The following is a 115980-nucleotide window of genomic DNA, read 5'->3' as shown; positions in this document are numbered from 1 at the left end:
GCTTCTCGCATAAAACAAACACAATAACAATGTCTAAAAACCTAGATAGTATATTCACGAGAGTTTTAGGCACAATATACAGAGGGTTATGTTGCGATGTTAATGATGTTGTCCGTGTACAGCGGTTAAATTGCAGTGTTAACAGAACACTTCTCGCTAGAGGTGGGCGGATCGATCCTAATATCGATAATATCGATACCAACGCTGGTATCGATATTGAACGATCCTCGTGTAAAAAGATCGATACTCAAGCTTTTTTCTCTCCCTCACGCACTGACTGCTGCGCACGCAGATTCATCATATTCTACTCTCTGTCTGTAAGAGCAGCGCTGCACTGTGTCATACAACACGGAGCAGCGCACCCTTGTATTGTGGTTTGTCAGCCCTCTACCTCAGGAGATTTTGTTTTAAGTTGCGTTGTGTGATATTTTTTTTAAACAAAAATGTTGATTGTGATAATAAAATATTTTGTTGTCATGTACAATGTTTGGCGAAATTCTATCCTAGGTCTTTTGGATCCTTTGGATCTATGAAGCTTAAATATGAAAAGGTATCGGTATCAATATTGGCGATACTGGGCCTGTATTTACTTGGTATCGGATCAATACCAAAATTGCCGGTATCGCCCACCTCTACTTCTCGCTGAGCGGCGAACTCTACAAGATTTTGCGAGATTTTGCGTGACGTCATTGGCCAATGAGAGCGTCCTTTTGTTGTTGGTGAAAGGGTGCTGGTACAGCATACAGCATATTTGTAAAACAGTAGTTGTTGCAAAGTGGGCTACGAATATCAGGACACTTTAGGTGTTGAGGCGCTAGAGTGCTATATAAAAAACTGAGTGTTGTGGGTCTTGAAATGTGCTCTTACATGATTTGCATCTTTACTATTTTTCTTTTAAAACTAATCAAAAAATTATTAAGGTATTCTGCATGAATTAATTGGACCAGGAATGGGGTCTGAGAGAGAAAAATGTGTGTTGATTTTTCAGTAAGTAACACTTTGTGTAATTATTTCTTGTTGCATGATGTATTTATGTATTAATTGCATAAGATATTATAATATTACCTGTGTTAATATGATATGTATGTTATAAGGGTGTTATTAATTATAAGTGTACTGCATTACCAATTTTTTTTTTTTTAATTTGCTCTTGTTTCTTGCCATTTCCCGAGAGGCAATGGAGAATTCTAAGTCATTAAGAAGCCAACACATTGTTCATCTCCGGGTGGGTGCAAGCAGTCCTGCATAGTGAGACATCAACCAAAAACATAATTTTCCGTGCAGATGTAAGGCCATCATATAAGGTTTCCAAAGCGCCTCACCATCCCTGAGTAGCAATGAGCAGAAATGGAACTGTACTGGCAGGACATTGTGATTGAACAGTCGGGTAAGACCTCAAGACTGTAATGTGAAGAAAATATAACCTTGATTTAACCAGATAAAAGCCTATTGAGATAAAATTGATGGCAATGGGACAATGTTAAATAATCTGGTTCATCTGACTTCAAGGAACGTCTGTATAACACAATTTTAAAGAATACACCAAATATTTACTTATTTATTTTGGAATGATTTCAGAATTTTTTCAGGCAAGAGCATAAAAAATGGAAATCACAAAATAGATATATTAAAGATGTATGCTGTTGTATATGTACTCAATCTTTTCAGACTTGGTGAAACCTGTAGCCATGTTGCTGCCATGTTGCTGCCTTGCTGTTCAATGTTGAGGTTTCTGTACATCTGGGATACACCTCTGCAACCTGCACTGATCTTCCATGCAGATGGAACATAACATTTACACGAAACATTGAGTCCAAGATCATAGGCACAATTTGGTGGGGGATGGGGAGGACATGTCCCCCCCACCTTTTCAGTCAGGGGAGGACAGAATATGGTATGTCCCCCCCACCTTCTGACATATATGTGTGTACTTGAAACATGCTATGCCAGGCTTATGTGCAAAACCATGTCAGAATCGTATCTTTGTTTCTGCAAGTTTGTATTTTTAGCAGCATTGACTTGTTTACAAGACCTGTTTCTTGTTTGTCACATTTGGAATTTTCTGGGACTGCATTTGTCCAGATTTGAAACCAAAAATAGTTGCCTCTAGGGACTAGTGTCTACACATAAGTATCAATAAACCATATGCTAATTTACTAAATTCTGGAAAAGGAAATCAGAAAAGCTATCTTGGACCTCAGAAAGCCCATCTGCAATTATTGCTTGATCTCCAAAATCAGTCTATGCAAGCAAAATTGTGTTCAGTATGAGTGTTGTCATTAGTGCCACTTCGAAAATTAAATTCATGGTAAGTAATTTATCCTAAACTTATGATCTGTTGTTTTTTTAAAACTTATGCAAAAACAAATCTTGAGAAAAAAATACAGTATGCGATAATTAAAATTATTAAGAGCCTGTTCTTTCATATTTATGAATACATTTTACCACATTGCAGTTGTTTTTTAATGCAAACTCAACCTATCATTCTTTTTGAGTTCTACACATGTGGTGATACCCTATTTACACCAGGATGTTAATAAAATCAATGCTGGCTATTCTCAGAATAAACTACTTATATCCACAGTTTCAAATTGCATAAGTCTAAAATTACTGTTCTGGATGCTCAGAATGCATCTGAGCTTATCTAGAAACCGTTGGCTTCTGGGGGCCTAAAGCAGCCCCCAGACCCCTGGCCTATGGGCTTCAGCCCTGCAGGCCTCGCACTTTGTCCCCCCAATTTCTAGTTCTAAATTGCGCCCTGTCCAAGATGGTCACAGAAATCAAGTTCAATGAAGAGGCATTGCGGGTTCGGTTGTTGAGCATAAAGAGATCACCAAAAAACAACCTTCAACCACATCAAGCAACGATCAACAAGCTACAAGCATTCTTCAGACTGTATGCCTGCAGCCCCACAACAGTAGGCCTCAGTGCTTTTGGGACATTCACAGAGGCATTCACTCCACAGGAAAAAAAAACCTTCCCCTTAAAATCAGTGTTGTAATGTAAGAAAGTAGAAATACTTCGTTACCGTACTTAAGTAGAATTTTGACGTATCATATGATCTCATAATTACGAGATCGGGATCTTGGAATTACGAGAAAAGACTTCATAATTACGAGAAAAAATGTCGTAATTATGAGATCATGATCTCGTATGTTAATGCAATACGCTTCCATACATTTCTATGATTTTGTTAAATAAAATTTTAATAAAATAAAATAATAAAATATATTTTTAAAATTTTACTAAAATAATTTTTAAAGATTTCTTTGTTTCTTTCTTTCCTTCTTTCTTTTAGGCAAAAAAGAAAAATGCTGCTTCGTTTCTTCTTCGCCGCTTCTTCGTGCTTAGAAAAGTATAGCGTCCCCTGGTGTCCCAGTTCAGCCTAGTGAGTAAAATAAATGGTCCAATCAGGCTTGAGCAGGCGGACTGTCGGACCAATGAGAAGCCTGGGTTTGTGTAACGGAGCGCTGAGCGTCCAATGGTCTCAGCGGTGGTGATCGGCTGTGTGTTGGACACTGGACGGGACGGAGTCCACAGCTGCTGGTTCCGCTGCTCTCACGCGCGGCGGGGACTAAAACCTGCAGAACCTCGGTGGGTCGGGACCGACTGTTCTGGAGCATGAAAACCGAGGAACGGCTGACACGGAAGGCCGCGCGCGCGCACCGAGCCGCTTTGTGATCAGCGTGTGTGTCTCGGAACATGGACTGACCGAACCCGTCTCTCTGGATGGTTTCATGGGGCTGCTCAGAGTCATGATGCCGCCCAAGATGCAGCTCCTGGCGCTGCTGGCGTTCGCAGTGGCCATGTTCTTCCTAGAGAACCAGATCCAAAAACTGGAGGAGTCACGGGGAAAGCTCGGTAAGGATGCCTGGGACCAGCGTTCCGGTCCAAAAACCTCTTTCATTGTCATGTGCGCTGCTGAAAAGTGGAGGCGCTTCCATCCACACTGTGGCCGAGCAGCTGACAGCTGGCTTTGATGGATTCGGTCCCGGTGGTTCCGGAGTCTGGTAACAGGGGAGATCAACAGGAATTCATTGTGGAGTAGTTTTAGAATTAGAAGAGAATATTTTGTGCAGAGGGTTTTTAGTAGAGCATTGCTAGAGTTCTGGATCCAGAGAGGTGCATGGTTACATGTGTACAGTGGGTCCAGACCTGTACAGTCTATGGTCCAGAGTCCAGACATACAACACATGTTGACTGTTTTTCCATCAGTTTTGGTTGCACGTGCACAGTAGGTCCAGTGATGCTCTGGACCTGCAACATTCACACAGTTTTTCCATCAGTTTTGGTTGCACATGCACAGTAGGTTCAGTGATGCTCTGGACCTGCAACATACACACAGTTTTTCCATCAGTTCTGGTTGCACGTGCACGGTGCTTCCATTATAGGTCGGAACTTGTAATGTATACTGGTTAGGCCACCTTGACAATTGCACGAATTTGATCCGCGCACTCTTGCGTGCCAATGAGTAAACTTGTCGTAAACTGTGCGACGTGCGTGTCAGTGTGCAAAGAAAATGCACACTGTTGTTCAAAATGTTAAAAATTCCTGACACGCATAAATTTTGTGCCACTTGCATGAACTAGTCCTGAACACTACATGACCTATTTGCAAACACTGCATGTCAATGCACGCAGGGCCTTGCACAGTTTACGATGAGTTTGCTCATTGGCATGCAAGATTGCAGGGATTAAATTTGTCCACGTGTCAAGATGGCTTTACACAGGTCCATTGTTCCAGCATTGACTGATGGAGCTACTGCTGAACTGGTGTCAGTCTGATACAGTCAGGACTACCCTGACCCTGATCCCTGACCTTTACCTTAACCACAGCACCAGAACTGAGACCATTTGTTACACCTTCACCTGCACAGACATGGTCCAGACATTTAGCTCAGCAAGAGTTTTTGTGGGTTCAGACTGAGTGATTAGGTAGAAACTGTTTTTGGTGTATTTAATCAGCCTGATGTTCTTTTTGATAATCTCATTTCTCCATAGCCTAGAGAGAATATTATTTATTATTATTGTTCCTCATGTTTTTTTCCCCAATGGCTCTTAATCACTGGAAACTAAGTTCGGATGAAAAAGACCACCTTATTTTCCTACGTATAAGTCACATTTTTTTTTTTTTACTAGTTTGGGAGGTCATGCAACTTTATGTACAGACAAATCACACGTTTGTTTTGTAATAATAATAACTGTTTGTGTATGGCTTTCCTAAAAATCAATGCACTAAACGAAAGAAACACCTATCATAAAAGTATATGATAACAATGCACAAAAATCCCAAAGTAAAGAGCTGATTTTAAAAATTTAATGGACTTACATTTTTACTGTAGTGTTTCCAAGGCTGTTTGTCAGCAATCCTTGTTCATTTACACCAAATAACATCCAACATGTTGTCTATCACATGTTTATTATCAATCTTGCGTATTTTTGGAATTTAAAATAGAATCAAATAGAATGCGTTTATTGTCACTATATGCATGCACAATGAGCTTAAAAGCAACTCCTTCACACCTCAAACATATAAAACAAAGGATACAGGAAAGGGGGATAAGGTTGAGGATAAGGGCTAGATTGATGGTGTGTCTGACAATGTTTTTCGACAATGATTTCCTTGGTTTTCTTGGTGTTCGGAGCCAAGTTATTCTCTGCACTCAAAAATGACTCATTGGATGAATTCAATTCAATTACGTGCAGGATTTCCATCTAATAAATATATGTAGCCCCAACTCAAATAAAGCACACCCATGCAAGATCATTTAATTTAATTTAGTTTGGACTACATATATTTTTTTAAATGGAAATACAATCCAATGAGTCAGTTTTTTGACTGTGAACACCAGGCTGCCAACTTCAGGTCCTCCCTCCTGTAGGCTGTCTTGTTTCCCTTTGAGATTAGTCCGACCAGCGTGGTGTCGTCAGCAAACTTGACACTGAGGTTGTTGTTGTCGGCTGGACTGCAGTTGTGGGTGTAGAGGTAGTACAGTAGGGAGCTTAGCACACAGCCCAGAGGTGAATTAGTGCTCAGCTTGTGAGTGGTAGAGAGGTAGGGGTCAAGTCTCACAGTCTTTATGAGCCCCTTTGGTACACACCACAACCTGAGGGCTTCCTGCTGAAATCCACTGTTAACTTCTCCGTCTGTGTCCATCTGATGGTGTCTGAGGTGATGGTCCAGTGGTTAAGGTGTTGGGCTTGAGACCAGAAGATCCTGGGTTCAAATCCCTGCCTGACTGGAAAATCACTAAGGGCCCTTAGGCAAGGTCTTTAATCCCCTATTGCTCCCGGTGTGTAGTGAGCACCTTGTATGGCAGCACCCTGACATCGGGGTGAATGTGAGGCATAATTGTAAAGCGCTTTGAGCGTCTGATGCAGATGGAAAAGCGGTGTATAAATGCAGTCCATTTATCAAAGCAGAAGTGTCACTGCAAGATGTTTCGATGCCTCGCTTCACCCTGCAAAAAAAAAAAAAAATCACGTGACTCCCCAAATGAAGCTTCGTTACATCACGCGTATCGGCGACATGTCACACTGATTTGAAACTCTCGCAGTGCTTATAAATGGGCACAGTTCTTCAGTACTTCAGGGCTTTTTTGAGAGGATGAGCGTTTTGGTGTTCATTTATTACATAGTTTCATCGATTGACAACCAGAGAGAGCGAGATTTAGGTCAAATGAGCATTAGATTAGATATAAACTGTCATACATTTATACACTCACATTGGCACATAGACATTCAGACACTATACATACTTATACACACTAAATACACATACAGAGAAAGATTAATAGGTTAGTTAGTGGATAAGTGTAAAATGAGTGTGAGAACATTAGAAAGTGTTTGTGTGACAGTCTGTGTAGTGAGTGTCTGAGAGTGTGAGGAAAGGAGAGATAGTGAGGATGGAGGCAGCTGTTTATCCAACTTTGTACAAGCTGACCAAAATCTGTCTTCATATGCCACAAACGTCTGTGGTGTGTGAGAGGGGCTTCTCCACAACTGGAGATGTAGCAACAAAGAAGAGGAACAGATTCGAGCATAAACACCACTGAAATAATCTTGTTTTTAAGTAAAAACCTTTGAACTCCTAAATCCCCTTCATTTTGTACAACTATTGTCGTAACATTCCCTAGTTGCAAAAGCATTTCCATTTTATATCTGTGTTACATACAGTATTTTATGATGACACAATCATACCACAAGTTTATTATTAATGTCTTTAAAAGAAAAAAAATAGTCAAAAATTTCAAGCTGTACATAGAACCTTTATTATTAACCATACGAGGGCTGTCAATAAAGTATAGGTCCTTTTTATTTTTTTCAAAAACTATATGGATTTCATTCATATGTTTTTACGTCAAACATGCTTGAACCCTCATGCGCATGCGTGAGTTTTTCCACGCCTGTCGGTGACGTCATTCGCCTGTGAGCACTCCTTGTGGGAGGAGTCGTCCAGCCCCTCGTCGGAATTCCTTTGTCTGAGAAGTTGCTGAGAGACTGGCGCTTTGTTTGATCAAAATTTTTTCTAAACCTGTGATACACATCGAAGTGGACACGGTTCGAAAAATTAAGCTGGTTTTCGGTGAAAATTTTAACGGCTGATGAGAGATTTTGAGGTGATACTGTCGCTTTAAGGACTTCCCACGGAGCGAGACGTCGTGCAGCGCTCTCAGGCGGCGTCATCAGCCTGTTCAAGCTGAAAACCTCCACATTTCAGGCTCTATTGATCCAGGACGTCGTGAGAGAACAGAGAAGTTTCAGAAGAAGTCGGTTTCAGCATTTTATCCGGATATTCCACTGTTAAAGGAGATTTTTTTAATGAAAGACATGCGGACGGGTCCGCGCGGTGCGGCGGCACAGGAAAAACACCTCCGTGTTGATAACCATTTGTAAAATCCAGGCGGCTTTTGATGGCTTTCAGTGGAGTGAGTATATGAGAAATTGTTTAACAGCTGGACATGTTCCAACTTGTCCTTAAGGCTTCCAACAGAGGTGTTTTTCCTGTGGCGGAGCGTCGCAGCGGCTGCGAGCAGACGCTGCAATCCGTCCGCACGTCTTTTATTAAAAAAATCTCCTTTAACAGTGGAATATCCGGATAAAATGCTGAAACCGACTTCTTCTGAAACTTCTCTGTTCTCTCACGACGTCCTGGATCAATAGAGCCTGAAATGTGGAGGTTTTCAGCTTGAAACAGGCTGACGACGGCGCCTGAGAGCGCTGCACGACGTCTCGCTCCGTGGGAAGTCCTTAAAGCGACAGTATCACCTCAAAATCTCTCATCAGCCGTTAAAATTTTCACCGAAAACCAGCTTAATTTTTCGAACCGTGTCCACTTCGATGTGTCTCACAGGTTTAGAAAAAATTTTGATCAAACAAAGCGCCAGTCTCTCAGCAACTTCTCAGACAAAGGAATTCCAACGAGGGGCTGGACGACTCCTCCCACAAGGAGTGCTCACAGGCAAATTACGTCACCGACATGCGTGGAAAAACTCACGCATGCGCACGAGGGTTCAAGCATGTCTGACATAAAAACATATGAATGAAATCCATATAGTTTTTGAAAAAAATAAAAAGGACCTATATTTTATGGACAGACCTCGTACATAACAGTACTACACTGTTTTATGACTTCTTGCTCTTTATTGTTCCATGCAAGTGTTATGTTGAAGATTGGCCAGCAGATGTCACCATATTTAACTGTATCAAATGCTTCGAAACACTGAACCATTTCAACACAATTGCTACATATTGATTCAGTAGTTCGAAAAGTTTCAGGTTCTCCATCACTGCAGAATAGTACTGAGTCCCAGACCCACAAACTTCTGGATGAGCTTTGATGGGAGGACTATATTAAATGCAGAAATAATCCATGAATAATGGCCTGGAATTCCAGTTTTTGAAAATTATTATTTTTTTTATATGGCTGTCAATTTTCAATTCAACAGCCCTCTTCAATTGTACCCGGAGATCCCGGAGGGAACTCATGCAAACAAGGGGAGAACATGCAAACTCCACACAGGAAAGATCAAATTAGAAGCAATTCCAGGACCTTCTTGCTTTGAGGCAACAGTGCAAACCACAAAGTCACTGAGCCATCCTGGTAGCTCTGTTTTAGTTAAACATACCTTTATCCTTGTGGTTGGTGGTGATGATAATGATGATACATATAATTATTATATGCAGAAATATCTTTGAAATATGTCTTCATATGGTGACCATTACCCAAAATTAAGGCCTTCCAACCCCTCATCCTTCTTGCTATAGGCCTGTTCTGTGCACCATCTGTTAGAAACAGACCTGATGCATATTTGAAGTGAAACAGAGCATAAATATGATTTTAAAGCAGTGACTCCAGCGCCATGTTTATGAAACGGAGCAAGACAGAATGCACGTGGATCTCGTCTGGCTTGTGTTTAGTATATCCAACACACTGTATCAAGACATCCATCCATTATTTCTTTAATGATTCATATCTTGGTTGTGTCATTTCAGCTCCATTATTGTGGAACTGATTGTAAAAACCCATTAGTCGTGGCTCTAATTTAGCCTGTGGAAACCTGCCAGAGCGTCCTACGGCCTGAGACGGCGGCTGCAGGTACCTACAAATTACTTGCTTTGTTCATCCAAATTACAGTGCTGAACCAAGCAATGACTTGAAGTCTTTTCAAATGCTGACATTTGTCCCCTCCTGCCTCAGTCCAATCTATGAGTGACATGTGCCGTACACTGCCTTGAACTCTTTAAGCACACTCCCACCAGGAGCTCCGTCCCAGTAAAGATCTGAGATGTTGTCGGGTAATGTGTGGAGTTTCTCCACTGTAGAGCCTTAAGGAACAGCAGAGGGCTCAGACTCCCTCAGGGTGCACTGGACCTCAAAGGTTCACCCCACCTTTGGTATCGTTCATTCACTCACTCTTACTGGGACCTAAAAGTGGAAAACCCACTAATGTTGGCAGACTTGTCAACATGTATTTTCTTTTAAGAGCCAGATTGTGCACTGAACAGTTACCGGCCAGCCTAATTGAATATCCACTGTCAGTTTTCACACTCAGTAGCAGTTATCCCACAGGGTATAGATGCCTATATTGGCCTGGGACATGGTTTACTGCTGTTTTGAAAGGCTATTCTTCACAGCTGATGAAAATCTAAATTCTCCTGGGCTGCTGAAATAGGACCCCGTGCCTCCTGCCTTTCCCCCTGACTACCCACCACCAGAATCTGTTGACTTGGCAAAAACCGCTCTGACGGATGAGTGGACTGAGCAGACGTCTGTGTAGCAGAGCTCTGAACTATGTGCTGCATAGCCAAATAGTTCGTGAGGCATTCACAGACTGACAGCCACGGGGGCCCTCCAATTACCAGGTACGTCTGCTGCAGGTCCATTTGTGAAAATAAGACCGAAGTCCAAAAGCAGGTCTTTGTTGGTAAGTAGGGGAAAACCAGCAGCCCTTTGCTGCATGCCACATTTCTGTATTGTGTTCTTGCATGATGTAGAGCAGGGACCCTCTCGAAGCGTGTCATTGCTCGACACACAAATTAAATCATTTCCTTTGTTACATGCCTCCTGCAGGGCGTACAAGCTGTGATGTGGTTCTGAGCTAATCATCATACTGAGGTTCCACAGAGGACTTTCTTGCAGTACGATCATGTCACAGTGGGACATGCTGTCCTGTTATGGGCCTAATCTCTTAAAGCCTAGGTACACTATAGCAGTGCTGCACGCTGGCACAGTCTTGTTTGTTGTGTGTCTGCCTCTATAGATCCACAGCACCACTGTGGGAAGGGACATGCTGTGTGTGAGAGACCAGGGTGCTCATTTATCAAACTGTGCACAGAAAAGGTTCCAAATGCTGTTGTATGAATGAAATCTAGTGTGTGTGTGGAAGTACAACAACAAAAATAAAAATAAAAAATGCCTTCAAATAACCACATTAGCAGAAACACTGTTGGTTAGAATGCATAGTGCAACATAAAAATAATGCAGAGACCATGTTATATCAGTCAGAGAATGATATATATATATATATATATATACTCGTGTATATATATATATATATATATATATATATATATATATATATATATATATATATATATATATATATATATATATATATATATATTTTTTTTTTTTTTTTTTTTTTTTTTTTGGAAAAGACTAAATACCAGCCATGGCTGCTGTCATTTTCTGTGGGACACTGGTCTTCATCATTGATTGGACTGTTGCTCAGTACTCTGCAGCAGCAAGGTGAAGAAACTAAAACAACTTTGATCAAAATACATGTAAGATCAAAACCACTGGTATAATTTAAAGGGCAAATCTCACTCCAAAAAATCATATACAAGATTATGAATCATTACTTGCAACCCTTTAACATGTGCAAATTCTGATGTAGCTGATAAAAATAAAGTGACCATACTGTTGTGAAAGTGTAGGAACACGGACCCACAACAGGGGGCGCAAATGAACGGACAATGGAGGAAGTCAAATAACAACACTTTACTGTTGTGAAGAAGCACAACCAATATGGCGAATTACAATTGTAGACAAGTAGTCAATTTACAAAAAATGTGTCACGTGGGCAGGCTCGAAGATAAGAGACGTCCGTCCAAAGCAGAACCGGAACCACACGATTTCCTCCGCCACCGAACCCCGGGAATACCGGAGCCGCCAAGTCCCGAACACCCAGGTGGCCACTGCCTCCGCTTGTCGGATCTGGTACTGCTGGCGAGGAACGAAAACAGTTAGATGTGGGTGCGTGTGCACCAGCAACACGTATGGTGGGAAAACCACCTCCACCTCTCGTCGGAAAAAGAAACAGAATATCTGCTGTCCAACACACACAAGCAACAGATATTCCTGTCAGGAAGTCAACACAGTCAGCTGAGATCGTTACCTCCTTGGTAGAGCGATATCTCGGCAAAGAGGTGGAGATGTCGTCCTGCTGATATACTGTTGATCAGATGATTGGTGACAGCTGTCGTAGGCGATAAGTGACAGCTGTCACCCCGGCTGCTCCTGTGAGGCGGCAGCGCCCTCTGGTGCCTGGAGCCCGCACTCCAGACAGGGCGCCCTCTGGTTGTGATGGGCCAGCAGTACCTCCTCTTCAGCGGCCCACACAACAGGACCCCCCCCTCAACGGGCGCCTCCTGGCGCCCGACCAGGCTTGTCCGGGTGGCGGCGGTAGAAATCGGCCAGGAGGGCCGGGTCCAGGATGAAGCTCCTCTTCACCCACGAGTGTTCTTCGGGTCCGTACCCCTCCCAGTCCACCAAATACTGGAAGCCCCGGCCCATCCTACGGACATCCAAGAGCCGGCGCACAGTCCAAGCCGGCGCACAGTCCAAGCCGGCTCGCCATCGATGATCCGGGCAGGAGGCGGCACCGGACCCGGAGCACAGAGGGGTGAGGTGTGATGTGGCTTTATCCGGGACACATGGAAAACAGGATGGATCCGCAGTGAGGCCGGAAGCTGAAGCCTCACTGCGGCTGGACTGATGACCTTAAGGATCCTGAAGGGACCGATGTAACGGTCCTGTAGTTTGGGGGAGTCCACTTTCAGGGGAATGTCCTTCCGCAGGTGGGCCTGGACCGAGGGCACACGACCTCTCCCTCAACCACCGGAAACAACGGGGGCTGATACCCCAGACACACCTCAAAAGGGGAGAGGCCGGTGGCTGAAGACACCTGGCTGTTATGGGCATACTCGATCCAGGCCAAATGGGTACACCAGGCCGCCGGGTGCGCGGCCTGTTCCACCTCCTGCTTGCCCGTTGGTCTGAGGATGATACCCGGACGAGAGACTCACCGTGGCCCCCAGTTCCCGGCAGAAGCTCCTCCAGACTTGCGAGGAGAACTGGGGACCGCGATCGGAGACGATGTCTGTTGGAATCCCATGCAGCTGGACGACGTGGTGGACCAGGAGGTCCGCTGTCTCCTGGGCAGTCGGGAGCTTCGGGAGGGCCACGAAGTGGGCCGCCTTGGAGAATCGGTCCACTATCGTGAGGATGGTGGTGTTGCCCTGGGACGGTGGGAGGCCCGTGACAAAATCCAGGCCAATGTGGGACCAGGGGCGATGAGGCACAGGCAGTGGCTGGAGCAGTCCCGATGCCCTGCGGTGGTCAGCCTTGCCCCTGGAGCAGGTGGTGCAGGCCTGGATATAATCCCGGACGTCGGCCTCCAGGGACGCCCACCAGAAGCGCTGCCGGACAACTGCCACGGTCCTACGCACCCCTGGATGACAGGAGAACTTGGAGCCATGACAGAAGTCCAGGACTGCAGCCCTGGCCTCTGGTGGGACGTAAAGTTTGTTCTTCGGCCCAGTTCCGGGATCCGGGCTCCATGCCAGGGCCTCCCGGACGGTTTTCTCTACGTCCCAGGTGAGGGTGGCCACGATAGCGGACTCCGGGATGATAGGTTCTGGTGGATCCGACAACTCCGTTTTGACTTCGTCTTCATGCACCCAGGACAAGGTATCCGATCTCTGGTTTTTGGTCCCGGGACGGTAGGTGATCCGGAAGTCAAAACGGCCGAAGAACAGTGACCAGCGGGCTTGCCTGGGGTTCAGCCGCTTGGCGGTCCTGATATACTCCAGGTTCCGGTGGTCAGTGAAAACCGTGAATGGCACGGACGTTCCCTCCAACAGATGTCTCCACTCTTCAAGAGCCTCTTTCACCGCAAGGAGTTCTCGATTGCCGACGTCATAGTTCCGTTCGGCCGGGGTCAACCTGCGGGAAAAATAGGCACACGGGTGAAGGACCTTATCAGCCTTTCTGCTCTGGGATAGCACGGCTCCTATCCCTGAGTCCGAGGCATCCACTTCAACCACAAACTGGCGACTAGGATCGGGCTGCACCAGAACAGGTGCAGACGACAAGCGCCGTTTCAACTCCTTGAACGCGGCATCGCACCGATCCGACCAGGTGAAGGGGACTTTTGGAGAGGTCAGGGCTGTCAGGGGGCTAACTACCTGACTGTAGCCCTTAATGAACCTCCTGTAGAAATTTGCAAAGCCGAGGAACTGTTGCAGCTTCCTACGGCTATTTGGTTGGGGCCAATCTCTCACCGCCGCAACCTTGGCCGGATCAGGGGCGACGGAGTTAGGGGAGATGATAAACCCCAGGAAGGACAAAGAAGTGCGGTGAAACTCACACTTCTCGCCCTTCACAAACAGCCGGTTCTCCAACAACCGCTGCAGGACCTGACGTACATGCCGGACATGGGTCTCAGGATCCGGAGAAAAGATGAGTATATCGTCCAGATATACGAAGACGAATCGGTGCAGGAAGTCCCGCAAGACATCATTAACCAATGCTTGGAACGTCGCGGGGGCGTTTGTAAGACCGAACGGCATGACCAGGTACTCAAAGTGACCTAAGGGGGTGTTAAATGCCGTCTTCCACTCGTCTCCCTTCCGGATCCGAACCAGGTGATACGCATTTCTAAGATCTAGCTTAGTGAATATTTGGGCTCCATGCAGGGGCGTGAACACTGAATCTAACAAGGGCAACGGGTATCGGTTACGAACCGTGATTTCGTTCAGCCCCCTGTAATCAATGCATGGACGAAGTCCGCCATCTTTCTTCCCCACAAAAAAGAAACCTGCACCCATCGGGGAGGTGGAATTCCGGATCAACCCGGCAGCTAAAGAGTCCCGGATGTAGGTCTCCATTGATTCGCGCTCCGGTCGTGAGAGGTTGTACAGCCTGCTGGACGGGAACTCAACGCCTGGAACCAAATCAATGGCACAATCGTACGGGCGGTGCGGGGGAAGGGTGAGCGCCAGATCCTTACGGAACACATCCACAAGGTCATGGTACTCCACCGGCACCGTCCCAAGATTGGGCGGGACTCTGACCTCCTCCCTAGCTTGGGAACCGGGAGGAACCGAGGAACCTAAACATACCCGATGGCAGGTCTCGCTCCACTGTACCACTACCCCGGACGGCCAATCGATCCGGGGATTGTGTTTCAACATCCAGGGGAACCCAAGGATCACACGGGAGGTGGCAGGAGTCACAAAAAACTCGATCTCCTCCCGGTGGTTTCCTGACACCACCAGAGTTACTGGGGGTGTCTTATGTGTGATTAAAGGGAGAAGGGAGCCATCTAGTGCCCGTACTCGCACAGGTGAAGTAAGTGCCACCAGAGGGAGCCCTGCCTCCCTGGCCCATTTGCTGTCTAGCAAATTCCCTTCAGAGCCCGTGTCCACCAGTGCTGGGGCCTGAAGGGTTAAATCCTCATAAAGGATTGTAACTGGGAGTCGTGTGGCAATATGGGTGTGTCCCACGTGAATGTCTTGGCCCACCCCTAGCCCAGTCTCTAGGGGCGGGCGTTGGTGTTTAACCGCTCGGGGCAGTCCCTCACTTGATGCTCTATCGAGCCACAAACAAAGCACGCTCCGCGGACCAGCCTCCTCTGTCTATCCGGTGGTCTAAATGTGGCCCTGCTCGTGTCCATAGCTTCATCAGCAGGGGGAGCTGTAACCACACGGAGCGTAGAGGCCGTGGAGCGTGGGGAGGGCGGAGCTTGGTTGGAACCGGAAGGGAGAGGGACGGCGCGTGCCCGGCCACGCCCTTCGTCTTGTTCCCGACGGCGTTCTTCTAACCGATTGTCTAATCGTATAACCAGATCAATAAGCCCGTCTAAATCCCGCGGTTCATCCTTAGCCACCAGGTGCTCCTTCAGGACCAACGACAGTCCGTTTACGAAGGCGGCACGGAGGGCAGTGCTATTCCAGCCGGACCTCGCAGCCGCGATGCGGAAGTCGACTGCATAAGCAGCTGCGCTCCGGCGCCCCTGTCTCATTGACAGCAGCACGGCTGAAGCGGTCTCTCCTCTATTTGGGTGATCGAACACTGTTCTGAACTCCCTCACAAACCCATCATATGTCTGAAGGAGCCGTGAATTTTGCTCCCAGAGCGCTGTAGCCCAAGCGCGTGCCTCACCGCGAAGCAGATTAATCACATAAGCTATCTTACTAGCATCAGTCGCGTACATGACGGGACGTTGTGCGAAGACGAGCAAACACTGCATAAGAAAGTCCGCGCACGTCTCCACACAACCCCTGTATGGCTCTGGAGGGCTTATGTATGCTTCAGGGGAAGGTGGGAGGGGTCGTTGAACGACCTGTGCAATGTCACTGTTGCGCACAGGATCGACAGGAGGGAGAGCCGCAGCAGCGCCCTGAGGGCGCACTTCCACCTGAGCGGCGAGAGCCTCCACCCTATGGTTAAGGAGGACGTTCTGCTCGGTCATTAGATCCAACCGAGCCGTAAAGGCGGTGAGGATTCGCTGCAACTCACCGATCATTCCTCCTGCAGACGCCTGTGCGCCCTGTTCTTCCATTGGCCGTTCAACAGTCGGTTGACGCCCCTCGGGGTCCATGACGTTGGCTGAGATATCCTGTTGTGAAAGTGTAGGAACACGGACCCACAACAGGGGGCGCAAATGAACGGACAATGGACGAAGTCAAATAACAACACTTTACTGTTGTGAAGAAGCACAACCAATACGGCGAATTACAATTGTAGACAAGTAGTCAATTTACAAAAAATGTGTCACGTGGGCAGGCTCGAAGATAAGAGACGTTCATCCAAAGCAGAACCGGAACCACACGATTTCCTCCGCCACCGAACCCCGGGAATACCGGAGCCGCCAAGTCCCGAACACCCAGGTGGCCACTGCCTCCGCTTGTCGGATCTGGTACTGCTGGCGAGGAACAAAAACAGTTAGATGTGGGTGCGTGTGCACCAGCAACACGTATGGTGGGAAAACCACCTCCACCTCTCGTCGGAAAAAGAAACAGAATATCTGCTGTCCAACACACACAAGCAACAGATATTCCTGTCAGGAAGTCAACACAGTCAGCTGAGATCGTTACCTCCTTGGTAGAGCGATATCTCGGCAAAGAGGTGGAGATGTCGTCCTGCTGATATACCACTGTTGATCAGATGATTGGTGACAGCTGTCGTAGGCGATAAGTGACAGCTGTCACCCCGGCTGCTCCTGTGAGGCGGCAGCGCCCTCTGGTGCCTGGAGCCCACACTCCAGACAGGGCGCCCTCTGGTTGTGATGGGCCAGCAGTACCTCCTCTTCAGCGGCCCACACAACACATACAGTGAGTCTGTAAAATACATAACAGATTCATAGCTATTTTTAGCTATGAAAGTGATGTAACCTCAGGTGCGGAGTGCTACTTGTCTGAAGGTCAGTCCACCTGTGTTCGCTTCATGACGTACTCCAGGACACACAGTCTCTCTGGGTTTTATTTTTTGTCCAAATGTAATATGGCCTTAATTTGGCTTTCAAATCAAATTCTTGTATTTTGTGATTAACATATGTGTGTCTCCGCCTCTTTGTAACCTGTGGAGTATTCAGAACCCCCTTCCTCCCTGTAAAAACCCCCAACATCGCATACATCTCAATAAGACACAGGGGTCGAAATACATTTTTTAACCTACTTGCACTGGTGCTAGTAACAAAAAATTACTTGTACCAACAAAAAGTTACTTGCACAACCAAAAGTCAGTCTTATATCAACCTTAAAACTCCTTCTCTGATGTGTCAGACTCTTCCTGTCTGGGGAGAGTTTGAGGGGAGAGCAGCAGCAGCGGCAGACAGTTTTTTTTCACGTGCGCGTGCGAACGAATCGTCTGCATAACACAATTATGTCATAACACAATTATGACAGAGTTTGAGGGGAGAGAGAGCGAGGAACTACGGAGCCCTGGAAGTGTCATCGCAAGTTGTTTTGCATGTGGAGAGAATGTGCGCACGTTTTATTATATTGTGCACTCATTTTGTTATATTGTCCGCACATTTTATTATATTGTGCACTCATTTTGTTATATTGTGCACACGTTTTATTATATTGTGCGCATGTTTTAAGCATTGTTTGAGTAAAACAAGGGCACGATCTATTTAAACGTGGCCACAATTTGTAAAACGTGCACTCAATTATTCAGTATTGTCTTGACACATAAATGTTGGCTATTAGTCAACAAACCAGCAGACAGTGTAATACATTTCCCCATTAGAAATGGATCTGGTCTGAGTATATCATCATGGTTTGGGCGCACAAGGACATACAGAGAACTCCAGCTGAACTCAAGCTTTGTCAGCTTTCCACAACAAATAAAGCACAGCAACTCGCTCCATTTGTGAGAGTCGTAAAACGCAGGGAAGATGAAGACAACACACTGGAAAATTTTTTTTTTCTTATTATTCCTTTATTGGTTCATTCTACTGGTGCTTATAGTTGATAAAACTTGGATAAAGTTACTTGCACCAGTGCAAGTGCAGTATAAAATTATGTGCACCGCTCGAATAATACGTGCACAAACTAGCACATGTACGTACTATTTTGAGCCCTGAGACAATAATCATGATTACATTTCATGAAGGTGGTGTCTCTGATTTCACTCATGCTGCATTTGCACACAGAGCTATGTAGAATTAGTCAATAACTCAAAGGGCTGGGAGCTGGTCGCCGTCATGGCTCTTCTGTTAACAGCGGTCAGTCATCGTCGCCTTTCTGTCCAACTCCGTGATCACAGAAGGGGCTTCCTCAGCGAGACTCACCAGAGTCCCACACGTAGCAGCTTAGCTTAGCTTAGCGCGACGTTACGCCGAGGTACAAATTACAAACATGGCCGATTCCACACTTTCAAGAGATGAAACCCGCTTTGTTTTCCTGGCCACACAGTGCTGAGATCTGTGTTTTGAAGACCATTCTCATGCTGTGCTGGGCTTCACTTCTGCTGTTTCTCCAAAATGCACTATAAAAAAACAACCTCTCACTTTCAGTTCAACCTGTCACTTTCACTTCACCTCTCACTTCAAAATATCATCCTTGGGAAATCTTTCCACCAATTAAGCAACACTACCCTTACCAAAAAGTAGTACATACAAGTATGTTTCAAGTATACTTCCAGTTTACTTTTTATATACTTATCAGTACTATTTTTTGGTAAGGGTAGTCTTTCTAGTGCATTATCATAAAACACGCATTTTAACCATTTTGACGTTTTCACTGTCAAAGTCCACAAAAAACCCCACTGATTTCACATTGTAAAAAAATCAGTTTTTCCCATTCATTTCAGTAGATGCCCTCAAGGGCGCATTACTGTATATGATGGTATCAAATTCCCTATGTTTATGACTTAATTTCTCCAGACTTATGGCACCAAAAATAAATTCTTGAATATAATCCCACAAGCTTGGTGCACCTATCTTTGGGAAGTTTTGCCCATTCCTCTTTGCAGCACCTCTCAAGCTCCATCAGGTTGGATGGGGAGCTTGGTGCAAAGCCTTTTTCAGATCTCTCCAGAGATGTTCAATCGTATTCAGGTCTGGGCTCCAGCTGGACCACTCAAAGACATTCACAGAGTTGTCCTGAAGCCACTCCTTTCCAGTGGTGGGCACAGCTAACCAAAATGTTAGCTTCAATAACCACTAATCCACTAACTGAAAAGGTAACTTCTATAACACTAAACCGATAAACCACTAACAAATTTAGTGGAAGCTATAGCTAACCGCTAACTTTTAGCATTGACTCCGGTGCACTGTAAGCTACTGACAAGCTAGTTTTGAGTTTAAGCACCGCAGACACTTCTGAGTAAAATCAAAGGCGATCACAAACCCAACACAAACAATGATTCAGAGCTTCTGTCTTTGTACGCCCTGCCCACTGCTGTAAGGAAGTATCATTTACTTTCAACATGGAACATCACAGACGTGTGGGACATCAAAAGCAAAGCAGTTTTGACTTATGGATTGATTCATGAACCAAACTAATTCCGGACAGTTTATCGAAAATTAGCATCAACTCTGTCATTTTTACAAAGTGAAAAATATTTCACATATCTTTTAGTTTAAAAGTAATGCACTAATTCTGAATGTTTGAGCATTAACACAGATGCCAAAAGGCATTATGGGAAAATGAGCCTCCTCTTATCACTGGTTGGTTGGCTTATTTATTTGTAAAACCCAACACCCAAGTTACTGTAATGTGTGTGTTGGTTTTTACAGATAAATGTGTATTTGAAAATGTCATTTTTTTTCATTTATAAAAAAAAAGCATTTGGAAAACTGAAAATTCTGTTTAAGTCTGATTCAGCGCAAAGCAACCGTGTGATAGTTGGGTGCTATTCACACTCCCATCTAGTAGATGGCAGTGGTCTGTGCGTTTTGGCCCAAAATGCACAGACCACTGCCATCTATGGATGTCAGTTGGAGGGTCAGGCAATGTCTCAACTAAAACCAAACTTATTCCGTTGTTTTATAATTGCTCAGAAAGAATCCAAATAGATTGTTTGGCATCATAGCTGATCACCTAAAACTGTTTTCATTTTAATATATGCTGTGCAGCACATATTCTCATTTTTCCGTGCCATGTTCCCGTTTTAAATTATTCGGACACAAGTGCATTTGTGCAACACTGCCATCATCTTGATGAGGTGAACGTAAAGGCAGACAGAACCTACAGATGTGAGTCTGGCCTTTTATTTTTATTTTTTTGCTGGAGTGGTAATCATCCAAATATGAGTTAGCCTGAAGCTGCACTTATACAGGCCATTTTGCAGGGCTGTGAAAACTCCGCGGATCTGCGGGATTCCGCGGATTTCATCATGGGGAGGGGGGTGGGGTATTAGTGATGTACTCTTTAATCGTGAACATCACTGAGTTTTTACAATGCTTATCGCAAAGCATTCTCTTTTTTACAACATCGTGTAAATTTAATAAGTCCACGGACACTGATCTGTGTTACAGATACAAATCAGTTTCCTCGGATCCGTGGAGGAAAAATGCCACTCAAAACGTAGCTGTTAAGACAGTTGTTGTAAAGCAGGACTGGTTGGTTGCTGCGGCGACGCTGTGTGGCTCCTGTGCGACGCTTAAGCTAAACTTAGCATGTGGACATCCCAAACTTTTAGAGCTTTCAAATTTTTAAAAGACCCATATATGGGTTTGCCTTGTTGGTGAACACACACATATACATATACATGCTTTATATGTAGGATTTGCTTACAAAATATCTGTTGTTTGTGTTCCTCACTGGAATAATAGCCAAGAGGGTGAAGAAAATTAAACTTTTTTTGTATGGATATCAAAGACCTTGTGTGTGGTCACAGCAGTGTGCCACAAGGTGACTAGAGATGGATACTGACACCTGGTATTAAACAGGCCCTGGTGCTCATTATTAAAGACCTGAATATCTATAAGCTCTGCCATTTAATAGTACTGGAGGAATCAAGGAAATTAATTCAGAGCTCTCTCATTTGAAGCCTTTTGTGCAGAGCTGAAGGCAGGTCTTCTCATATGTATATGTATATATATATATATATATATATATATATATATATATATATATATATATATATATATATATATATATATATATACGAGGTCTCTTAGATAATAAACGACCCTTTTATTTTTTTTTAACTATATGGATTTGAATGACATGCGATTACACCAATCATGCTTGAACCCTCGTGCGCATGCGTGAGTTTTTTCACGCGTGTCGGTGACGTCATTTCCCTGTGGGCAGGCCTTGAGTGAGATGTGGTCCCGCCCTCTCGGCTGAATTCCTTTGTTTCACACGCTGCTCGAGACGGAGCGCGTTGCTTTATCAAAATTTTTTCTGGACCTGTGAGGAATATCCGAGTGGACACTATTCGAGAAATTAAGCTGGTTTTCTGTGAAAAGTTTAACGGCTGATGAGAGATTATGGGGTGTTTCTGTCGGTGTAAGGACTTCCCACGGAGCGGGACGTCCTGCAGCGCTTCCAGGCGATGTCGTCGGCCTGTTTCGAGCTGAAAACATCCTAATTTAAGGCTTAATTCACCCAGGACATCGTGAGAGAACAGAGAAGATTCAGAAGAGGCCGGCATGAGGAATTTATGCGGACATTCCACTGTTTAAGGACATTTTTTTTAATGAAAGACGTGCGCGCAAATTCGCCGAGTCGTTTCCGTGATGACTCGGCAAATCTGTGTGCGCCGCGACAGGAAAAACACCTCCGTGTTGAAAACCATTTGTAGAATTCAGGCGGCTTTTAATGGCTTTCAACAAGTGAGTAACTGAGAAATTGTTTAACAGCTTGGGCATGTTCCAACTTGCCCGTTAAGCTTTCCAACGGAGGTGTTTTTCCTGCCGCGACCCCCCGCGGTCGGGTCCGGCCCGACATGCGACTCTGCCCGCACGTTCTTTCATTACAAAATGACCGTTAACAATGGAATGTCCGAATAAACTCCTCATGCCGACTTCTTCTGAAAGTTCTCTGTTCTCTGACGACTTACTGCGTCAACAGAGCCTGAAATGTGGAAGTTTTCAACTTGAAACGGCGAGACGCTGCCGCCTCGAAGCGCAGATCGCCGTCAGGCGCCGTGGACCGTCCTTAAAGCGACACTACCAGACCAAAATCTCTCATCAGCCGTTAAAATTTTTACCGAAAACCAGCTGAATTTATTGAATGGTGTCCACTCAGTTGTGCCTTACAGTTTTGAAAAAATTTTTATCAAACAAAGCAACAGTCTCTGAGCCATTCCTAAACAATGAAAAAAATCGACGAGCGGGTGGACGACTCCTCACTCAAAGACTGCCCACAGGCGAATGACGTAACCGACAGGCGTGAAAAAACTCTCGCATGCCCACGAGGGTTCAAGCATGTCTGATGTAATCACACGTGATTCAAATCCATATGGTTTTTGAAAAAAATAATAAGGTCGGATACTTTTCTAATAGACCTCGTATGTGTATATATATATATATATATATATATATGTATATATATATATATATATATATATATATATATATATATCAGGGTTCTAGCTAGCGCAAACTTGCGTTACGGCCCGTTACACTATAATTTTGGACGTTACGATTTTCAATACAGCGTCTGTAATCAACTGTTTCTGCAGCACGACTCCAGTTTGAAGCGTGAATCGAAGCAATGCTTCGCAATCGAAGCAATGCTTTGATTCAGTGGCTCATGGCTCTTTGATTCGCTGCTCTTCAGAAGCGGTAAGTCCGCTTCTTAACCCCTCTGAAAGCCATTAAATTATCATGAGTCACTTTTGTGTGGATTAAAGTCACTAACTGGGACTCTTGTCTTGCAGTTGAGAAACGAGAATCATCCTCTGTTCCGTTGTCACAGCTTTTAAACGCTTCGTGGCTCTCTACCGAGACAGAGTCCGCTCGGAATTAATAACTTCAAAACGAATTGCCGCTTTAAATAAAATGACACCTTTTACAAACGTTGCAATACAGACAATAAACTACAGTCGACTAAAATGTTTTTTCCTCCCAAAATGAGACGTCTTGCATTCTTTATAAACCTGACCTGCAGCACATCTGCAGCTAGAGCTGCAGCTCATAGATATGGAAATACATTCATGCCAATAATAATGTTTGAAAGGAAATGCTTTTGACAAAAACTAACATATTTTATTTCTATTTATGTCCAGAGATCAAGGATCCACCATGTAGAGTTTATTATGTCCAGAGTTTAAGGATCCAGTAACCAATTTCATATTTATTTACTTTAAGACTCAATAAAATGTTGTTCAATTTCAACTTAATCAGCTTATAAAGTGCCAAATTACAACAAAAGCCATCTCAAGGTGCCTCACACAGAACAGTTCAACATAAAAAAAATTAAATAAATAAAAAAAATTCAAATACCTAATTAAAAACAGAAGTAAAAGAATAAAACATAACAAAATAAAAACTACTCATAAGAAAGAGAATAAAAATAGGTTTTAAGTCTTGACTTAAAAATGTGCATGTATAACAGAGGCCAGCAGGTGTTGCTGTGCAGATGTAGTTAGTAAACCTCACTCCCAACAGCTCAAAAGGATTCTCTGGTCACAAGGCCAGAGCCCTGGGTTTTAGCCTTCTGGTTAGAGTGTCCGACTCCCATGCCGGAGCTCGTGAGTTTGTGTCCCGAGGGGAGCGAATGGGCGGAGTCATAACAACACAATGCAGAGTGCAGCCGCTACACATAGACTCCGACTGCCTCACTGAGGGCCATGTACTGGCTAACCCAGAATGAGATTGCCCACTCAACAAACTTCCCCAGCCTTCTGGACATGATGAAGGGACTTGGGCTGTCGTACCTGGCTTTTCCCCTTTGGGTACCCCTAGAATGGCCAATTTTTACCTTGAATTTTCAAAAGCTTCCCCCCTTCCGCACCATCAACCCCCCCAAAGCATATATATATATATATATATATATATATATATATATATATATATATGCTTTTGTACTACTATTTTTTAAAACAACCTATTTCAAGCATTATGCCAAAATATGTATTACAAGAACACAGTAATTTGATCATCTCCCCTTCTTGGGCAAATGATTCAATCCACGAAGCGTGCCGACATTCATCTCTCTCTCTGCTCTGTCGTGTTTGTGCCGCGTGATGCTGCTGCGGGTGGCGCTAATTTAGCAGAGGCGCTGTCCTGTGAGCGCTGGTGGCAACCTCGCCCAGCCGCGCTGTCAAGTGATTGCCAGGCGACTGTCACATTTGCGAGGTATTTATTCACAGTTTATGTCTCTGAATGTGAAGAGCAAGTGCAACTTTCTGAAAAGTGCTTATTTTACTCACCTAGCTAGCTATCGCTAAACACAGTATATTGCTCTACAAATTAGTGCGCGCTGTGTGTGGTCAAATGTAAGATTTGTTCAGTGTTTTTTTTTTTCCAACTAAATCCTCTTGTCAGCTACTAAATGGTGCTCGCCCTTCAATCTGTGTAGCTTCCATGAACAAATCACTCTCCTCCATCAAATACCATGTACACAGATCTGACCTTAAATGCTTAGTTAAGGTCCTTAACTAAGCATTTCAGAATTAATACAGTAAACTTTACAACAAAGTTTAATGCACAGCATGATAATAAGTGAATAATTTAAATTCCTGCTAAAAAGGCATAAATCATAAAACTCATTTTGTATTTTTATTTGTTGGCAGTAAGTGGCAAACCAAACCTGCAGTGCAGTGATGGATATCAGAGCATTTTTTCAAAGGCAAAAAAACCTTCAGGTGAGGTTTGTGCACTCTATAGACCTTATGTGATAGTAGATATGGACATTGAGAATAGCAAAGGAAAGAGAAGCTAAGGGTAAATTGAATATGTGTATCAGACAGTGGAGGTGTCTTACTTGTGTTACTGGTGTTTTGGTATGAATTCTGACTTTTAAGTCACATATTTTTATTTTTATTACTTTTAAGGACTTCATTAGATCTTGCCTGCCCTTTCTATGCTTTGCTGTTAATTCAATAAATAATTCATATTCATATATTTCTTATCCTGAACCCATTTATGTGCAGTGTACCATCTGTGTTCTCCATCCAGCCTTATAGTGGAGTGCTGCTGTATCTGTGCTAAACCAGGTCCTCCTGCACACGGCACTAAACCTCACTGATCATAACAACTGCAACTACTGTAGTTTTATGACTTACAACGTGGATGTGCGTGCTGCCAGAAAAACCCGAGACATCAATCAGTTTGTAGAATAAATAAATCAATAGCCAAAACTAATACACAATTTAAGTAATGCCTAAAACTGTCTAAATGTAATTGAAAAGTGATACCAGGGTGAGTGTTCTGTACTAAGTACTATGACATAATAATCTGTTAAGATGAAATAAAAAATCTTCAGTAACTATAGGCTCATAAGACTAATATAAAAACAAGGATAATATACTTTACTCAGCCTCTGAATATTTCAGACCTGCTCCTAAGTTGCAATTACTATTTGCCCTCACCACATTAGGAGATTAAATTATTTGTTATATAAACTGCACCAGAATGCAGGAATTTTATGTATGGGCCGTTATCCATTGCTAATATGTGTTTTTTTTTTATCATTCTGACAATGAATGCAGCTTTTACAAGCAATGATTTCACTCTGAAATCATGGGAAATTGTATATCTGGACAACTAGATTTTAAACATTTTAAAAATGTGCTAAGCACCCCTAAAACTGGAAGTCTAAAATCGCCTCTGTCTTCTTGTCACACGACACGTCTTGTCTGTCTGTCTCACTCTCTGTCCGTCTGTCACTGTTAGCTTGTGTTTGTGTATGGTGTGTGTTTGCGTGACTGCCTCTGAACCAGCTGAACCAGCGCCCTGTATGTCTCTGCCTGGGAGCGTGTGTGTGTCTGTGTCCGCGAAACAAAGAAGACTGGAGCTGCTTAAGCATTTAATTGAGCGTTGGAGAGAAAGAGAGAGAGAATAGCTGATCATTCATTTTTCTTTTCTTTGTATCTTTTCAAACATAAAAGCCCCTCTCTCTCTCTCTCTCTCTCTCTCTCTCACACACACACACACACACACACACACACACACACACACACACACACACACACACACACACACACACACACACACACACACACACACACACACACACACACACTCTCTGATCTAACAGTAACAGAAAGAATTAAACACGCAAAAGTGTTGACTGTTTTTTAAATGGTATATAGAAAATAAAGCATTGTTGATCCTGTTCTTAATCTGATTATTTTTTTCTTGAAAAATTCACATAACAATACTGTTAAAATAGTGCACAGATAAGCATTATCGCTAAGAGCAGTATTGCCATAAAAAAAAAATTCAATACTCATTTCTAGCAACAGCCCATCTGAATGACCATTTATTTGTGGTGGCATCTTGTTTCTTAATTTTGACATTACAATCTGTTCTGAGCATAATTTTAACAAGCTTTCAGAAGCTTTAACACACTCATCACAGCAACTAGCATAAAACTTTCCACTTAAAAGAATGAGTACAGAAATATTTATCATTACCGTTGTCCCAGAATCCCTTGCCTGTGATGTCACTGTGCTACTGTCTGTGTTAATATAAAATTTCTTCTCCTGAAATTTGAGCAGTGACAATAAGGTGGGCCCATTTTTAATATAAAATTGCAGGAGGGAAGCTATTTACTTTCTGCCTTGTAACAGGTGGAGATCGAGATGCTTGTTAATGATAAAGGTCATGGTTTTTTATTTTTATTTAAATGATGAAGTCAAAAGTTGCTGTTTAGTTCGCACAAATGTCTTTTGTAGGTTTTGACACCAGTCAGTTACCCTGTTCCACCAATAGATGGTGTGCAAATACTTACAGGTATTTCTAAGTTTAAGAAGAAATTGGTTAATTCCATAGTTTGTGTGGCAATGTTTGTGTGTACAGTTTAAGCAAAGGGCCTTGGAGTGTAAAAGCACTGACAGCCACACAACAAAGAGCTTTACTGTGAAAGTCAAAGTGTCAGTATGGTGCCTTTGCTGACATCAACTAAAAAATTTCCCAAACGACACATCTAAACTTAGTAGGGATGTCCCAATCCAATCACGTGATCGGAAATCGGGCCCGATCACGTGGTTTCAGACTTGATCGAAATCGGACGTTGCATCCCGATCAGGAATCCGATATAGATTTTATCCTCATTATTTTGATCAGCACTATTTCAGGCTCATTATTGCAGATTAATGGACCTTTCATGCGTCGGAAGCGTCAGAGGCGTGAGACCACACCCGTCGCTATGGGCGGGCCCTAGGGGGCAGTGCCCGCCCACTGATATGCCAGGTGCCAAGCCAGGTCACAGTCACAGATCTCAAATAAATAAATAGATAAATAAAATCCTTTGGGCTTTTAGCTTTGGGTTAAAACGGCCAGTGTTGCATAATCACTAAGACATTAAATATATTAAAACCGTGTGAGTTTGTTGAAAAGTTTGTCTACGTATGTAATCACGTCAGTGTTGCCCAGCAACAATCAGTTACCGCGTTTATGGGGGGAAATGAAGTGTGAGTTTTTGCCAGCAGACAGCAGCTAGTTTTTGTGCTTTCCTAAATATGGATATACGTAACTGGTTTAAAACCCCAACATCTGTAACTTCGGATAAACCAACACATAATGTCGTTGGTAAAGAAAACCCTGGACCCATTTCTACCTCCGTGGATCCTGTAATGACACAGGGTGGACCAAAGAGAGGACAGTGCTGGCACGCTACTCAAAGTAGGTCCAAATTTTTATTGTGTGTGTGTGTCAGAGGCGATTGCTAAGACTGCAAGGGAAGCTCTGCTTCCCCTAAAATGTCAAAAAATAAGTGATCAAATATATACTGTTGTGTGTACATGTCATTGACTAAATATGCGCTACAATGCGCTCAACTTTTGTTCAGAATCAGCTTCTTATCACTGGTAACGATGCGGCTTTCCTCTCACTCAAACCCGCAGCTTCACAGTGCTTTTAACAGCATCCACGGATTTCAATAGCGAAGCAAAGACTGCCGCGAAACGAGACGAGTCATTGGATAAATGCTGGGCTTTGTCCCGCCCATCGGACGCTCAGCGTGTCTGGGGGTCTATGGGGCAGTGGGCTGGCCTCGGCTGGCCCGGACGCTCAGCTTCTGCATGATGATTGGATGATCTGTCTGAGGCTGAATCCCTTTTTGATTGACAGCGAAATGAGCGAATCAGCGATCTTTTGGTGTAACCATCCGTGGGAGCATTTTTTTAATTTTCATTCTGTTCTGAGTTGAACCGGAGACTTTCCTAATCCTCTTAGCGGGATTTTCTTTGTTAAAAACGACTAGTGACAAATCGAGCTTCTATTTCTGTTTTTTTTTTTTTGTAGCTGCTTGTGTTTGGAGACTGACTTCTATCACTCTTTCTGACTTCTATCGCAGTTTCTGTCCCTACCGAGCAACGGGTGCTGCTGAGCTCCTTTACGTATATATAAACCGACACATTTTATGATGTAGGCCGAAATTGAGCTTCCCCTCCTTGAAAGACCAGCATCCGCCACTTGTGTGTGTGTGTGTGTGTGTGTGTGTGTGTGTGTGTGTGTGTGTGTGTGTGTGTGTGTGTGATGGCAATTGGTACTATTGCTACTGCTTACCCCTCTGTTGGTTGCTTTGAAATGCACCCGCCGTGGTGTTTTTTTGTTTGTTTAGTTCGAGATGCTGCGTGTGATCTAATACGTTGTACTTGTGTGTGTGTGTGTGTGTGTGTGTGTGTGTGCGAACATGCGCGCATGTGTGTGAGTGAGAGAGAGAGAGAGAGAGCGCTGGTCCGGTCATGGTTAATGTGATGATTATTGTGAGGGATTAGGGCTGCATGAATAGTAAAAATAAGCAAAAATAAGCTATTAATAGTGGTGCCCACCTGGTGGATTTCATAAGCCCCCCTTAAGACAGAGATCTGGCGACGGGACTGCATGAGACGCGTTGCTTTTTAAGGGCCTTTCACACTGAACGCGTCAGAAGCGTCAAAAATCGGTCTAGAAAGCATTATTTTCAATGAGACGCGTCGCTTTAGCTCGGCTTTTGACGTGACACTTCTGACGGGAGCGAGCATTGCCGCTTGTCAGCAGGCTGACGCGGTCAAAGTTCAACGCAATCTTTTTTTTTTTTTAATTGAACAAAAGAAAAAAACACAAGTTCAACCGGACAGAGGTGGGGGGAGGTACGCGCTCAAAGTTTCTTTCGCAGAACTGCTGTTTGTGTGTTTACGCGCTCAGCCTGACACCTCGATGTAATGACAAGAGGATGATGGACACTTTCCCACTGAAACTCTTGCTCAGTCATCCTTCCGTGTGCAGCAGGACCCGGTGCTGACCAAGTCCTCGGGACGACGATCTGTCATCTGATTAACAAAAAGAAAAAACTAATTGTCCTGTGATCGTTTGTCTGCAAAACGGAGCGAGAGATGGTGTGTGCACGAGCGACGTGCGCACTCATCACATTTAGGAGTGCGTCTTAAAGAGCTTCCGTCTTCATTCACGTTCACTGCGCTGCTCTGAACTTGTTGAACACTGATAAAGCATCAGAGGGGTACACTGAGGACTGTCAGGACGCAAATGTAAGTTGTTTTTTTTTTCCTTTTACTTTTCAAGTTGACTTTTGAACTTTCGATGCTCTGAGCTGTGACGTAGCTTCGCGCTGTCCAATAGGAACGACGTGTCAGGCCAAAACACAGAAGACTAGTGGCAGAAACCACTGATCTGTACAAATGGTAAATGGACTGCAATTATAGAGGGCTGTCAATAAAGTACGAGGTCTGTCAATAAAGTATAGGTCCTTTTTATTTTTTTTCAAAAACTATATGGATTTCATTCATATGTTTTTACGTCAGACATGCTTGAACCCTCGTGCGCATGCGTGAGTTTTTCCACGCCTGTCGGTGACGTCATTCGCCTGTGAGCACTCCTTGTGGGAGGAGTCGTCCAGCCCCTCGTCGGAATTCCTTTGTCTGAGAAGTTGCTGAGAGACTGGCGCTTTGTTTGATCAAAATTTTTTCTAAACCTGTGAGGCACATCGAAGTGGACACGGTTCGAAAAATTAAGCTGGTTTTCGGTGAAAATTTTAAGGGCTGATGAGAGATTTTGAGGTGATACTGTCGCTTTAAGGACTTCCCACGGTGCGAGACGTCGCGCAGCGGTCCCAGGCGCCGTCGTCAGCCTGTTTCAAGCTGAAAACCTCCACATTTCAGGCTCACCTTCTGAAACTTCTCTGTTCTCTCACGACGTCCTGGATCAATAGAGCCTGAAATGTGGAGGTTTTCAGCTTGAAACAGGCTGACGACGGCGCCTGAGAGCGCTGCGCGACGTCTCGCACCGTGGGAAGTCCTTAAAGCGACAGTATCACCTCAAAATCTCTCATCAGCCGTTAAAAGTTTCACCAAAAAGCAGCTTAATTTTTCGAACCGTGTCCACTTCGATGTGCCTCACAGGTTTAGAAAAAATTTTGATCAAACAAAGCGCCAGTCTCTCAGCAACTTCTCAGACAAAGGAATTCCGACGAGGGGCTGGACGACTCCTCCCACAAGGAGTGCTCACAGGCGAATGACGTCACCGACAGGCGTGGAAAAACTCACGCATGCGCACAAGGGTTCAAGCATGTCTGACGTAAAAACATATGAACAAATCCATATAGTTTTTGAAAAAAATAAAAAGGACCTATACTTTATTGACAGACCTCGTATAGCGCTTTTCCATCTGCATCAGACGCTCAAAGCGCTTTACAATTATGCCTCACATTCACCCTGATGTCAGGGCGCTGCCATACAAGGCGCTCACTACACACTGGGAGCAATAGGGGATTAAAGACCTTGCCCAAGGGCCCTTAGTGATTTTCCAGTCAGGCGGGGATTTGAACCACAGATCAGTGCAGAAACCACGTGTCTGAAGAAGAATCCTTGAAAATGTTTTTTGTTGTTGTTTGTTACCTCAAAATTTCTTATTACTGTTTAAAAAGTTTAGAACACTTGTAATTAAAATAGCTAAATCAATAAATGGTTTTTAGAAACCTTTCATCTATAAATTAAAACCACCTGTTATTTCAGATGAGATAATTTCTTGTTTAACATAAAGAACCTTTGACCTTTATTTTTAGACAAATAAAACAACATGGAAATTTGTACATTTTTTAAGTTTGGTAGATTATTACTTGATTGTTCAAGCTACCTCAAGGAGAAGTGCACTGTTTAAGTGATAAGTAAATAAGGTGATTAAAATGAAATTATTATATATTTAGCATTTGTTCATTGTTCATTCAGTTTTTTAAAGTATTGGATCGGGACTCGGTATTGGCAGATACTCAAAATCAGATGACTCTGAATCAGATTGGGGCCAAAAAAAAACCTGATCGAGACATCCCTAAAACTTATCAATACATTTTACCCAGAGGTTGTTTGGAAATGTTGCTATAGATTCTGCTGCGGAGGGATTGGCAATAAAATGATGATAATAATGTGCTGCAATAAAATTTATCTTGATAATTGCAATAAAGTATCAGGGATGCTGGATGTAGCAGTGCTGGGGGGCCTGCAGCACCCCATACTGGTGAGGGGTTGTAGCTGCAAGGCAAAAAAGGTTCCTAAACATATCAATTTAGAGACCTATTTTCTATATGTTATTCTAGTGATATAACTGAAATCATTTTTTAAATGACATAATCTAAGTCGTTTTTGAGGGGAAACTGTTTCTGTGGTGCCTATGGACTATTCATTGTGATCAGTCAGTGGTTTGGGTTTTTGTGTGTGTGTGTGTGTTTGTGTGTGTGTGTTTGTGTGTGTGTGTGTGTGTACAAGTTAAAGTGTCGTATTCCATTATTACTCATCTTCCTGTGGCTCAGTCAACAATTACATAATCGACTTCTGGGGCCTGTACTACGAAGCGGGATTACTGGCTTATCAGGGTAACTTTGGGAGTAAGATGATGACGTGTGGAGTAACTTCCCGGTTAACCCGTACTACGAAAGGTGGATAGGTTTTGATCGAGGTATGCTGCCATGGCAATTTACGCTGCGTGCCAAACCTGCTCCGAGCAGGTTATGTTCTAGGTTAGCTTGAGGTTTTCGCTTAACCACTCCCTTTATAAGTACCGCCCATCCACCTTCAATCACTCCGAAGACAATTCCGGTCTACCTGGATGATCCGTTTGATATTGGGGCACAAATTGTGAGGGGCTCTCTTCGCAGGGCGAGGGCTTTTAAAGACCGCCAGAATCCGCTGACATACCCGGACGATATTCTCCATGAAAGATATAGATTCTCAGCCGAGGGAATTCGTTATCTTTGTCAGCTGATCGGGCCAGATGTCTGTAACATCACCCATCGTAGCAACGCCCTGACGATCGAGCAGATAATGTGCCTTGAGCTTAGGTATTTTGCCAGTGGACAATTTATGTATTCCATCAGTGATGCTGAACATCTGAGCAAGAATACTGTATGTCGTATGATTCGCAAGGTAGTACTTGCTCTATCTAAACTGTTGGATGCATTTGTCGTTTTCCCTGGCCATTTATCCGCAGTGCAAATCAAAGAAGGGTTTTATAAAATCGCGGGTAATTACTAATATCAAAGTAGGTCTAATGCATGTCCATTAATAATCAATAACAATTTCTCCTAGGTTTCCCAAGAGTAATAGGAGTCATTGATTGCACGCAAATCCCAATCAGTGCACCCCTGGGAGAGCACCAGGGCGATTATGTCAATCGCAAATCTTTTCACAGTATCAATGTGCAGGTATAGCCGTTCTATTCGGCCTATTTCATATACCCATTATCATGTAGTCCACTCTAAGCTCACCTTCTTTTCACTTATTTCAGCCACATAAGGGTTGCTTTGGTTTGGGTGATTTTTCTAAATATTCTAATATACAATTACTATAATTACATATTTCACATTCTTTTTCTCCCCACATGGGGCTGTCCTGTTGGATAATCTTCATGCCAAAGTGATATATATGTAACTATGTTAACAGAATGACCATTAGTGGCTTTAAATCCTTAGATAGGTAGCCTATTTAGGAAACATTAAATTAACCTAACATCTATTAGTAGGCCTATGCCCACTTCTGAATCGTGTTGCATCTGGGTGTAATTAATGAAAGAAGGTCATTATTTTACACATATCATATCAGACATTCCACAGGTTAATCATCTGTAACAGATTTGGAGAACAATTGAATTGTACTTACGCATTTACCTGATCAGCAATACGTTTCCAACAAGCCTGTCTTGCTTTATTGGCAGACGATGTGTTCGATTTCCCCCTTAACATTAATTTAAATTCCTCGTAGCTCCGCATAATAATCGTGCATTCTTCTTCGGTAAAGTAAGGTGACCGCGCCATCATTGAAAAATGGTGACGTGTGCTGCAACCTGCCCCTTTTATGTGAAGGCGCACAAACTCCAATTAGGTTAACACAGGTTCAACAAATCAACATCTTATTCAGCGTCGTAGTACCAATTAACACCACTTCAGAACACCAGGTTTTGTCAACCCCGGTTCAAGAAGTTAACCCTGTGTTACATCTGAGTAAGTTAACCCCGCTTCGTAGTACAGGCCCCTGATGAGGAATAAACCTCCGATTGTGTGCAAACTGTCCATGTTTTGATATTTTGGCAAGTTGGTGTTAAAGTTTGATCTCTGTTATTGTGTAAAATGTTCTAAAACTGGTAATGCAAGTAATGCAAACATCATGAATGTGCTGTTCTTCAGTATTTGATGTAACATCATTGTATTGCCTGGACTTTTTCTGAGCACCTTCAACTCTGGCTGATTTCCAGTTTTGGCTGATTTCCAGTGTTCTTGATAGAACGTGTGGCTGGGGATGATGCCAAATCTTTTCATCAGTACATCAAATTACTGTTGGTGAATTTGAAACACTGGTCCGAAAAGGTTTGAAACCATTGAAATGCATGTTTTTCGAAACATTGCCCCAGAATCCGTATAAAACGAAGACGTGACATGTTGTGCTAAATAGGGTCTCAGTACGTCCAGATTGAGGTATGAGGTATGAGGCACATTACCCCGATCACCAGCTGGCACATATAGAAATAACACCACAGTTCATTTGGGAAGCATCACATGGTGGAATAAGGAAGCTAACATTGACTCACTGTATGCACAGATTGGGAAGGGTGTGTGATCGGGAAGATTATTCACAGCCGTTAAATTAATTTTCAGTAACTCCAGACATCTTTGCTGCTATAGTGTCATAAAAGGTATAAAATGTCCTATTTAAAGTGGTCTGCATGATGTTTTGACACACAGCAGTCTGATTGAGGGTTATAAACTGGCGCCCCTTGGGCCACATTGGGCAATTGTCTTTTGTGTGGTCATGCTTTACCAGAGTGTCTAGACTTAAACTTTGAAGAAAAAAATCTGTGCACAGGCAAGATGATATGTGTTAGTGATGGCTGAGAGGGATTCTGACAATAAATAGGTACATTAAATTTTGCTTATACACAAAAATATTGTTTGCATGCAAGGGTGCAATTTAGAACCATAAATTGGGGCGGACAAAGTGTGAGGCCTGCAGGGCCAAAGCCCAAAGGCGGGGGGTCTGGGGGCCGCTTTAGGCCCCCAGAAGCCAGCGGTTTCTAGATAAGCTTAGATGCATTCTGAGCATCCAGAACAGTAATTTTAATGTTTTGAGAAGACTATAAAGTAGACACCATTTGACTTATGCAATTTGAAACTGTGGATATAAGTACTTTATTCTGAGAATAGCCAGCATTGATTTTATTAACATCCTGGTGTAAATAAGGTATCACCACATGTGTACAACGCCTGGCAAAAATTATGGAATCACCGGCCTCAGAGGATGTTCATTCAGTTGTTTAATTTTGTAGAAAAAAAGCAGATCACAGACATGACACAAAACTAAAGTCATTATAAATGACAACTTTCTGGCTTTAAGAAACACTATAAGAAATCAAGAAAAAAAGATTGTGGCAGTCAGTAACGGTTACTTTTTTAGACCAAGCAGAGGAAAAAAATATGGAATCACTCAATTCTGAGGAAAAAATTATGGAATCACCCTGTAAATTTTCATCCCCAAATTAACACCTGCATCAAATCAGATCTGCTCATTGACATTGACCCTATGCCATGACGTTGACCCTATGTGTCTTTTTGCAAGGAATGTTTTTGCAGTTTTTGCTCTATGATAAGATGCAATATCATCTTGAAAAATGATTTCATCATCCCCAAACATCCTTTCAATTGTCCAAAATATCAACATAAACTTGTGCATTTATTGATGATGTAATGACAGCCATCTCCCCAGTGCCTTTACCTGACATGCAGCCCCATATCATCAATGACTGTGGAAATTTACATGTTCTCTTCAGGCAGTCATCTTTATAAATCTCATTGGAAAGGCACCAAACAAAAGTTCCAGCATCATCACCTTGCCAATGCAGATTCGAGATTCATCACTGAATATGACTTTCATCCAGTCATCCACAGTCCACAATTGCTTTTCCTTAGCCCATTGTAACCTTGTTTTTTTCTGTTTAGGTGTTAATGATGCCTTTCGTTTAGCTTTTCTGTATGTAAATCCCATTTCCTTTAGGCGGTTTCTTACAGTTCGGTCACAGACGTTGACTCCAGTTTCCTCCCATTCGTTCCTCATTTGTTTTGTTGTACATTTTTCGATTTTTGAGACATATTGCTTTAAGTTTTCTGTCTTGATGCTTTGTCTTCCTTGGTCTACCAGTATGTTTGCCTTTAACAACCTTCCCATGTTGTTTGTATTTGGTCCAGAGTTTAGACACAGCTGACTGTGAACAACCAACATCTTTTGCAACATTGCGTGATGATTTACTCTCTTTTAAGAGTTTGATAATCCTCTCCTTTGTTTCAATTGACATATCTCGTGTTGGAGCCATGATTCATGTCAGTCCACTTGGTGCAACAGCTCTCCAAGGTGTGTTCACTCCTTTTTAGATGCAGACTAACGAGCAGATCTGATATGTTGCAGGTGTTAGTTTTGGGGATGAAAATTTACAGGGTGATTCCATAATTTTTTCCTCAGAATTGAGTGATTCCATATTTTTTTCCTCTGCTTGGTCTAAAAAAGTAACGTTTTGGGGATGAAAATTTACAGGGTGATTCCATAATTTTTTCCTCAGAATTGAGTGATTCCATATTTTTTTCCTCTGCTTGGTCTAAAAAAGTAACCGTTACTGACTGCCACAATCTTTTTTTCTTGATTTCTTATAGTGTTTCTTAAAGCCAGAAAGTTGCCATTTGAAATAACTTTAGTTTTGTGTCATGTCTGTGATCTGCTTTTTTTTCTACAAAATTAAACAACTGAATGAACATCCTCTGAGGCCGGTGATTCCATAATTTTTGCCAGGGGTTGTAGAACTCAAAAAGAATGATAGGTTGAGTTTTCATTAAAAAAACAACTGCAATGGGGTAAAATGTATTCATAAATATGAAAGAACAGGCTCTTAATAATTATTAACTATCGCATACTGTATTTCTTTTTTTCTCAAAATTTGGTTTTGCATAAGTTTGAAAAAACAACAGATCATATGTTTAGGATATACGAGGTCTATTAGAAAAGTATCCGACCTTATTATTTTTTCAAAAACCATATGGATTTGAATCACGTGTGATTACATCAGACATGCTTGAACCCTCGTGGGCATGCGAGAGTTTTTTCACGCCTGTCGGTTACGTCATTCGCCTGTGGGCAGTCTTTGAGTGAGGAGTCGTCCACCCGCTCGTCGATTTTTTTCATTGTTTAGGAATGGCTCAGAGACTGTTGCTTTGTTTGATAAAAATTTTTTCAAAACTGTAAGGCACAACTGAGTGGACATTCAATAAATTCAGCTGGTTTTCAGTAAAACTTTTAACGGCTGATGAGAGATTTTGGTCTGGTAGTGTCGCTTTAAGGACGGTCCACGGCGCCTGACGGCGATCTGCGCTTCGAGGCGGCAGCGTCTCGCCGTTTCAAGTTGAAAACTTCCACATTTCAGGCTCTGTTGACGCAGTAAGTCGTCAGAGAACAGAGAACTTTCAGAAGAAGTCGGCATGAGGAGTTTATTCGGACATTCCATTGTTAACGGTCATTTTGTAATGAAAGAACGTGCGGGCAGAGTCGCATGTCGGGCTGGACCCGACCGCGGGGGGTCGCGGCAGGAAAAACACCTCCGTTGGAAATCTTAACGGGCAAGTTGGAACATGCCCAAGCTGTTAAACAATTTCTCAGTTACTCACTTGTTGAAAGCCATTAAAAGCTGCCTGAATTCTACAAATGGTTTTCAACACGGAGGTGTTTTTCCTGTCGCGGCGCACACAGATTTGCCGAGTCGTCACGGAAACGACTCGGCGAATTTGCGCGCACGTCTTTCATTAAAAAAATGTCCTTAAACAGTGGAATGTCCGCATAAATTCCTCATGCCGGCCTCTTCTGAATCTTCTCTGTTCTCTCACGATGTCCTGGGTGAATTAAGCCTTAAATTAGGATGTTTTCAGCTCGAAACAGGCCGACGACAGCGCCTGGAAGCGCTGCAGGACGTCCCGCTCCGTGGGAAGTCCTTACACCGACAGAAACACCCCATAATCTCTCATCAGCTGTTAAACTTTTCACAGAAAACCAGCTTAATTTCTCGAATAGTGTCCACTCGGATATTCCTCACAGGTCCAGAAAAAATTTTGATAAAGCAACGCGCGCCGTCTCGAGCAGCGTGTGAAACAAAGGAATTCAGCCGAGAGGGCGGGACCACATCTCACTCAAGGCCTGCCCACAGGGAAATGACGTCACCGACACGCGTGAAAAAACTCACGCATGCGCACGAGGGTTCAAGCATGATTGGTGTAATCGCATGTCATTCAAATCCATATAGTTAAAAAAAAAAATAAAAGGGTCGGTTTATTATCTAAGAGACCTCGTATTACTTATCATGAATTTAATTTTCGAGGTGGCACTAATGACAACACTCATACTGAACATAATTTCGTTTGCATAGACTGATTTTGGAGATCAAGCAATAATTGCAGATGGGCTTTCTGAGGTCCCAGATAGCTTTTCTGATTTCCTTTTCTAACTTTCAGAATTTAGTAAATTAGCATATGGTCCATTGATACTTATGTGTAGACACTAGTCCCGCAGGGGTGGGCAATCATGTGCCATAAAGGGCCGAGACACTACAGGTTTTCCATGCAACCAATCACCTCAGCAGGTGATTTCATTAAAGATCAGGTGTTTCAGCAGGTGATCTCATTGACAACCAGGTGTTTATGTTCAGAGCAGAAGCTCATCAGCAACCCACCTGCTGAGGTGATTGGTTACACGGAAAACCTGCAGTGTCTCGGCCCTCGACGCCCACCCCTGCCCTAGAGGCAACTATTTTTGGTTTCAAATCTGGGCAAATGCAGTCCCAGAAAATTCCGAATGTGACAAACAAGAAACAGGTGTTGTAAACAAGTCAATGCTGCTAAAAATACAAACTTGCAGAAACAAAGATACTATTCTGACATGGTTTTGCACATAAGACTGACATGGTTTGCACATAAGACTGGCATAGCATGTTTCAAGTACACACATATATGTCAGAAGGTGGGGGGAACATACCATATTCTGTCCCCCCTGGTTGAAAAGGTGGGGGGATGTCATGTCCCCCCTATCTCCCACCAAATTGTGCCCATGTTTGCATGCATACAGTTGGTGCTATGCAAGTTAGTGATGATGAGACTGAGTGATTCTAGTTTTTGGGTATTCTTTAAAAAAAGAGAAATACTTGGGTATTTTTCTGTGAAAAGTAGTTTTAGTTTTTAACTACCAGTGATCAAGTTTTACAGGACTATAGTAGGATTCCATAAATATGAGCACATCATTTAACTATAATAATAGTAATGAGAATGAATGTATTTTTAACAACTGTCGTTCTTCTTTTGTTGTTAAGGTTAGTAAACTCAGAATCATAACATTTGTTCAGTCAGCATAACTGGCCTAATCATCACCAACACTTCATAGCTATTTGTCCTGATTTCAATTTGAGAGTTTGTTAAAATATTTCACCAAGAAGTGGACTATCTGGCAATATGCATGCGACTGAACATTAATGGAGAATGAATGCCTCTTGGAGAATTTCTTTATTACTAAACCTTTGAGGTTTTTTCATAAAAACCTGTAAAAATTAAATGCTTTTAACAAGGCCACAAGCTTTGCCACTAAATGAAGACTAAATACTCTATATATAGCTCTATATAGCTATATATAGCTCTTGAAATCAATTAGTACAATACGCAGGCAGAGAAAGTTACCTCCAAGAAGTACGATATCTCGGCGACGTGGTGGAGGTGTCATCCTGCTTTTATCCGGGGTGAAGTGCAGATGATCGGTGACAGCTGTCATAGTTGATGAGTGACAGCTGTCATAGTTGATGAGTGACAGCTGTCACCTTGGCTGTTCCTGTAAGGCGGCAGCGCCCCCTCGTGCCTGAAGCCTGCACTTCAGGCAGGGCGCCCTCTGGTGGTGGGCCAGCAGTACCTCCTCTTCTGGCGGCCCACACAACAAGAGCAGCACAAAAAATCAGAACACCGGGAGCAAAATATTTGACAGAAATACAGATGCATCTAAAAAACAATTAGAATATCATGAAAAAGTTTGAATACTATGCAGTTTTGCCAGTCACAGCCACAAAAGCTCCTTCATAGTTGTCTGAGTGTCTTGGTGGCTTCCCTCACTAGACTTCAGTGAACGTTTGTGTCAATAATCTGTAATAGTAAAATGGATTGAGTTTAACTAAGTGCTAAATAGGGCTGGGCGATATGACTTAAAATTCATATCACGATATAAATATAATCCCTTCACAGTAACGGTATACACAATATAAATTTAAGTGTATAAGTTATAATGGAAGTATTTCTGAATATATATATATATATATATATATAGTCCATCTGAAAAGTTCAATTGATTAAAATAAACAAACAAGTAAATAAAAAACAACAAATTTTGAGCACCTGATTCTCTGACTTGTTAGACATGTATTTTTGTGCATTGGAATAATCTAATTTCGCCATTCCTGCTTCTGTCCAGCAGGAGGTAGTGTTAGTTTGTCTGCTTTTGGTGGCATTTTGTCCAGAAAGACCTCAGAGATGCCACCATGTGGATTGATGATCCTGATTGGCTTATTTCATGAGGTTCCACCAAAGATAGAGTGGAAGCCGTGGTCATGTGACTTTAACATGACCGAATTCAGTTAGGTGACTCCAGAGGGTTAAAATAACTTAGAATTTTACACTTTTACAAGGAGAAGTTTTAATCTGGCAAGGTGGAGATGGAGCCTGTGACCAAAGTACTGACATCAGCCTTTTCTCGTCTTTCAGAGTCACCGAGGAAGATATGACATCATCAACAAGCATTACTGCGATTGGTCAGTGGAATCTAAATCTCTACTGTCTACCAAATTTATCGCCCACCCCTAGTATCAGAGATATCGCATCAAAGTCTGGTGCTTAATTTTGCTTTCATCTGTTGACTTTTTTATTTTATTATTGATAAGAAAAAAAGATTTACTTAAAAAAAAAAATCACAATCCCAGCTTTATGTTTTTGGTGCCTGCCCTCTTTGGCAAATTCTTCGTGCAGAAGTGCCCTCAATTTTTGCTTCCACCATGCCCTATTTTAAAAGCTGGCTGGAACACTGGATCCATCATAATGTGTCTAAACCATTAGAAAGTCATTAATGTATAAAGACGAGTTCTTGTTTGTCGAACTTTGTCTTCTGTCTGTGTTCCAGCTATATATGGCCTGAAATTTGATTAAAAACACCTTTTTTTTTTTACTTTTCCTGGAAATTTTCCTTTAAAGCTTGAAATTTTTTTCCTCATTATATACCAGGAAAGTATTAAATACAAATTGAAACTAATGTGTTGCCCATGAGGATCCACGAGCTCTAGATTGGGTAGAGTTTATAAAATAGGTAGCTGACATTTTTCAAGGGTGGTAATAAATTATGCAAACTTTCTATAATGATTTGGAATGGCATGCAAGTCCAGAATTTAATTACCAACGTCCGTTGTTTGCTGTTGTTATGTAATATCTGTAATTTATCAATGTTCTGTTTTGGTGGCGTTCATCCTTGACCCAAAATACATAAGCATGACAAACGGCAAATGTCAGCTCTCCCCAGTTTCTCCGTGTTCAAAGGTACACACATACACACACGTATACACGACCACAGTCGCCACTTGGCTTTTAATATATAGATGATTTACTGCCCCCTGCTGGAATGGTGTGTGAGTCCATAATATAATTGTCAACGTCCATTGTTCACTGTTGTTAGCTAATATCTCTAATTTCTCAAAAATATTTGTCCTATCTTTCCTTTTTTACGGCGTTCATCCTTGACCCAAAATACAAAAGTATACCAAACGGCAACGGTCAGCTCTCCCCAGTTTGTCTGTGATCGAAGCCATACACACACGTACACAGACGCCACTTGGCTTTTAATATATAGACTCTTTCACCTTACGGGATGGAATGGATTATATACATGATTCTAAGAGCTACTCATTGGAGTTGTTGCTAATAAGAGCGTCGCCTCGCGGTTGTTGTAACCAGGACAAACGATGTCTGGGCTTGTCACCACTGCAGCCTGTGTTCGGGCGGCACTCCACACAGCGGGAGAGCTACTACAGAGTGTTCCACTCCGCGTTGTGGGCTGTGTTTTGTTTTTCAGTGCGATTAAAAGAAATTCTATTTCTACGTGTTGCTTGGTGATATTCTGTCACAGACACTGGCGTCTCTGTGCTCTGAGAAAGGATGCTGGTCTGATGCGTGCACTCATTGTCACAGTGTTTGGCGAGCTGACGTCAGATTTCAAGCATTCATTCACTGACGTGACCCACTGCTCCCAGACTGGACTTTGATTTGACTTTGATTGTCGCTGCCTCCAGCACCCCCCCTGCATTGCCAGGGGCTGTGAGGATCTGCTTTGATGCCGTGCACACAATACATGCACTTTTTGAAGCCACATGTAGCAGCTCCAGTGCCCACCATTTACACCCAGGAACATCTGTCCAGGGATGTTGGAGTGGTACGCTTTGGCTCAAGCTACATTCTTTTTATTATTATTTAATATTACCAATAGTATACAAAAAAACCTCTATTGCTTTGAAAAAGTTATATTCATAACCTTTGTTTTTGATGGCATTTTGTATAGATAATCAGTTATTATTCAACTTTAATAGATAACAATTTTGCAACTTGCACAATTTGCAAAAATGATATAAACTAAAGCTATTTTTTTTTACTTTTTTCATTGCACATTGGTTCAAAAGTGTCATATGATAAAATGCTGCACATGGGCTGTCAACTTGGCCCACTATGCATTTTTTTTTTTCCCAGATTTTTATTGTATTTTTTTTTTTTTTTTTGCCATGCTGAGTAACAGCCTATGCGTAATACCAAAGTTCTGATCAGGAGAGGAAACTGACGCTCCAGTTATTTATTGATTTATTTATTTTCTGAATACGCTGCTCAACGCGCTGGCCAGCATCCTTCCTCTTCAGCTCTATTCACATGGGTAACGGGTCGAAATGGCGCCTTGTCAAAAAGGCCCCTACCCAAATTGCACCAAGTCAATATGGCCCCTGACCTAAATGGCCCCAAGCCAGAGCAGCTCTTTGCCAAAATGGACCCTGACCAGAAATTGCTCAAAGTCTTTATAGTTTGTATAAACCAACTGTAAATAATGCAAATATAATATTCATTTTGGGAAGGTTTAGGTTAGGGGCCATTCTGGTGAGGGGCCATTTTGGCAAAGAACTTTTCTGACTTGGGGCTATTTATGTTAGGGGCTGTATTGACTCGGGGCCGTTTAGGTCAGGGGCTGTATTGACTTGGCAGCTTTATGAATAGCGGTCATTTTGACCTGTATCCCTTCACATGCCTTGGTCAGAGTCGGGCATGTGGGTGTGAAGGCGCAGCTCTGTGAGCGATGAGCTGAAATTTCCTCGTTCCGCTCACATGCTCTGTGTCAGAGGTAACGTTTATCACTTTATATGTTTGCATTTCATCTTAATTTCACGTTAGTAATTCTCTAAAATATCATCTGTGTCACCCGGCGGCATAGTGCTGGAATTCAATGCACCTTTTTGTGAAAATGATGCATTCAAGCTGCACAGCTAGGAGGAACACCTCATCTAATCTAATAGGCTCAATCTGTTTCTGCAGCACCCAGTGGTGACACGTTAGCACTCGACCAGAGGGAGAACCATTTCATTTCCTCTGCATGAATTTTGTCAGACCAACATTACAACTTCTATTCCCTGAGTTAGCCGTTCTACACACGGGTAATAGAGTAGAATTGTAGGCGTGTCGTATATTTCAGTTCACTTTAGTTAAGATGTAGTAAGTTGCACTGCATTGTGTGCATGTTGTCATCATTAATTTTCACAGAGCAATTTGTGACATTCATGAGACTCAAGTGAATGATGATAAAAGGTGATAGCATGTCATATTAGGGCAATGCACAGCAGGTACATTTTAATTGAAAATACACGTGATCTAACTCGCATGCGGTGCGCGCTGGCCCATTCGGATTGTAACTGAAGTGCACCCTAGCCAGCTGCTACTACATAGTAAGTAAAATGTTATTCTTGCTACCTGAGCCAAGTACCACATGAACTGCGAAAATAAGGGCTCCAGTGAGCCGGTCGTGATCTAATATATAAAGCTGATTGTGTGTGTGGGTGTGTGTTCACTTTGCACAGCCACAGTAATTACGCAATCCACCCCAAACTTGCTGTTGTGACTGGAGCACCAAGGGGGAGGTCACTGGGGCCCTTGGGTTGAAAGTGTACCTGCATGTGCACTTTAATTACAATCCGAACTGGCCAGCGTGCACCGTGTGCCAGTTAACGCGCACGCTGGCCTGCTATCACCTTTTATCATCATTCACTTGAGTCTCCTCATTGTCACAAATTGCTCTATGAAAATTAATGATGACAACATGCACACAATGCAATGCAGCTTACTACACCTTAACGAAAGTGACATGAAACATACAACCCCAATTCCAATGAACTTGGGACGTTGTGTGAAATGTAAATAAAAACAGAATACAATGATTTGCAAATCCTCTTCAACCTATATTCAACTGAATACACCACAAAGACAAGATATTTAATGTTCAAACTGATAAACTTTATTGTTTTTGTGCAAATATTTGCTCATTTTGAAATGGATGCCTGCAACACATTTCAAAAAAGCTGGGACAGTGGTATGTTTACCACTGTGGTCCATCACCTTTCCTTCTAACAACACTCAATAAGCGTTACATTTTACACAACATCCCAACTTCATTGGAACTGGGGTTGTACTAAACTTTATCTGTATTACCCGTGCGTAGAACAGGTAACTCAGCTAGTTTAATATATAAGGCTTGACTGTGTGTGTGTGTGTGTGTGTGTGTGTGTGTGTGTGTGTGTGTGTGTGTGTGTGTTCGCGCATGAAAATTCAGTAAGATATATCTTGTATATTATATTCCAATTCTAAGGTGGAACTGTGCATGTACGCTTTCAACCTAAGGGCCCCAGTGACCTCCCCCTTGGGGCCCCCAGTCACCATAGCAAGTTTGGTGTCTATTGCTTATTTACTGTGGCTGTGCATAGCAAACACACACACACATGCGGTCAGCTTTATATATTACATAAGTTGTTGTTGTCCTTTCTGCCTACATGGCACTGAGATACCCTTTGAGCTCTCCTTGATGTCCCACGTCTGGGTTTTTAGTTTCACTGAGGGGTATACCGGGTGCGTGTCATTGGCTTTCACTCTGGATACTGTAAGCAGGCGGCAGCGTCGTTTGGCCGGACCGGCTCGCTCAGCGCCGCTCTGAAACATACCATTTGAGTGGCTAATGGAGGGGAGGCCACAGTGGGGATGGGTGTGGGTGTGGGAGACAGATTTGTTGGGCAAGGCAGTGAGGCACAGGGCTCGAGCTCACGCCAAACTGTTGCCGTTTTGTTCTGTGCAAGCTTTGATTGGACTGAGGATTTATGGCTCCTGGCACCTACTCTGTCTGATGGCGCTGTTGCACAGCAGCAGAGTGACAGGCAGCCTAACAGGGCTGTTACGGACAGTTTCACACTCTGGGTGGAATTGGAGGCTGTTCAAGAAGGACCCCCCCCCCCCCCCCCCCAATCACTCCTTCAGGTCATCCTAAATATTCCGTCTGCCCCTCCATGAGCGGTATTATCCCTCCTGCACTCTGTCTTCATTTCAGCCCATGTCAGTGTTTGACGGACGAGTCGCTCATCCGCGAGGAATGTACAGAGCGTCTGTATCACGGATCAGGTAGCACCACAACCATCCAGGCTGGCTGGTGTGGACCGAACGTCTGGGGGCAAGTGGAACACTGATGAATGGTTGTCATAATACAGAATGGCTATAAACAGAACAAACACACACGCATGCACTGAATGTTTAAAATATTTCTTTTTTTTTATGACATCAAGATTTAAAAAAATCTGAAAAGTTCATGTAGTAATTTTAAGAAGCTTTCTTTAATTTCAAGCTGAGAAAAACTTTTACGGCATAATCAAAATTAAATGAAAATATAAAAGTCAGAACGTCAGTTTGGTTACAAATCATGACATCTACAGTAAAATATGATGACAGATGAAGAAATCATGCACTTTATACATACTTTGTTTTGAGCTGTTTAAAATGTCTATAACTTAAATACTTTGTTTATTATTACTAATTTGCATTAACAGGCCAAGTAGCAGTAGCCAGGTGGTGTTCAGTGGATCCAGGCAGGTGATCTCTTTTTGATATCTTGGACTAATTGGTTTTATATATGTGGCGTTAAATTTGGATGCTGTTGCATGTCCCCAGACAGCTCTGACTCAGGAACACTGTGCCTCCTTCCGGGACATTCTGCTGGAGCATAAAAATATGGATTGCAACAACCCGACGCATGCTTGTGCATCTCCATGCAGGAGAACACTTCTTGAATCACTGAATAATCTTTTCTGGGTGCAATGTTAAAACTTGACAGTCTGTTGCGTGCCTTCTCACTGGACCTCTCCGACTTGAGCACATAAAAATTCACATAAAAATAGACTTGCTGCCATCTTTCATTTGTGCAGTCTCTAGATGACGCTCCATAAAGTGCGTATTTGTACATGCTCATTTTGATCTCTTTGGAAATCCAGCATGAACAAGTGTGTGTGTGTGTGTGTGTGTGTGTGTGTGTGTGTGTGTGTGTGTGTATATGTGAGTGTGTGGCATCACGATGATGGCTCCCCAATGTCAGTACTTTTGGAGCCTGAAGTGGCCAATGAAGGAACTGCACAATTTGGCACTTTTGCGCAGTCTTTATTTTTTACCACTAGAGGATACTGCTTGAAGGACTAACTCACTCACCCACTCATATACATTTTTGCTCTCCAGGCAAGTAGTGCAGTTCTGCAGCTTGTGGTCTCCACAGCCGATACATATGTTGTGGATTTGGCAGAAGTTTTACACCGAATGTCCTTCCTTGAGCAACTCCATATTACATGGAGAATGAGCATCTGTGGTCGCTGAAATAACTTTCTTTTTACTAAGATTGTGCACAGTGTGCTGCTGTGCTGAATGATTCTCATGGTACACACTAGGACTGACAGCAGTGTCACACATGTGATTGACAGGTGTCTGAAAAGTTTTATCAACATCAATGTATTGTTTATGGGAAGTGTGTTGAAATGTCTACATGGCGCATGGCAGCCCACCTAGAGTTTGCCAAAAGATACCTGAAAGACTCTCAGATCATGAGAAACAAAATTCTCAGGTCTAATGACACAAAGATTGAACTCTTTGGCACAACTGCCAGGTGTCATGTTTGGATGAAACCAGGCCCCACTCATGTCTTAGCTAATATCATCCCTACAGTGAAGCATGGTGGTGGCAGCATCATGCTGTGAGGATGTTTTTCAGTGGCAGGAACTGGGAAACTAGTCAGGATTGAGGGAAAGATGAAATGCAGCAATGCACAGAGACATCCTGGATGAAAACCTGATCCAGAGTGCTCTTGACCTCAGACTGGAGCAACTGTTCATCTTTCAGCAAGACGATGTCCCTAAGCACACAGCCAGATATCAAAGGAGTGGCTTCAGGACCACTCTGTGAATGTCCTTGAGTGACCCAGCCAGAGCCCAGACCTGAATTCGATTGAACATCTCTGGAGAGATCTGAAAATGGCTGTGCACCCACGCTCCCCATCCAACCTGATGGAGCTTTGAGAGGTGCTGAAAAGAGGAATGGGTGTACGAAACTTGTGACATCAAATTCAAGAAGAGTTGAGGCTGCAGTTGCTGTCAAAGTACTGAGCAAAGGTTTTGAATACTTATCTTACTTATATTATGTGATTTGTCAGGATTCGGCCTGCGTGTGGTATGTGTTCTATTTTGTTTGTATTTATGGTCTGTCTGTTCTCTTGCTCTGTCTTTCTGCTTGGGTTTTCTCTGTCCTGCTCTTTCTTGTCTCTCTCTCTCTCTTTCTTCGTTCTTGGTGGTGGGCGTTCCTCTCTGTCTGGCCACACCCTGGTTCTGGAAGTTTCCTCACACCTGTTCTTGATTTGCAGCGCATCACTTGGGTGCTATTTAATCCTCACAGTTTGCTCTTGTCCCTCGCCAGATCGATGTGTGTTGTGCCTCTTTCCAGCTCAGTTCCTCGTGTTTTTTGCCTTGCTCTGATAACCTCATCGTGTTTTTTGATTACCTGCCTGTGTACGTTGACCACGCCTAAGCCTGATGATTTTGTTACTGTTGCTCTTCTTGGACTGCCTTTCTGTGTACTGACTCCAGCTAAAGTAAATGCTTTGACCCTACTGAGCTGTGTTTCTGCGTCTTGCATTTGTGTCTGATAGATTTTATAGTTTTTTATTTTTCATAAATCCGGGAACTTGGTACACTTGCTCCAAGATTTGTTCCATTTTAATACATGTTCTCCACATGCCATGCAAATAAAAAGTGTTAAAGATATTTTTATCAGATTAAACTCATCAAGCCACTCAACAACTCCTACATTAATTTCAAGCTCCAAATGATTATTGACCATGTTCAGGGAGCCACATTAATAGTCTGGAATTGATCCCCCATCAAGACAGTGATATCGCCCTTTCAGAAATATCTCTCCACTATGCTGGTCTCATACCCGTCCCTCTATAATCATCAGGAGTTTATGCCCTACCCTACAAACCAAACATTTAACAGTAACAAAAATCCCAGGGAAGCTGAGCTTGAAGACCGCGGGCATGTTGGTGACCTCTGCCATGTTAAAAGGAGTCAAAACTCCATAGAAGAACGTATATGAGGGAAAGCCATAGTCAAAGTGCTCCAGATATACTGAAATGATTGACTTAATTAATATTGGCATTATTTAAAAATAAAAAATCTGTCCTGACAGGGGTTGTCATTGGCCTGGTGGCCTGCCAGGCCAGTAATACTGTAGGGGAAACACTGGATATGAGTTTGTTATTGATAATCAGCAAACCGTCTGTCAGAGGCACACTTAACTCTGTTAGTGGGTGTTGTCCTTGCAGTGCTTCAGTCCTGATCCAGCTGCTTCCTACCGATGAAAGTTGGGGTGGGGGGAAGCAATCAACACAATAAACGTAATGAGTGCTGAGAATAAAGCCATGGCAGGAAGTGACAGTTCCCTGAGCGGTAGGTTCATAAATCACCGTAAGTCCTAATGACAGTTGTCCTCGTCTGGAACAGTTGGAGCAAACATTTCCTGGACCGCTGCATCTCCTGTGCAATGTTGTGTTTGAGTAAAGCTGTGGGATAGCTGCCTGAAAGCAGAGAATGTCCACAGCTGTCAAAGAGAGAAGGAAATGACAGGAGCACCGAAATGATTTTCAGTATGTTTTCAGTATGTTCTATGTATTTCTGTGAATATACTGAAATACTACAGTATTCATTCATACTATAGTATTTCATTTCTGTCAAGAAATACTGGGTGCTGGAAATCAAATCCCCCTCTGTTTAAAAAGAAAGCATGGCTGCCATATTTTAATGACCAATTTCATCACAGCACAATGGGACAGTTGAGGAATGAAGCTTCAGCTTTGCTCCTGTTTGATAGAACATTTCCATCTTTGTTTGTTTTGTTTTCCACGTCAGAATTGTTTGTATATAATTAGCGATCATTTTTTTCAGAAAATCTATTAATCTGGACAATGGGTCACCCCTCTGTGTCTGGTCTGCTTGAGGTTTCTTCCTCAAATTAAGGTCGGAGGGAGTTTCTTGTCTTGAGTTTTGTGCTTACTCAGCGGGATGGCTAAGGTCAGACCTTACCCTTCTGAAACACCTTTGGGTGACATGTTGGGATTTGACACTGTATGAATAAAATAAATTGAATTAACTGGACAAACTAAATATAAGGATTATTTATCAGGGAAATCATTATTTTTACAGCCAGTCTTCTTTAGACGTCAGTGAATGTACACATGGACATTTCTAAGAGCCGTTCAGACTGGCATTGGCAGTCCGGCTTGAGCAGGATAGGTTTTTTGCTGAATCTGAACGGCGTGATTTGGATTTAAGAAGGATGGTAGGTTGAGCTGAGTTGTGTAGATCTGGATTCACTGGGGTCTAAATGTGGCTAGAAACTTGCCGTTGCACATGGTAATGATTAGCTAACTGATGCCATCTTAACATGGTCTTTCTAAAGCAGTTGGTTGAGGAGAAAATGAGTCTTTTGGACTTTATTTTTGATGGCCTTCACCTTTGACCCATCTGCTCCAAAAGTCAAGCATTTGAAAACTAGCTGCTGCCAGGTTTGGTGAATATCTGCTCGGCAGCTTTGTGGTGTTGTTATGACTCTATGCCTGTTATGTCACCTGTCCTGCCCACGCCTCATCAAAGCTGTGATTGGCTGCTGCCTGTCTTAATACAGTGTGGAGTTTTTCTTCTAGATATATTTTTAAGACAAATGCATTTATTAGCTGAAAACTTAAGATGTTTCCTCTGTTTCTGAAAAAACAAATGAGTGTTAAAACATTGGCTAATATCCTTTGGTTAGTCACTGACGCACTGTGCCAAGACCAGATTTGTTCCAATCAATCGTCTGCCTCTCCTGCACAACCTGTCAGAACCGTCTTTACTTAACAAGGCAGGAGAGTGATGGGATCTGCCATCTGTCCAAAGCGCTCCGTAATCTCATCTGAGTGGCTGTTTCTGAGGAAGCAGACAGAGCGCAGCCTCTTCTTGCACACATTATTGGCTCACCTGTCAAACGCCACTACCGGCTTCCATCGCACTCAAGACGCATTAGCCTGGAAAGCGGCAGATGGAACAGCGATGGTTATCTTCTCCATTTCCCCCAGATTGTTGTCATTAGTGCAGAACCATGGTTTGCATTTAGAATATGAATTATAGATGGACCACATGTGGCTGGATCCGGTTCAGAGTGTCCTCTAGTGTAGTCCGTAGGCTCTCAGCCCGTTCCCAGGAGACATCTACACTCCATTCTTTCCCCAAACAAAAGTCTGTTTGTTTAGATTCAAGGGTTAACATTACATTTCATTACACTGACCGATACTACTTTAACACTGTCCATACAGTGTTGTCTGTCAGCACTGACAAGGCTGATTTTGTTTTTCCCCACGGCGTAGGAGCGCCACGTCTGCACTCTGTGACAAAAACACACTTGTTTTCCACAGTGACACTTTATTGGAAGAAAGCATCCGTTCCAGGTTGGACAAACAGGTGACCTCTACGTGGCTTCTTTGTGCTGAATTAAGCCAATAGGTGCAGTGGCAACATCTCTATGGACAATAGACAAAATCCAACTCCGTAACAGCGTTCCTCCCTTGGCTCGTCCTCGTCTGCTTCTCTGTGCTCCTTCTCGTGAAGCAGAACTGGAGGAGACGGGGTAACCAGCCTTAGCTTTGACTCCAGTAGAGAAGATTTGCACATGCGTTACATTACTGTCAACCATTTTCCAAAATGTAAAATCACAATGTGCATAGCAACAGATGCACATTTGTGATCCGTCCATCAGGTTTCAACATTTATTCCTTTTGATACAGACTCCAAAACAATGCTTTGAAACAGTTTTAGTATGCTCCTGAACAGTGTTTCTAGTTTACCATCAATAAAAGCTTTGGCACCACCCTGAGCCACACTTTGTATCTATTCTTTAATTTCCATTTTGTTGTGTAGTTTGTCCTGTTTTTGCCTATGTTCCTCCATGTGGTTGCTGGCATAAGTTGTAATCTCGGGGGAGTAGACCGACTAAAGTTGTCTCTTTTTTTTTCACCTAAAATCCCATAGTTTTAGTGTTTGAGTGGAATTAAAGGTGTGGAGGGTTTTGAAACTTTTTCATCAGTGTATACATCAGTCTGACATTCTGTTCCATCTTCACCATTTTTGGTACAGCTGACATTGTTCATGGCCTTGTTTTTAACTATTTGCAGGCAAAAATATACACGTAGCAACAGAAATTTCCCACTTCAAACTCGGAAAGTCAAGAAACTGTCATTTGTCTTTACTGTAAAAATTTCTTAAAACACCAGGTACAGCATGAATTTTTAGTAAAGATATCAAATACGCTGATATGCAAATGTTTAGGCAGTCCACATCTTAAGATAAATTGTGGTCAGTGATATTATTTTACTAAGGTTTCAACTGTGATTTTTAAAAAAAATGATCAGATTTTTCATTTACTATGGTCACTTACTCCAATTAAGTGTCATGGGGGGGGGGTGTAGAGCCTATCCCAGCAGTCAGGGTGAGAGGTGGGGTACACCATGGACAGGATGCCAGTCTGTGATAGGGCCACACATTCACACCTACTGTCACTTTAACATCACCAAATCACCTAAACTTTATGGATGTGGGAGGAAACCAGAGCACCAGGAGGGGAACCCATGTAGACACAGAGAGAACATGCAAACCCCTCACAGAAAGGACCAGGCTGGAAGCAATCCCATAACCTTCTTGCTGTGAGGCAACAGTACTAACTAGCAATTCACCGTGCTGCCCTCATTCAAATAAAAAATGTACAAATGTTGTTTTTCTAAAAAATAAATAAAAATGCTTTTTCTTTTTCATCATATAATTGGAAGCGTCAAAGTCATTACAGGGCTCCAGACTAACATTTTTTTTACTTGGAGCACTGTAGCGACTTCCTGAAAGTTTTAGGAACGCAAGTGTAGCCATAAATTGTACTGCAGTGTAATTTTTCACATTTTCCCCCACTTTAACTGCTTTACTGATAAATGCTTTGGTAATAAATTAACTCCCTCAGCCATTTCTGCTAGAAACATTATTTTCTTGTGATCACAGTTAATATATTCAAATATTAAATTTACATGTGAAAAAAATAACTTTGAATATAAAACACTAGTATTGATGCATTGAGCATTCTTATATATTTAATCCGCAGCTGCAGAAACAATCATTATTATTATTATTATATTACACATAAACAGTTATATGTTCCAACATAGGCTCTTTAACTAGGGTTCGTGGTCACATTTTGATGGTGAGTAAATCTTTAATGGGATTAAAACAATGGCTTTAATAAAGACTAGGTAGTGTCCCCCCCCCCCAAGCACTGTACATTCCTTTATTATACTTCTCATTACAGAGGATAATTCAAATAATAATCATCAGTGAAGCCTCATTGATAACTACAAGGGTAAAAAATGTGTGACAGAGAAAAAAGTGTGACAGCTGACCCCGGACATTTACGCTTAAATCACCCACAAAACAGTCTCCACCCCAACATGCAATAGTTTGGAATGCCCACAGAATTTATCACTTGTTATCTGGGATCTTAGTAAATCTGGCCTTAATGTTGCTGGTATGATGCCGGTATGATGTCAGAATGCCTACAAGTCATTTCTCTGAATGAACCAGTGCCGTGCCTATTTGAGATATTTTGATATGGCACCAGTATAAACTAAAATTAAAATACAATGCAGATTATTTTCTTTTCTGGAAATTGACCAGAGCGATGGATATTAATCATTGTGGGTGGGGCAGGGGAATTTCTCTGCTCAATTAATGACTGCAGTAATTGAGTCAGACTCATGGCCAACACTGATAAATTGCTGGAGCTTTGGCTGTCTGGAGTAGGCAGATTTCAAAAACTGAGTGACTATGCAAGAAGGAGACTAGTGAGGGAAGCCAGCAAGTACTCAGACAACTCTGAAGGAGTTCCAGGCTTCTGATATGAGTAAATTTTGTTTGTTGCATCCTCAGTTACAGCTTGATAGTGGAGTGAAACAGACGATTTTCCTAAAAAGACACAAAAATTCAGCTACAGTTTTCCAGAAGGCACATGAAAAACTGTAGCTCAGATTTTATTTTCTTTTTCTTAGATGAAAATCCTTCTCTATTCCAAAACTGTGCACTGCCCATATAGTTCCTCCAATCGCAGCCACAGAAGCCTATAGCTCCTTCAGAGTTGTCACATGTTTTTAAATGATTGGTATAAATGATATCCCAGACATATTTAGTAACTTGGAAATATTTATGTATCCATTCCCTGAACTGTCTAAAGAAAACTACAACTATAAAAGTGATGATTGACTGTGAATTCATCAAACTGTTCCAGTAAACGTGTCACGTGTACATTTTATGTCTCTGTTTTTCATTTCAGCATGTGAAAGCAAAATTGGTTCATTTCGTTTTATTTCTGAACACATTTTAAATTGAATTCCATTTTTCCACTCGAGGTAGTGGCAGCTGCTGTGGCATGTGGGCTCCTTGGAGCTGTGTCAGATGTCATCCCTGTCAATAAGTGCAATGTGAGGCTCCGACTCAAAGCATTCACTGGGTGTTTGGTCTGTTGTTTCAGTTTACACCCCAACTGTGAGGAGTGATGTCTCTGTGATGGACACCTTGTGTTCGCAAGCTTCACTCGATGATTGACGACTGTCAAAGAAGTGGCACTCCATTGGTCACGGGTGATTCCAATGCAGCCACTGACTGTATTGGTCCTCATGGATCTGGTAGCTGCGGTGAAAATGTCTTAATGCGCCTTGATTTTGCAAAAGGTCTAGGCTGTCAACTCGTTTCCGTGTCCACAGTCATGCTGCTGGACTTGGTGTTGTAATACCAGTGATGTTGCTGAGGCGATTGACTATTTTCTTTTTGGAAATGCTGGAGATTTCTGCAGAAGTGTAGGGTTTACAGAAGTGCCCAGTTTGTGAATCTGACCACATACCTGTTGTGGCATCCTTGAGAATCCAGTCAAAGTCATGCAGACTACTGTTTGCTCAGTGTCCACCTGATCATCATGGCCAGACTTCAAGATCAGACAGAGGAATTTGTGTGCAATGTGGCTGGAGGACTTGCAAACGGGCACAACTTGTGATCGGAATGGAATGTGGGAGTTCTTCCACAGACACTGGACACTGGCAACTCTAATATAATGAATCAGCCAGCAACTATCAAAGAAGGATGACTTTCATATCTCAGGGCACTTTGAATATCACCAGAGGAGTCACAATTGCACTATTTGATGTAAATTCCAGGCTGTAAAAGGAACTGAGAAAGTGGGCTGTGACAGGCTTGAGGGTAGACAAGGAGGCATTTGTTAGAGCAATCTGTGATCGCGTGACTCACTATCTGTGGTCTAGTGACCCTCAGCCTGTTTACAGTGATAAAGCACTTCATTTCTCCAGATCTGTACCTCATTCCACCACATTTATGGAAGCTGTTCCTTTTTTGGGCTGACAGATGCCTCTGCTACAGTGGCCTTCACTTGTTCAAATTTATGTTGCAGCCTTATTCCGAAATGGATGAAAAAAAAAAATTTTCCATCAAAATTCTACACACAGTACCCTATAATGACAATGTGAAAAAAGCAAATTTATTAAAAATAAAGAACTAAGAAATCGCATGTGCATAAATGTACATGTGATTTCTTAGCAAAGGCTAAGATATTTTTTTCGCAAAAGCTGTGAATACTTACCAGTATTCACAGCCTTTGCCATGAAGCTCAAAATTGAGCTCAGGTGCATTCTGTTTCTATTGATCATCCTTGAGATGTTTCTACAGTTTAATTGGAGTCCATCTGGGGTAAATTCAGTTGATTGGACATGATTTGTAAAGGCACACACCTGCCTACATATAAGGTCTCACTGTTGACAGTGCATGTCAGAGCACAAACCAAGAGTGAAGTCAAAAGAATTGTCTACCTCTGAGACAGGATTGTCTTGAGGCACAAATCTGGGGAAGGGTACAGAAACATTTTTGCTGCTTTGAGGATCCCAGTGAGCACAGTGGCCTCCATCATCTGTAAATGGAAGAAGTTTGGATCCACTAGGACTCTTCCTAGAGCTGGACACCCGTCTAAACTGAGCGATGGGGGAAGAAGGGCCTTAGTCAGGGAGGTGACCAAGAACCCGATGGTCACTCTGTCAGACCTCCAGCATTCCTCTGTGGAGAGAAGAGAACCTTCCAGAAGGACAACCATCTCTGCAGCAATCCACAAATCAGGCCTATATGGTAGAGTGGCCAGATGGAAACCACTCCTTAGTAAAACACACTTGTCAGACCACCTAGAGTTTGCCAAAAGGCAAAAGATTAAAAGAGCAGAATCAGTTGGCCGGAAATATCTGCACCTAAGGCATTAATTCACCAGCAGTAGATCAACAGGGAAGCAGACAGAGGTGGTCGCTGCACTTAGCCTGCATTTTACTAACAGACCCAGAATTTAAATGAGGCCGAGACCCGTTCCACTGTGAATAATATGAATTAAAAGGAGAGGAAAGCAGATGGAGAATAGATGCGTCTTCAGTGTCCATGGAATCTGACTGTTTTATCTCTGCAGGGAGATCATTCCACAAGGTAGTCGCAGGATAAGAGAAGGCTCTGTGGCCTACTGACTTTTTTTAACCTTAGTAAAAAAAATAAAGTGCCTTTATTTGTCATTGTGCATACATATATACAACGAAATTTGTCTCCTCGCATTTAAACCCATCCTAATTGCAGTCCAGACACAATCCAACCACTAGGAGCAGTGGGCAGCCACAGTCCGGCACCCGGGAACCAACTCCAGATGTAGAGAATCTGCCTTGGTCAGAGACAGAGAAAGGAGCAGACCCTATATAAGCATGTTGTTGATTGTGGGAGGAAACCGGAGTGCCCGGAGGACACCCATGCAGACACAGGGAGAACATGCAAACTCCACACAGAAAGGGTGGGAAGCGATCCCACAACCTTCTTGCTGTAAGGCATTAGTGCTAACCACTAAGCCACTGTGCCACCAAGGGACACAAAATAATCCTGCGTCCTAAAAACACAGAGCACGGGGCGGTACATAAGGTGTGATTAGCTCACATAGGTAGGGAGGCGCTAATCCATGATAATTTTATAAGTTAGTGACAGAACCTTAAAATCAGACCACACAGAGGCAGGAAACCAATGAAGGGAGGCCAGAATTGGTGTAATGTGGTAAATCTTTCTGCTTCTTGTCAAAATTGTGGCAGTAGCATTTGGAACCAATAGGAAACTTCTAATACTGGACTGCAGTAAACCAGAGAATAGAATGAATCCAGTCTGGAAGAGACAAACACATCAGAGTCTCTGTATCAGCCATAGACACAATGGAACCAATCTTCACTATGTTACGAAAGTGAAAGAAAGCAGTCCTTGTGGTGTTTCTGATGTGTAGGTCAAAAGACAACATGGGATCAAATCACTTCACATTTCCTCACTTTGTCAGTGTCAGGTATGATGCATGAGTCTAAGTTAAAGTTAAGTTAGCTGGTCAGACTGATGTCAATGTCTCACTAGACCAAGGATCATTTCAGTCTTCTTCAAATTTAAAGTAAGAAATTGCTAGACATTCAGCTTTTCACTGAAGCAGAGCAGTGCTCTAAAGTCTTGATGTGTATGACATTAGCAGCAGTTATCAGCATGTACAATTGAGTATCATCAGCATAGCAGTGAAAAGTAATCCCTTAACATTGCAGTATATGCTCACGGGATGCTATAAAGGGATAAAAACGGGGGATCTAAGACCTGACCTCCTGGGATGGAATGGAAGACTTGGGTGTTTGGGATGGAGTGGTTGTCTGCCTGGGTGGTTGCCATCCAGGACCCATAGGGGTTCTGTGGCATTGTGAATACCACAGTGCCCAGCACCAGTGTATTCTCCCAGACTTGACTTGAGTTTCAACTCATGGGGTGCCACAAATTGTCACCTAGACCGGATGTACGAAAAAGGACCATGGTAATAATAAGTTGTAAAACTTTGCAGGATTAGTTTGGTTAAACAAACATCACTAAATAGAACATTAAAATAGGAAAAACAGTTTTTTCATTGGAACACCTACATGCATCACCCTCCAAGCAACTATGTTCAGATATCTGTGAATTAATCAACAAATGGATTTCCGTTGTATAGTGGAGTAAACAGAACTCAAAGGCACACTGTAAGGTAACTATTTATAAATCCATTATTGCAGTTTGTATGGTTTTTTGGACATAATGTCTGTCAGTACCAACATAGTATGTGGGAAACCCTTAAATGTGCCATGTGACCGCAGTGTCCTGTTATGCAACACGTCCAGTTGTACTCTGCTAGTGTTAGTTTGACTTTCCACAGCCGCGGACCACTGTACCTGACAGTGTGACTTCGATATGCTCTTCTGCACTGAGGAGCCTTCAGCGCTGTTTCAAGTTGAGGACAGAACATTATTTGCACAGGTTTTGCTGATCATCATGTCTGGCCACATGACTTGGACCTGGTCTTTGTCATCTCTGTTCTTCTCCCTGTCTTTCCGTCTGTGGTACTGTGAAGGAGAAAGCAGTCAATGAGGCCGTTCATACAGCGGCTACCTACCACTTATGTGTCAGAGCTTTGTGGGTGAGAAATCTCTCACTGAAATTGTGTTTGTGTTTTCTGTAGCTGTGGAAAAGTCTCGGATGTGCCATGTAAAATACATTGGGAAAATAGCTAGAGCTCCTGCATTTTATTAACAATGACTTAAAATCAATAAGTGCTGTCATCTTTTTAAATTAATTAATTGCTATTTTCTAATGTATCAAAGCTATATTAACACACTTCCATGATTTTATCAAAATATAATCAAATATGATCTTTATTTTCAATTTTACACTGTGTATCCCCAGAGATACATTGTCCATTTAGGGTATGAATTTAAAATTTTCAACTTTTAAAATATTTCATTTTTAACTTTGAAAACATATTACAGACAATTAATTAGCTACTCTCTTTCAAATCTTGCACACAACCTTTTTTAAAAAGTTGGAAAATTTTGAACAATTGATGATGATTCACATTCACATGTATTAAAAAAAATGTGATTTGAAATTCAGTAATTATTTATCTAGTGCAGAATTCATTTTGGGAATGAATTATGATGTTCGCACACCATACTTGGGCACTATACTCTCCCCATTTTGTCCTCTCTCTGCCCACTCCAGGCCTCTGTGGGTGTAGACACACGCATCTTGGAAGTCGGGTCTTTTAAAGGCACTGAGCTTTTTTAAATTTCTTTCTTCTGCTCTTGTTCGGGTTTTCATCAACACAAATATGGAGCTCCACCTCAGACAGATTATTTCTGGAAGTCTGGTGGTCTTTGGGGAGAAGTGAGTGTGTCGTTATGTCTGTATCACATGCAACTGTGTTGCACGGGTGTGTTTGCCTGCCTGTGTGCGTGCGTCTCTGTTTGTGTGCTCTTCTGCCTATAATAACAAGTATAACACCACGCAAAAAGCATTATGATATAATAAGGAAATTTGGCACCGGATCTGGTCTCATAACACGCATTTACTTCATACATACATGCTGTGCGTTTTGTTTCGCTACTGGTGTAACACATGTTCATATCGTATTATGATGTAGTGTACATCCGTGTTTACGTGTGGCTTCAAATGAGCTTGTTTGTCAGTTGTTCATTTCCAAAGCCGAGGTATGGCGGCTACCAAGGTGACCACTGTTTGTCCAGTAAAGCCAGTGAAAAAAGATTTGAAAACCTCTCACATACTGTCACAGAGCTGTCGTTTTGAGCTTGCTTTAAATCTTCTGAATCCACTGAACACCTTCAGTCACATAACGACAGCACGCCGCTTTACCTGCTTCATTTATCTCTTTTTTGTCACCTTCAGTGTCTTTGAGAAGCTGCACAGCGGTTTCCTCTCTCACAGTTTGCTACATATTGTGTCCAGATAAGAGTGGTAGCACTGCACAAACGCTTCGATTAAGTAATTAGAAATGTGCTCGCGCGCGGTTTATCCAAAGGTTTGTCAGTGCTGCAGTGGAGACATAACTGTACCCATGGAAACTCTGCACTACAAATCAGCAACCTGCATCCAAGTCCACACCGAAGGAAGAGGAAAAACGCCAGCAGCACTGAAGGGATCGACTAACTGGATTTTTATAAAGCAGCAACCCAGATCTCTTCCCTGTCATCCCTCATTGATTTTGCAATCCGGCAGTATCCACGCAGGAAGCCGTAGCCCTCAGTCTACCGCCGAAAGCTGATCTCGATTAGCCACCGAGCTCAGGGCTTCAGCTGGAGGGGTTCACGCTCTCAGGGGAGGCAGAGCGAGAGGAAGCGCAAGGACTCCCGTGGCCAAGAGAGGAGCGATGATGGATTTATGAGCCACTTTGCAAAAGGATCATCTTCTCTCCCCACATTTTTATTATCCCATCAGATCTGACGTGATCGCAATAATACACCCAGGCCTGTCACACTTTACACATCTGGTGGCAAATATGAATGATGATTTCAAACGGTTGCGTCTAATCCGCCGCAAAATTGCTTGAGTAAATATGTTCCAGCAAGTTCGACTACCCGCCGCTCTGTCTTCTTCCTGTTCCTCACTTTGAAGGGAACTCTGAGTAATAGGCTTGTAGTTGTTGCAATGTTTAAAACCCATGTTGGCTTCACGGTTGATAATTAGCTTTTAATGCAGAGAAACGGCTTCAGGCGAGGGAGCCGTCGGAAATGCAGAGTGAAAGGAGACCTGCTGTGTGGCCATCGTAATTCAGGCTTTTGTTCTCTAATTAAATGACCTCAGAAGGGAGCGGCGAGCTTACGTGTGTGTGTGTGTGTGTGTGTGTGTGTGTGTGTGTGTGTGTGTGTGTGTGTGTGTGTGTGTGTGTGTGTGTGTGTGTGTGTGTGTGTGTGTGTGTGTGTGTGTGTGTGTGTGTGTGTGAGGTGGCCTCCTTTATGTGCCAGCTCTGTTCAGTCGTGGAATGAATAGGTTGTCTGCTACAAAGCCTCGGAAGCCTTCTTCTTGCTGGTTTCGGCTGCTTGTTGGTCATTAGAAATTTGGCAGAAAATGTCGTGTTTCTAACAAGTGATTTCTGGGCTCCTTCATTGAGTTTGAGACATTTGAACAGCTTCAGATCTTTTTTCTTCTTCCCCTTTAAAAACACAAATTCAGGCTGGCAGTTTTCTTTGTAAGTTAAGTGTGTTGTTGCCAGAGCTGGAAGCAAAAATTAAAAAATGATCTTTAATTAAATTAAATTAATTTATACAGCCTCAAATCACTATACAAGTTGCCCCAAGGTGCTTCACACAAGTAAAGCTGTGGTTACACATAACGACGGCAAGTCACAAATGCCACAAATTACACATTCTTGGCTGCTGATCACGAATGTGATGATTCGGGGCAGAGGCGTCAGGTGTCCTCAGGAACTGTTGCAACCTGTTACCATGCATTAGAATTATCAGGAACAATTACACACGGTCAAGAATAATGATGCCCTTTTGCGTGCGAAAGCATCGTTAAGTTCTGTCACATTGTGAATGAGGCAAATTGTGTCCATACACACCCCCATATTCATCCAACCATCAGTTGCAGAAGAACTTTGTGATTGCATGATTAGTTGGGCTCTGTGCCATGGAATGGCACAGAGAGGAGGAGGATACTGAGAGAACCAGATGCGTGGCTTCACGTGGCTCTCGTCTCGCTCGTTTTCACAAACATCAGGCACATGCAGCAGGTGGAACACCTGCAGGAACGCGTTGAGGAGCATTGGAACGAAACTTTTAGCCGACTTGGCATCACTGTCCTTCAGCATACTGCAGCAATGAAACTGAATGCGGTGCAGCAAAGTTTAATTGTGTGCACATCAGAGAAGAACGCCGTCATGCTCTATTAAGTATCACCACTAATCAAGACGGATCGACACGCTCAGTTGCAACCTCCACAACATGAGACGAAATGAGGGTGGTGCGTGACATTCGTGGCAGATTTTTTGACAGCCAAAAACATGTTCCATGAAAATCACGAATATCACACACCAACACGCATTATTAAGAAACCTATTCAGATGCGTTAAGTCACCTTAAGAATGTCAAGAATGTGCCAAAAATGACCCAAATATGACATTCGTAACTCGTCTTGCCTATGTGTAAACACACCATAAAGTCTAACCTTACTCACTGTCTGAACAGTGGTAAGGAAAAACTGCCTAAGATGTTTTGCTCATTGGAAGAAACCTCAAGGAGACCAAACTCAGTGGGGTGAGCATAGTTAAATACACTCTATTATAGAGTGATATCAGCTCTACCGTCTTGTCAAATCAAGTTTTTCATCTCCAATAAGAGTCATTCGCATGATAGAGTTGATTTTACACTGTGATAGAATTGATTTAGCACCGTGATACAGCATATTTAACTCTGTTTGGACTGGGACCAAATGTAGTACTGGCAGAGTATATTTTACTCTGCAAAATTTACTGTGTGTGTGTGTGTGTGTGTGTGTGTGGTGTGTGTGTGTGTGTGTGTGTGTGTGTGTGTGTGTGTGTGTGTGTGTGTGTGTGTGTGTGTGTGTGTGTGTGTGTGTGTGTGTGTGTATATATATATATATATATATATATATATATATATATATATACATACATACATATGAGGTCTGTGAGAAAAGTATCCGACCTTTTTATTTTTTCAAAAAACCATATGGATTTGAATCACGTGTGATTGCATCAGCCAAGCTTGAACCTTCGTGCGCATGCGTGAGTTTTTTCACGCCTGTCGGTTGCGTCATTCGCCTGTGAGCAGGCTTTGTGTGAGCACTGGTCCACCCCTCTCGTCGTTTTTTTATTGCGAATAAATGTCTGAACAATTTGGAGCTTTGCTGCATCAATTTTTTTCCAGAAACTGTGAGAGACCTCCAGGTGGACACCGTTCAGAAAATTAATATGGCTTTCAGGGACGATTTTATGGGGATTACACAGATTAAGGAGTGATCTAGACGGTTTAAAGACCGCCCACAACTGCTGAGAGCGCACCGCGCTCCGAGCGCCGATCAACAGGCTCACACTCTGCTGAAACAACCAGATCATTTCCAACGTGAAGGCTTTGTTGATCCGGGACGTCGTCTGACTTTCACAAAAAGGCAGAAGGCGTGGACATCAGCACTTTTTCGGCACATTCCACTGTTACAGGAGTTTTTTTCATGGAAAGAAAAGCGGAGGGACGTGCCACGGAGCCGTTCATTACGCGGCACAAAACCACCTCCGTGTTGGTCTCTCAGGACGGCTTTCAGGTGGATTTCAGACAGCTGTTGGTTGCTTTTCAGTCGTGTGATTATCCAAGAAATTGAGCATGAGCTGGACATGCTCCAACATGTCCTGTGAGGCTTCATCACGGCGTTGCTTTGCGCCATGCGGCTCCACCGCGATGCGCAGAACTCCGCACCTCTTTCCATGACAAAAACTCCTGTAACAGTGGAATGTGCCGTTCATTTCTAAACTGGACACTGTCTTGATCCGGTATGTCATCTGACTAGCACAGGAATTGTGAAAAGATGTGGACATCAGCACTTTTTCGGCACATTGAGACAGACGTGCGGAGGAGCCCGCCACAGGAAAAACACCTCCGTGTTGATAACCATTTGTAAAATCCAGGCGGCTTTTGGTGGCTTTCAGTTGAGTGAGTATCTGAGAAATTGTTTAACAGCAGGGCATGTTCCAACTTGTCCTTAAGGCTTCCAACGGAGGTGTTTTTCCTGTGGTGGGTGCGCCGGCTGTGAGCCGACGCGCCAATCCATCCGCACGTCTTTCATTAAAAAAATCTCCTTTAACAGTGGAATGTCCGGATAAACTGCTGATTCCGACCTCTTCTGAATGTTCTCTGTTCTCTCACGACATCCTGGGTCAACAGAGGCTTAAATTTGGAGGTTTTCAGCTTGAAACAGGATGACCACGTCGCCTCGAAGCGCTGCGCGATGTCCCGCTCCGTGGGAAGTCCTTACAGCGATAGAAACAATCCAAAATCTCTCATCAGCCGTTAAAATTTTCACCGAAAACCAGCTGAATTTCTCGAATGGTGTCCACTCGGATGTGCCTCACAGTTTTTGAAAAAATTTTGATCAAGCACAGCGCCAGTCTCTCAGCAACTTCTCAGGCAAAGGAATTCCGACGAGGGGGCTGGACCACTCCTTCCACAAGGCGTGCTCACAGGCGAATGACGTCACCGACAAGCGTGAAAAAACTCTCGCATGCCCACGAGGGTTCAAGCTTGGCTGATGTAATCACACGTGATTCAAATCCATATGGTTTTTTAAAAAAATAATAAGTTCGGATACTTTCTCACAGACCTCGTGTGTATATATATATATAGTGAGGCAAATAAGTATTTGATACACTGTTGATTTTGCAAGTTTTCCCACCTAGAAAGAATGGCGAAGTCTGTAATTTTTATCGTAGGTAAACTTCAACTGTGAGAGACAGAATCTAAAAGAAAAAATCCAGAAAATCACATTGTATGATTTTTAAATAATTCATTAGCATTTTATTGCATGAAATAAGTATTTGATCACCTACCAACCATCAAAAATTCTGGCTGTCACAGCCTTGCTAGTTTTTCTTTAAGAAGCCCTCCTATTCTGCACTCTTTACCTGTATTAACTGCACCTGTTTGAACTTGTTACCTGTCCAAAAAACACCTGTCCACACACTCAGTCAGTCACACTCCAATCTGTCCACCATGGCCAAGACCAAAGAGCTGTCTAAGGACACCAGGGACAAAATTGTAGACCTCCACAAGGCCGGGATGGGCTACAGGACAACAGGCAAGCAGCTTGGTGAGAATACAACTGTTGGCATAATTATGCCAAAATGGAAGAAACACAAGATGATTGTCTATCTTCTTCGGTCAGGGGCTCCATGCAAGATCTCACCTCATGGGGTAAGGATAATTCTGAGAAAGCCCAGAACTACATGGGAGGACCTAGTCAATGACCAGAAGAGAGCCGGGACCACAGTTGCAAAGATTACATAAGTAACACACTACGCCGTCATGGTTTGAAATCCTGCAGGGCATACAGGGTCCCCCTGCTTAAGCCAGCACATGTCCAGGCCCATTTGAAGTTCGACAATGACTATCTGAATAATCCAGAGGTGGCATGGGAGAAGGTCATGTGGTCAGATCAGACCAAAATAGAACTTTTTGGTATCAACTCCACTCACCATGTTTGGAGGACGAGAACAACCCCAAGAACACCGTCCCAACCATGAAGCATGGGGGTGGAAACATCATACTTTGGGGGTGTTTCTCTGCACAGCGGACAGGACGACTGTACAGTATCGAAGGGAGGATGGATAGGGTCATGTATCGTGAGATTTTGGCAAACAACCTCCTTCCCTAAGTAAGAGCACTGAAGATGGATCGTAGCTGGGTCTTCCAGCATGACAATGACGTAGATGCCATAGATGGCAGTGTTCTATGCATTTTGACCCAATCCACTGGATGGCAGTGTGAATAGCGCCCGCCCAAATATCACACGGCCGCTGAGCTGAATCACACTACAAACAGAATTTTCAGTTTTGCAAATGCCTTTTTTTTTTTCTTTTTTTTTTTACAAATGAAAAAAATGACATATTTTACAAATACACATTTATTTGTAAAAACCAACACACACGTTGCGGTAACTTGTGTGTTGGTTTTTACATATACTCAACAAAAATATAAACGCAACACTTTTGGTTTTGCTCCCATTTTGTATGAGATGAACTCAAAGATCTAAGGCACACCTGTGCACTAATCATGGTGTCTAATCAGCATCTTGATATGGCACACCTGTGAGGTGGGATGGATTATCTCAGCAAAGGAGAAGTGCTCACTATCACAGGTTTAGACTGGTTTGTGAACAATATTTGAGGGAAATGGTGATATTGTGTATGTGGAAAAGTTTTAGATCTTTGAGTTCATCTCATACAAAATGGGAGCAAAACCAAAAGTGTTGCGTCTATATTTTTGTTGAGTGTATAATAAATCAACCAGTCAGTGATGAACGGAGGCTGATCTTCCGATAATGCCTTTTGGCATCTGTGTGTGTTAATGTTCAAACCTTAAGAATTAGTGCATTATTTTAAAATGAAAAGATATGTGTTATATTTTCACTTTGTAAAAATGACAGAGTTAATGTTAATATATGTTTTGGGCACAGCTAACCAAAAAGTTAGATTCGATAACCGCTATTCCTCTAACCGAAAAGTTAACTTTTGTGCTTAACTTGTATGCCTTTTGCCACACGCCAGGGGCTCTGAATGCTGTGAACGTAAGTTACTTTTGTTTTGGGGTTTTTTTGTAGCAGCCTGGCAGCCAGGCCCCTTCTGCTGGGGCAGAGTTGAGCTCAGCTCCTCACAGCTGCCTGACAGCTGCAAAAAAAACATAGCATACAGGAACTAACATGTATGATTTAGGGTTTACAAATGTTTTTGTCCTCTATTAACTATGCTAGCAAAAAAAACAAACAAACAAAAAAAACCTTTAGCGGAACTAAATTTAGCAGAAGCTGATTGGTCCGCTGATGGTTTTTGAAGTTAGCTGAAAAGCTAATCCGCTAACAAAAAGTTAACTTCGCTAATTAGTGGAACTGTGCCCACCACTGCACACGGGGCATCCGTAAAGTATTCACAAAGCTTCACTTTTTCCCAATTTTATGTTACATTTTGTTATGTTACAGCCTTATTCCAACATGGAGTAAATTCATTTTTCCCCCTTAAAATTCTACTCACAACACCCTGTAATGACGACATGAAAAAAAGTGTTTTTGAAATGTTTGCAAATTTATTAAAAATAATAATTAAAAAGAAGTTATACGTACATAAGTATTCACACCCTTTGCTCAATACTTTGTTGATGCACCATTGGCAGCAATTACAGCCTCAGTTCTTCTTGAAAATGATGCCACAGGCTAGGCATACATATCTTTGGGCAATTTTGCCCATTCCTCTTTGCAGCACCCATCAGCCTCCATCAGGTTGGATGGGGAGCATCAGTGCACAGCCATTTTCACATCTCTCCAGAGATGTTCAATCGGATTTAGGTCTGGGCTTTGCATTTTGTATCAGCAGTTATACATCTTCATAATGAAGTGGTACAGAGGAGGATTTTCTTAAAAAGAAGACCTGAACGTTTAGCTACAAATTGCCAGAAGGTACATCTGAAATGCAAGCATAGATTTGAGCTTTTTTGGTTAAAGAATATCCTTCTCTACTACACTATGAAGCTAAGAGTAGTGATGCAAAATGCAAAGCTTGCACTGTGCACAATTTCTCCAGTCACAACCACATGAGCTTATAACTTCCTCTGGGTTGTCTGGGTGTCTTGGTGGCTTTCCTCACTCTTCTCTTTCTTGCACAGTCAATCAGTTTTTGATAACTGTCTATTCCATGCAGATTTCTTAGTAGTGATGTAAATAAAGCCCAAAACATATTCAGTGGCAGCTTTACCATCAGAGAGCCTCGTCCACAACTACCACAAAAGACTCCAAGCTGTCACTGATGTTAAAGGGGGCAACACATTGTATTAAGAACAGGAGTATGTAAACTTTTGATCAGGGTCATGTGGGTTATTTCTTTTGTCATTATGATTTAAAAAGAATAAACACAGTTGGTTGACAATAAATGGCTTCAGCCAACCACTAACCATGAGTTTCATATTCTCTGAAAAATGGCCAAGAAATCCAAAATTCTGCCAGGGTAGTTAAAGTTTTGAGCACAGCTGTATTTGGCATCAGTTTCCACCAGATTTTCCACCATATTGGATTTTGTGGAAAAGTTTAAAGAAAAAACTTTCACAGCTCAAACTTCATTCAGCCGTCTTGAAAATTGGCACAGTTGTTCTTCAGATCAAGCTTCACTAGTCTGTCTAGGTGGCTGTTGGATTTTCAAAGCGTTGTCTACAGCCAGTTGAAATAAGTGGCAAAGCTGGCAGATAGGAATGAAAGTCATGTCTCAGTAAAGCTTTGATGTATCAAAGCCAAACTTGTTGCGTGGACTTGTGACCTCATTGCGAGGAATTGTGAAGGAAAAGTAGAAAACCTGGTTTAGTCTCTAGTGGATGCTGCTTGGCCCCCTTATTTATGCTTGCACCTATATTCGGGTATGTTGTTTCTCCAGTTCATATTTCTGTGAAGACCTTTGGCTGAATGTCAGTGTAAATAGTTGCAAAACTGAAATTCCTGTATTAAAGAAGAAACTTCATACATCAAGAACACTGTATGTACTCCCAATTCAATTTATTTCATTTATATAGTGGCAGTTCACAACAACACTGCCTCAAGGCGCTTCACACGAGTAAGCTCTAACCTTACCAACCCCCAGGTATTCATCAATCCCAGGTGTGTTTCTTGTAGGGAGGATTTAACTGTATGATGTGTGGAATATTGGCAATATGATGGCGAGTTTTACAGAAAATCACTGCAGGTGCTTCTAGCCATCATGAGTTTCCTTGTTTCATGTTGTGTCCTTTCTCTGGTTTCAGTCTCCTTTCAGTCATAAAATAATCTTGAAAGGACATCCAAGCCCAGGCAGTAAAGTACCAACATAGCAACTGGTACTGCTGTTGTTTTTGGCCGAAGCGTGCTTTGGATTGATGCGTGAATGAACGTCTCCATTTCAGTTGTTGTGCATACTGAGAGCTGACAGCTTTCCGCCATTCCAACCACCTGACATGTCTCCGCTGTCAGCCAAAGTGAGCGCGCGCAAGAGCAAGCGGCTCTGGTTGTAACCAAATCCAGCTTCGATCAGCGGAACATTAACAGCTGTTCTCAAGCATGTACGAGAGAGAGCAGTGAGTGTTTTCATGCACGTGTGACGTATGCACATGTATGTCGGTGTGTGCTTGCACAGATGGAAATGGCGGACGAATCACAGGCGACATCTTAATTGGCCTTCCAGATGCCAGGCTTTAAGATGAAAAGGCCAGTCAAGCGGTAACAGTGTCTCAGTAGCCAGGAAGGGCTTTACAGAGGGCTTTATTTGCCCGCTGGCTCCACTGTGGGCTCCCACGGGTATTAGGGTCTCCAATATTGTGTTGAGTCCCCTCTTCAAACACACACACAAACATGCTTCCCTTCCTGCAGAGTGCTCAGGGGCATTGTCAACTCCAGTCAGTCTGAGACGAATTGAGCTGAAGAAAAGCTCGAGGGTAACAAAGGCTCAGGCTTCTTTAATTCTTTTCAGACTGAGGTTTCGTTTTGTGATTTCAGAATGAAATACCCCACATCTTCTGCATTTACAGTGCAGTGTATCCACAAGCAAATAACTTTCATTTAATCACCTTGCTAATGCCTGGTTCACACGGCAAGATAATTTTGCCGATTTTGGACCCGATCTTCCTCTTCCGACAATCTTAAGGACACCCCGACTACTGTGATGGCTCTAAAGATAATCCTATCAGATATTCCTGCGTTAAGAGTGCTCTAGTCTGCTCAGACGGACATCAGGACCGCTCAGACAGCAAATCGTGGATATTCAACATGTTGGATTGTCTTGGCCCGATATCCCAGCATGTGTGGTGTCCCCCAACCACAAATGAGCACAATGCCTGCTGAATGTGAAGTGCAGCTAATCAAAAAGGAGTAGAATCCAAAATCAAAACGGCTGTAGTGGCGCACCAGAAAGTCCGGTGGTCGCGCTGTCTCCACTCCTTTAACCAGTGCCTTTTCTTTTTCTTTTTGTATCCTTTTTCTTCCATTAGAAATAGTCCACAAACTATCTCCATTGTGTCTTCCTCATCCACCATGTTTGTTTACTCCGAAGTCATGTTTAATCTTGAGAGATTTTGCGAGATTTCCTGACTAACCTGGGAATGTTCGTGTGTGAAATCTGTTTGTGTGTGGCATGTTGTCTTTACCTTGTGGCTGCACACCACACACTGTACCACCAAACCTGTTAGATCTATGATTTTTTTTATCTCCATGTGTGTGGTCTCTAAGGTATTGGAAACCTACAGACAATTTGAAAATCTTGTTGTGTGAACCAGGCATAAGTCTTTACCTGACACTTCTCACACTTGAAAATTCACATTGGTAGTCTTTCCAGAAGCTTTGGATAAATAAAATCTAAGTGTCTCGATCACCTTTGTGAAGGTGGTGTGGTCGTCTGCTGTATCGAGAGATGGCACATGGAGCAATCGGACAAACCAGAATTTATTATATAAAGAAACACATCAAACTTATTCAAGATTTATCTCTTCCATTCTTTCTGATCAGGGGCTTAACAAGGCTCTTTTTGAGCAAGTCCGAAAGGTTCCCGCCTACCATAGGCTTAAAAAGAAGTGAGATAACTGAGTAAATGCTTATAGCACTTGGCGTACAGCTGTAACATGGTGCCAGCTGCTCATGCTTGCCGACCTCTTCCTCCTTGTACTTCATCATTCATTCACCAAGTTTACTTGTTTTCCTTCTTCCATCCAGGTATCACCTTCCTAGTTGTCACCATCAGCACTTAAGTAGTTGCCCAGTCATCCAGCATCTCTTTCCCACCTCCCATCTCACCTCCTCCCTGAATGTCTGTCTCATTCCTCCTTCAGCTTCCACCATCTGATCCTTGGTTCAGCTCTCACTCGCTCTAAGGTCATCCTACAAATCACCTGTCATGCTGTCTAACTATGCACTCTTCTGCCACCACCTTAAAGTCACCAATTTCTTTCAGGATGCATATCGTACACAGGACCAAGTCCAACTTCCAACTTCCACTCTTATGCATCAGCCTGTGTTCGTCCTTCTGAAAATAATCATGCATGACAACTACACTCAACAAAAATATAAACGCAACACTTTTGGTTTTGCTCCCATTTTGTATGAGATGAACTCAAAGATCTAAAACTTTTTCCACATACACAATATCACCATTTCTCTCAAATATTGTTCACAAACCAGTCTAAATCTGTGATAGTGAGCACTTCTCCTTTGCTGAGATAATCCATCCCACCTCACAGGTGTGCCATACCAAAATGTTGATTAGACACCATGATTAGTGCACAGGTGTGCCTTAGACTGCCCACAATAAAAGGCCACTCTGAAAGGTGCAGTTTTATCACACAGCACAATGCCACAGATGTCGCAAGATTTGAGGGAGCGTGCAATTGGCATGCTGACAGCAGGAATGTCAACCAGAGCTATTGCTCGTGTATTGAATGTTCATTTCTCTACCATAAGCCGTCTCCAAAGTCGTTTCAGAGAATTTGGCAGTACATCCAACCAGCGTCACAACCGCAGACCACGTGTAACCACACCAGCCCAGGACCTCCACATCCAGCATGTTCACCTCCAAGATCGTCTGAGACCAGCCACTCGGACAGCTGCTGGAACAATTGGTTTGCATAACCAAAGAATTTCTGCACAAACTGTCAGAAACCGTCTCTGGGAAGCTCATCTGCATGCTTGTCGTTCTCAATCGGGGTCTTGACCTGACTCCAGTCGTCGTTGTAACCAACTTGAGTGGGCAAATGCTCACATTCGCTGGCGTTTGGCACGTTGGAGAGGTGTTCTCTTCACGGATGATGCAAAGGAGATGTGTTGAACTGCATGAGGCAAATGGTGGTCACACCAGATACTGACTGGTATCCCCCCCCCAATAAAACAAAACTGCACCTTTCAGAGTGGCCTTTTATTGTGGGCAGTCTAAGGCACACCTGTGCACTAAACATGGTGTCTAATCAGCATCTTGGTATGGCACACCTGTGAGGTGGGATGGATTATCTTAGCAAAGGAGAAGTGCTCACTATCACAGATTTAGACTGGTTTGTGAACAATATTTGAGGGAAATGGTGATATTGTGTATGTGGAAAAGTTTTAGATCTTTGAGTTCATCTCATACAAAATGGGAGCAAAACCAAAAGTGTTGCGTTTATATTTTTGTTGAGTATATTTCCATCCTTTGTGCAAAATCCACCACCTTCTGTCATACCACATTCCTCTCCTTGATCCAATATTTACCAATCACCTCCTCATCACCCCTGTTGCCTTCACCAACATGTTCATTGAAGTCTGCTCCAGTAGCCATACTATCTTCCTTGGGTCCACTTTTTTCCACCTCATCTAACTCCAGAAATCAGCTTTATCCGCCATCTAACAACCTATCTGTGGGGCATATGCACTGATGATATTCATTGTCACCCCTTCAATTTCCAACTTCACGCTCATCACCCTGTCACACAGTATATCTGCCTTTCTCCTCTCCATCATATCAATTTTCTCTTTCTCTTTACCAGTCGTACTGCCGACATTCAAAGTTCTGACTCACCTCCGTACTTCTACCCTTCCTCTTTGCCTTCTGCCTCAGGACATGCATTCCTCCTCTCCACCTCCTCCTGACCAACAGCTACATAGTTTCTGCTAGTACCCTGCTGATCTACAGTACTTGTGGTCAACATTAACTCGGGCCTCGACCTGTCCTGTATGGAAATACCATTTGTGATTTGCATATTTGAACTGGCACAATTTACACCCAATACAACCCACCTCGTCAAGCCATGCTTAGTGTTGTGTGTTGGGGGGTGTGGCTGGATATTTTGGTGTTCTTTTCTTTTCTTTGCTCTTCAGGTGGCATGGAAACTGATTTGTTTGTGGAGAAGGTGCTGGCTGAAGAGTCCTCACCCTCATCAACATCATGTGTAGCACCTGTGACTGGTGCGCACATGCAACCTTAAAGACTTTCAGCTGAAGCAGATAATTGGATGGCGTTCTGCATTTAAGTCATGTGTGATTCAAGCAGAACTGCCGGGAACTCGACCTTGTGATGTTCGTTTGTGAGACGCTGAGGACCGCGCCTGGGTTTGACACATCGAGCCCGTGAAGCAAGGAAGGGTGAGGACACATGCTGTCAGCACACATCAAAGGTGATTAAGTGTTTGACTAATTGTTGATAGTAACTTGGTGTTTTGTTACACAGTATACTTGAATTGTAATGAGAATTGTGCAGCTTGCTTCTCACTGCTGTGGCGTGCGGATAAGTGATCCTCCACCTGTTGTGAGAAGCTGCTCATTTGCATAAAGTTAAAAAAGATACAGACCTGAATGTGTTGCTGATAGCGTGTGTCTTTTGAAAGATATTGTTGTAACTGCTGACTTACCTCACCTCTTCTTTGCTTCACAGAGAGTCAGTTTGTCGTGTCCACCTGGGGGGTGTTTGGCGGTGGTAGTGGGTCCAGGAGCGCCGGGCTTTGATCCTTGCGGGCGCTGGAGAGCGTGCCAACAGTCACTCCACCAGAAGGACGCTATTTTTGTTTTTACACTTTTTATGCACAGCGGGTGAAATAAATATATTGTTTTTGAAACCGCTTTTCTGGTTATTTGTAGCGCTGGGTTCCGTCTGACGCAGGTCCACTCCTCAACCCGCGTCGACACATAACACTTAGGCCTTTGATTCATCCTGCTAATAATTAAATAATGCAACCAAACTGCAGACACAGGTGAAAACATTATCTTTTTGCGTAAAAATATAAAGTATCTGATTAAAGCTGACACATGCTTACTTCACTCTGTGGTTAAATAAAAAGTGAAAGTAAAGGTGGGAGGCAGATATCAAAGTCGAATCTGATTAGGGATAAGAGAAGTGGTACTACAGTGTGAAATTGGCTGCTGAGAAACTGATGAATTAATATTCTGTTTGTCATTATTCTATACTGTGGTGTGAAGCAGGAAGAGACCTTTATCTTTTTACTCACCCAGAGAGATGGTTCACATGAAACAAACCTGCTTTTAATGAACGTCGGGTCTTCTCTCACGCGGTGGGTAGGGTGGTCCATAAAAATGGTCAAAATGTTTTTTCAAAAAACGTCAAGTCTCACCCTCTAAATTTGTTGTACCTAACATAAAAACACATCATGTACAATTTCATAAAACTCTAATAATTTTTACTGGTAGCACACAGTCCTTAAAGATTTTGCTGGCAATAACTTTGTCATATAGTATGGTCATTTCCAGATATTTCCAAATTATTTCTGTAAGTTTAACATTGATATGTCAGGACAGAAATTATGGCAATACATTGGAAAATCAAATCTTTTCATATCCCATAAAATAGTTAACACTAAAACATGAATTGTGAGATGCAGTTCTTCTCGTACATGTATCATGCTCCTACAATACCTACATATTGGGTTAGCGAAGATTTTGTAACAATCAAACATTGCATTTTCATTTTATTGATGAAATACTGTTTCATTATTGATAAATTTAAATAAGTCTATGCTTTATATATTTCCACATATATTTTGATCTAGCTCCAAACAATAATATTCTTTATGCCTTGCAGTACTTAATATTCAAAAATGTATGAATCAGCACAAGAACCAATTATACAGCTGTGTAACATAAGAGAACATCCTTTACATGATAATGATATTTAAGTTACTTGCATCATGACCAAGACTTGCTGCCGTTTCAGTCAGAATATAGGTGGCACTTCTGTCTGTTGTTTTGGTCCTATCCAATGCTGCTGCAAGTCCTGGTGTTACAACAGCTTTAATTTTACTGGCTTTTTGTGGCACTACTGGCATAACAAATTCTTCATCTGGACTTTCTGTGTTCTCTTCACTCTGGCTGGAGACAGTGTCAGGTAGTGAGACATTAGATGGTCCAGGCTCCTCCAGTTTCTCTTTGTATTTTGCTTCTGCAGCTTTCCTTTTTTCTGCTCTTTGTTCTTTGGCAGTTTGTATTTTATCTATGCCTGTCATGCATCCTCTACCTTTCTCTCGCTGAGCAAGTAGGAACTGTCTGTCATCTTCAAACTTTATCATTGTTAGGACATCCTGATGTGCCATGTCAAACAAGTCCTCCAAAGATTCACAAAACACTGTTTCATCTTTCTTCTGCTTGTCTGTATTGCGATTCTTGGTCTTTTTCAATGTTTTCCATTTTCCAAACACCTTTTCTAACTTTGTGATCAGATGCTGCTTTGCCCTCAGTGGGATTCTAGCTCTCTCCCAAAAAGGAATTGCCATGTCTATAGAGGTCACAGCAGCATCATGGACAGTTTTCTTCAAATCAGTGTGTTTGAAGAAAAATACCTTGAGTATTTGCCCATTTGAGGGCTATTTGTTTCCCTTTATTTTAGTCGGTGGAACCAATAAGGTATACAAATGTTCTACTTCTAGTAGCTGACATGTTTTACTGAAGTTTCCAGTTAATGGTTAAGCATGTTAAGTCAGTAAGTGTCTCTTTTTACATTTATCTCATGTTAGATTCACCATCACCAAAGACCTGAAAGAAAAGAAGCTGTGAATTGAAGCAAAATTTTCAGCTTGTAGCCTAAAATAACATTTTTGAAAGTATGTTGTTTGTGAGAAATATTTAAACCCAGGTATAGTTTTAAATTGAATATAAAATTGTACTTTAGTTACACTCAGGTGGTTAACTTCTATCCTCTTTATAAGTGATGTGATTAGATACTGGATAATGGATAACCTATTGCACGGGCACTCGGGCAACGATAATTGATATATTTACAACCTTCAGCTATGATGTGCTACCTCTAAATATTAATGTATGACAACAATATTCGGCAGGCTTTCTTTTTCCCAAAGCATCATAAAATGAAGGGGTGAGAGTAATGAATTTCCAACTTTTATTTTTTTGAACCACCCTAGCGGTGGGGGTCCACATAATTTTTGAGGTGTAACAGTTTTGAAGAGTTACTTACTGTGCACAGTCACTGGTTTCACTTTAAAATGATATGATCACTGTATACTTGTGAGCGGTAGTGATCACAGTTTAGCTAACAGCTAATTAGAGAACCTAACTTTTTTATTAGCAGATTCACTTTTCAGCTCAAGCCCCTTTCACACCAGCACAAACGTAGAGTTACGTTGTATTGCGTTTAGAGTAGGCCTGAAATGCGCACGTACCCGGAATTTTTCCTGGATATCGTGTGTCATTGCATTTGTAGATTTGCTTGCAGCTGTTTATGTTTGCTTTTGGGCGCTATTTAAAACCAATTCAACTCTTTTCAGTTCACTCCTGCCAGCTGTGCAAAACACATCGCTGCACTTGGAAGCAGTGCTGTCTCATCACAGCTCGTAACATCAGATCACAAAGTTCAGAGTCTGTTGTGTGTTCCTCCCAAAAAAAGAAAAAAGAGGAAAATATTCCCATTTAAACTCACATACTTAAATGTCAGGCTTCTTTTTGAGAGAGAGAGAGAGAGAGATATGCGGGCTGTATGGATTATTTTATCACAGACTCATGCACGTTGGATCACACTGGCTGCGTGGATTATTATTTCACCACAGACTCACACGCACTTTGGATCACGTGCCATGGACTGCGTGGATCAAACCTGTTCACACACAAATCTGAAACCTTTTCACACTTGATGCTCAAAGTCATGCTTCTGTAAACTGCCCCCTGGTTTGCACAAACCGAGGCGCAGTTCACTCTGAGAGATCACCGCAGGTGACACAAAATATTATTAAATTGTGTCGGCACTCAGCAGCACCAACGAGGCTGATCACGCTCCTGCAAAGCTCCCCTGCTGTGAACAAATACACAGCCATGAAGATCCTCAAAACGTTTGAACTGTCAGATGCTGAAAGGTCCAGTAGGCTCTTCTCTCTGCACAGGCTGGAGGACAGCAAGCCCTTCAGAGTTTTTGGACAGAATGCTGCAGCTCATGGGAGGACATCAGCCAGACTTTTTGTGAACCGACTCCCTCCTCATGTGCGCACAACGCTGGCCAACACCACAATCACGGACTGCAGTGCACTGGTGGAGGACGCCGACAAATTCTTCCTGGCCGGCCAGCACCACAGCATGACAGTAGCCGCACGTCCCCCCATAACGCCACACCCCACATCAGCACCACACGCAAAGGAAGCAGCTGCATCTCTCCCTCCACAGCAGCACTCACAAACCAGATTCTGTTTCTACTGTGCAATGTTCGGAGCCACTGACTCAGTTTCTACAGTGTACAGCTGTGTAGATTTGCATGCAGTAGCTCAGTGTAGTGCAGACGTACATGCAGAAGCACAGACTTGCTTAAAACGGCAAGCTTTAAGCGTCCAGTGCTCTACACAGAAAAAAATTAAACATGTTGAATTTCTTCTGCTTACTGCAGCATTGGGGAGTAAAAACTCGGTGCTGAGCTGCGTAACTCAGCGTAGTAGGTACGTCGCAATGTGCAACTCTATGTTTGCGCCGGTGTGAAGGGGCTTAACTTTGAAAACCATTATCAGACCAGTTAGCTTCCACTAAATTTACTACTGCTAACTTTAAGTTGGCTAACAGCTAATTAGAAAACCTAACTTTTTTATTATCAGATTCACTTTTCAACTAACTTTGAAAACCAGTAGCAGACCAATTAGCTTCCACTAAATTTTCTTCTGCTAACGAAGTTGGCAAACATAAAAATAAATACATTAATTAATTTGGCAGTTAAAAAAATGTTTGTAAATGCTAATCTCTGTTCCTATTGGAGCTTAAACATTGATCCATTAAGCAAAATCTTCAAATTTGCACATAATAGGTAAAGACCAAGCCAGAGTCAATACATAAATTAAATAGATTGTTAAAAAGTTCAAAAACTTTCTGTAGTGTGAATAAACTATGTTGAATTGAACCTATGGTTTAATTTAATTTGGTTATTTAATTATTTATGTACATCATCTGCTCTGCTAAGCCTGTTTGAAAATATCCATGTTTATGCTACAACATAAACATTATTAGCTCTTTAGGTTTATTTTTCTAGGTTTTAAAGACTAAAAACAAAGCCAAAGCTAAATGTGTATAATAAAAGTTTGTGGTTATCAGGAACTTCAGCCAACTGCTTTAGCGGTTTATCAGTTTAGTGCAATCACAGTAAACTTTTCAGTTAGCAGATTAACGTTAGTTGAAGCTAACTTTTATGTTAGCGCTGCGAGACATGTTACAGTTTGATTAGATGATTTTGTCGTATGGCTTACAGTCATTATAAGAGACTTTAATAGAATGGTCAGGTGGATTGTTTCGCCTCCATGGACAGGTCCGTCTCCTGGGTTATCAGTAACTTTCACCAAATAATTTCTTTCCCGGAACTAGAGTCTTGATGCCATGTTCTTCTCAGAATGTTTGTTCTGAATCTCTGTCTTTACCAAGTTTCTTGTCTTCCCTCCAGAACGGGCCATCGCCAGACATGAGGTACGGGAAATTGAGCAGCGGCACACGCAGGACGGCCTGCGTGAACGGGAGACATCGGCCTCATCGCTGTTTGAGAGCGAAGATGATGTCGTCATTATTTACAACCGAGTGCCCAAGACGGCGAGTACCTCCTTTACCAACATCGCCTACGATCTGTGCGGGAAAAACCACTACCACGTCTTGCACATCAACACCACCAAGAACAACCCGGTCATGTCCATACAGGACCAGGTCAGTGCCACACCTCACGCACGCCTCCAATCTCCACTTCCTGTTTGCTTCCCCATATTTTTCTCACTGTGTGTTGCTTCAGGTGCGGTTTGTAAAGAATGTAACAGAATGGAGGGAGATGAAGCCGGCGTTCTACCATGGCCATGTCTCCTTCCTGGACTTCACTAAGTAAAGAAATACAAACTGTGTTTATTAAACTAAGTGCGGTTGCTCCCACTTTTGGTCATTTAAAGGTCTTGACTTGTGAAAATGCAGCAGAAATCACAGTTCAGATCTTAACTGCCACCATGTTTCAGCATGAACATATTCAGCTCCTACTTCACTTTTCATATTCGTTTATGTAAAAAAAAAATTGTTGGGTTGTCTAAATCTATTTATTTTGCTCAGGTTTGGGGTGAAGAGAAAACCGATCTACATCAATGTGATCCGGGATCCCATCGAGCGGCTCGTGTCATACTATTACTTCCTACGTTTTGGGGATGACTACCGGCCTGGCCTGAGACGCAGGAAACAAGGAGACAAAAAGGTGGAAATATCACTAATTCACTTTTTATGTGTTTAATTTTCTTAAGTAAACTTTTTTCTCATACAAAAGTAGCATAGCATGCTCACTGTCAGATACTTGACAGTTGTCCACGCTATGTGCCTGTGTTTCAGACGTTTGATGAATGTGTGTCAGCTGGTGGCTCAGATTGTGCCCCGGAGAAGCTCTGGCTCCAGATTCCCTTTTTCTGTGGTCACTACTCGGAATGCTGGTATGAATCCAACAGACTTAATATGATCACATGTGACAGGATTATGTCATCAGAACACAAAATAAATGTACTGTATTACACTCATTTGCATGTTGTTACTTGTTGATCACCATTTGTCACATGTTATTGTTGCTTTGCAAATTTCACTCATATGCGTCATTTTGAGGAGTTGCTATCAAAGTTTTAAACCATAAAGTCTGGACTCGCTGAGATGTAAAGCTGCTGTTGTGCAGGAGATATTTATGCAGAAAAAGATGGGAAACTGTAAGTAAACAAGCTGCTCTTACACATTGGTGAGTTTGGCACCGTAACAAGCTGTGTTACCAGTCAACGCACCTCGGCTCATTTCCCCAAGTAGCTGTCACCTGGTTGCATTTGACACCAAGTCTACCCAAGCAGGCACACCACTCAGCAAAAGTCAGAAGTTTTTTTTTTTTTTTTCAAACCGTGCTCAGACCCGGTGCCTAAACGAGGCAGACTTTTATTCAAGACCGTTGGTTATTAACAAAATGCTGCTTGCTGCCCACACTGTAATATAAGTTTCTCACATATCCCTGGGTGTGGTAACCAAAGAAAACCGCTTTAGATCAAAGCCCTCTGCGTGGGTGTGAACACTCCCTGTAGCCTGATGCGCACGTGCTAAATGATGGAGACAAAGGCTGTGATTGGTCATTTTTCCAGTTTAACTCCTTCCTCTCCCTTCACCGTTACATTTTGATCATGGATCAAATAGAAGAACATTTCAGAAAAGTCTGCATATATGACCAGCTTTACAACACTGAGTGTAAAAACTACAAAGATGCTCAAATGACCTGCAATTCATGAAAATAAACTGCACATACAGTAACATTGGTTTGGAGGTTGATGATTGTATAAAGAAGTGGAGCTCTAATTGATCCAGAAAAAGCCTGTGTTCCTGCAGTAAACTGCATTAATCACCACCACGACAGAGAACTTTAAAAGGGTAACGCGCATGGTGACGTCATTGCATGGCCATGGAGTTACGAAGTTGTAGAAGCATAAATCAGACTTTAGGATTTTAACCCTCTGGGGTCCGAGGGTATTTTTTTGGACAGTTCACTCGTCTGGCATAAATGTTTTATTATTGCTGTTAACAGGTCTCCCTGCATCCCACAATCAAGTTTTATGTCTCTTTTTTTCAGGACAACCTGTGCTTTCATAATATATATGCTTTTGTTGTGTTTTATGTAAGTGTAATAAAGGTTTACAATCAAAATTAAGGAAGTAAAAAGTAAAGCGGAAAATAATTTTCCACACACATTTATTCAAAACACACAGCAAACTATAATAAACAACTGTTTTGACACTTTATGAACGTAATTTGAGGTCTTGTGTGAAAGACTGTACAACAAAAGGTTCAAACAATAAACACAAATGCACATTTTGAACAATATATACAAAATGATCTATGTGTTTTTTTTTTGTCTTCATGGTAAAAGCAACAGAGTTATCCAGTAACATTCACATGCAAACAAGTGGAGCAATCCTGATAGTTACACACTCTTTGTTTGAGCACATGAGATTGTCATCAGAGGCTCTCCGTCTGCTCCATCTGCTTTCACTGATCGCTGTGCGTAATGGCGCAGGGCGCATTTGGAGCCCAATAGTATGTACTCATTGGAGCACCCAGGGGGCTATTCAAACGGGCCAACTAGTAACATATCACTCCTGAAAATGATCTTTGGCTTTTCACGTGAGGTGAATCTGCCCTACGATTGGATTTTGGAAAACCATGTGACGGTGAACCAGTTCCGATTGGACACTCACATTGCACACATCATCACACAGCTTTTATGAGGAGTACAAAGATGGCCGACGGTGGGTCGAATGTCCGTGGAGTTAACTTTTCAGCAAAAAAAAAGGAAGTTTCTGTCTCATATCATTAAATAGTTATTTATAATTTAGTAAAGCTTGGTCTTAGCTGTTGTATACGAAGGCATCGGCCCCAGAGGGTTAAGGTACCACTCTGCAGCAGGCTTAGAAAAAAGAGTGACTCGACTAAATTTAATTCTTTTAATGCAGATAATTCCCAGCACTTATTTAAGGCAGGGGTTAATTTTTTTTTCAAAGTTTTGACTCGGCTGTTAAATGAGGCAGGCCCTATCGTATGAGGCTGTGTTTGAATGGGTGAGTGGGATGCACAAAAAGGTGTACAAGGTCTGTTAGAAAAGTATCTGACCTTTTTATTTTTTTCAAAAACCATATGGATTTGAATCATGTGTGATTGCATCAGCCAAGCTTGAACCTTCGTGCGCGTGCATGAGTTTTTTCACGCCTGTCGGTTGCGTCATTCGCCTGTGAGCAGGCTTTGTGTGAGCACTGGTCCACCCCTCTCGTCGGATTATTATTGCGAATAAATGTCTGAACGATTTGAAGCTTTGCTGCATCAATTTTTTTCCAGAAACTGTGAGAGATCTCCAGGTGGACACCGTTCGGAAAATTAATATGGCTTTCAGGGATGATTTTATGGGGATTACACAGATTAAGGAGTGATCCAGACGGTTTAAAGACCGCCCACAACTGCTGAGAGTGCGGCGCGCTCCCAGCCCCCATCGACAGGCTGACACCCTGCTGGAACAACCAGATCATTTCCAACGTGAAGGCTTTGTTGATCTGAGACCTCGTCTGACTTTCACAAAAAGGCTGAAGATGTGGACATCAGCACTTTTTCGGTACATTCCACCGTTACAGGAGATTTTTCATGGAAAGAAAAGCGGAGGGACGCGCCACGGAGCCGTTCATAACGCGGGACAAAACCACCTCGGTGTTGGTCTCACAGGACGGCTGAAAGGTGGATTTCAGATGGATTACGGTTGCTTTTCAGTCATGTGATTATCCGATTGTGATTGTGCATGAGCTGGACCTGCCCCAACATGTCCTGGAAGGCTTCATCACGGCGTTGCTTTGCGCCATGCAGCTCCACCGCGACGCGCAGAATTCCTCCGCACGTCTGTCTCAATGTGCCAAAAAAATTCTGATGTCCACTCTTTTCACAATTCCTGTGCTAGTCAGACGACATACCGGATCAAGACAGCATCCAGTTTAGAAATGAACGGCACATTCCACTGTTACAGGAGTTTTTGTCATGGAAAGAGGAGCGGCTCCACCGCGCGTCGCGGTGGAGCTGCATGGCACAAAGCAACGCCGTGATGAAGCCTGAAAAGCAACCGGAATCCATCTGAAATCCACCTTTAAGCCGTCCTGTGAGACCAACACCGAGGTGGTTTTGTCCCGCGTAATGAACGGCTCCGTGGCGTGTCCCTCTGCTTTTCTTTCCATGAAAAAAACTCCTGTAACGGTGGAATGTACCGAAAAAGTGCTGATGTACACATCTTCAGCCTTTTTGTGAAAGTCAGATGAGGTCCCGGATCAACAAAGCCTTCACGTTGGAAATGATCTGGTTGTTCCAGCGGGGTGTGAGCCTGTCGATGGGGGCTGCGCTCTCAGCAGTTGTGGGCGGTCTTTAAACCGTCTGGAGCACTCCTTAATCTGTGTTATCCCCATAAAATCGTCCCTGAAAGCCATATTAATTTTCCGAACGGTGTCCACCTGGAGGTCTCTCACAGTTTCCGAAAAAAAATTCTGATGGGAAAAAAAGCCCAAATCATTCCGCCATTTCCTGACAATGAAAATCCGCCGAGGGGGTGGACCACTCCTCACTCAAAGCCTGCTCACAGGCGAATGACGCAACCGACAGGCATGGAAAAACTCACGCATGTGCACGAGGGTTCAAGCTTGTCTAACGCAATCACACGTGATTCAAATCCATATGGTTTTAGAAAAAAAATCAAAAAAGGTCGGATACTTTTCTAACAGACCTCGTACTTACGCTTACATCTATCTATAAAGCAAGAAACGTCTGTGTGTGTGCATGTGGCTTGCATATCTCTCTGACTGTTTGTCAGATAGACCTCAGCTTTAGGATTTGGCTTGCGCGTGGCACGATGAGGTGCATTCTTTATTATGAAAATTTTGGGGACTAATTTTGAAAAACCTTTATTTTGACATCTGTCCTGCAAAACCTTTGTTTGTTTACGGATTTCCATCAAAATTTGTTTCCATGTTACGTTTATTTCATCATATAAAACCGCTAACTTAAAAAAAATACATATACATTTTATGGCTTCATTATTACATGAAACACACTCCTGTCAAAACGTGATCCTGTGGACAATGGCAGCCGGCATCCTTATTGTTGCATTGCTGCCACCTGCTGCATCAGTCTATTTTTGCAGTACTAAATCATCTCAAATGAGTCCAGTGTCTTTCAAGTATTTAAAAAGCCAACATTTCCCTCCTCACTTGACCTTATGGCTAAAATACTTCCTACAGAAAGTTCTTTTAGGCCTTACAAGTGATTTCCTTCCGTTTCTACTCTTTAATAGATACCCCATTCAAAAATGATGAGATAATTTGTAAAATAAAATATTTTGAGGGAAGGTTTCTGTGTAGGCTCTCAGTTGTCCAGGTGGTTTCCATAGTAGAGAAGCTTGAATCTTCGACTGGACTGGGTTGCTTGACGTGAGGACGTTTCGCTTCAAATCGCGGAAGCTTCCTCAGCTAAAATTCTTGCTCTGGTAGTCTGACTTCTGTCTTGACTCTTGTAGAGAAGAATAAAACAGAAGCCAACAAAAGCTGGAGTTTTTTAACCTAACCAGACCCCTCCTACCGAGAGGCCGACTGCTACAGGCTAGTGACTAAACAATAGCTCTAATTAGCAGCTATTGTGCTGTAGTTAGCACCCTCCTAATGACAGGGCAGCTGTCCCTCTTAATGATGGGACGGAAGCCTCTCCTGATGGCTCCCTTGATGACTCTCCTGATGACGTGAATGACTCATTACCATGAACAAAAGACTGAAACTGCTTTGACCTGAGTACCCCATTGTAAACAGGGGACAAAGCGTGTCTGAGACCCCCTCCCCGGTTAAGGCTGGGTTTCAACTGTTTTACAAAGAATGCTTCCTTGACACCTCTCTCAAACCATTTCTTCTCTCTGGCTGAGATTTTAACTTCCTTGTCCTCAAACATGTGGTTAGTGTCTTTCAGGTGTAGATGAACTGCAGACTGAGGTCCACTGGCGCCCTCTCTGTGGTGCTGGTATAGCCTTTTGTGTAAAAGTTGCTTAGTCTCACCTATGTAGTGTTCATTACAGTTTTCCTGACATCTGATAGAATACACTACTACATTGCTCTCCACCGTGCATCTGCCTTTATCTGCTGGCAGGATAAGGATGCTTTGGTCCTTCTGCAGACGAGACCCCACGAGCGGCTATAAGAAGTAAATCATTAGCTATCTCCAAAACCTGGAGAAAGAGGGACTCATTGACAGGCAGACATACTACAGACTGTACCCGGGGGACGCCACTCCATGCAGACAGAAAAACAGGACAGAGACAGGGCAGAGACTACTGGAGGATGTGTCTCTACTTGAAAGGACCAAACTCACACCAGACCACATCTGCCAACTCTTGGAGATCTGTCTTAACACTACGTATTTCCTGTTTAGGGGGAATTACTACAGGCAGATCCATGGTTGTGTGATGGGGTCTCCGGTATCCCCCATTGTGGCAAATCTGTACATGGAGCGAGTGGAGAAGACAGCCTTGACGTCTTTCACGGGCATCTCTCCTAGTCACTGGTTCAGATATGTCGATGACACATGGGTTAAAATCAAACAACAGGAGGTCGAGGACTTTACAGAACACATCAACTCGGTGGATTTCAATATCAAGTTCACACATGAGGATGCCAGAAACAACCATTTAGCCTTCTTGGACTGTGATGTTATGATTGGAGAGAACAGGCAGCTCCAGACAGGGGTTTACAGAAAACCCACTCACTCTGACCAATATCTGCTCTTTGGCTCAAACCACGCCCTTGAACACATGCTTGGGGTGATCAGGACTCTTCAACACAGAGCCCTACAGTTGCCCACAACTGCAGAGGGAAGGGCTAAAGAACAACAACTTGTACAGAAAGCCCTCACAGTATGTGGGTACCCACGATGGTCCCTGGACAAAGTGCAGAAGTCCCAGAAAACAAAGAGACCAGATAGACAGGAGACGGAGACAAGAAGAAGAGGAGTGTCTCTCCCTTATTTAGCAGGAGTAGGGGAAAAACTACAGAGGATCTTCAGACAGCACAAAATCCCAGTTTACTTTAAACCGGTTAACACCTTGAGACAGAAATTAGTTCACCCTAAGGACAAGATCCCTAGTTACAAACAGAGCATTGTAGTGTATTCTATCAGATGTCAGGAAAACTGTAATGAACACTACATAGGTGAGACTAAGCAACCTTTACACAAAAGGCTATACCAGCACCGCAGAGAGGGTGCCAGTGGACCTCAGTCTGCAGTTCATCTCCACCTGAAAGACACTAGCCACATGTTTGAGGACAAGGAAGTTAAAATCTTAGCCAGAGAGAAGAAATGGTTTGAGAGAGGTGTCAAGGAAGCATTCTTTATAAAACAGTTGAAACCCAGCCTTAACCGGGAAGGGGGTCTCAGACACGCTTTGTCCCCTGTTTACAATGGGGTACTCAGGTCAAAGCAGTTTCAGTCCTTTGTTCATGGTAATGAGTTAGTCACGTCATCAAGAGAGTCATCAAGGGAGCCATCAGGAGAGGCTTCCGTTCCATCATTAGGAGGGACAGCTGCCCTGTCATTAGGAGGGTGCTAACTAGAGCACAATAGGTGCTAATTAGAGCTATTGTTTAGTCACTAGCCTGTAGCAGTCGGCCTCTCGGTAGGAGGGGTCTGGTTAGGTTAAAAACTCCAGCTTTTGTTGGCTTCTGTTTTATTCTTCTCTAGAAGAGTCAAGACAGAAGTCAGACTACCAGAGCAAGAATTTTAGCTGAGGAAGCTTCTGTGATTTGAAGCGAAACGTCCTCACGTCAAGCAACCCAGTCCAGTCGAAGATTCAAGCTTCTCTATTTTGAGGGAAAATTAAAGCACTGTGCTAAATACTGTACAGGTATATTCATTGGTTATGATTTTTAGTATTTACACCTGTGGCATTTGAAAGCGCTGCATTCTGGTGATGGCATTTCACAACACTTTATTTAAAATTCAGTTGGTCTTGACAGAGGTATTTGGCATTATTATGCAGTATTTATTTTGGTCTTTTTTTTAATAAAATTTTTTAGCTCCCAATTTTCTATAGGAATACAAACTTCCTTCGAGCACTGCACTTGTAGTTTTAACAGACAGAGTGTATGTTTATTAAGGCATGGTCGATATTGAGATACAAAGAGACAATTAAATAGGCATTTAAGAAAAAGACTGACATGCATCCAACACGATGAAACATATATACACACACAAATATAGTTAGTGTACATGAAGCACAAACATATGGATGTGAGTACAGTAGTTGTTGATAATGTGAGTCAGGGACATTTACAACCCCAATTCCAATGAAGTTGGGATGTTGTGTAAAATGTAAATAAAAACACAATGCAATGATTTGCAAATCCTCTTCAACCTATATTCAATTGAATACACCACAAAGACCAGATATTTAATGTTCAAACTGATACACTTTATTGTTGTGTAAATATTTGCTCATTTTGAAATGGATGCCTGCGTCACGTTTCAAAAAAGCTGGGACAGTGGTATGTTTACCACTGTGTTACATTACCTTTCCTTCAAACAACACTCAATAAGAGTTTGGAAACTGAGGACACTAATCGTTGAAGCTTTGTAGGTGGAATGTTTTCCCATTGTTGCGTGATGTACAACTTTTTGTTCAACAGTCCGGGGTCTCCGTTGTGGTATTTTGCACTTCATAATGTGCCACACATTTTCAATGGGCAACAGGTCTGGACTGCAGGCCAGCCAGTCTAGTACCCACACTCTTTTACTATGAAGCCACGCTGTTGTAACACGTGCAAAATAGGACTTGGCATTGTCTTGCTGAAATAAGCAGGGACGTCCCTGAAAAAGACGTTGCTTGGATGGCAGCATGTGTTGCTCCAAAACCTGGATTTACCTTTCAGCATTGATGGTGCCATCACAGATGTGTAAGTTGCCCATGCCATGGACACTAACACACCCCCATACCATCACAGATGCTGGCTTTTAAACTTTGCGCTGGGAACAATCTGGATGGTCCTTTTCGTCTTTTGTCCAGAGGACATGACATCCATGATTTCCAAAAACAATTTGAAATGTGGACTCATCAGATCACAGCACACTTTTCCACTTTGCATCTGTCCATTTCAAATGAGCTCGGGCCCAGAGAAGGCAGCAGCATTTCTGGATGTTGTTGATGTTTGGCTTTCACTTTGCATGGTAGAGTTTTAACTTGCACTTGTAGATGTAGTGACGAATTGTGTTAACTGACAATTGTTTTCTGAAGTGTTCCTGAGCCCATGTGGTAAGGTCCTTTACACAATGATTAATGTAGTGCCACCTGAGGGATCGAAGGTCACGGGCATTCAATGTTGGTTTTCGGCCTTGACGCTTACATGTAGAAAGTTCTCCAGATTCTCTGATTCTTCTGGTTATATTATGGATTGTATGGAATTCCTAAATTTCTTGCAATTGAACGTTGAGAAACATTGTCCCAACCTAGTTGGAATTGGGGTTGTAGGTTTGTTGTGAAATGTGTGGATTGATGTGTGAGCCACATGTGAGCCGACGACTTACATTCGAACAATTGATGTAGAAATAATACAAATTTTGATCCAGTTCAAATATTCAAAAGCCAGTTGGCACAAATTAAAGATATTTGACATGGGGTTGATAATAAGCACTTTTTTATGTCATTTGGGTCTCTGTTTTGATTGATATGTTACATTCTAATCCAATTCCATTTTTCCCCAAATCTGATTGCTTAATCGTGTGAGCTCACATTTCAAATTGTTTTTGGAAATCATGGATGTCGTGTCCTCCAGACAAAAGACGAAAAGTACCATCCAGATTGTCCCCAGCGCAAAGTTTAAAAGCCAGCATCTGTGATGGTATGGGGGTGTGTTAGTGTCCATGGCATGAGCAACTTACACATCTGTGATGGCACCATCAATGCTGAAAGGTACATCCAGGTTTTGGAGCAACACATGCTGCCATCCAAGCAACGTCTTTTTCAGGGACATCCCTGCTTATTTCAGCAAGACAATGCCAAGCCACATTCTGCACGTTACAACAGTGTGGCTTTGTAGTAAAAGAGTGCGGGTACTAGACTGGCCTGCCTGCAGTCCAGACCTGTCGGCCATTGAAAATGTGTGGGGCATTATGAAGCGCAAAATACGACAATGGAGACCCCGAACTGTTGAACAACTGAAGTTGAACATCAAGCAAGAATGGGAAAGAATTCCACCTACAAAGCTTCAACAATTAATGTCCTCAGTTCCCAAACGCTTATTGAGTGTTGTTAGAAGGAAAAGTGATGTAACACAGTGGTAAACATACCATGTCTCAGCTTTTTTAAAACGTGTTGCACAAATTGCAACACATTGAAAGGAAGCACTGTTTGTAACATGCACTCTGCCTGATGAAGGTCTCACAGACCGAAAGCTTGCAGCTTCAGTAAAGCTATTTTGAACAGCTCTGAAGTGTGCAGATTTTTTTTCCTTTTTACTGGTGCTAAGTAACAAAAAATGACTTGCACCCAAAAAAAGTTACTTGTACAACCAAAAGTCAGTCTTATATCAACCTTAAAACTCCTCCTCTGATGTGTCAGACTCTTCCTCTCTGGGGAGAGTTTGAGGGGAGAGCAGCAGCGGCAGACAGTTGTTTTTGTTTGTTTTTTTCTTTTCACCTGCGCACGAACTAATCATCCGTGAAGATAATTTTATTAATTAACTACACAGATGTATAATAAAACAAATGGTGACTGGTTTATAACACAGTGATGACAGAGTTTGAGGGGAGAGAGAGCGAGGACGAACTAATCATCCGTGAAGATAATTTTATTAATTAACTACACAGATGTATAATAAAACAAATGGTGACTGGTTTATAACACAATGATGACAGAGTTTGAGGGGAGAGAGAGCGAGGAACCGCGGCGGCAGCCAGTATTTTTTTTTCTTTTCTTTGTTTACATGTGCGCGCGTGAACAGGACAGGAGGTCCTCAAACTGGAGCTCCTGCAGCTCCAGTAGCAAATAATGAAACTCCCCGAATTGGGAACATCTCATGAGGATGTTGTGAACCCAGGGATGGTGCCGCTGGTGACGTTTGTGAGCTTTCCACAACAAATAGAGCACAGCAACTCGTTCTGTGTGTGAGAGTCATAAAACGCAGGGAAGATGAAGACAACACACTGGAAATAGTTTTTTTCCTTATTTATTCCTTTATTGGTTCATTCTACTGGCGCTTATAGTTGATAAAACTTGGATAAAGTTAGTTGCACCAGTGCTAGTGCAGTATAAAATAAGTGCACCGCTCGAATAATACGTGCACAAACTAGCACATGCACGTACTAATTCGACCCCTGCAAGAGTAAGGGTTATGGACCAGTCACGTGGCACACGGCGTTAGCTGAGCGAAGGAAAAAAGTCACAAAGCCACAAATAGTTGAGAAAAAGTGGATGAATGAGCCGGCACTTCATCCATCACCAAAAAGCCTGTGAGTGTAGAGCACATAAAAGACCAAAACGAAATCAAAACTAACAAAAGAAAACGAAGTGAACGGCGGCCTTGATGCTTGCAGCTGCAAGAGCTAGTTGTCTTGACAACAGGTCTGCCTTCACTACAACAACGTGTGTGTGCACATGAACATTGCAGCCAGAGACAGCTGCAACGTGCGTAAATAGATAAATTAGTTGATCAAACGTTGTTGCCGCTATTGTTTCTGTATGAAAACGTTGCTTTTCGTCCCACACATGGACAAGTCACATTCAGCTCATCAGATCTTTAGTTATTGACCCGTTCAGGTATTGTCAATGTTCGTGCAAAACGTCAGACTTGGGAGGTTGGACAAAGTTGGACGACAATCAAATGGAATGCTGACGGTACGGGAACTACGCAAATGATGAGGAACAATCAAGACAGAAAGCAAAATGGAATACAGATGAATTGAGGTTGTCGTCAGGATTAGTTCACATTTTTCAACAGTTTGAAAATTCTGACGAAGCTGGACGACAGTTAAACGATGTCTCGGAAAGTCAGCGTAAGTATAGATTTGTTTCATTTTGGCTTCAGTGCCCTTCATTAGTGCCGTGTGACCGGGGCTTTAGCAACTTTAATCAGCAGACAGGTGAGTCACAAATGACATCTTTAAATGGCTTTGACGAAGAATGATGAATAAATTGTGGACCCGCTGCTTATGAATCAAATGCAGCAGGTCCACAATATAGAGAAATTATCATTTTCCCGCTACACACCCTTGAAAACAAGGTAACGCCCAATTGCAGCATACTTTTTCAGGTAGCAATGTAATGGGCCATTACTCTGTTATAGCGCTAGCGATAAGTATGGTTACCATACATATATTTTTCTTTTTAAGTGACCCTCATAATGCCAGGCATCTCCACTAACAATCCAGCAGATGGGGTTTTACAGGGGCAAAAGAGAATTGATTTTTGGATTGATCATTCATCTTTCAGACCCATTTCAAGCTACAGTCTTACCCAATACAAAATGTTGACTACAGTGATCAGACGGCGTTGCTGCCATTCTTCATGACTGACATCCTTTTTTTCCCCACCTCAGTGTAATCCTTTGGAAAGTCAGAGAATGAAGCGCCTTCCTGATTGAGCACCAAGTGGGACCTTTAAGACAGAATTCTTGATAACCAGCATGCTGGACATTATCTCACGCCCCTTGACCTACAGTCAGGTCCAGAATATTGCTATAAGGATTATTTTTTATATAACTCACAGGATTGCATTGTAGAACAACCCCAAAGGGTCAGAACTCCAAGGTAGCGCTTCCCAGGTAGAGTCATAGTCTGACAGGAGAGGACATGCTCGTCATACTGGACAGCTAATCTTACCAACAGTGAATTGAGTTTCAAACAAAGTACGAGAAGGGCTAAAGTTGTTGCTGTTTGTCTTTTGGCTACCACCCAGTTGGTCAGGGTCACCACAGCTGATCCAGTACAGATCCACATTGGCCTCTGGCCTGTTCTTCTTGGCAGAACTCTAGTTCTACATGGAGAAACACATTCAGCCTCTGGTCTTCCTAAGAGGACTCCCAGCCAAGTCTTAATCAGGACCTTCTCTGCTTTTCTTCAGAGATCTGATGGAATTGGGTACACTCAGAGCAGAGTGGCTGCGGCACAAGAGGAGGGCTAAATTACAGTTATGAATTTCCAGGACAGTAGAAATTTGTGAGTGTAATTTGAGTTTATGAAAAGAGAAAACATCGGAGCGGTGCTGCGAGATATGATGGTATACAAGCAACCATCCCTGAGAAAATAAACTCATACAAGAACACAACTGAACTCCGGGCTTGTGTTTGCCATGTAGTTTCTGGCAAGCTGTGTCTGAAATGTCACAGCTTCTTTTTCAGAAAATCCTTCTCTTATTCCACACTGCCATGAAGTTGTATAAATGGCGATGACCCCTTCAGAGTTGACACAGGTGTCCTGATGTCTTTCCTCTCTAGTCTCCTTAAATGGAGACTAAATCCGTAAAGCATTTGATACAGTAACATTTATTATACACCTGTATAATAAATGAAATGAAATGAAATGGTCACTCAGTTTTTGAGAACTACTTACTCTGCACTGTTTGTATTTCTTAATGGTTGAAGTCATTGAAATCAGACATATTCTGTGACTTGGAAATGTTCATGTATCCATCCCCTGACTTGTCTAAAGGAAACTGACTGCAAAAGTAATAATTTAATTAAATAATTTTAAAATGATCCTTTAGTTTGTCCAGTTACTTTTTTTGCAAAGCACTGATTTAAAGCTGAAAAGTTTGCACTCTTGTGACATCTTGATTGGTCTGCAGACACTGTTCAAATACTAATGAACCTGGCTGCACTTTGTGGTAATACTGAATCTCAAACAATACATTTGCATCACTGTGTTGAACATGGAAGGTATTTCATTTTCTGTCGTAGACAAACAAACACATTCCGACCCGCACGCACACCTACAGACAATTTAAAGTTTCACTTTCTTGTGTCATCCATGTATTTTTAACGTATTTACAATTATATTATGTACTTACATTGAACTTACTAAATAAAATCACGCACACACACGCACTCACGCTTTTAATATATAGATGATTTACTGCCCCCTGTTGGAATGGCGTGAGTCAGAATGTAAATATTAGTGTCCATTGTTCAGTGTTTTTAGCTAATATATGTGGCTTATCTAAAAATATTAATCCTATTAACTTTCAGTTTTGGCACTGTTCATCACTGACCCAAAATACATAAGCATACCAAACGACACATCAGCCCTCCACAGTTTGTGCGTGATAAAAATTGCACACACGCACATGCACACACAGCCTTTTGTCTTTCTGCAATCTGCTGTAAGTAGGTACTTTTAATTTGACAGAGACAGTGATGGAAGACATTTAAACACTACATATTTCGCTGATGGTACCAACATGACACTTAAGTCACTCATGGTAACAGCAACATCACACTTATCTAAAGTGACTAAATCAGTTTAACTACAAAAACACAACAAATCAATAACACTAACAACACCGTTAAACTAACAAACCACAATAACAAACCTGAACTCTCATAGTGCATTGCAGCACAATGTAACAATGTTTACTGGTTAGCTAAAATTGCTAATTTCTCAAAGAATATTTGTCCTATCAACTTTCTATTTTCACAGTGTTCATCCTTGACCCCAAATACATAAGCATACCAAACGGAAAATGTCAGCTCTCCCCGATTTTTGCGTGATCAAAGCCATAAACACGCATGCACACAGAGGCCACTTGGTTATTATAATATAGATGAGGGTGGTTAAAACATTTGTACAGTGCCGTGTGTGTATAAAACTGCATTCCCTTATCGCAGGGTTTTTCTGGCATCTTTTTAAATTTTACCTTTTCCCCTCTCCATCTCCTCATTTGCTGGTCCTCTAAACACCTGAAATCTTTTTCTTGATGTTGGATTACCTGTTTCATTCCTCCCTCCTTTCATGCTGCTGTCTCTCTCTCTCTCTGTCTCTCTCTCTCTCTCTCTTCGATTGTCATGCGCTTGCTCCCCTCCCAGTGCATTTAGAGTGCTTTTCTGAAAGTGAACACTGTCTGTGCAGGAACGTGGGCAGCCACTGGGCTCTGGAGCAGGCCAAGTACAACCTGGTGAATGAGTACATGCTGGTGGGAGTCACTGAGGAGCTGGAGGACTTTGTCATGATGCTGGAGGCGGCGCTGCCACGCTTCTTCAAAGGAGCCACCGAGCTGTACAGAACAGGTGCTGTTCATACTGTGCTTCACATACAGAAAGATGAAACACTTTATGCTTGCGCCTGCTGCTGCGGCGTGCGTCCGCACGCACCGTCTATCTCCATACTGCAACTTGCTTTCGTCATGCTGCAGCACACATCCATCCATGTGCTGCACCATGTGGCTGCATGTTTACTGTTGAAATTAGCCCTTTGAGAATTCATATTTACCGGTAATCAATATGCTCTCGGGCTTCCTATTGATGTTGGAGATTTGATTGTGTAGCACCTCAGTAATGGATGGAGAATGATATCTGATACAGACGCACTAAAGTTACACCACTTAAAGGCATCCTTTGGAATTTATTTTAATGTGCGTCACTTTAAAACACGGAACCTCTGAGGGACTTTTAAGAGACAAGTGACAGATCATATCAGATCCAAATGGTGCCACACTGCGTTTCTATAATCTATTATTTTGTTGACATGTAGACGAGGGCCCATATCCACAAAGCAGCCTAAGGCTAGAAAATAGCTCTTAGTGACGTTATTCTAAGAAAAATCTCAGAATTCCTCAAATTCTTAGACATTTCTTAGAAAAACTGTCATGACAGAAAAACTCTGCCTGCTTCACTGGATTAAAGGTACACTGTGTCATTTTTGAAGAAGAGAGCAAATGCTATATGCCCATCAAATATTAATTTGTTTTTACTTTTTCCGTGTTATTTATTTTATTAACTTTGACAGAAACATTTAAAAAAGAACTTTGGTATTACAAATATTACAACATAAATGTCTTTTTTTTTGTCTATTATTCTTGCTTTCAATGAACATAAAGCCACTCAAAATTAGTTAAAATAGTGCTTGCCAATAACATTTTAGAGGTATAAAACCCTATCGCTTCAGGGGGATCTGCACCCTTGAGCCCCGGCCGTGAGCCATGATCACATAATTTACCCGGCGCTAAAATGGTTCTAGATAGAACCCTAATGTAGATCATATATGTTTGGATACTGACGTACTGTATCTTTATGAGTTCTCAACACAAAGAATATGTACTTGTTCTTCAGGCTTTAATTTTAGGGTAATAATGTCAAAATCTGGTTACCTGTGTTAGAATAGGCTGTTGCTACATTGTTTGGTGCATGTGCACTGAGTACTCTGCAAGTTACTTATGTGTAACGCCGTGGGAAGCGAAGCCTTTTAATGCCGACATGCATGCTCCCCGTAACTACACAGACATGAATCTATGGATAACACTGCAGCAAATACCTGTAACTTGCACAAAGAAAGGTGGACAGAGTCTTTTAAATGTGTCCCAGATGTGACAGTCAGAACAATAAGACAATATTTAGTACAGAACATTATTGCTGGGAGCTGTATTCCTGTACACATTGTGCACACATTTTTTCACAACTTTATTCATGAAAATCATTCATTATTACAACAATAAAAATAGCTTGTGTGAAACTACTTTTAATGGCTTGATTCAAACGTGCTTCACACAAATGATAGCTGTGTTTGGAGGAAAGCTGGAAAAATCAGGAAGCGCTATCTACATTCTCTTCATTCATCAAAAACATTCAAGCATACTGCTCCAGTCGTCATGAAAAGAAAACACCAACTCAGTAACCAACAAACAGTATTTTTCCAGGGGTTTAGAAACAGCTGTGATATAACTGGTGTCAAAATGCATAGAACACTGCCATCTACTGGCGACCGGTTATATCACAGTGTTGTCGACTGCAGGATTTTAAAATTATCTGCAGGTTTCCAAAACCTGAGAGACCACACATGTGGAGATAAAAAAAAAAAAAAAAATCATAGATCTGACAGGTTTAGTTGTACAATGTGTGGTGTCAGCCACACGGAAAAGACAACAAACACAAACAGATTTCACACACAAACATTCCCAGGTGATGATTATATTTAGCGTCATCACGATTGTCGGGGCGGCCTTAAGATTGTCGATCGGGTCCGATATCGGCCTAATTATCTTGCCATGTGAACCAGGCTTGATGTTATGACGCCTCATGGAGCGACTGATTGATCTAACACCGCACCGAACATGTTTTCATTATTATTTGATTTCTTTGTTCGACTGACATCATTATTCAAGCATTCAAATGGCGATTCCTATCGCCACACAACTCCAGCAACCACACACGAGAAAGTTTTTTGACAGTTCTTGTTATTGAAAGAAACCTTGTCTCCCTAACCGGATAGAATTGTGATGTCATCAGACGTGCACTTAGGCGCTTTCTAGCAAGATCTTGAAAATTTCTTTTTTTTTTTTTTTTTATACAAATGAGAAAAATGACATATTTTACAAAAGCACATTTATTTGTAAACACCAACACATTACATTGATTCCCTTGTGTTGATTTTTACATAGAATGAATGAATCAACCAATCAGTATGAGCGGAGGCTTACTTTACCCATAATCCCTTTGGTGTGTTATTGTTCAAATCTTTAGAATTAGTGCATTATTTTAAAATTAACAGATATGTGTTATATATCACCTTGTACATTTTAAGAGTTTACATTAATGTAGTTATTCTATCTGGAATAATTTTATTTAGAAAGCAAAACCAGAATTCAAACCCGCTTTCCATTTCAAGACCTCTGCCCATCACTGGACCACTGTATCCTATCAAGGTAAATGATGCTTCCGTACAGCAGGGGGCAGAGCGCACAAAGACAGAAGCGCTGGCTCATTGGCTGTGTTTGGATTTGTGATCGCCATTGGTTCTATTAGAAGCAGAGGACACGTTCGATTTCTGTGTGGAAATGGAGGATTTTTAAATGAACATGACAGAGGGCGCTGACACATTTGTTCTCTGATCTCAGGGAAGAAATCCCATCTGAGGAAGACCAGTGAGAAGAAGCCACCCATCAAGGAGTCGGTGGCCAAGCTGCAGCAGTCGGCCATCTGGAAGATGGAGAACGAGTTTTATGAATTTGCACTGGAGCAGTTCCAGTTTGTCAGGGCCCACGCCGTCAGGGAAAAGGATGGGGAACTCTACATGCTGGCTCAAAACTTCTTCTATGAGAAAATTTACCCCAAAAATTAAGAGCAGCGTGCCCACAGAGGAGCATTTTGGGGAAGGAACTGAGACTTCAGTGCAGTCAGAGATGAGAGAGATTGAGGGTGTGGCCGGTGAAGAGAAGAGACAGCGCCATCTGAGATGGCTGGTTGACACTTCTTATGTGTTGGCAGTGTATGGTGTTCCAGACTGCTACCTGACCACCGCATTCCCTCGTTTCCACACCAGACATCCCCGGAGATGATCAGATTGTCTCTAATCCAGACAAACATTTTCATTGGCTACGTACTGTTTGCTCGCATTCAGACTGTTTGATATCATTTTTTTTTGTATGCAAAGACTTTTTTCATGGGGAAGCAACGCCCCCTTGCTTCACCGCTACTTACTAACTTACAGATATTTTAACTGTAAATAACTTAACTGCTGTGGTTTTTATGAAATAAGACAGTGACGGACTGTTTACTGGGACCTCGGTTTTGTACCGTACTTGATGTGTTTGGTTTGTGCTCGCATTCTGAAACACTTTTACATGTGATTAAAATGTGTACAAACACGATGCCGATAACGCTGCTGCTGCTGTAAATTATTACTACTTTTTTGGCACATTTCATGGAACCATTTATAGTGGTTTATTTATAATACCCATGAAAAGGTTACTTTTTTTGTAGGGTGTACATATCTTTTAACGCTTTTGTTTTATTAAATAGCCTATACGTGGAGAGAATGTTGAGCAGTGACGAAGACGTGCTTTTGTTTCCATCAAAAATGATGACAAAGTTACGAAATTTGCTGAACCAGTCCCGATATCATCATCAAAAGATGCCACTAGCTGTTCCAATGTTTTAACATGCATGTTATTACTGGGAACTCGGGTCAGCTCTGGGAGGATGAGTTAATACCATGCATCACTGCATCCACCACACCACAGAACCTCCTTGGGTTCTGGATGGCAACTGCCCAGGCAGACAACAAGCCCATCGCCAACTCTCCGAGGTAACGATCTGTCTGCCAAAGCCAGGTGAAGCATGAGTTGCCTTTACCCTCTCCAGTTGTTGGGGTCCTCAACACTGAAAACAGGAACATTCCCAGAGAAACGTGCCACATGGCCAAAATGTCATAGCTGACATTCACTCAGAATGGAAGTGATACACCCCATCTTAGTCTCCTAAAGTAACCGCTTGTGTCATAGCAGTACCCTATGCTCATTCAAAGAGAGGTGGTACCAAAGACATCCAGCCATCATCTTACAGGTCACTGGTTAGCCCCAAAATCTCACCACCATTCTCTTGCAAAGAGTTCGGCTTCACCAAACACTTCTGTCCAGTGACCTCATAACAGTGTTTAAGGACAGTTTTTTTTTTTCTTTTCATGTCTTGGCCTCTGTGTTGTGAAAGTGTAGTGACACGGACCCACAACGGGGCGCAAATGAACGGTCAATAGATGAGCCAAAAATGAACAATTTAATGTTGTGAAGGAGCACAACGAACATACAGACAATCTCAGAATATGATTACAGTCAATCCACAAAGGTGACGTGTGGGCAGGCTCGAGGATAGAAGACGTCTGTCCTGAGAAGAGCCGGAACCACACGATTTCCGCCGCCACCAAACCTGGTGAATACTGGAGCCGCCAAGTCCCGAATTCCCAGGTGATCACCGTCCCCGACTGTCGGATCTGGTACTGCTGGCGAGAACAAAGACAGTCAAGTGTGGGTGTGTGTACACCCAGTAACAATTATGGTGGGAATGCCACCTCCACCTCTCACTCAATACGTGTTAAGCAGTGATCCTTCAGAGGAAAAGAGTGCCGTCTGCACTCACTCAGCCTCCACAAACTAAGGACCGGTACTCCTGCAAACACTCACAATAGATAGATTAGTAATTTACCACACAGGCTGAGGATATTACCTCCAATGAAGTACGATATCTCGGCTATGAGGTGGAGATGACATCTGGGTTTTATGGAGTGAGATGATGAAGAATGAGTGACAGCTGTCAGGAAATAATGAGTAACAGCTGTCACTCCCGGCTGTGTCCGTGGCGGCAGCGCCCTCTCGTGCCTGAAGCCCGCACTTCAGGCAGGGCGCCCTCTGGTGGTGGGCCAGCAGTACCTCCTCTTCTGGCGGCCCACACAACACTGTCGGCCTTGATATGTGATGACTCTGTCTTGACCTTGGACTCTGCATCATTCAGCCTTGAAGAATAAGCCAAGGCCAGTTCAAGGCTACTCGTTTTTATTTAATTTGCACTGTTTACTTCCCGCCAAACAAAAAAGTGTCTGTCATGGTAAATTTACGCATACGATGGTCTATGCGTGCAGTAGGGCTGTTCATGTTATGTAGTGAAAAAATTTAAGTTGTGAGAGACCTCGGGCCACATGTTGTTTTTGTTACACTTGGGGTTTTATAGATACAGACCAAATTTGAACTCAATCAGATAAGATTTAGAGGTCCCCCAGAGTGACACTTTTTCCTCTCCCTCCGCTGGCAGGGCAACGTCACCGTAACGGGAGAAGACTCTGTTGCCATTATTTTTCTTGTACAGGTAAATGTGATGGCTTCTAATCGCAAAAAGTGGTGGTTAATTGGTCACCCAGAGCTGAACATTACTGTAATTACTGGATTACTACATTGCTTATTTGGGGGACCCCTAAACAATATCCGATTACAATAAAATTTCGCACAAATGTTTTATTTTATTAGTGGAACAAGAACACCATGTGGCCTAAAAAAGTTTGGAACATTTGACATTTTGAACAGGTCTATGCGTGCAGTGCTGGAATGCATTGTTTTCTAGTCACCACAGTACAACACGCACACATAGGCACATGCTATGCTAGGTAAAAAAGTACTAACGTACAAATCTTGTGAAACAGCCTTGTCACTACCCTAGCATTATTATATTCCTTTGCCCAGGTAATGTATTAATGTCTGTGATCCTGGGACATTGCGTCATGAAAGTATGCTAAACATAAGGTCACGTAAGACTCACTTGGCTGTGGTGTGAAATTACACTCGAGTCTATGAAAATGAGCCGCGGCAATTACGATAGACTTTGGGTAACACTTGGCCTCTACATCGGCCTCGGATGTTGTGGCCTCAGCCTTGGCCTTGAGTTGCTGTGATATGGTTTTGGCCTTTATCTCGGAGGTGAACTCCATTACAATACTGCCTCGTGATTCCATAAGGTCTCCACCAGCGAGTGTTGATCTTAAAGGCTGAGAAGCCAGAAACATGAATATCACTGCTGAGATGAACGAACATCTCTACAAGATCAACACTTTCACCAGAAATCATCAGAATTAAATCACTGAAAGCCTGGATCTTAGTCTTGATCCAGGACATTCACATGCCCAGACACACTTATTCCTCACTCAGCTTCTCAAGCACTGCAATCAGAGCATCTATTAATTGTGCAAACATCACAGCAATGTCTGCAAAGTCAAGGTCCTGACCAACAAAAACACAACTCTACCCAACACCTGGTCCATGCAAGTATTGAACAGTGTAAGAACCAGAACACATCCCTGCTAAAACATCAGGATTCATAGGGAAGAACTTCAAAGATTCTTTCCCCAGAGGCTGACAACCATTTTAAAAACATGAACCTGAAACTATGACGTTAAAAAAGGTGTTGTTTTGTTGTTGTTTTTATCTTTCCTGGGTGCGACTGTTGGCAGGTTTAGGGTGCCTTCTGTTGTCCTCAAGATGTGACTGTTTCATCTCTGGTTGCCAAAAAGCATTTTTTATACATGTACATGCTTTATATATATATATATATATATATATATATATATATAATTTAAATACCAATGTTGGATTCAGCAGACGAGGAGGTTGATGTCCTGTAGAGGGCAATAAAAAGCTGCCACTTACTGCCTCAGTGAGCAGCCAGTAAAATATTTTACACAATAAACATTTTTCCAGTATTCAGTGTATGGCATTGAGTTAAATGTTGATTAAATTAGTTTTTTTCTTGATAGTAATTTATTGCAGAAGGTGTGTGAGAGAGAAAGAGAGAGAGATGTTTTGTGTTTGTGTAACGTGATGTGTAACAGACATCGGCAGCATCCAGAGAAGGCGGCGGCGCTGACATTGATAGTTTGGCATTGTGGCTCAGATAATCCACAGCCATGGATGGTGGCTCTCATTCCTGTTAATCTCAGACTAGTTTCTACTCACACCTGACTGGATTTGGTCTCTGGTCCACATAAAGACCTGTTCTGCAGCCTCAACTGCAGGCTAACAACTGACCACAAATGCTGGAAGTGAGATTTAGGAACTAGTTAACCAGGTCAACCCCTGTCATACTTCTGGTTAGGTTCTAACAGGGCAACTGAACTCAGACACTATTCTCAGTTCTAACTCAGTGTTAAATCACCTCCAGTGTTTCTGTTAAACATGGGGTAAAATAGGAACCACTCTGTCTGTCTGACTGTCCAGATGTCTGTCCATCCATCATCCTGTCTGTCCATCTGTTTAACCGTTCATCCCTCTCCATTTGTTTGACTCTTAGTCTGTCCATCTGTTTGTCCATTGATCTAGCTGTCCATTTGTCCATCTGTCTGTCCAGTCTTGTAAGCACAAATCCTCCCAAATGAATATGTACATGAAGGCTAATAGTTCTGGTCCCACATCATCAAGCAATTTCAAATATAAATTATATAGCACAAAATCACAACAAAGCTGTCTCAAGGCGGTTCACACAAGTAAGGTCTAACCTTACCAACCCCTAGAGCAAGCACACAGGCAACAGTTGTCAGGAAAAACTCCCTTTGATGATACCGAGGAAGAAATCTCAAGCAAACCAGACTCAAAGGGGTGACCCTCTGTTTGGGCCATGTTACAAACACGCTTGACAATACAAATATACAGGAAATTTTGAGAGTCCAGGATGGGAGGCTGGCTGGGGAGGGGAGGGGAAGGGGTGAGGGGCATGGATATATAAGAGACTTGTTGGTAGTGTTTTTTTTATATATATATATGTCATACAGTGTCTTAAGTATTCAGTCCCTTGGGCTTTTGCACATTTTAATTTGTTTATGCCATTTCAAACAAAAGTAATTCAGGCTTCTCTATATTAAACTTTCTAAAATTATCGTCCTTAAACTCAAACAAATTACAACTTGATATAAATGCAATAAAAATATCAAAGCCAAGATGATGTGTTGCATAAGTAAAGACTCCTTTGGTATAACACAAATCATTGCTTTTACAGAGAGTAAGTCAGAGGATGGATACATGTACATTTCCAAGTCACTGAATATGTGTTAGACTTTATTTACATCAATTATTAAGACATACAAACAGTATGGTACTGTTTGTTAAATCTGTGTGATGTAGCCGGTTCTCAATTGAGTGACGGTGCAAAAGGCAGACTACTGAGGGAAGCCACCAAGATACACACGGCAACTCTGAAATACTTACATTCTTCTCTGGCTGCAATTGGAGAATCTTGGAATAGGGCAAGTTTGTTTTGTACTTTGCATCACCAGTTAACACAACATCATGGTGGAGGCTGAGTGGAGTGGAACACAAGGATTTTTTTGAAAATGCAAACTTGATATTTCAGCTACAGTTTTCCAGGAGGCACATGGGAGACTTGAGCCTAGATCTGAGCTTTTATGAAAGTTGTTCTCTATTCCACTCCACCATGAATTTGTGAGTGGTGATGCAACAGGCCAAATTTGTCCTATGCACAGTCTCTCCAGTCACATTACATGGAAGCCTGTAATTCCTTCAGGGGTGTGTCTTGGTGGGTTCCCTCACTATTCTCCTTTTTGCATGGTCACTATGTTATTGAGAATGCAGATTTACCATATGGTACCATACTATTTGTATTTTTAATGACTGATGTAAATGAAGTATGAGACATTCATTGATTTGGAAATGTTCATGTAAACATCCCATGATTTATCAAAAATAAATAAATAAATAAATTGGCAATAAAACTTAATAATACTTATGCAATCCATAATTTTGGCTTTTATGTTTTCATTTAGTTTATATCAAGTTGTAGAGATTTGCTTTCAGTTTGAGTTTAAGGGGGATCATTTTAGAAATGTTACTATAGAGAAGCTTGAATTACTTTTTGTGTTTGAAATGGTATGAAGACATTTAATAAGCAAATTAAACAAATTAAAATGTGTAACGTGCCAAGAGGGTAAATACTTTTGCAATGCAATGTATTTCTCAATTACATGTACAGAGATTAACCACACTGTTAATTCAGGTATTTCATTACAAAGCGTTTACAATATATAATACACGCAGGCAACAAGTGTGGCAGAAGGAGGGGTAGTTTTGTCATGTCCAAGTTAGGTTTATAGTGTCAATCATCTCCTCACTTAAAGCTTTTAAACACCAGATAACAAGTATCTATCATCCAACAGATCAAAACCTCTGAGATTGTTTTTTATTTTAAATCCTTGACACTGTTACACTGTAACATGAAATTCCAGTACTTTTTAATCTACCCATGTCTAAAGGCGTTACGGACCAAGTGGGGTGGTGAAGGCCACGGCCACGCCCACATACCACCTTGTTGTGGCAGATAGATGGTTCCTTCCGGGAGGTAACTGGTGCAATCTCTGTGACAAGACAGATTTTTGGTTTGGTGCAGAAGGCAACATCACTTGCGTTCTTCTAACCCATGGTTTATGTTTTAGTTTTAGTTTTATTTGTTGGGGGGTTTATCAAATTTTTTGAAAAAGAAGGATGATACAATTCTTCACAAGACAACCAGAAAATACAGTATGTAATAAAAAAAAAAAAATATCTGCATTTTAACAGTGGGGTAAACACACCTATTCTCTGGTTTTTAAAAAGTAAGCATGATAAATAGCGTGAAGTAACACTAATACTGTCCTTAAAGTGCAAAATACCACCTTCTACCACTGCAGAAATTACTATGTTGACTAAAAATAAGACAGCATTTTTCCACCTTGGAAATGCATCTGGAAAAATACAGGATCATCTTATAATCACAGACTACACTGTTACATGGAATACTTCCACAACAGTAGGTTGTTCTGTTTTTCTGGCCATCTAAACAGTTGAAGCTTCTTAACCCTCAGATCAGAGCACAAGTATAATGCTCTCCTGTGTCCTGCTCAGCTGTTCACCATATTTCTATTAATAGATCATATCTCTACATCATGTTGCAGACAAATATATGTCTCACTTTCAGAAAGCTGAGATCAATGTGAACATTTTGATATACAACACATGTACATTATACTCAAAGAAAGAAACATTAAAAGGGGAGGAGGGGATTTCAGGGCTCGAAGGACTAAAGTCGTGACTTTAGTTTGACATTTAACACCATAATCTCCCAGCATCTGGTCAACAAACTGGACCCACTTGGCATAAACACGTCCCTTCGAAGCTGGATCTTGGATTTCCTGACAAACAGGCCTGTTTGTGCAAGTGGGAAATATCACATCATCTACCAACCACCTCACTAAGCACTTGCACCCCAGGGGTGCATCTTGCCAGCGCAGGCACATTTGGGCATATGTGCATTCAAATATGTTTTTGTTATTATTAATGTTTTCTTTTTCTTGATGGTGAAACTAGAGTTGCAGCGCTGCTTAACAGACCCTGATTATCTCCCTGTGTTCAGTATTTGTCAATAATGTCACACACTGTCAACCAGCGCTAATTTCTTTTCACTTCTGTGTGTGTGTTGCTCTGAGCTCACAGCTGCCTCTCACAAACACACGTGCTCCCACTAACATTTTTCCCATTTCATGTTTATTCTGTTTGCAAGGGTACCAAGTAAACTATCCCTACATGGCTCCACATCATGTCCAGTCATTTGTAGCTCAGACTTCACATAAATTCTTTCATGTGTTCATGTTGACTGATCAGACAGAGTAGGTATTCCCAGCATCCAGGGACTCTTTACATGAATTTGCATATTTAAATAGGGGCGCAGAAAGGGAGGAGCTCAGTACATGTGCATGTACGCTCAATTCCACATTGAGATGTACAAACGGAATGTGTTTGGATCCATGCATACGCACACTTTGACACATCTGATTTTTTTTGTACTTACGCCAGTTTGTGGGTTTTGGCGTATGCCATGTTTCAGTAGGAAATCCACATAAGTCTGTGTACATGAGGCCCCTGATGATTAACGTCAGGAGGAAATGGCCCATCCACACCCTGGTTTACATTAACAATGCTGCAGTGGAGACTGCACAGCATATGAAAGTTTTGGGGGTTCATGTGACTGACCGCCTGACCTGGTCCCTGCATACTTCCTTCCTCATGTAAAAAGCCTACCAATGCCTACATGTTTTGAGGAGACTGAAATAGACCCACTTCAGTCCATCAGTCCTCACCACTTTCTACAGGAGAACCATCGAAAGTGTGTTAACAACAGTCTTGTATAAAGTACCTCAGTGATACTTGAGTGAAAGTACAAGTATCTTACCATAAAATGACTTTGGTAAAAGTTAGAGTCTCCTTTAAAAATGTTACTCAAGTAAAAGTCTTAAAGAATCTTACATTTACTGTACTTAAGTATCAAGAGTGAATTTCTCATATACAACCCCAATTCCAATGAAGTTGGGACGTTGTGTAAAATGTAAATAAAAACAGAATAAGAAAAAGAGAAACGTTGCTTTTAAACTGTTGGACTATTTTTTCATGCAGTTGTTCACAAACTGGTGATCCTCGCCCCATCTTTGCTTGTGAATGGCTGACCCTTTTGGGGATGCTCCTTTTATACCCAGTCATGACACTCACCTGTTTTCAATTAGGTCTTCTTTGAGCATTCATCAATTTTTCCCAGTCTTTTGTTGCACTGTCCCAACTTTTTTGAAATGTGTTCCAGGCATCATTTCAAAATGAGCAAATATTTGCACAAAAACAAAAAAGTTTATCAGTTTGAACATTAAATATCTTGTCTTGGTGGTGGTGTTGTGTGGGCCACCAGAAGAGGAGGTACTGCTGGCCCACCACCAGAGGGCGCCCTGCCTGAAGTGCGGGCTTCAGGCACGAGAGGGCGCTGCCGCCACGGACACAGCCGGGGGTGACAGCTGTCACTCATTATCTCTTGACAGCTGTCACCCATCTACACTTCACCATCTCACTCCATAAAGACCGGACGTCATCTCCACCTCGTTGCCGAGCTATCATCTACCTAAGGAGGTAAACTCTCAGCCGTTGTTGTTCTGTTAAAGAAAACAGGTAATTCTTTGAGTTGTTGCAGGAGTTCCTGAGGAGCCTACTGATAACGGGACACTAAGTTTGGGGAAACGTGACGAGTGACACACGTCAAACTAAGTAGCCCTCAGTCTCTTACTGTGTTAGAGGTGGAGGTGGAATATCCACCATAAGTGTTACTGGGTGTTCATACACCCACATCTGATTGTTTCTGCTCCTCGCCAGCAGTACCAGATCCGACACGTGGAGACGGTGGCCACCTGGGGACTCGGAACTTGGCGGGTCCAGTATTTTCCAGGTTCGGTGGCGGAGGAAATCGTGTGGTTCCGGTTCTTCTCAGGACAGACGTCTTCTATCCTCGAGCCTGCCCACACGACACCTTTGTTAATTGATTTTTGCACATATTCTGTAATCTGCTGTGTTGAGTTGTGCTATTCACAACAGTAAAGTGTTCATATTTGACTTCCTCCATTGTCCGTCAGCAAAACGTCATCCTTAACCACAGGATGGAGGCTCTCACCGCACAGGTGGAAGCGCGCGCTCAGGGCGCTGCTGCAGCTTCTCCTCCTGCTGACCCTGTGCGGGATATCGACGTTCCACTGGTCGTTCAACGACCCCTCCCACCATCCCCTGAAGCATACATAAGCCCCCCAGAGCCGTACGGGGGTTGTGTGGAGATGTGCGCGGACTTTCTTATGCAGTGTTCGCTCGTCTTTGCACAATGTCCCGTGATGTACGCGTCTGATGCTAGTAAAGTAGCTTATGTGATTAACCTGCTTTGAGGAGAGGCACGCGCTTGGGCTACGGCGCTTTGGGAGCAAAATTCACGGCTCCTTCTCACGTACGCTGGGTTTGTGAGGGAGTTCAAAACAGTGTTTGATCACCCTAATAGAGGAGAGACCGCTTCGACAGTGCTGCTGTCAATGAGACAGGGGCGTCGGAGCGCAGCCGCTTATGCAGTCGACTTCCGCATCGCGGCTGCGAGATCCGGCTGGAATAATGCTGCGCTCCGTGCCGCCTTCATAAACGGACTGTCGTCGGTCCTGAAGGAGCACCTGGTGGCTAAGGATGAACCGCGGGATTTAGATGGGCTTATCGATCTCGTTATACGGCTAGACAATCGGTTGGAGGAACGCCGTCGGGAACGGGACGAAGGGCGTGGCCGGGCACGCGCCGTCCCTCTCCCTTCCGGTTCCGAAAGGGTTCCGCCCTCCCCACGCTCCACGGCCTCTACACTCCGTGTGGCTACAGCTCCCCCTGCTGACGAGGCTATGGACACGAGCAGGGCCACATTTAGACCACCTAATAGACAAAGGAGGCTGGCCCGCGGGGCGTGCTTTGTCTGCGGCTCAATTGAGCATCAATTGAGAGACTGCCCCGAGCGGTTAAACACCAACGCCCGCCCCTAGAAACTGGGCTTAGGGTGGGCCAAGACATTCACGTGGGACACACACATATTTCCACACGACTCCCAGTTACAATCCTTAGCGGGGATTTAACCCTTCAGGCCCCAGCACTGTTGGACACGGGGTCAGAAGGGAATCTGCTAGACAGCAGATGGGCCAGGGAGGTAGGTCTCCCTCTGGTGGTGCTCCCTTCGCCATTGCAGGTGCGGGCACTAGATGGCACCCTTCTCCCTTTGATCATACACAAGACACTACCAGTAACTCTGGTGGTGTCTGGCAATCATCGGGAGGAGATTGAGTTTTTTGTGACTCCTTCTACCTCCCGCGTGATTTTGGGGTTCCCGTGGATGTTAAAACACAATCCCTGGATTGAGTGGCCGTCCGGGGTAGTGGTGCAGTGAAGCGAGACCTGCCATCGGGTGTGTTTAGGATCCTCGGTTCCTCCCGGTTCACAGGCTAAGGAGGAGGTCAAAATCCCTCCCAATCTGTCAACGGTGCCGGTTGAGTACCACGATCTTGTTGACGTTTTCAGCAAGGATCTGGCACTCACCCTTCCCCCACACCGTCCGTACGATTGTGCCATTGATTTGATTCCAGGCGTGGAGTTCCTGTCCAGCAGGCTGTACAACCTCTCACGACCTGAGCGCGAATCAATGGAGACCTACATCCGGGACTCATTAGCTGCCGGGCTGATCCGGAACTCCACCTCCCCGATGGGAGCAGGTTTCTTTTTTGTGGGCAAGAAAGATGGCGGACTTCGTCCATGCATTGATTACAGGGGGCTGAACGAGATCACGGTTCGCAACCGATACCCGTTGCCCTTATTAGATTCGGTGTTCACCCCCCTGCATGGAGCCAAGATCTTTACCAAATTGGATCTTAGAAATGCATACCACCTGGTTCGGGTCCGGAAGGGAGACGAATGGAAGACGGCATTTAACACCCCGTTAGGTCACTTTGAGTACCTGGTCATGCCGTTCGGCCTCACTAACGCCCCCGTGACGTTCCAAGCTTTGGTTAATGACGTCTTGCGGGACTTCCTGCACCAATTCGTCTTCGTATATCTGGACGATATACTTATCTTTTCTCCGGACCCTGAGACTCATGTCCGACATGTACGTCAGGTTCTGCAGCGGTTGTTGGAGAACCAGTTGTTTGTGAAGGGCGAGAAGTGCGAGTTCCATCGCACTTCTTTGTCCTTCCTGGGGTTTATCAACTCCTCCAACTCCGTCGCCCCTGATCCGGCCAAGGTTGCGGCGGTGAGAGATTGGCCCCAACCAACAAGCCGTAGGAAGCTGCAACAGTTCCTCGGCTTCGCAAATTTCTACAGGAGGTTCATTAAGGACTACAGTCAGGTAGTTAGACCCTGACAGCCCTGACCTCTCCAAAAGTCCGCTTCACCTGGTCGGATCGGTGCGGTGCCGCATTCAAGGAGTTGAAATGGCGGTTCTCGACTGCACCCATTCTGGTGCAGCCCGATCCTAGCCGCCAGTTTGTGGCTGAAGTGGACGCCTCGGACTCAGGGATAGGAGCCGTGCTATCCCAGAGAAGAGACCGATAAGGTTCTTCATCCGTGTACCTATTTTTCACGCAGGTTGACCCCGGCAGAACGGAACTATGACGTGGGCAATCGGGAGCTCCTTGCGGTGAAAGAGGCTCTTGAGGAGTGGAGACACCTGTTGGAGGGAGCGTCTGTGCCTTTCACGGTTTTCACTGACCATCGGAACCTGGAGTATATCAGGACCGCCAAGCGGCTGAACCCCAGGCAAGCCCACTGGTCACTGTTCTTCGGGCGTTTTGACTTCCGAATCACCTACCGCCCCGGGACCAAGAACCAGAGATCGGATGCCTTGTCCCGGGTGCATGAAGATGAAGTCAAGACTGAGCTGTCGGATCCACCGGAGCCCATCATTCCGGAGTCCACTATCGTGGCCACCCTCACCTGGGACGTGGAGAAGACCGTCCGGGAGGCCCTGGCATGGAGCCCGGACCCCAGAACTGGGACGAAGAACAAGCTCTACGTCCCACCAGAGGCCAGGGCTGCTGTCTTGGATTTCTGTCACGGTTCTAAGCTAACCTGTCATCCGGGGGTGCGAAGGACCGTGGCAGTGGTCCGGCAGCGCTTCTGGTGGGCGTCCCTGGAGGCCGACGTCCGGGAATATATCCAGGCCTGCACCACCTGTGCCAGGGGCAAGGCAGACCACCAGAAGGCACAGGAACTTCTTCAGCCACGTCCTGTGCCTCATCGCCCCTGGTCCCAGGGCATGACGACCATCTTCACGATAGTGGACCGATTCTCCAAGGCGGCCCACTTCGTGGCCCTCCCGAAGCTCCCCACGGCCCAGGAGACTGCAGACCTCCTGGTCCACCATGTCGTCCGTCTGCATGGGATACCTACCGACATCGTCTCTGATCGTGGTCCCCAGTTTTCCTCACACATCTGGAGGAGCTACTGCCGGGAACTGGGGGCCACTGTGAGCCTCTCGTCCGGGTATCACCCGCAGACCAATGGACAGGCAGAACGGGCCAATCAGGAATTGGAGCAAGCCCTGCACTGTGTGACGTCCGCACACCCGACGGCCTGGAGTGAACATCTGGCCTGGATCGAGTATGCGCATAACAGCCAGGTGTCCTCTGCCACCGGCCTCTCCCCATTTGAGGTGTGTTTGGGGTATCAGCCCCCATTGTTTCCCGTGGTGGAGGGAGAGGTCGGTGTGCCCTCGGTCCAGGCCCACCTGCGGAAGTGCCGTCGGGTGTGGCACTCCACCCGTTCTGCCTTGTTGAAGGCCCAGACGAGGGCGAAGATCCATGCAGACCGCCGGCGGTCCCCGGCCCCTGTTTACCAGCCCGGGCAGGAGGTGTGGCTATCCACAAAGGACATCCCCCTCCAGGTGGACTCCCCAAAGCTCAAGGACAGGTACATTGGACCATACAAAATTCTCAAAATCCTCAGTCCTGCCGCAGTGAAGCTCCGACTTCCAGCTTCACTGCGGATCCACCCGGTTTTTCATGTGTCAAGAATCAAACCTCACCACACCTCACCCCTCTGTGCTCCTGGACCGGCGCCGCCTCCTGCCTGGATCATCGACGGGGAGCCGGCGTGGACGGTGCGCCGGCTCCTGGATGTCCGTCGGATGGGCCGGGGGTTCCAATATTTGGTGGACTGGGAGGGGTATGGACCCGAAGAACGCTCCTGGGTAAAGAGGAGCTTCATCCTGGATCCGGCCCTCCTGGCCGATTTCTACCGCCGTCACCCGGATAAGCCGGGTCGGGCGCCAGGAGGCGCCTGTTTGGGGGGGGGGGGGGGGGTCCTGTTGTGTGGGCTGCCAGAAGAGGAGGTACTGCTGGCCCACCACCAGAGGGCGCCCTGCCTGAAGTGCGGGCTTCAGGCACGAGAGGGCGCTGCCGCCACAGACACAGCCGGGGGTGACAGCTGTCACTCATTATCTCTTGACAGCTGTCAGCCATCTACACTTCACCATCTCACTCCATAAAGACCGGACGTCATCTCCACCTCGTTGCCGAGATATCATCTACCTAAGGAGGTAAACTCTCAGCCGTTGTTGTTCTGTTAAAGTAAACACGTAATTCTCTGAGTTGTTGCAGGAGTTCCTGAGGAGCCTACTGATAACGGGACGCTAAGTTTGGGGAAACGTGACGAGCGACGCACGTCAAACTAAGTAGCCCTCAGTCTCTTACTGTGTTAGAGGTGGAGGTGGAATATCCACTATAAGTGTTACTGGGTGTTCATACACCCACATCTGATTGTTTCTGCTCCTCGCCAGCAGTTCCAGATCCGACACGCGTAGACGGTGGCCACCTGGGGACTCGGAACTTGGCGGCTCCAGTATTTTCCAGGTTCGGTGGCGGAGGAAATCGTGTGGTTCCGGTTCTTCTCAGGACAGACGTCTTCTATCCTCGAGCCTGCCCACACGACACCTTTGTTAATTGATTTTTGCACATATTCTGTAATCTGCTGTGTTGAGTTGTGCTATTCACAACAGTAAAGTGTTCATATTTGACTTCCTCCATTGTCCGTTCATTTACGCCCCCTGTTGTGGGTCCGTGTCACCACACTTTCACAACAGGTGTATTCAATTGAATATAGGTTGAAGAGGATTTGCAAATCATTGTATTCTGTTGTATTTACATTTTACACAATGTCCCAACTTCATTGGAATTGGGGCTGTAAGATGTACTTTAAGTAAAAGTATTGAACAAAAGTAAAATCCAAAACGAGTGGCGAGTTAAACGGTGACATGAAAATAAAGCCAGTGTGGTGTTGAGGGAAACCAGAAGGGGGCCTCAGCCCCTATAAAAGGCTGGATCCGCCTCTGGCGGAACAGTTGGTGTTGGTAATGAGTGAAGCAACACGTGGATGTAAATAGCTGTAAATAAAGTTGCCCTTGTTTTTCCTGAAAGACCCACACACACTTTTCTGTTTAACACAACCAGGCTTTTGTGAAACAGAACAGTTATTTATTTATAGCTACACAAATGCCAAATTTAAGGAAAAGTAAAACAAACAAACAATGCAAGCATCACCATTGTTTTTGCGCTCTTTGCACTCTCTGACAGGAAGATGAGGTTGGAGAAAAATGCAAGGCTCAAAGTCTGGCCTGAGGTTGCAAACAGGCTTTAATGTGAGGGCAAGCAATGGTCGGTACACAGAAAGGCAGTCCAGTAAACACAGCAGAGGTACCAGGATCATCAGGCTAGTCGGAGTCAGTAGAAACAGGAAGGTCGAGTTCACACAGAAGCAGGCAAAACTGGAAAATACGAGAATGAGAGCTGGAAAGATGGCACAAGGTGCAACAAACTGGCAAACCTGCAACACAACTTGTGACCTAATAAAAACCCAGGTGGCAATCAGCAGATCACAGACAGGTGTGCAAAGCAAGACCCAGAAGTGGGGCGTGGCCAGAGAGAGAGAGAGACACAGACAGACCCCCACACCAATATCCCACACGAGCAGAAAAAGAATACAAAAGCAAGCAGAGAATAAAAACAAACCAAAAACCCTGCAACCGACCAGACAATCCGTCAGGCCCTGACAGTACCCCCACCGCCACGGCTGACCCACGGCGGCCCAGGAGAGGCAGGGTGAGCGGCATGAAAGGGTCCAAAACAAACCAGGAGGGAACCCTCCCAATCAACCAGATACTGGAAGCCACGCCCGCAACGGTAAGAAGCCAAGAGACGGCACACAGCATAAACAGGACCACCATCCACGTACCGGGCGGAAGGTGGGGGAACAGCAGGAGGGCACAGAGCACTAGACCAGACAGGCTTAACTTGACTAACATGAAAAGTGGGGTAGACACGCATGGACCGGGGAAGGCGGAGACGAACGGCAACTGAATTGACGACCTTGGAAACCGGAAAAGGACGAACGAAAAGGACGCACTGCCGCCACTTTCACTGGATCCATTTTTATTTCCCCCTTAGAAATAACAAAGCCTAAAAAGGAAATGGTGGATTTATGAAATTCACACTTTTCTGCTTTCACATAAAGCTCATTTTGCCGGAGGGTCTGTAAAACTGAACGGACGTGACACTTGTATGTAGCCAAATCTGGAGAAAATATGAGGATGTCATCCAAATACACAAAGACAAATTTAAGGTATTCCCGTAGCACATCGCTGACTAAATTTTGGAAGACAGCCGGCGCATTAGTGAGGTCAAAACACATAACCAAATATTCATAATGACCGGATGGAGTGTTGAAAGCTGTTTTCCACTCGTCTTTTTGTCTGATTCTAACCAGATGATATACATTACACAGGTCGAGTGTTGTAAAGACCATGGCTCCCTCCAGTAATTCAAGTGCAGATATCATTGGCAGTGGATAACGGTTTTTCACAGTGACGTCATTAAGACCACGATAATCAATACAAGGACGTAACGTCTTATCTTTCTTTTCACCGAAGAAAAATCCCACCCCAGCTGATGAAGATGACGGACGAATTAACCCTGCTTCCAGGGACACCCGTATGTATTCAGTCATCACGAGGCGTTCAGGTGCCGATAGAGAAAAGAGTTTTCTTCGGGGCGGACTAGCCCCAGGGAGAAGCTCAATGGCACAATCATAATTGCGGTGAGGAGGGAACGATTTAGCTTTTGTTTTACTAAATATGACAGGTCGTGATAGCAATCAGGAACCCCGGCGAGATCCAGACTCGAACCCGGCAGCGCAGGCTCGGGTCGTGATAAACATGAATAATTACAGGTTGGGTTCCATGATGTGATTTCACCCTTAACACAATCAAAATTCGGACCATGTCATTGTAGCCAGGGATGCCCCAAGATTAGCGAGTGAGTCATATTATCAAAAACATGGAAACTGATTGATTCTGAGTGTGTGTGAGAATCTGACAGACTGTGTGCGATGTGTGATCTGTCCCAGGACGTGACCATCCACCGCACATACCACCAGAGGGCGCGAGATCTTAAACATTTTCAGGTGGAGGTACCTGGCATCAGAGGACAGAATCAGGTTGGCATCTGAACCAGAATCAATAAAAGCTGAAACAGTAATGGAAGTGTGGTCAGATGTTAATTTGGCTGGGATAATTTTCTGTGTAGAAACAGGGACAACAGAATTTTGACTCACCCGCAAATCTGCTCTTGACTGCACGGTGGCACCCCTGGCCTGACAATCTGCTATCTGAGGTCCAGCATGTCCACAATAGAAGCAGAGGCCGTCGACTCGGCGGCGCTGTCGATCGGCTGGGGTTAAGTGTATGCGCCCGAGCTGCATTGGTTCCTCGATGCTAGGTTGGGATGGCTCTGGTCGGGCATGGGTGGAGGAGGCGGAGCGGCCAGGAGGCGTGTGGGACCGGTAGTCCAGATGATGGTTTCTACGGCAAGGTCGGTCTTGTAGGCGCTGGTCCGTGCGGATGGCGAGTGCGATGAGGCCGTCGAGTTCTTCGGGCAGATCTACAGCCACCAACTGGTCCTGAATCTCTGCTGACAGCCCCTGGAAAAACACATCGAGGAGTGCTGCCGGGTTCCATTCACTTTTTGCAGCCAGAATGCGGAAATCAACCGCGTAATCTGCGACCCGGCAGTTGCCTTGCTTCAATTTCAGTAAGGACCGAGCTGCTTCACGTCCCGGGGCTGTATGTTGGAATACTTGTTCAAGTGCTTTTGTGAATGCAGGGAGTGAAGCGCAGGCGGGTGATTGTCGTCCCCACTCAGCAGTAACCCAGGCAGCTGCTTGACCAGACAGGTGAGTGATGATATATGCAATCTTGGTTCTGTCTGACGGGAACATGGGTACCATAAGCCCGAAGTGTAGTTCGCACTGGGTAATGAAAGGTCTGATGTCTCCGGCATCTCTTGAAAAGCGTTCGGGACGTGACAACTGGTTGCAGATGACTGGTGCTGGTGTAGAAGCCGGTGTGGGTGCTGGCAGCCCTGGTGGTATGCTTGGGAGTGCGGTAGCTGTGTCTGACTTAGCCGGAAAATTGAGCCTGGACATCAGTTGACTCATCTGATTGCTGATAGAAGTCATAAAAGTTTCTTGATGGGTGGCGAGTTCGTTGAAACCGGAGGTTAGCGCGTCGAGCTTATCCTCTTGCTGCGCCAGCTGCAGGCTGTGGTGGAACGGGTCTGAGCCTGCTGCCTCCATCGTTGGCCAGTTTGTTCTGACAGGAAGGTGAGGTTGGAGACAAATGCAAGGCTCAAAGTCCGGGCTGAGGTTGCAAACAGGCTTTAATGTGAGGGCAAGCAATGGTCGGTACACAGAAAGGCAGTCCAGTAAACACAGCAGAGGTACCATGATCATCATGCTAGTTGGAGTCAGTAGAAACAGGCAGGCGGTCGAGTTCACACAGAAGCAGGCAAAACTGGAAAATACGAGAAGGAGAGCTGGAATGATGGCTACAAGGCGCAACAAACTGGTAAACCTGCAACACAACCTGTGAGCTAATAAAGCCCCAGGTGGCAATCAGCAGATCACAGACAGGTGTGCAAAGCAAGACCCAGAAGTGGGAGAGAGAGAGAGAGACACAGACAGACCACCACACCAACATCCCACACGAGCAGAAAAAGAATACAAAAGCAAGCAGAGAATAAAAACAAACCAAAAACCCCGCAACCGACCAGACAAACCGTCAGGCCCTGACACTCTCGAATCCAAAACATGGCACCGCTTTTACGCAGTGCTTGTCCGCAAACATTTCAAATAAAGTAAATGAAACGAAACAGCCATGTCGGCCAGTTTTGTCAGCACTTAAGTTTTCCCCTTAACTTTGATCGTGCACTGAACTCTAGTGTGAGCCGATCCGTGTGTATGTGTGTGTGCATCAGCATGTGCGCATTTGGAGTCCAAAGCGCAGATGGTTTTCACCCTCCACAGTCTCCTCGTCCTCAGCAGGAGCGCAGATTCAACCTGTCATCTTTTATAATTTTTGCCTTTTAAACTTGTTTTATGTCAAACATGGCACTTGATGCTGCAGGCGAGGAAGACGCTATGCTCCGGCTGCAGAGGACTGTATCTCTTCCGGAGATACAAAGACGCTGCGCTCCGGCTCACTTTCCTCTCAAACAGGCATTGCCCGATCAAATTTGTTCTACTTTTATAGTTGTAAGAGTGTTCCATGATGCATAACACAAAATGGCTGACACACATCCAAAATGTCCTTGTATTTTGCAAAACTATCAGATCCTTTTACGGCTGTCTAATTGATAAAACCATCTGATCTTTTTATATATGTTTAATTGATAAAACCAAAGTATTCATGTCTATTTGGAAAAAGAATCAGCATGATGTAACACTGTTTTTATTGCGTGAAACTACACTACATGCATAAACACACACTATAAGATTTTTACATAACAACCATGAACACACCGCAAAGACACCGCCCACTTTCACCACCCTGCAGCCAGCTCACATCAAGCCAGGTTCAGGAATTCCCTCCTTCGCTAAAGCCCAGGTTACACATAGACGGTTTTGTCTGCGGGTAATACACAGACCGAAGTTTGCGGTAGTTCCGGCTGTTTTCGCGGTGGAAAGGGGCGGAGCATTTCGCCGGCATTTTGAGCGCCGTACTAGCCGCAAATACGTGGATGAAACGCCGCTAAATCCACCGAAAAAAGCGGAGTTTTGACGCCGTAGCATCCAGCACACGTCAGGCAACGGGGGTTAATACTCAGTTCTATCCTTTACAATCGCAGGTTAAGACGCGCGTGAGAACGGCGGTGTTCTGCTGCCGCCGATAATGTCCTGTGTACCGCTGGATTTATCCAGGCAAATCCTGCGTTACTCCAGGAACGTTTGCTTATAGGCACCGCCCCCAGAGTATAATAGGCTGGAGCAGCTGTCAGTGCAGGGCGAAGGAGTGACAGGG

At 43.3% G+C, this 115980-nt stretch overlaps 1 protein-coding gene across 2 annotated transcripts; it reads left to right on the top strand.

The window, feature by feature from the left end:
• The first annotated feature begins 3737 nt into the window (after window positions 1-3737).
• On the top strand, window positions 3738-96826 carry hs2st1a (heparan sulfate 2-O-sulfotransferase 1a). 2 transcript variants are annotated; one of them, XM_034183247.1, is made up of 8 exons: window positions 3738-3861; window positions 77655-77908; window positions 77991-78076; window positions 78296-78434; window positions 78566-78663; window positions 92870-93027; window positions 95850-96151; window positions 96237-96826. In XM_034183247.1, the coding sequence occupies exons 1-7, from the start codon at window positions 3738-3740 to the stop codon at window positions 96071-96073; spliced, it is 1083 nt and encodes a 360-aa protein (XP_034039138.1). In that variant the 3' UTR covers window positions 96074-96151; window positions 96237-96826. The 2 variants fall into 2 exon arrangements, with proteins under 2 accessions (XP_034039138.1, XP_034039137.1); XM_034183246.1 differs by having other exon boundaries at window positions 95850-96157; window positions 96228-96826.
• The last annotated feature ends 19154 nt before the right edge of the window (window positions 96827-115980 follow it).

Source organism: Thalassophryne amazonica, chromosome 12 (genome assembly GCF_902500255.1).
Source record: "Thalassophryne amazonica chromosome 12, fThaAma1.1, whole genome shotgun sequence".
NCBI classification, from domain to species: domain Eukaryota; kingdom Metazoa; phylum Chordata; class Actinopteri; order Batrachoidiformes; family Batrachoididae; genus Thalassophryne; species Thalassophryne amazonica.
This window is presented reverse-complemented; position numbering and strand designations above follow the sequence as displayed.

Bases quoted from the DNA above. Each gene is read 5' to 3' on its own strand.
- hs2st1a (XM_034183247.1), top strand. From the start codon at position 3,738: ATGGGGCTGCTCAGAGTCATGATGCCGCCCAAGATGCAGCTCCTGGCG. The intron at 3,862-77,654 runs GTAAGGATGCCT...TCTTCCCTCCAG, and splicing joins GGAGTCACGGGGAAAGCTCG to AACGGGCCATCGCCAGACAT. The intron at 78,077-78,295 runs GTAAAGAAATAC...TATTTTGCTCAG, and splicing joins TCCTTCCTGGACTTCACTAA to GTTTGGGGTGAAGAGAAAAC.